The sequence below is a fragment of the Anomaloglossus baeobatrachus genome, chromosome 2 (genome assembly GCF_048569485.1).
Source record: "Anomaloglossus baeobatrachus isolate aAnoBae1 chromosome 2, aAnoBae1.hap1, whole genome shotgun sequence".
Taxonomy (NCBI): domain Eukaryota; kingdom Metazoa; phylum Chordata; class Amphibia; order Anura; family Aromobatidae; genus Anomaloglossus; species Anomaloglossus baeobatrachus.
The window spans coordinates 143,206,134-143,350,312 of record NC_134354.1 but is presented as its reverse complement, the minus strand read 5'-3'; positions in this window follow the sequence as shown (position 1 = coordinate 143,350,312).

Here is a 144,179-nt window from a genome sequence, read left to right as displayed (position 1 = left end):
TTAAGGTGTGGCCAAATGCAAAGATATCTCACCAATGCAAAGACCTTTTACTACTGTATCTTTAGTCATCCGTGTAATTCTCTGCTCATTCTAGTTTGTGTGTGCAATCGTTATTTCAAATTAGATTTATATTAAAAAGAACATTGTTTTATCTGCAACATGAGAAATGCAGCAATTTTTTCCTATTGCGACTCCATTAATGTAAGTCAATGGACTTCCCACAAATACTTCAAACCAACCTACATTTATCAAAAAGATTTAAAAAAAACATGGCACTCACAATACAGCATATGAAATGCTGAAAAAAAAGACATTAGTCAATCAAGTTTGCCTATTATTGTTGCACAGAGTTTTGCACAAACTTTGCAGACTGTCATGGTGGCACTTGGCTATGTTCAGATTGCAGATTCTGACACTCCGCCCGATGGTTTCTCTGGTGTCTGGAATCAACACAGGCAGACTTGGGCGTCAACATGTTAAGTGCTGATTCATAGGCAGGGTAGCAAGCGTTAATTTCTGCTAGACTGCTTGCTCCTTTAATCACATGTTGTGGGGAATTCTATCACATATGCCCCCCTCCTAATGATGTAGGTGGACTCCTTCTACCCCTGCCAGCTATAGTTTATTCTATGTTGGTCTGTGAGGTTTGGTGTTCCAGACTCTCTGGTAAAAGATGTGCAGATTGCTTGAAACAGTTGTGGAGTTTACCTCTGTTGTTTTGTACTTCTTTCCTGCTCTTGTTTTTCCTCCTGAATCTCTTATTGTCTTTACCCATACGTATGTGTGCTGTGTGACAGCGTTTTAGTTTTCCCTTGTCTGTATTTACGTGTGGGTTTCTGCCCACTCTCTTAATATCCCTCCCTGGGAGAAGGGGGAGGAGGAATCAGGTCAGGACTGGTCAGGAGCAGAGCCAGGAAACAGACTCAGGCATCTCCACTATTAGGAGTATCCTTGAGATTAGGGATAGCATAGGGTCCCCTAGCTTGAGGAACAACTTAGGGGTACTTTGCACGCTGCGACATCGCTAGCCGATTGTAGCAATGCCGAGCGCGATAGTCCCCACCCCCGTCGCTGATGCGATCTCTTGTGATAGCCTTCGTAGCGAACATTATCGCTACGGCAGCTTCACACGCACTTACCTGCCCTGCGACGTCGCTCTGGCCGGCGACCCGCCTCCTTCCTAAGGGGGCGGGTCGTGCGGTGTCACAGCGACGTCACACGGCAGGCGGCCAATAGAAGCGGAGGGGCGGAGATGAGCGGGACGTAAAAATCCCGCCCTCCTCCTTCCTTCCTCATTGCAGGCAGGACGTAGGTAAGGAGATGTTCCTCGCTCCTGCGGCTTCATACACAGTGATGTGTGCTGCCGCAGGAATGAGGAATAACATCGTACCTGTCGCTGCAGCGAAATTATGGAAATGACCGACACTACACAGATCACCGATTTTCAACGCTTTTGCGATCGTTTATCGGTGCATCTAGGCTTTACACGTTGCAATGTCATTACTGGCGCCGGATGTGCGTCACTTTTGATTTGACACCGACGAGATCGCATTAGCGATGTCGCAACGTGCAAAGTACCCCTTAGAATTAGGCAATTATTAGACAATTTTTAGATAATTAGACAATTATTCTGAAGTGTTGATGGGGATTAATGTAAAAATCTCCAAGAGACAATTTTCTTCAAACAATGGCAAAATAATGTCCAGACTCCATGTCTGGGAATGACAATAAATCAATGGATTACCAGATCATATCAAGTAATCAACTACCCATAATATGTCATATTATACAATTTATTAACAATTTCCTCATATAATTTCCCAAGAAATCACATTTTCTTGTTCAAATGATGTTTTAATAAAAAACTAAACTAATAAGATGTGCAGTATAAAAATAAGTCACAATTCTTAAAATTTCATTTTTTGGTATTTTTGGTTTTGTGCTTCAAATTTTCTTTTACTTCCAAGAACATAAATTAACCATCATTTTTCTGTTAACATTGCCGTATGAGAACTTATTTATGTTGGACTGGTTGTAGTTTTGAATGACCCAAATCAATTTGACATATAATGTATGGTAAGTTGGAAAAAGTGGAATGCAATGATAAAAAAACAAAATAAACACGATTGCACTGTTTTTTTTAGGTTTGCTTTTATGTTGTTCAATAAAAATTACAAGACAACAAGCAATACCAAACCTTTATATAGTGACCTAAAATGTCAATTTTGGATCTTTAATTGTTTCCTTCTTTATAAAGTTTACTGCGAAAGTTAAATAATTTCTAATTTTATACATTGGGTTTGTACAGACCCGGCATTACTGGGTCTTTTTATTTAATTATTCTTGGATTAGAAAAAAAAAAGCGGTGTTACAGTTTTAGGTTTTCGTCCTATGAAGCTCTGTCACAAGTTTAATTTAAATAGGGTTGTCCGGTCTGAAGGGACAAGTCTGCAGCCACTCTATGTGTCACTCATTGTGACTGCATACTTTTGAATGCACACGTTGCACGTACTATACACTGTGAGCTTGTCCGGTATCAGAGCCGGGAACAGCGGTCACGTGGCTGCAAGTATGCAATATGTATACTCCTTGCCAGAATTCGACTAGATGGGCCCGACCTTGCTCAATGCAGTGGCTCTATGTGGTTTAACAACGATAACAGCTTGCTCTGATCACTGTTGTTAGAGGTAGATGATGGCTCACCCTTGAACTCATTCCATACACACTTACCCAATGTTAGATATACATATTGGGAAGTGGTTAAAATAGTGGGTAAGATTTTACTAGAATGATGTGCTATTTTCCTCACTGATCCTTGCCGATCAATCACAATGTTGTTCAAAAAGATGCAATTATTCAGCCGTTTATCAAATTTTAAAATAAACTTTTTCAAGTCCAACTTATCAGACATAAATATTGACCTAGAACACTGCCACTGTATTACAGAAATATCTGCCTTTAAAAATAATTATTTCTATATCACGTATCTAGGGACAAAAATCATTAAGTCTCTCTCTTCCTTATACGAAGGGCTGCTGATAAGTCTTTGGCTTTGTGATCTTTTTTTGTTTTTATGGTAACGAATGTTACATCACATGAAAGCCTTATGTGTCTAATATATGTTTTCAAAATGTTGTGTTTGTTGTCTATGGCAACAGTGCTCTACGCACACAGGAAAACAAAATGGCGTCGTCGAATGCGATATTCACAGCAACTGAGAGCAGAGCAGTGATAAAATTCTTGTTTCTGCAAGGAAAGTCCGAGAAGGATATTCATGGTGATATGTTGCAGACATTGGGGGATCAATGTCCTTCATATTCCACAGTTAAGAACTGGGTTGCCAAATTTAAAATGGGCCACTTCAGCACCAATGATGAGGAACGACTCGGACAACCGAGAGGGGTTGTTGTTCCAGAGATTGTCAATGCTGTGCACAGCCTCATACTAAAGAATCTACAAATTTCAGCTAGAGCATTAGCAGACATCATGGGGATTTCCCTTGAATGTGTTTGTGTCATTATCCATGAACATTTGGACTTGAGGAAGCTATCTGCAAAGTGGGTCCCCAAATGTTTGACAACAGATCAGAGAAGCATGCGAGTGAAAACTTCCCGGTCCATTTGTCAGCATTTCCGGACTGATAAGAACTTCCTGGATCGACTGGTCACTATGGATGAGATCTGGATTTATTTATATGACCCTTAAAACAAAGGAGCAGTCAAAAGAGTGGAGGCTCAGTGGTTCTCATCATCCAAAGAACTTCAGGGTGCAAAAATCAGCCACTAATGTGATGGTGCCTGTGTTCTGGAATAAAGATGGTGTGCTGCTAGTGGACTACCTTCAAAAGGGTTTTACCATCAATGCAAGGTATTACATTGAACTTTTGAACCGATTGAAGGCAGCTCTGAAGGTCAAAAGGCGTGGCAAGCTATCCAAAAGAATCTTGTTCCTGCAAAACAATGCTTCCCCTCACACTGCACAAGCGACCACGGCAAAACTGGCAGAGCTGGGCTTCCAGCTGGTTGACCACCCAACCTATTCACCAGATCTAGCTCCCTCCGACTATTATCTGTTTCCAAACCTGAAGAAGCATCTCAAGGGTACCAAATTTCACCATTTCTGATGCCATGGCTTCTACAGATGCCTGGTTTGAGGCACAACTGAAATCCTTCTTTTTGCTAGGCTTAGACAACTTGGAATACCAATGTAAGAAGTGTGTTGACATAAGTGGAGAGTATGTGGAATAAATGTTAAGTTTCATCATCGTATCTCGTTTCTTTCTGGATGAAGCCAAAGACTTATTAGCAGCCCCTCGTATGACTTAGGCTATGTTCACATTTCCATTGTTTAGGATCAGCAACATTTTGCCGCTCTGATAAACAATGCAATCCGTTTGGCAGATTCCGTTGTTTCCCATAGACTTGTATGAGCGGCGAATTGTGACTGATGACCCTGCATTGCATCTGCCGCATGGCGCATCAGTCGTTTACTGACTGACCGTCGAGCGGGAGGGACGCAGCATGCAACGTTTTTTGTTGCGGCAAAAAACTTACCCCACGCAGGTTTTAAAATGAAATAATCACCCGGCGGATGGCTTTTCAGAGCGATCAGCTGATCGCCAGGTGGCTGGCTTTTGAGAGCGATGAGCTGAAAAGCCGGCTCCCGGCGGCCGGCTTTTCAGAGTGATCAGCTGAAAAGCTGGCCGCCGGGAGATCAGCTGATCGCTCTGAAAAGCCGGCCGCTGGGCAATCAGCTGATCGCTCTCAAAAGCCGGCCGCTGGAAATGTGAACATAGCCTTAAACTACAAATATTACTTCCTAAACTAGAACTGGATATCTCCTCATGGAGTGCTACTATTATAACTTGGTATAGTAAAATAACCTATTAAAAATGATTGCTCTGCCCAAGATCCTATATCTTCTCCATGTTTTGCCAATTAAAATCCCACAAATCTTTTTCCAAAAATGTAAGAAACTGATCACAAAATTCATTTGGCTAAATAAAAGTCATAGAATTAAACACTCATCACTAACTTAATCTAAAAATAAGGGATGCCCAGGACTTTCAGATTTTGAAGAGTACAGGATTTCCACAAACTTAGCTAGAACCTTTAAATACTGCATGCTTCTATCCGTAAAACTATGGATCCGCTAAGAACTCAACCCTCTCAAAAGGGGTGTAAATCATCATATTTAGCTAACTCCATATATATTAAATTTAAATACTGTGAAATAACAAACCAATGCTAAGACTCCGGCAAAAAAAAATAATATACAATCCAATCCCTAATATATGTAATTATACTCCACAGCTGTTCTTGACTCCAAACGATTTTAAATCCTTAAAAAATAAAATTAAAACGTCAGAAAGCTAATCAAACATACCTAATGGACACCTAATGCATAATAACAAAATTATTCCTACAAATAAGATAAAACATTTTTTACAATACCATAGATCTAAAAGACTCAGAGTCTACAATCCTTAAAGAAACAACCTCATTCTATTTACAGACTATTCGAAAATTGATAATTCCCTATGAGAATTAAATACAAACCTTAAAAATATAGGGAAACAGTTTAAAATCTATATAAAATCTTAGGCAACATAATGGAAATCCCTTCATTCATCAAAAAATGGGAGCTGATCATGACTTTTGACCCAGATGAAATGTGAACCATTCTAAAAAACACACACTTCATCTCAACCTCAATCAAAATCTAAGAACTGATTTAGAAAATTATTTCCAGATGATACCCCAAAACCCAAGAAAGCCTGCATAAAATTGAGACATCCAATACCTCAAACTGCAGGAGATGTAACCAAGATCGAGGTACCCCTTCTCATATATGGTTTTTCTACCCTAAGATAAAAAAAATTCTGGGAAAAGATAAATATCCACATTGAAAAAGGTCTCAACATCAATATAAACCTAACTTAATATTAATACTTAGATTAATATAACTTTATCTAGACACCCAACACCAAATTATTTATAAACTTTCTATTATTCCTCACTTTTTCAATGCCACCAAAATTACCAAAACAAGACATTGGAAAGATACTGACCCCCTTATCCTTAGTAGAATGAATCAATTAAACAAACTTTATTTATACCATGGAAAAGACCTATTTGCATCACCTTAAGATAAAAATACCTCTTGGATCTTGAAATAAATGTTAAATATACCAAAATTGAATAACCCTGTAATAATCCGATCAATCCTTCTTAAGCCTCTGATATTGACAATTTTTAAATAAAGTTGACGTTTATACCATGCATTGTCACATATACATATCTATGTTTACATATCTTATCATACTTATAAGTTTATAACAGGACCCTCTACCCTTCCCGCCCCTCTTCTTCAACACAACTCACCACTTTACTCGATGGTTCCTTCCCACGCATGTTTCTTCCAGACGATACCATTTAGAGGTGCAAAATAAGTGTTTGAGCTGGGATATATGCCGATGTTCAAGATCCAAGTTTATTGAATATATTGATAATCAGTAGCAAATGAAGTTTTTAACCATGCACATAAAAAGCAGTTAAACAAAATAGACCCATATGAAGCTGGAGAGAGTGAAGGAACACAATAATTGTATATGAGTATAGCCTAATATAAGTCTTGGTATGATGTTTAGGGTAGAATATATGTATTGCATAAGTTAGCAAGAGACTAATTGGTATAGACAGGAAGAAACACTAAAAAAACAACAATATTTTGTCTGCAAGTATATAAAACATGATTTTTATTAGAAAAATTGTTTAAAATTATATATTAAAAAGTGGTGAACACAGTAAGAGAAGTGGAGGAGCAGAACACGTGTAAATGTGACAGAAATCATAAGTAGTAACACTATATCAATGATTATAATTGGCAACTGGTATATACCTATCAAAGATACAGTGATATATATAAAACAAGATGATAATACCTACAGTTGAAACCAGAATTTTACATACACTATCTAAAAAGACACATCTGCATGTTTTTCTCACTATCTGACATGAAATCTGAATAAATCCTTTCCTGTTTTAGGTCAGTTAGAATTACCAAAATTATTTATATTTGCCAAATGCCAGAATAATGAGATAGATAATGTGTTAAGGCATTTTAATACTTTCTGCAAAGTTAAAAGTTTACATACACTAAGAGTACTATGCCTTCAAACAATATGGGACAGCCCATATGATGATGTCATGTTTTAGAAGCTTCTATTAGGTTTATTGGCAACATCTGAATTAATTAGAGACACACCTGTGGATGTATTTTAATGCACACCTGAAACACACTGCTTCTTTGTATAGCATCATGGGAAAGTCAAAAGAAATCATCCAAGATCTCAGGAAGAAAATTGTGGACTTGCACAAGTCTGGTTCATCCTAGGGTGCCTTGTTCATCTGTACAAACAATTATACGTAAATACAAGAAAGATGGAAATGTCCAGCCATCATACTGCTCAGGAAGGAGACGAGGGCTGTGAACCAGAGATGTTCATGCTTTGGTCAGACATGTGCATATCAGCTCAAGAGCAAAAGCAAAAGACCTTGTGAAGATGCTTGCGGAACCTGGTAAGATTGTTTCATTATCCACAGTGAAAAAAGTACTGTATCAACATGGGTTCAAAGGTTACTGTGCCAGGAAGCAGCCATTACTCAAAAAGAAACATAAAAAACAACTCAGATTGATGTTTGCAAATGCACACAGGAACGAAGACCTTAATTTTTCAAGACATGTCCTGTGGTCTGACGAAACAAAAATTGATCTGTTTGGCCATAATGACCATCATTACATTTGGAGGAAAAAGGAAGAAGTTTTGAAGCCTAAGAACACCATCCCAACTGTGAAACACGGGGTGGCAGCATCATGTTGTGGGGTTGATTTGCTCTAGGAAAGACTGGTGCACTTAACAAATTAGATGACATCATGAGGAAAGAAGATTATGTGGCAGTACTGAAGAAACATCTCAAGACATCAGCCAGGAACTTAAAGTTTGGGCAGAAATGGGTCTTCCAAATTGATAATGACTAGGGATAAGCGAATGTATTCACCACAATTCGGTATCCGACAGATAACAGGCTATTCGCACCATTTGGTATCCGATGGATAAAACAATATCTGCTCCGATACTTTCATTTTCATTTCTGACTTCCTGGTGCCTGTTTTCCAGCCAATGAACACATCTGATGTTGCTTGCCCTCACAGTAACCTCGCAGCCATCTTTCTTGTGGTGTTACTGTGATTGGCTTGGCCACACAGCATCATAGGAGCTATATAAGCTAACGGCCATTTTGTGAACATGCAGTTTTGTGTATTGTGTGTGTGTACTGTGTGCGGGAGAGCGTTCGTAGATCCAACTAATAAATAGTCCTTGTTAGTGCTGAACACAGTGTCCAGTGGCTTCTACCAGCTTGATAAATCCCTTTTTTCACAAACAGAATGCAGGTCTTTCAGTCTCTCTCTTTGTCTGTTGGTCTCTCCCTCTCCCCCCCTCTCTCATACTCACCGATCACTGACCGATCACCAGCACGCAGCTGCACAGCTGTCACACTGCTCTGGCGGGTTCTCCAGCTTTTGAAAATGCCGGCCGCTCATTATTCCATCTCGTATTCCCTGTTTCCACCGCCCACCGGTGCTTATGATTGGTTGCATTCAGACGCGCCCCCACGCTGACTGACAGCTGTCTCACTGCAACCAATCACAGCCTCCGGTGGGTGAGTCTATGTAGTGCAGTAAAATAAATAAATAATTGAAAAAAAAGGCATGCAGTCTCCTCCCAATTTTGATACCAGCCAAAGTAAAGTCACACGGCTGAAGGCTGGTATTCTCATGATAGAGAGCCCCACGTTATGGGGAGCACCCTAGCCTAAAAATATTAGCCAGCAGCCGCCCGGAATTGCCGCATCCATTAGATGCGACAGTCCCGGGACGCTACCTGGCTCATCCAGAATTGCCCTGGTGCTGTGGCAATCGGGGTAATAAGGAGTTAATGGCAGCCCACAGCTACCACTAAGTCCTTGGTTAATCATCCAGGCGTCTATGAGACATCCCCAATGATTAACCTGTAAGTGAAAGTAAAAAATCACATACACCCAAAAAATCCTTTATTTGGAAAAAAAGACAAAAAAGATCACCCTCTATCACCACTTTATTAAAAGCCCCAAACACCCTTCCAGGTCCGGCGTAAGGCCCACATGGTCCCACGATGCATCCAACTCTGCTACATGAAGCTGACAGGAGTGGCCGTAGAACACCTCCGCTCCTGTGAGCTCCACGCAGCAACTGAAGTGAGCAATGCGATCAGCGGTGACATCACTCAGGTTACCCGCAGACGCAGCTCTCAAATGGAGGACTCCAGCTGGCCGCGGGTAACCTGAGTGACGGCACCGCTGATCGTGCGTCTCACTTCAGTCACTCAGGGGATTTTCAGTCACCGGTGAGTCCTTCACCTGTGATCGCAAATCAGGCCGCAGCACACACACAAAGCTGCGCGATGACAATGAAGTCGGGTGAAGTTCATCCGTGTTCATTCTGATCGCGCGGCTCTGTCTCGCAGCCAGTTATGCTCTATGGGGATTTAGCAGAGCTGAGTGAGACTAGCCAGTTTCCTACTCCCCACTGATGAGGGGCAAATACTCCGAAACAGCTGTCTGTGGATGGATACCATGTTTGGCATAGGTGGTCTCCGTGACTGGAGATTGCCCTTCACATGGTTGTTAATTCCCGGTGAAAGACCTGGCTAGTTTCCTGCCAGCGTTGAGAAACATGTGATGGTGTCTTTGCGCCATTCTTGTTTTACATATTTTCCCAGGGGGCCTTGTTCTAGTGTTACTGCATTGAGAAACATGTGATGGTGTCTCCACGGTGTTGGATGTTGATCTCCCCGAGGTCAACTATCCTTACCTATGTAGTCTTCTACTAGGCATTGCTCCCACTAGCCAGTTACATACTCCCCACTGATGAGGGGCAAATACTCAGAAACAGCTGTCTGTGGATGGATACCATGTTTGGCATAGGTGGTCTCCTTGACTGGAGACTGCCCTTCCCGTGGTTGTTCCTTCCCGGTGAAAGACCTGGCTAGTTTCCTGCCAGCATTGAGAAACATGTGATGGTGTCTCCGCAGCATTCTTGTTTTGCATATTTTCCCAGGGGGCCTTGTTCTAGTGTCACTGTGTTGAGAAACACGTGATGGTGTCTCTGTGGTGTTGGATGTTGATCGCCTAGAGGTCAACTATCCTTACCTATGTAGTCTTCTACTAGGCATTGCTCCCACTAGCCAGTTTCCTACTCCACACTGATAAGGGGCAAATACCCCGCAACAGCTGTCTGTGGATGGATACCATGTTTGGCATAGGTGGTCTCCTTGACTGGAGATTGCCCTTCACGTGGTTGTTAATTCCCGGTGAAAGACCTGGCTAGTTTCCTGCCAGCGTTGAGGAACATGTGATGGTGTCTCCGCGGCATTCTTGTTTTGCATCTAATGGATGTGGCAATTTCGGGTGGCTGCTGGCTGATATTTTTAGGCTGGGGGGCTCCCCATAACATGGGGCTCCCTATCCTGAGAATACCAGCTTTCAGCTGTGTATCTTTACTTTGGCTGGTATCAAAATTGGGGGGGACCGCACGCTGTTTTTTTTAAATTATTTATTTATTTATTTTACTGCACTACAAAGACCCGCCTACCGGCAGGTGTGATTGGTTGCAGTGAGACAGCTGTCACTCAGCATGGGTGCGAGTCTGAATGCAACCAATCATAGGCACTGGTGGGCGGGGAAAGCAGGGAATACAAGATGAAATAATGAGCGACCGGCATTTTCAAAAGCTGGAGAAGCCGCCAGAGCAGTGTGACAGCCATGCTGGTGGTCGGTCAGTTATCGGTGAGTATGAGAGCAGGGGGAGAGAAAAAGACCGACAGACAGAGAGAAAGACTGAAAGACCTACTTTCTGTTTGTCAAAAAAGCGATTTGGTTTGAGAGCTGTTCTGGCGACTGTGTAAAAGCCACGTGCTGCTCTGAGCACGTTATTCCAAGACACTAGAAATGCAGTCACGCACCTTCAACAGGCTGTGCCCATACTGTTTCTGCCTTTTCCCATTCATTTCAGCCTTTGCCTCAGTCACCACAGCTCACCGTTAGGTCCAATGTGAAATTATTTGGGTTTCCCATAGACTTACACTGGGCGTCGAATATTCGCGAATATGCGAATAGTGGCGACCTATTCGTCGGATATTCATCGAAGCGGATATTTTGGTATTCGATCATCCCTAATAATGACCTGAAGCATACTGCCAAACTGGTTACAAAGTAACTTAAGGATAGCAAAATCAATGTTTTGGAGTGGCCATCACAAACTCCTGATCTCAATCCTATTGAAAAGGTATGGGCAAAGCTGAAAAGTCCAGTGTGAGCAAGGCGACCTACAAACTTGGCTCAGTTACACCAGTTCCGTCAAGAAAGATGGGCCCAAATTCCTACCAACTATTGTGAGAAGCTTGTGGAAGGATATCCAAAACACTTAACCCAAGTCTAAAGGTTACTTGACACGCTGCGACATCGCTAACGTTTTATCGTCGGGGTCACGGTGTTTGTGACGCACATCCGGCGTCGTTAGCGGCATCGCAGCGTGTAACACGTACGAGCGACCTTAAACGATCACAAAAGAGACAAAAATCGTTGGTTTTGGAGAGGTCGTCTAAACACCAAAAATCGTTGTCTCGTATGTAGCGATGTTCCTCGTTCCTGCGGCATCACACATCGCTATGTGTGACACCGCAGGAGCAACGAACATCTCCTTACCTGCCTCCACCGGCAATGCGGAAGGAAGGAGGTGGGCAGGATGTTACGTCCCGCTCATCTCTGCCCCTCCGCTTCTATTGGCCGGCCGCTTATTGACGCCGCAGTAATGTCGCTATGATGCCGAACGCACCTCCCCCTTGAGGGAGGGATTGGTCGGCGGTCACGGCGATGTCGCTGACAAGGTATGTGCGTGTGACGCTACCGTAGCGATAATGTTTGCTACAGCAGTAATCTCCACATATTGCTGGAACGACGGGGGTGGGTGGTATCGCGCTCGACATCGCTAGCAATCGCTAGCGATGTTGCAGCGTGCAAAGTACCCTTTACAGTTTACTTATAATGGCACCAAATACTAATGAAATGTATGTAAACTTTTAGCTTTGCAGAAAGTAACAAAAATGCCTTAAAACATTCTCTCTCATAATTCTGGCATTTGGCAAATGTAAATAATTTTGGGTCCTAATTGACTTAAAACGGGAAAGTTTTATTCCAATTTCATGTCAGATAGTGAAAAAAACATGCATCTTTTTTAGTATATGTAAACTTCTGGTTTCAGCTGTAAGGGAAATAGCTGTCCATCATGTGTGCTGTGTTCTGACCCCGATGCGAGTTTTGGTGAGCCTTCATCAGGGAAGTGGTGTTGCCAATAGATTGAGAGGTTTAAAAAAAGTATTGCTTACCAATGACAGACTGGTCAGCACTGATGCATATATGGGTGATAAGATACATAAGGCCACAGCCATCTTCGTTACATAACCTAAGCACGTCACAAACGGGTTTGTGATGCATTGAGCCAACTATAGCCACAGAGACTCGAGGACCTGCTGGATACAGCCTGCGCATGTATACAGCCAGGCACGCATTGCAGTGTATTAACCTAAAGCCTGCTTTACACGAGTCAATCCATCGTGCGATTTATTTGGCAAAGTCTTTTTTTTTTTTTTTTTTTTGTATCGCTGATAGGTATTTGTCCATGTGTCACACGTTGAGTGTTGTCAAACGACCACAAAGCGCTCATCGATATATTGATTGGCCATGGCGGACGTCCAAAAGGCTTCACACATGTTTTCCTTTGGTCAATCTGTCTTTTATATGGGCGTAATTAGGCAAACTATACAGCCCTCCGTGACGTTGTCTGGATTGTTGCACGCCCTGAATTCTTCTGACCTGCTCAATCCAGTTCTGCTAATGTGGTTGATTGGTTACATACCATATATATAGTTTCGCTTCAGCGCCGTCTTTTATAACAGTAATAACCTATCACAACGCATCTGCTACAACCAATCCGATTAGATTAGGCGTGATTATTTAAAACCACAAATACGCCCTGAACGTTTACTGACGTCACAAACAACTACGAGGATGGCCGATTACACGGTGTCACACTTTGCAATGTGTCGTTCATTAAGACTAAACTGACCGATTTTATGGAATTAAACGATGTGTACACGATGGCCGAATTTCAAACGATTAGGCAACGGTTGGACTCGCAAGGAGCTGTCACATGAGGAGATGTCGTTACGAATGACGGAAGTGCGTCACAAAATCCGTGACCCCAACGATGCATCGCACAATAGATCGACTCGTGTAAAGGCTGCTTTACACGAGTCGATCTATTGTGCGATGCATCGTTGGGGTCACGGATTTTGTGACGCACTTCCGTCATTCGTAACGACATCTCCTCATGTGACAGCTCCTTGCGAGTCCAACCGATGCCTAATCGTTTGAAATTCGGCCATCGTGTACACATCGTTTAATTCCATAAAATCGGTCAGTTTAGTCTTAATGAACGACACATTGCAAAGTGTGACACCGTGTAATCGGCCATCCTCGTAGTTGTTTGTGACGTCAGTAAACGTTCAGGGCGTATTTGTGGTTTTAAATAATCACGCCTAATCTAATCGGATTGGTTGTAGCAGATGCGTTGTGATAGGTTATTACTGTTATAAAAGACGGCGCTGAAGCGAAACTATATATATGGTATGTAACCAATCAACCACATTAGCAGAACTGGATTGAGCAGGTCAGAAGAATTCAGGGCGTGCAACAATCCAGACAACGTCACGGAGGGCTGTATAGTTTGCCTAATTACGCCCATATAAAAGACAGATTGACAAAAGGAAAACATGTGTGAAGCCTTTTGGACGTCCGCCATGGCCAATCAATATATCGATGAGCGCTTTGTGGTCGTTTGACAACACTCAACGTGTGACACATGGACAAATACCTATCAGCGATACAAAAAAAAAAAGACTTTGCCAAATAAATCGCACGATGGATTGACTCGTGTAAAGCAGGCTTAAAGCAGCCTTAAGACATATACAGTTAGGTCCAGAAATATTTGGACAGTGGCACAATTTTCGCGAGTTGGGCTCTGCATGCCACCACATTGGATTTGAAATGAAACCTCTACAACAGAATTCAAGTGCAGATTGTAACGTTTAATTTGAAGGTTTGAACAAAAGTATCTGATAGAAATTGTAGGAATTGTACACACTTCTTTACAAACACTCCACATTTTAGGAGGTCAAAAGTAATTGGACAAATAAACCAAACCCAAAAAAAATTTTTTATTTTCAATATTTTGTTGCGAATCCTTTGGAGGCAATCACTGCCTTAAGTCTGGAACCCATGGACATCACCAAACGCTGGGTTTCCTCCTTCTTAATGCTTTGCCAGGCCTTTACAGCCGCAGCCTTAAGGTCTTGCTTGTTTGTGGGTCTTTCCGTCTTAAGTCTGGATTTGAGCAAGTGAAATGCATGCTCAATTGGGTTAAGATCTGGTGATTGATTTGGCCATTGCAGAATGTTCCACTTTTTTGCACTCATGAACTCCTGGGTAGCTTTGGCTGTATGCTTGGGGTCATTGTCCATCTGTACTATGAAGATCAACTTTGCGGCATTTGGCTGAATCTGGGCTGAAAGTATATCCCGGTACACTTCAGACTTCATCCGGCTACTCTTGTCTGCTGTCAATAAACACAAGTGACCGAGTGCCATTGAAAGCCATGCATGCCCATGCCATCACGTTACCTCCACCATGTTTTACAGAGGATGTGGTGTGCCTTGGATCATGTGCCGTTCCCTTTCTTCTCCAAACTTTTTTCTTCCCATCATTCTGGTACAGGTTGATCTTGGTCTCATCTGTCCATAGAATACTTTTCCAGAACTGAGCTGGCTTCATGAGGTGTTTTTCAGCAAATTTAACTCTGGCCTGTCTATTTTTGGAATTGATGAATGGTTTGCATCTAGATGTGAACCCTTTGTATTTCTTTCATGGAGTCTTCTCTTTACTGTTGACTTAGAGACAGATACACCTACTTCACTGAGAGTGTTCTGGACTTCAGTTGATGTTGTGAACGGGTTCTTCTTCACCAAAGAAAGTATGCGGCGATCATCCACCACTGTTGTCATCCGTGGACGCCCAGGCCTTTTTGAGTTCCCACGCTCACCAGTCAATTCCTTTTTTCTCAGAATGTACCCGACTGTTGATTTTGCTACTCCAAGCATGTCTGCTATCTCTCTGATGGATTTTTTCTTTTTTTTCAGCCTCAGGATGTTCTGCTTCACCTCAATTGAGAGTTCCTTAGACCGCATGTTGTCTGGTCACAGCAACAGCTTCCAAATGCAAAACCACACACCTGTAATCAACCCCAGACCTTTTAACTACTTCATTGATTACAGGTTAACGAGGGCGACGCCTTCAGAGTTAATTGCAGCCCTTAGAGTCCCTTGTCCAATTACTTTTGGTCCCTTGAAAAAGAGGAGGCTATGCATTACAGAGCTATGATTCCTAAACCCTTTCTCCGATTTGTATGTGAAAACTCTCATATTGCAGCTGGGAGTGTGCACTTTCAGCCCATATTATATATAATTGTATTTCTGAACATGTTTTTGTAAACAGCTAAAATAACAAACTTGTGTCACTGTCCAAATATTTCTGGACCTAACTGTATTGTTGTTTGTAAGAACGCATCCACAAGGTAGCAGCACAGAAACAAGCTTTGTTATTTAGTACATGGATACTATTAAATATACACAGGATTATTATACCAAATAGTGCTGGGTGACAAAGATGTGTATAATTGTCAGTAAAACAGATACACAGATAAAAGACTATTAATAAGGTATGAGAATAGATGTGTAATTAGTTATTTTAATGTGTGTAAATGTTTGACTAAAATATATATACCGTAAATATAAAAATGTTAAATATAAAAGAAGAATGGGAAAATAATAAACTAAAAAGGAGCTGTTCATTAAAATGAAACAAAATTAAATTATTGACTTCAAAGTATAGTGTATAGAGTGGAAAAATTATAATTAAATAAAAATGTGTATTAGTATTGCAGTGTAATATAGATGGAGAGCAAAGAAATAACAATAACGCAATTATGGAAAAATTATGTGACATGTATGTGAGATAACAGTGCACATGTGCCAAATTAAGTAAAATATATATATGATACATAGAAAATGTAATAAAGAAAAATGAATAAATAGAGGAATGGGAGTGGAGAGGGGAAAGAGGTGCTGGGGAAGGGAGGAGGAAAAGATGGAAAAAGGTAGGAGAAAATTAAAAAGGCATTATAGTATCCAAATAAAAGGTATTACAGACTAAAAGCAATAGCTGTTATGATTTGGTAACCGTGGACGATCACAAAAATCCCATCAGCAGAAAAACACAAAAAAACACAAGAGTAGTTGGAACCTGAGCTGACCGCTATCCCCTATCTGTGAGACCACACTAGAAGTAGCCGTGGAGCATTCCTAAACACACCTAGACGCCTCATCACAGCTGGAGAAACTTACTACACCTCACATATAGAAATGAGGAACCCTATCTTGCCTCAGAGCAGTCCCCAAAGGAATAGCAAGCTCCCAACATATAGAGCCAACGGTGATGTAAGAAAACACAATACACAGATAGGAAATATAAATTAGCAAAGGCGAGGCTCGACTTCCTAGATAAAACAGGAAAGACAAGAAAACTGATTGCAGTCAGTGCAAAACCCTGCGGAAAAATACCAATCTCCTGATATACAAAACCCTGAGACCACACAGTCTCTCTCCCCCACTATATCAGGTACTCTTGTAAATAATGGGAGAACAAAATACCAAAAAAACTCACAAGAAATACAAAAGTGCAAATAATGAAGTCGAACAGGGAGAATCTGCAAGTGGGGCTTACAGAGGGGGAACCCCCATGCTCATCAAAACAGAAAGACAATTCCTCTCCTGCAAGAAAACAGACCTTAAACAAAATGAAAAGAAACACTAACACCCTTAGGTGTGGATCAAGCAATAAAGCAAAGAACTTGCAACTTATCTGAAATGATACAGGCACAGGATAAATGGAAGGACAAACTCCAAGCCAATTCAGAAACTGAGGAAAAACATCTATCACCGGCCCAGGCAACAGACACTGCTCTTCCATATATCCCAGGCTGATCTGCAATTGGACATCCCAAACTCTTATTTAACTCCCACAGCTGTTGAGTCACAGTCAGCTTCACCCCCAGTCCTGACCATCAGAGGGAGCTCCAAACCATCACCCCTCGGATGACATTCACATCAAATAGCCTAACAGAACTCCATCTAATGATGTACATTCCAAGGGCAGATGATACAGATGCCTGGAAAGAGTCCAAAAATTGAGACTCTTTTGTGTCCATAATAAGGTGATAGGACGCTCCAGCGGTCAGATAGAATATGTACCACCGGAGCATCCTATCACCTTATTGTGGACAAAAAAGAGTGTTTATTGGTGGTTTACTGTCATACTACTATCACTACGCCTTTACTTGCACCTAGGTTTGTGTGCCTTGCACCCCCTTCACTTGACTGCGGTCTGATAGGGCTGTATTGATGGTCCTAGGGTATATCGTTTTTTTTTTTTAAAGTATTTAATAAAGTTGTAATTTTTAAGGTTTTTTTTCTTAGGTTTTCAATTTGCATGTATTCATCAAGCAGTAGTGGTCCAGCGTGGCGTCACTTACCTCATTCCAACCTTGAATCCTCTAATCCAGTCTCCTTGATCGTGATTGACAAGCTTCATTCAATCCATGTCTTGCTAGGATTGTCAGCACTTTGCATAAATATGCGAACGTCCATTAGTTTTACCATGATTGGAATTGAGTGGAGGATCTGAGGCAGGACTAGTTTGGGGGATGTGACACCACGCAAGACTAATCCTGCCTAATTAGCATATGACGAGCAGCAGATTAAAAATACTTTTTAAAAAGCTAGCGTTTATGTGCAAAACAAAAGGTTTCATTGGAATACAGTAATCATGCATAAGAATACAGTACAAGTTTAGAACAATAATGAAACCTGACAGTTTCTCTTTACTAAAAGGAACTTCCAGAGGATATCGAGTTGTCAGGTTGCAATTATACATCACTTACTTTGCATACTCTGCTCCTTACCTGTAATTTATGGCTCATTGCATTTGAGTTCTTTCCATTAGATCACAGAAATAATATGTGAAGTCTAAGGAAGTCTGAAATTAGTCTCCTGTCTCATGAATTAATTGGGGGAATTTTATCAGGAGTCCATTTTGAAGTCATTTTTACTTCTCTCTACATTGCCATTATTTGTGGAAAAATTGCTCAAAGTGTCGATGTTAATAAAATTTGGTGCCTTGTTAGATATATCTATTTGACTTGGTTTTCTACTTTTTATGACCCCCTTCCCACTTGAGTGAGATTGCAACTTTATGGTAACTATTTAAAAAGTCTTAACTGATAAATCTGGCTTAAAGGGGTTGTTTAGTCTTCTAATAAAAGTCTGTAGTCGCTCTAAAGGTCCAGTCACACTAAGCAACTTACCAGCGATCCCAACAACGATAGGGATCGCTGGTAAATTGCTAGGAGGTTGCTGGTGAGCTGTCACACTGCGACGCTCCAGCGATCCCACCAGCAACCTGACCTGGCAGGGATCGCTGGAGCGTGGCTACACGAGTTGCTGGTGAGCTCACCAGCAACCAGTGTCCAGCCACACGTGCAGAGAGCAGGGAGCAGCGCACACTGAGCGCTGGCTCCTTGCTCTCCTAGTTACAGCACACATCGGGTTAATTACCTGATGTGTGCTGCAGCTAATGTGCACAGAGCAGGGAGCAGCGCACAATGCTTAGCGCTGGCTCCCTGCTCTCCTAGCTCCAGCACACATCGGGTTAATTAACCCGATGTGTCCTGCAGCTACATGTTTACAGAGCAGGAGCCGGCACTGACAGTGAGAGCGGCTGAGGCTGGTATCAAAGGTAAATATCGGGTAACCAAGGACAGGGCTTCTTGGTTACCCGATGTTTACATTGGTTACCAGCCTCCGCAGAAGCCGGCTCCTGCTGCCTGCACATTTAGTTGTTGCTGTCTCGCTGTCACACACAGCGATCTGTGCTTCACAGCGGGACAGCAACAACTAAAAAATGGCCCAGGACATTCAGCAACAACCAACGACCTCACAGCAGGGGCCAGGTTGTTGCTGGATGTCACACACAGCAACATCGCTAGCAACGTCACAAAAGTTGTTCGTTAGCAGCGATGTTGCTAGCGATGTTGCTAGCAATGTTGCTTAGTGTGACGGGGCCTTAAGTGACTGCAGACTTTTAAATCCTTACAGTGCATACAGTGCACACTGTCAGGGTTCTCTGGGGTTGCTGGTAAGAGCTGGCGCTCATGTTGTCACAAGTTTGCGATCTGCATACTTCCACTCACATTCAGACCAGACCTTCTCTACCTCGTTTATTTCACTTGTATTCAGCAAGACTGGACACATCTAGCCGGCAGGCAAGCACAGGAATAAAAATCACATACTTGTGGTCATGTGATTGCCTGCTCTCACTGGCAACACCAGACAATCCTGTCAGTGTGCGGTAGATGTCCTGTAAAGATTCAGATGTCTGCAGTCACATAAAGTAATTGTAAACTTTCATCAAAAAAACAGACAACCCTTTAAAGTGAATCTGTCAGGTGCAATATGCATCCAGAACCATGAGCAGTTCTGAGTGCATATTGTTAATCCCTGCCTAACTGTCCCTGTATCTAGTAGCATAGGTAAAGAGATCTTTAGAAAAAGTATTTCTACATATCCTTCATTTAATGCCAATGAGGCCAGGGACTAGTTGCAAGGGCATTAGTTCTCTTGGCTAGTCGGCCCCCTTAGAATGTAAGCAGGCCCCTAGGGGCATGCTAACATGCTAATGAATGTGCAGAGTCAGAGGCATGGTCACTCACCTCTCTCCTGCCACTGCGCCTGACGCTAGATTTCGGCTCAGTGCGCATGATCCCCGCACTTCCGGTCATGTGTACTATGGAGCTGGGTGTACGTGTCCCGGCTTCAAACTGGTGCAGTGTGCATGACCGGAAGTGCAGTGGAGACTTCTGATCATGCACACTGACCCTATGCCCAGCATTCTGAGGTGGTGCAATTGACACTGGTACGCATGTTACTGATGATGATGACACTGAGCAGTGGGCATTGAATAGCATGTTAGCACGCCCCTGTAGGTGTGCGTACATGCTAGGAGGGTGGAATGAGCGCAGGAACTAACACCCTTGCGACTAGTCCCCGCGCTCATTAGCATATCATAAAGGATCTTTAGAAATACTTTTTCTAAAGATCTCTTTATCTATGCTACTAGATACAGGGACGGTTAGACAGGGATTGGCAATGTGCACCCAGAGCTGCTCTTAGTTCTGGGTGCATATGGGACCTGACAGGTTCCCTTTAAACTTTGCAGATAACCACATCTAGATTGTATGTACTTTTTAAAATAGTAAAAAAAACCCATATTTGCTCCAAAAAAGTTTTGTGTAAAAATAAGGAACTTTTTACAAAATGACACTGTAGCAAAATACTTGATGAATCCCCATCATTGTGCTTCGATATCATTATACTGTAGCTCTGCTTGTCTAGATTGGTTACAGTGTAAAAGCAAAAAAACTGAAAAAAAATCTGTAAAAAAACCTGTCTGAATTCCATTACAGTAAAAATAAAATTATTCTAAAAAAAAATAAGTGTAGTAAGAATATAAGAATGCCAGGTAATTGGGACAACTTAAATTAAGGTAAAGAAGGGAAATCTGAGCTAATGTAGTAAATATGCGCCATGCATCCGTTTTCTAATTGTGCATGTGTGAACGCCTGAAGCAATAGCACATCTAAAAATAATGTTAAATATCTTCTCCCAGGAGAATGGGTTCATCCTACATATCAGAGGTCAATTATTTCATTATAGCAGCGCGGTAAGTACAATGTCATGCTGTACGAGGAAGAAGAAATTGATCTACCTTAATGAATTTAACCTAAGCAAAGACACAGACAACATATTGAATACTGTTGTTCTGAGTGAAATCATTAGTTTCTCTGTCCGCCAGCAACATCTGCTATGAAGAAATCACAACAGGTCAAGGATAAGAGAATTGTTTACTACATGCACTCATTGCCCTAACCACTGCAAGTGGAATCACTGGAGTCACACAATATGTAGCGCTGAGATTGGACTATTGAATTAACAGAGTCTGAGCGCAGACTTACATTTATAGGTTGTATTACCCTTGGCCTCCGGAAATTAATATATCGAGTATCAGGAGAACTAAAAGAAAATTTGTTTCCCGGAAAAACCAAACAGAAACCAAAAGGCTTTCACGGTCAATAAAGCCAATGAAAAATCCCTAAGCCGTTCATTGATAGCTATGCATTGCCTATTTAGGCATTGTCATTGATATATGGTAATGCCAGTTATTCAAATGTCTTTGCTATATGACATTGCAGATTAAACAGTTGATTTTAGTATTTGGCATTTTGCACAGTAAGCAGATCTCTTTATTATAGTAATAGTGTCGCGGGCGGCGGGGCACTGCGCTCGCTAACGCTCGGGTCCGGTGCTGCTGCTCGGTGGCTCGAGCGGTGGGCCGGATCCGAAGACTCGAGCGGCACTCCTCGCCCGTGAGTGAAAAGGGGTGTTTGTTTTGGGAATTGAGTCCGTGACGCCACCCACGGGTTGTGGTGAAGATGGGCACTACCGCTGCTGGTGACGGGGATCCCGGGAGCGTTGGTAGGGAGCAGCTGGGATGTTGTTTTCCCCCTCCGTGGGTAGGGGTTAGTGGTCCCGGGGCCCGGTAGTGACACGGGGAGGCAGGGCTGGCGAGGTGCAGGGTCGCAGGGACAGCGCGGCGCGGTGCCGGATGGCACAGGTGTACTCACTCAGTAACAAACAGGCAAAGTCTCCTTTAAACCAAACGGCTGGATGGACGGGTCCCGCAGCCGGCTGCAGTGTCTCTCCCCGGACAGGTGATGGCGACTGTCTTTGCCTGCACCTTTGTGTACCTTTGACTATGATGGTGGCCAGTTGGCAAATGGGCATGCACATCCCGGTGGGCCACAAATACTTCGGCCTCCAGGCCCGGTTCATAAATGAAGCCAAAGCCCCGATGGGGGTCGAATCTTCATACCTGGCCTTTGTACACCAGGCCCCATACTCGGAAGGTGGCATGGCGGAGGTTGTCCTTTTCCCGGATGGTGCAGGCTACGACCTCTGCCTTCTGTCACTCCCTCTCGGCAATCTTCCAGCCCAGCGGGGTCGGTTCCCTATCCCAATATGGGGTGTCTGCATGCCCCGCGCATGGGTCGAGCCCCACGGGACTTCCTTCACGCTGCCCACAACTGGCGCCCTTTTTGGAAGCTCGCGCTGTGATATGGCCGGGGGTGCTGCCTCACAGCGGCGACCCGGCGCCACCTCCGCCGAGGTTTGGGGTTTGGGTACAGGGTTCCTCACCGGCTGGGCCTCCTCCTGGATCGGACGGATCACCGGAGCCGGGACAATCTTAGGTGCGGCCACTTCCGGTGCCGCCGGCTGGTCTTCACGGACGGGCACCTCCCGCCAGATTTTTCACAGCAGCGGCTCGGGTTGTCTTTGGACGCCGCTTGCCGGCTGGCCCTTCGGGGCGGACGGGCAGAGCTCCACTACCAGTGGTGGGGATAGCGGACCTAGTGACAGGGCAGCAGCGACCAGCACGGGTAGCAGGGGAGGCAGCAGGGCGAGCGGGCGCAGACCGGGCCCCTCAGCCGCAGCGACAAGTCCAACTTGGACACAGGGGCGTGGGTCGCTTACCCGCTCTCCCAATTCTGCTTCCACCTCGCATCTCTGCATGGCCATCGCTATCTCCGCCATTTTGGCCACCCATTCCTGTAGAAAGGATGCCACTTGGGCCTGCAGGCGGCTACACATCCTCGCGGTCTGGACTTCCACCCACGCCGCTGTTCCTGGCGTGGGCTCTGTAACTTCAGCGGTGCCGGATGGACGTGACATGCTGTGCAGCTCTTCTTCCAGGAACTAGTTGTTCGCAGAGTCCTGGCGTCCCTGCTTTTATAGCCACAGCTACATGCGGCCGGCCGCCATCCTTCCCCCCTTGGTATCTCGTTTACACTCCCTCTTCAGGGGCGGGGATTTGCTTTTCGTGTCTCCTCTGCTCGGAGGAGATGCTCAAGCGGGAAGATCTTTGCGCCCAAGATGGCGGAATTCAAAATTTTTCGGCCGGCCGCCGTCGACGGGGGCTGCAAGGCGCACTTCTACTGGTAAGTAGATCAGCAAAATCCTGTTCGTGACGCCAATTTGTCGCGGGCGGCGGGGCGCTGCACTCGCTAACGCTCGGGTCCGGTGCTGCTGCTGCTCGGTGGCTCAAGCGGTGGGCCGGATCCGGGGACTCGAGCGGCGCTCCTCGCCCGTGAGTGAAAAGGGGTGTTTGTTTTGGGAATTGACTCCGTGACGCCACCCACGGGTTTTGGTGAAGATGGGCACCACCGCTGCTGGTGACGGGGATCCCGGGAGCGTTGGTAGGGGGCAGCTGGGATGTTGTTTTCCCCCTCCGTGGGTAGAGGTTAGTGGTCCCGGGGCCCGGTGGTGACACGGGGAGGCAGGCTGGTGAGGTGCAGGGTCGCAGGGACAGCGCGGCGCGGTGCCGGATGGCACAGGTGTACTCACTCAGTAACAAACAGGCAAAGTCTCCTTTAAACCAAATGGCTGGATGGACGGGTCCCGCAGCCGGCTGCAGTGTCTCTCCCCGGACAGGTGATGGCGACTGTCTTTCCCTGCACCTTTGTGTACCTTTGACTATGATGGTTGCCCAACGGTAGTCCACTCCCCGGTGTATAGGTGCCGGAGGAGTCCGGTTTGCCCGCAGGCGCTGGCCCTTGGGTCTATAGCTGTGGCGGTAGCTGTATACCCTCACGGTGCAGACGGTTGCCTTCTATCGGGACTTTGGTTGTTAGTGACCGGGACCCCAGGGGTCTCCTAACGGATTTGACCTTTTGTCGGTGGCTCCAAGCCTGGTCGGGGTCCAAAAGCCCTGCCTGGGTGTGCTGGCTTCACTTCGCTCCCCGGTTCGGTACCAGCGGGCCGCCGCCCGACCCCGATCCTACGGTTCCGCGTTGATCTGCCCCTCCTGCAGATGGCCACCACCGTCTGCCAACCTTGCTCTTAGTGCCCGGGCCACACATCCGGACACGGTCAGTTTACTCCTCCACCACTACTTCACTCCTCTCTCTTTGACTTCCCTAACTGATCTCACTTCCTTTTCCCGCCTCTAGGCCTGTGAACTCCTCAGTGGGCAGGGCCAACCGCCTGGCTCCACCCCACCTGGTGTGGACATCAGACCCTGGAGGGAGGCAACAAGGATTTGTGTTTGGCTAATCTTACTGTCTGGGGATGGGGTGTATGTGTGTTCTTACCTGTGACGACCTGGCTAGTCCAGGGCGCCCCAATAGTGCCCAGATTCTTTACATTCAGATCTCTCCCCATCCATTGATCCATCCCATCATCTATTCTGTTTACCTAAACTAAACAGTTTATTACCCTGTGAGTTGTTATTTTCAGAGTGGATGAAAAGTTCAGATGGCAGGGGAGAGGAAGAAATGACTGAGTGGGTAGGGAAGCTGATCTGATAAGATATATTATAAAATTTGTTATATTTACCTTTACAGTTTGTTTATAGAATATATAGAATACAGTATATGGTCAGGAAGGTGTTCCTACAAAATGACAAACTTTCTTAATTGCGATCCTGCAGGCACATAAGCTGTGCACGTACAATAAGGGCTAATGCGCACATAACTGCTGAATATTTTGCAGCGATTTGACAGCATATGTGCGCTTCAAATCGCTGCAGAAACACTGCATAATGAATGCAGTATTTTTGTTAAAAAAAGCCGATTTCATGCGCTCGGGATGCTGCCCCCACCATAGACAGAGCGGGAGCTGCATCCATAGCACACGGAATAATTGACACAATTGGGCCAAAATTTTAGCACCCAAATCGCTGCGTTCAAAAAAGCATTGTGCGCACGTCTCATGCACAATCTACATAGATTGTGCTGGGGACGCAGGACGCATGCATTTACACTGCAGTGCAATACGGAGTGTAAATGCATGTCAGTACGCAACATGCGCACGAGCCCTTACTGTCAGGAGCTAAATGTAAGTTAAGCTGCTTTCACACTACATTTGTTTAAAATGCGTCATGAACGTTTTTTTAACGCAAAAACCCAGTGCAAATGCGTTTTCATTTCAATGCATTTGCAATGGACTCGCGTCAACATGCGTTCACATGCGTTTGCGTGCGTTATAGTGAGGATCCAGCGACTTGCAGTTTTTTAACTTTTTTCAAAAACGCTACTTGTAGCGTTTTTGAGCTGTATCCAAATACTGTTTTTCACTGGATCCTGACTATACTGCACGCAAACGCATGTGAACGCTGGCATGCTCATAGACAGGATCCTGCTTGCTCTACTGAGCATGCCCAGAAACCAGCCTGGCGTGATCAGTCTCTCTCTCCCCTTCCCTCTCTCCCCCTCCCTCTCTCTCCTCTCTCTCTCCCCCGCCTGAGAGCGGCGGACGCTCGTAACCAAGGTAAATATCGGGTAACCAAGCAAAGTGCTTCGCACTTCACACACGTGCCACCTCCGGGTGCCATTATCCTTAAGTCTGCTCCCTGGAGATCAATGGGCGGCGCATGCGTAGATGAGATCTTGAGCCGTGAGCCCCATCTGCACATGACTCCAGGTGCCATTACTTCCTCATAAATTGACAGTGGTCAGCATTGAAAAAATTGGCCTGGTCAGGCAGGTGAAAACAGGCTTGGGGGTGAAGGGGTTAAACCTGAATCCTGAATCCTATGACTTTTACTTTGTTTAGACATAAAGAAAAACAGTCTTTCTGATCTCCACATTAGCGTCACATTGCTTTTGCTTTTCTATACATACATTTGAAATATATATTTATATGTTTTGCTCTACAGGTCATATATAACACACATGTTGACTACACTATACCTTTTTTTGTATACAGAGCATATAGCTTGTGTTTGCTGTGTATAGTTTACATTTTAAAGTTCTAACTGAATTTAAGCTTTTATGGATAATTTTGATTGACAGGTGACAGTGAGAAATAAGAAGGCTGAAAGCTGAAGATTTATTATTAAACTGACAAAAATAGAAATGTAATTTCAAGACTTGTAGAATGTAATGTCACTCATTTATTGTACTGCATTGCAAACATTCCCTTATAGACAGTAAAGATATAATGCATAACTTCATTTGCATAGCTAAACTTTTTTAAGTTAATTATCCCCCAGGTAGTGCAAAGTTATGAATTTCTGAAACATACTTCACTATCTTTTTTCCTTCTCTTCCAAACACTGTGCTGCAGGGCTGTTTCAATGCCCAATATATTCTCCTTTAAAAGCTGCTTTCAACTGCTGCTTAGCAAGATCAGTACACTACATTTACACAGTCTTTGTACAGTATTCCCTTGTCTGGGTGTAGACTGTACCACTATAGTATTTTTGCTGAGCAGTAGTTGAAAGCTGCTTTTAACTCCTAACTGAAGTACATAACTGGCAGTAGTTGGAAGAAGGTGTACGGAGTGGGCAATGTGGTGAGCCTGACACATAAGCAGCAGATAATGGATGTGACACAGTCAAGACCCGCCTCTAACAGCCGCAGGTGGAGCAGAGCTTTGGCCACGACTTTTAACCTTTCAAATGTCGCTGTCAAACTCTGACAATGCCAGCGGTATTAAAAGCACACTGGCATGGGAATTAGTAACTTTCATATCTAAGTCTATACCGTCAAGTCACAATTGATTACAATTGGAAATGGGCAGATTGGCAGATTCGCAGATAACCGGCAGTGGCAGGTCCCTGTTATCTTGTTATTAAAATCCGGTTACGGTCCGGAATCCGGTCCCTATATAAGTCTATGGGGATCAGACACCGGAGATTAAAAATGTTGGTAGAAATGATGGGAATATAGGAGCGTGTGCGCTGAACTTACGGAGGCTCTGTCATGGCGGTACACTGCTTCTAGGCCGCGCATTCACTTCCAGAGAAGCTAATTAACTTTCATTGAATATGCATTGATTTCCCTGCCCACCAGCACCTGTGATTAGTTGCAGTTAGAGACGCCCCCACACTGAGTGGCACCGTGCCAGGTGACTCTGCTTCTGTAGCACCCCTGAAACCATCAGGGCACTACAAGGTACTGCATTCAGCCAAAGATGCAGGGCCTACTCCCAGGGACCTGGAAGAGCAGTGCCGGTAACAGTAAAACACATTATAATCATAGTTTTCCCCCATCCACACAGACTGGTGACAAACTAGACATGGACCCAATGGATGGCCACCCATGGTTGGAGCTGATCCAGTCCACTAGACAATGACCAGGTGGGAGGGGATAAACAGTAGGAGACAATAGTTGGAAGTGAGAGGAGACGGACGTAACTGCTCTGATATGGAAGTGTAACGGGGACCTGATGGCCCAGGCGTGTGGTTGCCGGAGGAGTATGGGGAAGTACTCCCGGGATCATAGCACCAATGGGGCACAGAGCCCTAGGTCAGGCAAAGCTGATTGTTAGGCAAACGCTCCAGGCAGACCTGATAAACATCTGCAAAGTGAGGGGACCATCCAAGACCTCATTGACCTTAGAAGTCCGGGGCCCCAGCAGTAACAGGAGAACCAGGGACCAGAATGGAACACCAACCCTACAGGGTTCACACTGCCGCTGCACGTACTAGAGACTGAGAGACAAACAGGAGGGGACCCTTACCCGCTCCAAGCCTCGGGGACCCAACAACTTGAGAAAGGTGCAGGGGAAAGAAGCCACCAGGTCACCAACTGGCACTTGGACTAAGGGAACCAGAGGTGAATACCAGTCTTCCTTCGGGTACCAGTAAAGAGAACCAGTTAAACAGCAACCCTCATGTGGCCTACCTTATTCCCGAGCCTAACTCCATCACCTATCCTCTGGAGCCCCGGCCCTACTTGCGGAGAGCCCAACACCCAAGCTGTCATCACATCAGCCCAAGTGGAACGACTGTGCAGCGGCGGTTCCATAACCGCAACCCGCAAGTGGCGTCATGACATAAACTTTTATGAACATTCCCTTGTATATAAACACCAATTAAAAGCGACCCCAGGGTCACGGAACTGGGCAATGGCCACCCAGTGACACATCCCAAAAGCACACTGCCCAGGACCAAGTACCCCATAGCCCTGGGCGGCACACTTCCAATCACAGGCGCTAGGCTCCTCTACATCGTAGTAGATCATAAATTAAAGTAGATTTGGAACAATTACTGCGCTGCTGAAGATATGACATAAATCCAGGAAATATTGAATAAAGGTGGTTTTTTTTCAACGCGTTTTCAAGTGTCTCCTCACTTCTTCATCAGGAAATACACTGATATAACCACCATTATATATCGCAGGCCCAGGGTCACACTGGCATATGGCAACCAATGTGAGAGCATCAGTTGTCATATACTAATGACCCTCGGCTCAGGCTCTGCTGCGAGCGTGAGCCGAGTGTCATGTGACTGTGATCTGATCTGGCAATTGGAGCCTTGGTAAGTATGAAGCGCTTGCTTCTTTCTTATTTTCCCTTTATTTTTTTAATGCCGGATCTGGATCAAACACCCGGATTCCTGGTCCTGGGCACCTTTGAAACCACATATATTTAGACTTTTACAGTCCTTGGCAGCGCATCACTAGTTACAATGTATTTTCATACAGTTACCATTCACCAAACACCCAGTATTCCATGACTTATTACAGAAACCTCTTGTATGCTGGTGACATTTTCTTCCTTCTAAATATAGTAGGCATGAACCATAAAATTTATTCTATACCTATTTTATGTGCAATTAAAAAGAATCAACAGTGACTTCTTGTGTGACCACACTCCATAAATGTACGAGAACAATATACATGCTGACCAGTGGTAGCATTTGCAGTATCTTTCAAACGCTCCTGTTGGGGTCTTATGAGTAATCACGAGTTGTAGTGAATTGTATTGTTCCCTATGTTTACTCATACGTAGTGCATCAGTGCAGTGATCAATGTTATGACCAGTAAAATTTCATGTAAATGAAACATTGGGGAGAAGCAGGGACCCAAGTCTGTTCAAAGTCTAAATCTGCTTTTGCTTGAAGTTAGACTTTAAAGATGATTTATTGAGGTTACACGCCTCGCTCTTTATAACCCTGCCTAAGAATAGGAAGATAAAGTATCCTGCACTAATTAATATTGCTGAGCATTGTTAAATTTATATTAATTTTTAATTAAATCAACCATTTATCTTATTTCCTAGATAGGTATATAAAAAGCCTGGAGAAAGTGAAAAGAGAATAATCCGAGAGACAAGGAGAAAATGATCATCTCCAGTCACAATGATTAGTAACCGTATTTCTAAAGAGCAAAAGATTAATATGACCAAAATTATTAAGTGCTGGGACTACATTAGAAGGACTAATTAAAAATTTGGTTCATTTGACCTTTTGTAATTATCCAAAGGATGACCTATTATTGCAGCGAAAAGTTAAACAATATGTCCTACAAAATGTCTTTCAAAAGCTTCTATCAAGATCAAATTTGAAATGTCGTGATGATTCTCCAGCATTGTCCGTAATCATCAGTGGGTAGAGATATATAAACTAATGTATATAACGCACTCTATAAATAATTGGCAAAGCATCACAGACACATTCCCTAATTCATACTCATTATTTTCTGTATTCTTAGTAAAATAATCTCTGTTGCCGATTGAAGGTTGTGCTCATTAATAAAGCACAGAGAAGGAACTGTGAATGTGATATTACCTGCATATGTGGAATCAAGGTCTACAGGCAACGTAACCTTCAATCTGCCAAGTACTTACCATGCCCGGTAGGCAGTGCAGATTGGCTTTCATGTTATGTACATTTACACGGTTTACTGACACCAGTAACGTTATCATGATATGTTGTGATGACAGGCACTGCCAATGCACTTTGCCATCAGTTTGCTTATTTTCAGGTAAAGTGCCTTTAACACTAGAAGTCCCAGAGATTTCGAGCTCCCCCCTGAAGTCCCGAAAGAGGGTCAAATGACATACAATAAACTGAATAGAACTAACCAGAAACTAAATGGCTAAACTCAATGGAAAACAACAACCTCCTGTGGTGCGACAGTAATGGCCTTAATTACAGAACAAAAGACGGTGATTATAGGATGTTAGCTAAAATCCTTCAGGTCATTTGACCCGTCTCTGGGTTGCAAAGGTAGAAATTTTAAATGACCCCTCTCTGGGACTTCTAGTGTTAAAGGAGTAGCCTGGCCTTTGGGTACAAGCTTTAAGTCTCTCTATGTGATTGCAGACTTGAGAATCATCACAGTGCACACACTGTGTGCTGTCAGGATTCTCTGATGCCGGGAGCTGGAGGGGATGTAAGCACAAATATGTGATTTGCATACATTCGGTCACATGCCAACAAGACATGTGCAGCCTTGCTTAGTCCAAGCAAATTGCATAAGGCAAGATACATATAGTTGGAATGTGGCCGGAAGTAGGCAAATCGCATACTTGTGGTGACATGACTGCCCGCCCCTGACACCGGAGAATCCTAACAGCACACACAGTGCGCGCTGGGAAGTATCACATGTCTGTAGTCACGTAGAGTGACTGCAGACTTGTACACCAAGGCCAGACAATGCCTATAATATTAATGATGTTGTTTGCACTATTCTATGTCATGTGTGCGGCTGTAGCAGCATGGTGACTCACAAGCTACAAATTAGGTGGAGATAGCCTACTTGGTCAAGTGTGTGGAGTATGGTGTGTCACATGCAGACAGTGAGAACTGACAGAACATCCTACCAGTTATCATTGCTGTTAGAGCAGAATTCCCATGATTCTCAGGAGTCCTTGAGCCTACCAGAGTTTATCAGCGCAATTCTAGTGCACTTTCCTTTGTGGTTACTGATCATCTGCAGTGCAGACTTATGTATTATATAAATGGTTTCGGTTCACCACTTGGGTATGATTGCTGATGGGATAGTTGATTGGATGTCTCATTTCTCCCACCAGTATGCCAGACATGGTTTATGACCAGAGCCTGCAGCAGCTCAGCATTTTACGTTGTTTCCATGGGTTAAGCCCCATTCAAATGTCTTTTTCATGTACATGCTCTAACGATTTTTTTTTTCAGATATAACATGTACTGTTTTTAGCCATGTTCACATATAAAAATGGTAATATGTTTGATTTCAATCTGATTTGTGAATCGAAATCACCCATTAATGTTAATAGGTCTATTAATTATATGGACTCCCACTAGTGCAGTCTGTCTGTTTCGTGCTGTCTTGTTATGAGAAAGCTTTGTTTGTTTGTTTTTCATTTGCATATAATAAAAATGGAGGCCACTTTCATGACAAATAGGGTGGACACAGTAAAAAAAGCACTAATATAAATTGATCCATTTTTCTCACATGCAAAATTAAAAATGGACGTGAGAATAGATGTAGCAATAAACAAGCGTACATGGGTCGCCCTGAGCAATTCTTGAATTACCTTTCGGTCTTTCATGTAGAATGGTACACACATATACAGGAGTATGTAATAACTCATGCTACTATAGTTTCATAGTATTAAGGTTAAAGGTAGACTTACAGTGACAAGCAGAAGGGTAACAATGTTTTGAACTTTTGACTTTCCTTGACCTAATGTGTTATTAGGTAGATTTCAAGTGAAAGGCACTGCGTTGATTCGAGGAGCAGCCAGAAAGATTTCCTAAGAAAAGAGAAACAGCATCATTCAACTCATCAATAGTGGTCTCTCAGCCAAAAATATTGCCAAACTGCATCATATGAGTGCCATGACAGTTGTAAGAAAAGGAAATGAAGTCCATCCATCCATTCAAAAGCCAAGAGGTGGATGTTCAGGCAAAATATCAGCGTCAACTAGTCAACTCATCACAAGGTCTACACTGTGTGCAGAATTATTAGGCAAATGAGTATTTTGATCACTTGATACTTTTTATACATGTTGTCCTACTCCAAGCTGTATAGCCTTGAGAGCCAACTACCAATTAAGTAAATCAGATGATGTGCATCTCTGTAATGAGGAGGGGTGTGGTGTAATTACATCAACACCCTATATAAGGGGTGCTTAATTATTAGGCAACTTCCTTTCCTTTGACAATATGGGTCAGAAAAAAGATTTGACGGGCTCTGAAAAGTCCAAAATTGTGAGATGTCTTGCAGAGGGATGCAGCAGTCTTGAAATTGCTAAACTTTTCAAGCGTGATCACCAAACAATCAAGCGTTTCATGGCAAATAGCCAACAGGATCGCAAGAAGCATGTTGGGCAAAAAAGGCACAAAATAACTGAACATGAATTGAGGGAACTCAAGCGTGAAGCTGCCAAAATGCTATTTTCCACCAGTTTGGTCATATTTTAGAGTTGCAACGTTACTGGAGTATCAAAAAGCACAAGGTGTGCTATACTCAGGGACATGGCCAAGGTAAGGAAGGCTGAAGAACGACCACCTTTGAACAAGAAACATAAGATAAAACATCAAGACTGGGCCAAGAGATATCTTAAGACTGATTTTTCAAAGGTTTTATGGACTGATGAAATGAGAGTGACTCTTGATGGGCCAGATGGATCGGACAGAGGCTGGATCAGTAAAGGGCAGAGAGCTCCACTCCAACTCAGATGCCAGCAAGGTGGAGATGGGGTACTGGTATGGGCTGGTATCATCAATGATGAACTTGTGGGACCTTTTCGGGTTGAGGATGGAGTGAACCTCAACTCCCAGACCTATTGCCAGTTTCTGGAAGACAACTTCTTCAAGCAGTGGTACAGGAAGAAGTCGGAATCGTTCAAGAAAAACATGATTTTCATGCAGGACAATGATCCATCACATGCATCCAACTACTCCACAGCGTGGCTGGTAAGTAAAGGTCTAAAACATGAAAAAATAAAGACATGGCCCCCTCTTTCACCTGATCTGAACCCCATAGAGAACCTGTGGTCCCTCATAAAATGTAAGATCTACATTTTAGGGAAAACAGTACACCTCTCGGAACAGTGTCTGGGAGGCTGTGGTGGCTGCTGCATGTAATGTTGATAGTAAACAGATCAAGCAACTGACAGAATCTATGGATGGTAGGCTGTTGAGTGTCATCATAAAGACAGGTGGTGTGATAACACGCTCCGGGATCGCCTTTGCTGGGTTCAAAGGGCACGTATTCACCTCAGGCAGACAGCCGAATTCAAGGTGTAACTGACGCTTGGCCAGGTTTATTGCAGTGAAGCATAAACAAAAGGAAAAAAAAAACACCAACAAAATAAATCCTTGCCTGTCCGGCGCTAACTATACAGGATGATATCCTAACTACCAACTGGAGGGCTTCTCCCTTCCAGCTAAACCATACAGACATCAAGCATTGTTCCAACTTACAAGTGTCTCCTACACAGACAGGCTTACTGTGTTGCCCAGATGGAGCCCCTCCCCCAACTTCCCAGATTCCTTTTACCTCCGTCCTTCACCTCCCATTAATCCATTAGTAGCCAGGTGATCCTGACCAGGCTAAGTCACATAGGACCGATACCGGGATGAGATATACCTGCCCTCATCCACTAATCCCACATGAGTCTCACAGTGGCAATATTGGTCACTAATTTTTTTGGGTTTTATTTTTGCATGTCAGAAATGTTTATTTCTAAATTTTGTGCAGTTATATTGGTTTACCTCGTGAAAATAAACAAGTGAGATGGAAAAATATTTAGTTTTTATTAAGTTGCCTAATATTCTGCACAGTAATAGTTACCGGCACAAACAGATATCCTCTTAAGATAGCCACATCTAAAAAAAAACACCCCAACTTACAAAAATATTAAGCTTTGATATTTACGAGTCTTTTTGGTTGATTGAGAACATAGTTGTTGATCAATAATAAAAAAAACCCTCTAAAATACAACTTGCCAAATAATTTTGCACACTGTATATTAGTTCTGGCATGACAAATACGGCAGTGGAGTTGGCTCATATGTTTCTTAATACTGAGGTCATAGACATCCATGCAAGCACTGTGCAATGCATTTTACACAAGTCTGGAATAGTGGGCTGAAAAAAGGTGAAGAAGCCTCGACTTCAATATTATAAGAAGCGTTGGTTCAAAGAGAAGTAAAGAATAACGGAAAGTGGATAGTGGAAGGTTGGAAATGACTCAATAGACTAGGCTCTGATGGGCGCAAATGGGTCTGGAAGAAAATGAATAAGGGGCTAACGGATCGAGAAATTGAAGGATCTGTTAAATTCAGTGAAGGAAGTTTGAAAATATGTTGTTGTTTCACAGCCAAAGATGTTGAATACTTGATCAAGATCAATAGTGGTCTTAATGCTGAGCTAAATGTGGGTATTCTATAAGATGATCTACTCAAGTACTATGGTTATGACAAGGATGACATAGTGATCCAGCAGGACAATTACCAAAACCTTAAGTCGAGATTGGCAAAGATATGCTTCAATGACAATGAAGTAGAGCTGCTGTATTGGCTCCCACAGTCCCCAGACCTGAACCCAATTGAACACTTGTGGGTAGAGATGGAGAAAAAGCTGTATACTTACCCAAGTGAGTTGACCAGTATGCATCAACATTGGGACCACGTAGAAGAAACCTGAGATCAGATTTCATCGTAACTTGCTTGAATCTGATTGAGATCATGCCCAGAAGGATTAATGTAGTGTTAAAAGCCAAATGATATTGACAAAATACAAACAAAATAACAGAAATTCAAATTTTGATTTTAGAAGCAAAATAGTAACAATGCAGTGACATGACAAGAAGCTGAATAACTACTCATATGCTAAATAGTTGCAAGTCAAATTAATGTATGAAATAGCTGAGATGATTGTTTATCAAATGAAGATAGTCTCCCGATCAGAGCTGTAGTGGATGGGGATATATAGAACTTTAAAGTCAAAAGTTCAAAACATTGTTACACTTTTGCTTGTCACTACAAGTCCATCAAGTTCAACTCAGAGCCTAACCTGTTGATCCAGAGTAAGTTAAAAACCTCATGGGGAAGACACTAAGCTCCATATTAGGTGAAAAATGACTTCCCAAATCCACATACAGTAATCAGACGAGTTCCCTGAATCAACGCCCAGTCAAAAAAAATCTAGTGCAAATAACTGGTAATATTATATTTTTCAAGAAAGGCATCTGTGGCGCCCTGGACTAGCCAGGTCGTCACAGGTAACACACACACACACCCCCACCCCCACTAGACAGTAACATTAGCCAAACACAAAATCCTTGTTGCCTCCCTCCAGGGTCTGATGTCCACACCAGGTAGGGCGGAGCCAAGCAGTTGGTCCCACCCACCGAGGAGTTCACAGGCCTGGAGGAGGGAAAAGCAGTCAGTTAGAGGTTGGAGGAGTTCAGTCCAGGAGGTGGACGTGAGAGGAGTAAAGTGGAGAGTGTCTGGGTTTGTGGCCCAGGCACTGACAACAAGGTTGGCAGACGGTGGTGGGCGTCTGCAGGAGTGGTGAATCAACGCGGAACCGTAGGACCTAGGTCGGGCGGTGGCCCGCCGGTACCGACCGGGGAGCGAAGTGAAGCCAGCACACACAGGCAGGTCCATCGGACCCTGACTAGGCTTGGAGTCACCGTAAACAGTCAAATCGGAGTGTGACAGGAACCCCAGGGGTTTCCAAACAGCCAAAGACCCGTTAGAAGGCAACCGTCCCCACCGTAAGGGTATACAGCTACCGCCTAAGGCTAGAGACCCAAGGGCCAGTGCCTGCAGGCAAACGGGCTCCTTCGGCATCCATACACCAGGGAGCGAACTACCGTTGGGGACCCATCGTAGTCAAACAGTACACAAAGGTGCAGGGAAAGACAGCCGCCATCACCTGTCCGGGGAGAGACACTGCAGCCGGCTGCGGGACCCGTCCATCCAGCCGTTTGGTTTACCGAGGACTTTGTGCATCTCTTACTGAGTGAGTGCACCCGTGCAATCCGGCACCGCGCCGTGCTGTCCCTGCAACCCTGCACCTCACCAACCCTGCCCCCCGTCACACCACCGGGCCCCGACCCACAGAGGGGGAAAACAATATCCCAGCTGCTCCCTACCATCGCTCCCGGGATCCCCGTCACCAGCAGCGGTGGTGCCCATCTTCACTACAACCCGTGGGTGGCATCACGGACTAAATACCCAAACAAACCAACCACCCTTTTCACTCACGGGCGAGGAGCGCCGCTCGAGTCCCTGGATCCGGCCCACTCGAGCCACCGAGCAGCAGCCGCAGCAGCGCTGGACCCGAGCGTTAGCGAGCGCAGCGGCGGCGTCCTCCCCACCCGCGACACATCCAAGGCTCTATTGAATGTTAGTAGTGAGTTAACTATTACAACATTATATACAGAGGGTTCCATAATCTCACTGTGTGGCGCCCTGGACAAGCCAGGACGTCACAGGTACTGCAACAACACACCCTACACCCCGGTTAGGAACATCAAGGTCAGACACAAATCCTTGTTGCCTTCCTCCAGGGGCAGATGTCCACACCAGGTGGGGCGGAGCCAGGTGGTTGGCTCCACCAACCGAGGAGTTCACAGTCCTGGAGGCGGGAAAAGGAAGACAGAACAGTTTGAGGAGTTGTAGTGTGAGGAAGTAGTAGTGGAGGAACTGACTAGCCGTGTCCGGGTACGTGGCCCGGGCACCTGACAGCAAGGTTGGCAGACGGTGGTGACCGTCTGCAGGAGAGGCCGATTGACGCACAACTGTGAGGACCGGGGACGGGCGGTGGCCCGCCGGTACCAAACCGGGGAGCGAAGAGAAGCCAGCACCATCCGGGAGGGCCTACAAACCCCGACCAGGCTAGGAGTCGCCGTAAAACCAGTCAAATCCATCAGCGATGGGAACCTCCAGGGTTTCCCAGCAGTAAAGACCCGACTGAAGGCAACCGTCCAAACCGTGGGGGAGATAAAGCTACCGCCAGAGCTAGAGCTCCCAGGGCCAGAGCCTGCGGGCAAAGGAAGGGCTCCCTTAGCCAACATACCACTGGGGAGCGGGCTATCAGTGGGAAGCCATTGGGGCCGAGAACCGAACACCGGTGCAGGGAGAGACAGTTACCGCCAACCTACCGGGAGTGACCGCCGCAGCCGTCTGTGGGACTCCGTGTGCGTCACTGGCTGAGTAAGTACCACCGTGCCGTCTGGCACTGCGCTGCCCCGCGACCCTGCACTCGGCCAGGCCCCGCAACCCACCTTCCGACCTCCACCACCCGGCCCCGGGACCACCAAAAACCCCATACCCACGGAGGGGAGAAAACATCTCAGCTGCTCCCTGCCAACGCTCCCGGGATCCCCGTACAGAGCAGCGGTGGTGTCCCAACCTCACCACGAACCTTGGGTGGCGTCACGGTCAATATCCCTACACCCAAACCATCCATTTCACTCACGGGCGAGGAGCGCCGCTCGAGTCCACGGGATCTGGCCCACCGCTCGAGCCACCGACCGAGCGAGCAGCAGCAGCAGCCGGACCCGAGCAGTGGGTGAGCGCAGCGTCCCCTCCCCGCCCGCGACAACTGCTCTTCCAGTAAACAATCTGTTTCTATGATTATAATTAAACCTTCTTTCCTCTACTGAATGTCCCCTTGTCTCTGTTACAGGCCTATGTGTAAAAAGATCATTTGAATGGTATCTGTTCTGTCCCATCATATATTTGTAGATTGTAATAAGATCGACCTTAAGTCTTTGTTTTTCTAAGCTGAATAACCTCAAGTTTAATAACCTGTCTTGGTATTGCAGTTCAGCCATTCTCTTTATAATTTTGCTTGCTCTTCTCTGTATACGCTCTAGTTCAGCTATGTTCTTCTTATACACTGAAAACCAAAATTGTACACAGCATTCTAAGTGTGGTTGATCTAATGGCTTGTAAAAAAGCAAAACTATGTCCTTCTTATCAGCATCTATGCCTCCGTCAATGCGTGCCATAATTTTATTAGTCTTGGCAGCAGCTGCAGTTGATTTTGCCATCCCCCTATACACCCGTCTTTTTCAGTTACAGTTTTACCCAGTGTTTTACAATTAACTACTTAATTTTAAATATTATTAATTCTGCCAGGTACATAACCTTACATTTATCCATATTATACTTCAATTGACATTTCTCAGCCCAAGCCCAAGCCTTAGCTTACATAAATCCTTCTGCAATATGAAATTATCCTCCTCTGTATTAATTCTCATTCAGAGTTTAGTATCATCTGCAAATATTGAAATTGTACTATTTAAGTTCCCTACAAGGTCACATGTTAAACAGAAGACGGCCCAATACTGAACCCTGTGGTACCCCACTGTTAATTAAGAAGAAAAATCCAGCGCTGGCTATACATTTTAAAAGTCCATCTTTTTATTTAGAATTCATTAAAATCCAGCAGGTGAAGTGCCATCACAAGGAACCATACAGAAGCAGAACAACGCGTTTCAACGTCTTAATCATGTTCTAAGGTGATATGTTGTCAGTTTCCTTTTGTAAGATCCTCCCGTATACCTTAATTAGTGACACCTGAACAAGTGTTCAGGGCAACTCCAGAACTAGTTGTTATGAGGGAACTGCCAAACAGAAATAAGTGAAATAAGTTACCCTAATTAGTGACACCTGAACAAGTGTTCAGGACAACTCCAGAACTAGTTGTTACGGGGGATCTGACAAACAGAAATAAGTGAATGAAATATTAAATTACAGATACAGATATACACTATACAAAAAATATATATATTATCATTATCATTATCATCCGTGGATATAATCTTGTGGTATGTTTAAATATGTGATACAAGGACAGTAAATATCATATACGTGCGGTTCTGACAACATTAAATATACAGAAATATAAGATCCTATGTAAAAAAAGGGGGGAGAAAAACAATTCCCAATATTAGCTATATGATATTTATAATCTCCATATATATTTTCTGAAATATTGTATGTATCAAACATTGCAAAACATTCCATATAGATTAATATTATCAGAGATATAATTATTCCTAACAATTCCAGAAGAAAAAAACGAAAGATTATCTCTTTAATAAATATCCGGTTGTACCTATTTATCTTTGTTCTTGACAGGATCACTCATCTCTTATAGGCCTAAAACACACTTCCGCAAAAAAAACGTATGTGTCTTACGGTCCGTTTTTCGGGTCCGTGTTCCGTTTTTTTTGGGGCGTTTCTCCGGTACATATGGCATCGGTGTGATGGCGTATGCGAGCCGTGTGTACGTGTAAAATGTCCGTGTTTGTGTGTAAAATGCCCGTGTATGTGTACGTGGAATGTCCGTGTGGAATGTCCGTTTGTGTGTTGCACAATGTCGTTGATACATGTCGGCTGACAGCAGACAGAGTTGCGCGATGAGAATGAACTCGGGTGAACTTCACCCGACTTAATTGTCATGCCGCGGCTCTGTCTGTGTGCCGCGTACTGATTAGCGGTCACCTGTGAAGGATTCACCAGTGACCGCTAATCCCCCGAGTGACTGAAGTGAGCAGCCCTCTCTCATACTTACCGTTCCCCGATCACCAGCGCGGCGAGGAACAGCTGTGCAGAGAATACGCGGCAACAATTACTTTGAATATGCCGGCTGCTCATTAATCAATTTCGCATTCCCTGCTTTCCCCACCCACAGACACCTGTGATTGGTTGCAGTCAGACACGCCCCCCACGCTGAGTGACAGGTGTCTCACTGCACCCAATCACAGCACCCGGTGGGCGTGTCTATACTGTGCAGTGAAATAAATAATTAAATAATTAAAAAAAACGCCGCCGCGTCGCGCTATTCCCTTCATTAGCTGCGTGGAGCTGACAGGAGCGGCGGTGTCTTCTGCAGCTCCTGTCACCTCCATGTACCAGAGCTGGAAGCGACGCTGGACCATCCTGGATTATGCCGGACATGGAGGGCTTTTTCGGGCTTATAAAATTGGTGAACAAGGAAATTTGTTAGTGTTTTTTTCTAATAAAGGATTGTTCAGGTGTGTGTGTTTATTTACTGTAATTTACAGATTAATCATGGAATGTATCTCGGGGAGACACCTGACATGATTAATCTAGGACTTATTGGGCTGCCAATAACTCCTTATTATCCCGATTTGCCAACGCACCAGGGCAAATCGGGAAGAGCCGGGTACAGTCCCAGAACTGTCGCATATAATGTATGTGGCAATTCTGGGCGGCTGCTGACTGATATTGTTAGGCTGGGGGGCTCCCCATAACGTGGGGCTCCCCATCCTGAGAATACCAGTCTTCAGCCGTATGGCTTTATCTGGCTGGTATTAAAATTGGGGGGGACCGCACGCCGTTTTTTTTAATTATTTATTTATTTATTTTACTGCACAGTATAAACACGCCCACCGGCTGCTGTGATTGGGTGCAGTGAGACAGCTGTCACTCAGCGTGGGGGGCATGTCTGACTGCAACCAATCATAGGCGCCGGTGGGCGGGTACAGCAGGGAATACGAGATTGATTAATGCGCGGCCGGCATATTCAAAGTAATTGTTGCCGCGTATTCTCTGCACAGCTGTTCCTCGCCGCGCTGGTGATCGGGGAGCGGTATGAGCCGGGGGAAGAAAAAAACCGAGCGCCAATGTAAGTATGACTGAGAACAGCAGAAAAAAGGTAAGTATACTGAATTTAATTTAAAAAAAAAAAAATAAGATCGCTAGTGTAAAAACGCACATGCACGAAACATGCTGAACACGGAGATAATCAGTGTGCGGTCCGTGCAGGCACGGACCTATAGACTAAAGCGGGTCCGTGCCTGTGTGCTGCCGGCCAAAAACGGACATGTCGTCCGGGTAGAAAAGCGCACACACGTACTTACCACACGGACACACGTTCCGTGTGATTTTACGTGTGTGTGCCATCTACCATTGAATAACATGGGTCTCCGTGTGTACGTGTCTCCGGTACGTGCAAATACGTACCGCACACATACAAATTAAACGGATGTGTGTTGCGGGTCATAAAGACACATCTCACCCTTACTTATTTGTATGGTTATCCCTGAAGAGACTATATCCCTGTAAATTATCCCAGTCATAGCTTTTGTCAAAACCATGTCTCCGTTATCCCTACTATATTATAATATTTTTCCACCATCTTTTTGGTGAGGCTTCTGGTAGTGTACATGCACTTCATGTATTTCTACAGTATGTACGTCTATTCTTGTTTAGTGTATTGACTGCCCTAGCCCTTAACCCCATGCCACTCACAATTTCATTACTTATGCCCAAGTCACTACTTGCACTAACATCCCCCCAGTACAGTAAATGACCTCCCCAAGCCTTAGTTTAATTACTTCTTTAACCTTCTAGCCATTTTTCGTGCACTCTCCCTGTAGAGAAGACAGCCCAGTTCTCCAGAAAACCCAAACCCTTCCTACACCAATTCTTGAGCCATTTATTTACCTTCCTAATCTTCACTGCCTCTATGGAGTGGCACATGGTATTGGCAGTATTTCAGAAAATACCAACTTCAACGTCATTGCTTTAAGCTTACAGCCTAATACTCTGAATTTATCTTTAAGGACCTATTTATTTTTCACCTACCTCTAATTTAATTATCGGTGCCCATATCTGGCATGACTACTGGGTGTCACTTGCCCTTTCCAGTAGTCTGTCAACTTGATCACCGATGTGCCAAACTCGAGACAAGGAAGACAACACACTGTCTGGTGATCTCTGTCTTTATGACTCCTAATAATGAGTCACCCACTACCAGCACCTTTCTGGCCTGCCCTGTGCTCCTATTTCCCCCTTTACTGGAGTGGACACTCACCCGGGTTTCAGAGGATATATGTTGCTGCAGCAGAGCTACACCTGTACTGTACTGACACACCTCTCATCTGCCAACTTGGCAAACTTGTTGGGGTGTGCTGGATCAGGACTAGCCTCCCTGGCACTCTTCACTCTACGCCACCTTCTAACTATCATCCATCTATCTTCCCCACATCCACCCCAGAAAGCACTTGCTCAGTGAACAGCAAACTCCATTCCATAGCGTCAATGGATCTCAGTGTTGCCAGCTGCTCATTCAGATCCAGTATCTGGGCTTCCAAATGCACAACATGCACACATTTCACACAGCAGTACGCATCCTCAAATGGCTATTCAAGGATTGCATACATGAAACAAGATGTACACTGAATGGCATTGTCAATAATGAAGCCCATTTTCCAAATGGGGATTGCACAAGACAGAAATATTAAGTAATTAAACAAATATATACAAACAGCAACAGCAGTTTAGTACAAGTTGTCCCTTCTAAACTCCATGAATCCCAAATCACCGAATCACAAGTCACACACTAAAGGGTACTTTGCATGCTGCGACATCGCTAGTGATCTCATTAGCGATGTGAAATTCTAGAGCGCAAGTGCGATCTTTCGGGATCGCACATGTGTAAATGACCTATGTGCGATCTCGAAAGATTGCACTTGCGATCTAGAATTTCACATCAGTAACGAGATCGCTAGCAATGTTGCAGTGTGTAAAGTACCCTTTAATTCAAATCACACTTAGAAACAAATCACACTCACCCGTTCATTTAACTTGCAATGGAAGATGATTTAAATAGTTACATATCCATCAATTGCAATACAACCTGCAACTCACTGCAATGCATGCAAAGGACCAGAGGACATTCAGATATAAATGAATTATGTTGAATTCATTTTTATCAGAATGTAAATACACAATATATTATTTGCGATGTGTGTTTTGTGTGTTTTTTATTTTTACTTGGTTGAAATAAAATATATTCTATGTTATTTGATAAGTAATAATTTATTGTGTTTAATTGGTGAGAGGAAATTTCAGGCAAACTACGCCACTAACACAGGCTCAAATTAATTATCTGCTACATCCAAAATGGGTTCTGTACTGACACGTACAGTAAACACTGCAATTTATATTTGTTATCAATCAAATGGCCTCTGGGTTTGGTGTTCAATCTGCCATTGTGAATCAATGAGGCAAACCATAAATTGTATCCAATTAGGTGTAATTGAACCAGCCAGAAAATCAGAATTTCCTATTATGTGGCAGTGTTGTCCATTATGCAAAAAAATAAATAAAAGTAATGCAGACAGAAAATTGTTCGTTGCTGAAAAACAGAAATGTGATTTACATACAAAAGAGTTATTTCAGTGTTACCTAAAATGTTACTGTTAAGCTATAGGAATATGAATAATGGGCAGAGTTTAGTTGAGTTTTTTTTGCTTCATACAAGTACATGTGATATAAATGCATATACTGTTACTAATGGTCTCACAAATGAGGCATAAACCCATTTTGAGTTGAATAATTCATAACTCTTGACTGTAAAAATAAAAATGAATTGACTTAATCTTGTACTTTTAGTAATAGGCCTTATCATCCAACGACGTGTGCAAATATTATAAAAAGTTTCACAGTGTAGTTGGAAATTACATTCTGACAAATGTATTGTCCAAATACCCTTTAAGTGTTCATGTGGTTAATTTATACTGATGCACAATTTCTCAATGTACAGTATATCACAAAAGTGAGTACACCCCTCACATTTTTGAAATATTTAATTATATCTTTTCATGGGACAACACCAAAGGTATGAAACTGATACATTGTAAAGTAGTCAGTGTACATCTTGTATAACAGTGTAAATTTGATGTGCCCTTTAAATAACTCAACACACACCCATTAGTGTTAAAACCGTTGGCTACAAAAGTGAGTACACCACTAAGTGAAAATGGCCAAATTGTGCCCAAACTGTCAATATTCTGTGTGGCCACCATTATTTTCAAGCACTGCTTTAACTCTCTTGGACATGGAGTTCACTAGAGCTTCACAGGAGCCACTGGATTTGTGTCGCCCTGGGCAAGCCAGGGGTCACAGGTCACAACACCACCACACCCCACATCCCAGGTAGGCACACCTAAGCTGAACCAGAAATCCTTGTTGCCTTCCTCCAGAGGCTGATGATTCACACCAGGGGGTGGGCCAGGCGGTTGGCTCCGCCCACCAAGGAGATCACAGCTCTGGAGGCGGGAAGTACCAGGCAGTCTAGTCAGGGAGGAGGAAGTGGAAGGAGTGGAGGAGTAGCCCAGGCAGGGGCTAAAGTAAACAGCAAGTGGAAAGTGGAGGAAAGAAGAGAAGTAAAGGAGGAAAGCAAGAAGTGGTGACAGAGCAGAGAGTGTGCCAAGCCTGAGAGCCCAGCTTTGTGTAGGGCTAGAACAGCAAGGTCAGCGACGGCGGTGACTGTCCGGAGGGGGACAGTTTGGAAGTTCCTGGAAGGACCCCGTTGGCTGTGTGCCCGGTGGTCTGGAGCAGTGTTCCGAAGGACAGTCAGCACCAGGGCAGGGGCCTCTCGGACCCCGGCAAGGCTAGGAGTCGCCAAATTTGCCGAATCCGTCAGTGAAGGGGACGTAGATTCCCCCAACAACCAAGTCCCGATTGAAGGCAACAGCCCAACCCGTACAACAGAGGCACCGCCACCGCCAGGGCACCAGTCTCTGAGGGCCAGTGCCTGCGGGCAAAGTGTAGTGCTCCTCCGGCCCAGCTTGAAGCCGGGGAGCGGGTTACCGGTGGGGACCCATCGCAACCAACCGTACATACAGGTGCAAGGAAGAGGGACATCAGCGTCACCTACCGGGAAAGCAAAGCAGCCGTCTGTGGGACCGTCCTACCAGCCGTTTGGTTTACTGTACAAACTGTGTCCAAGTCTCAGGCTGAGTGAGTACCACAGTGCCGCAAGGCACAGCGCTGTCCCCGCGTCCCTGCGCCCACCAAGCCCTGCACCTCCCAAGCCATCACCGGGCCCCGGGATCACCAACCCCTACCCACGGAGGGGCAACACAACACCTGGCTGCTCCCCATCACCATCCCCGGGATCCCCGCATTAAGCAGCGGTGGTGCTACACATCACCACAACCGTGGGTGGCGTCACGGACATTATCCCAACACCCCAAACCCCCCTTTCACTCACGGGCGAGGAGTGCCGCTCGAGGAAAACCCCCGGGATCCGGCCTACGGCTCAAGCCACCACTGAGCAGCCGGACCCGAGCAGAAGGGGTGAGCGCGGTGTGCTGACACCCTCCTCCCCGCCCACGACAACTTGGCGTCACGAACAGGATCTTACCGCTCTGCCGTCTGGTAGAGGTGCGCCTTGTTACCGCCGGAGGTATCCGGCAGAAAAATTTCAGAAGCCGCCATCTTTGGCGCGAAAAGTTCCTGCTCGAGCGTCTTCTCGAGCAGTAGAGGCGCGAAGGCCAAGACCCCGCCCCGACAGAGGAGGGGCCGGAAAGAGCTAAGGAGGACGCGATGGCGGCTGGCCGCATGTAGCTGCGGCTATAAAAGCAGGGACGCCAGGACTCTGCAAACATACCGTTCCTGGAAGCAAAAAGAGAAGCCATCATGTGGATGCCGTCCCGTGACACCGAAGCCCCCGCGCCTGGAACCGCGGCGTGGGTGGAAATCCGAACCGCGCAGCTCTACCAGAGGCTGCAGGTCAGGATGCAGCTCCTCATGGAGGAGTGGGAGGCCGACATGGCGGACGTTGTAGCCACCGTGCGGAGACGCGAGGAGGAAGCGGAGAAAGGGAGGGTGAGTGACCCACGTCCCGACGCCCTTGAGGGGGCCGGTCATCGCGGCTGTGGGGCCCGGTCCAAGCCCTCTCCCTTCGCTGCCTCCCTCGCCACCCGTCCCGGAGGCCGTGACCCCGCCACTAGGCCTGCTACCACCGCAACCGGTAGCAGTACCCAGTGTCCCCGCCCAAGCGGGCCGACCTGTAACCGGAGCCCGCGGCACACCGGAGGTGTTACCGTGGAAGACGCCGAAAGTAGAACCGGAGGCATCCCTTGAAAAACTCCCCGAGCCGGAGCCGATGACCCGTTCCGAGCCGAAGGCCCGGCAGCGGAAAGCCCCTATGCCCATCCCCCACACCTCGGCTGAGGTCGCGCCGAGTTGTTGCTGTAAGGCAGCGCCCAAGGCCAAGACACCGCGGGACATGCCACCCGTAGTCCTGACAGTGGGTAATGTCCAGGATGTCCCACGGGGCCCGACCCGTGCGCCGGCGCTGGCGGCAGCGCCGTACTGGGATAGGGAGCCGGTACCGCTGGGCCTGGAGATCGCCGAGGGGGAGCGGAAGAAGGCCGAGCTGGTGGCCAGAGCGATCCGGGAGAAGGAGCATCTCCGGCAGGCAACCTCCCGTGTCCGGGGACCGTTGTACGAGGGGCAGGTGAGGCGGTTTGATGTCCGCCGGGGCTACGGGTTCATATACGAGCCGGGCCTGGAGGCCGAGGTGTTTGTAGCCCGGCGGGATGTGCATGCCCACCTGCCCGAAGAACATCCCGGCCGCAACCTGATGCCGGGAGACATTGTGCAATACACCCGACACTTTGGGGAGCGAGGATGGTTTGCACTGGACGCTAAACTCAGGAGGGGCCCGGAAGCCCGAGCGAGTGCAGACCTCTACCCCTTGCCAGTGACCCCGGTGCTTGAAGGGCTGGAGTAGGGCAATGGATGCCCGCAGCACCGTCCCCGTTGGGACCACCACTGAGTTGTTGTTTGTTTGAAAAAGTTGAAAATGATAAGTGAAAATGATCCGAAGTTCACCTGATTCACCGTGTGATTTGCAACCGGCCGGAGCCGGCACCGTTGTCCCCGTGGGGACCGTTTAAAAATGCAGGGGAACTATCCATGGACAAGCCCGTGAACTTGCAGGGCAACCACAGACGTTAGTGGCTTGTAAATATGTTGGTTACCGTTACCATTTTCCGCCATGCCGCCTCCGGAGAGGCAGGTTGGAGGGAGGGCCCTGAGCAGAGCAGGCCAGGGCCCAGCTGCCAAAGGAACCAGTGGCTACCCTCTGGAGGGAAGGACAGATCCCGCTCGGGTACCGTGTGCTGGACTGTGGGTCAAGGGGTGCTGCCTGGGTTTTAGGGGCAGCATCAGGGCCAGGTTGCTTGGGTGGGAGAGAGCGGAAACCGTAACCGTAAACCGTTGCAACGTTTAAAAGAAATGTGCCTCCCGTCTTGGGAAGAAGTTATTAAAAATGTTATGCATGTTGTTTAACCCTGTTATCCCCTTTTTACAGAAAAATAAAACCGGTGTAGGACGGCAGCCCGCGGACGGTCTGCATTTTGCTAAGGGGGAATGTGTCGCCCTGGGCAAGCCAGGGGTCACAGGTCACAACACCACCACACCCCACATCCCAGGTAGGCACACCTAAGCTGAACCAGAAATCCTTGTTGCCTTCCTCCAGAGGCTGATGATTCACACCAGGGGGTGGGCCAGGTGGTTGGCTCCGCCCACCAAGGAGATCACAGCTCTGGAGGCGGGAAGTACCAGGCAGTCTAGTCAGGGAGGAGGAAGTGGAAGGAGTGGAGGAGTAGCCCAGGCAGGGGCTAAAGTAAACAGCAAGTGGAAAGTGGAGGAAAGAAGAGAAGTAAAGGAGGAAAGCAAGAAGTGGTGACAGAGCAGAGAGTGTGCCAAGCCTGAGAGCCCAGCTTTGTGTAGGGCTAGAACAGCAAGGTCAGCGACGGCGGTGACTGTCCGGAGGGGGACCGTTTGGAAGTTCCTGGAAGGACCCCGTTGGCTGTGTGCCCGGTGGTCTGGAGCAGTGTTCCGAAGGACAGTCAGCACCAGGGCAGGGGCCTCTCGGACCCCGGCAAGGCTAGGAGTCGCCAAATTTGCCGAATCCGTCAGTGAAGGGGACGTAGATTCCCCCAACAACCAAGTCCCGATTGAAGGCAACAGCCCAACCCGTACAACAGAGGCACCGCCACCACCAGGGCACCAGTCTCTGAGGGCCAGCGCCTGCGGGCAAAGTGTAGTGCTCCTCCGGCCCAGCTTGAAGCCGGGGAGCGGGTTACCGGTGGGGACCCATCGCAACCAACCGTACATACAGGTGCAAGGAAGAGGGACATTACCGTCACCTACCGGGAAAGCAAAGCAGCCGTCTGTGGGACCGTCCTACCAGCCGTTTGGTTTACCGTACAAACTGTGTCCAAGTCTCAGGCTGAGTGAGTACCACAGTGCCGCAAGGCACAGCGCTGTCCCCGCGTCCCTGCGCCCACCAAGCCCTGCACCTCCCAAGCCATCACCGGGCCCCGGGATCACCAACCCCTACCCACGGAGGGGCAACACAACACCTGGCTGCTCCCCATCACCATCCCCGGGATCCCCGCATTAAGCAGCGGTGGTGCTACACATCACCACAACCGTGGGTGGCGTCACGGACATTATCCCAACACCCCAAACCCCCCTTTCACTCACGGGCGAGGAGTGCCGCTCGAGGAAAACCCCCGGGATCCGGCCTACGGCTCGAGCCACCACTGAGCAGCCGGACCCGAGCAGAAGGGGTGAGCGCGGTGTGCTGACACCCTCCTCCCCGCCCGCGACAGATTCCTCTTTCATCTTCCATGACGACCTGGTGGATATTAGAGACTTTGCGCTCCTCCACCCTCCATTTGAGGAGGCCCAACAGATGCTTAATAGGGTTTAGGTCTGGAGTGAAAGAAAGTCCCAGCTCAACTGTGGCACAGACTGGCATGCACGGATCAGCACTCTGAATGGTGCAAGGAATTGTGGAGACAAAAGGAGGGAGAATCCAGTTTCTATAGTAAAATCTTCAATCTTTTTTCCATAAAATCACACGTTTCATCAAGACATAAATTCATAATGAGGGTGGTCAGGGAGCCCAGAGATCGGCAACGCGTTTTCAGCGCTAACTGCGTTCTTTGTCAAGCCTAGTGAGGTAAAAATACCCATAAGCTATTTAAACTGATTTTAACCAATGGTAAGAAAATCAGTTTAATTGGTAGAAACACATATGCTGATACCAGGTGGGGAATGAATAAAAGGAAATATATACAAATACATACATATATGACAAAAAGAAAAAAATATATATAAATTATATATATTTTTTCTTTTTGTCATATATGTATGTAATTGTATATATTTCCTTTTAGGTCTGGAGACATGCTTACCATAACACCTGCCCTTTTTCGCTCCCTCCACCCATCAGAGATGCCAACATACTCACTGCCACAGCCGTGCATGTGTTCATCTCCATGGTTGTTCCTCTGTGTTTGCTCCACTCTCTACTCTATCCAGTGAACCCGCTTCTGTACAATGTCTCCATACACCACGATCTGCATGTGATGTGCAGGCTTTCTTATAAGTGCCTTAGTGCACGTACTGTACCTGCACGTTCCCTTTCTCTGAAAGGAACAGCGAGTGCACACCCTAAAATGTCTCTAGCCTGTGGCTGAGAAGCCCTGCCTATTTAAGGCACCTTCCCTTTCTGGGAGGCACCTGTTATATAGTAGTTGCTAATCTGTCCCACTACCGTATTAATCATATTGTCAGGTCCTAGTTCCTGTGTCTCTGTACCTGTGAACCTGCCTTTACCATAACCTGTACCCCAGCTTGTTTTCCAGTTCCAGTCCATGTACCTGTACTCATCTTGTCTGAGGTCCAGCCTGTACTAGCCAACCTATTTGTACGAGAACCTGATCCGATATGGCCTGTCAGTACCTGTACCCATAGTGCTATCTGCATCGAAGTCCGTTACTACACTTGTCCTGCCTATGGTTCTGACTCCATCTCACCTGCTACCAGTCCAAACTCCTGCCTGTGGCCTCAACTCTGTCTCCCCTGCTACTGTGCAGATCAGCGACTACGGGCTCCTTTCTCTTCTTTCCAAGACCTTTGTCCTCATCCCAGGTTCTATTGGCTGTACTCCAGATTCAAAGCCAAATATCACTATTGGTATCAAGGTCAAATTAGACACATGGAATCCTTACCCTTCCGTCTCTCAAACCCTTGTGAGGACTTGTGCTTGCTTCTCAGTCTGCCACCAAAGTAACTTTACATTACCAAATGATCTCTAACAACACCCAGGTGTTGATTTATTGATTAAGCCACTTCACTTCTTGAAGAATTTTAGGCATGCTTAATTAAAGCTCAGTCATGCCTCAAGTACAAAAAACAGAGAGCAATAGATGGTGCCAAATCTCTAGTCCCCAGCACAGGAAATGTACTACAAGTGCACACCAATGTATATACCTTGCAGTTCATTCTTCTCAGCTATTGGGTTGATTCACTGTAACTTTCCTGGCAATTTTCCTATTTTCTCATAACTTTCATATAAAAGGGATTATAATAAACCATAACATTAATTATAAAATCACCATACTTTGCATTAGTGTCATGTAACAACAGCATGTTATGCAGCAATATAACAATGTATTATTCATACACCCAATATCCCTCAGTGCAGATATCTTATAAGCTGCTGATCACAGGGGGTCCAACTGATGGAGACAGTCAAGTGTTACAGTTAAATATCTAACAGTCAATAAATGAGGCAGTGCTGGGCTTGTGTGACCATTGTTCTATTCACATGAGGGACTCCATAGACTCTTTCTTGGAATCGGTTGGGGTTCAATGGTTGGACACCCAGAGATCACAGGTTTTTTTTAGCCAGGCACAACTCTCTTCAGTCAACTTAGTGTCTCTATGCAGCTGGCTTAGAGTCACCATATTGATGCTGAAGACAGAGTAGACATCTGATCCACTAGATACTAGGGCTAGAACTGACGAGATGAAGTCATTCTACAGCCCAAGCCTCCCAATTTGGATAGGATAACAGGTGCACGCCACAGCACCCAGTACTCAGAGATCAGCTATCCAATCCTGTGGATAAATAGTAAGGTGGTATGGATGGCCAGCACATTTAATATCAAAGTTGAGAGTTTTTTTTCACACTATTGATGTTTGGAGTGGTCTTGGATCTCCCTACAGACACGGCTCACAATGCCCATTGCAATAACTGAAGCCGTGCTGGTGCTGTCCTGATGACTAAAAGCCTGAGGCTGCAGGGAAGAATAAAGTAAACCAGCAGTGGGGGTTCTCCATACCGGTGCTGGGCAGTTTCAGAACACTATTAACCTGCAAACTAACCATATATCTAATGGTTATTAACATTTTTTTTAATCTACCAGGATCCCTTTAAATAAACTCAAATTCTCTGTTCTTCTTCACAATTTTGTTACCTACTATTATTAAAGTTCTGTCACATTTATCTAAGTATATAATAATTTGCCCCAAATACAGTAATATGGCGTATGGCCTAGGAGGGAAATCTGAATGACCCAATTCAAGCAAGGATTTGATGTAATTGTGGAAATTGTCAGGCTTTGCGCGAACTGAAGATAAAGAATAGATTCAGTTGCCAAATGACAAATGCTGTAAACATATCTTTACAAATTGGCACATTAGAAGAGACAGTAAAACCAAAATTCATAGGAAAACTAGAACAGATATAAGGGTAAATCTGACTTAAGCTTCCTTCACTTAGACTTTGTTTTCAAATTTTATAACAAATATAAAAAATGTCATGAACTACAAATGTTATTTATGGTGATTTTTATGTAGGGGCACCAGGTTTTTTTAAAAAAAAAAAAAAAAACTACTCCAATACCCAAAAATGATGCAAATCTGTAAAATGCGCGATATTTCACTTTAGCGTCTGAAATAACATCTGTCCATAGTGGTCTTGGAATAAAAAAAAAGCTGTGAAATAAAAAGTGGAGAAAGAACTCCGCCAAAAATGCCTAAAAGAATGCTGTGTAAAATCTTCCAAAAGGTGTTGCATTGTTTGAATACTATTTGCAAAGGGTCCCACTATTAGCAACCAAGATCTGGAAGGAGGATGGAGAATATGCATCCACCCTAAAGATAAAAAGGCTTTAAGTTTCACTTTAAGAGATTGCTTTATTATATGGTCATGCCTGAACACCCTGTTATGGAAATCCTTTGATGAGCCTATTTGGGTGAGATCCTTCCATATTTTGATAAATGACCCGTCATAATCTGGAAATGATGTTATAGTTGTCTGAATTGATCAATTTCGGGTCTCACGCTGTTTACAAAAATCCCGTTTTTTCCCTTTTGTCTGAGGGTTGGTTCCCCTCACGGCTGAGTACGGGATATTTATACCACTGTGAATACTGCTATTCACAGGGATTGTTTTGTTTGTCTTCTGTGCTGTACATGTATGCTGGGCCTTGTTGTCCTTTGGTGTGACCCAACATACATGTTATTTTATGTTCACGTTTTTATGTGACTTTGTCACTTTTAACTTTCACGCTATTAAAAGTTGTCTTAGGAGTCATTGTTCCAACCTTGGATTTTGTATGTCTCCTTGACCCTATTTGCTATTTACTATTATTGACTGTGGGTCTACAGTTTATCAGTGTCCAGCTTATTACTAACGACTGCCGAACAATCCCTCCCTCAAGTGGGAGGTGCGTTCAGCGTCATAGTGACATCACTACGACGTCACTAAGCGGCCGGCCAATAGAAGCGGAGGGGCGGAGATGAGCGGGACATAACATCCCACCCACCTCCTTCCTTCCGCATTGCCGGTGGACGCAGGTAAGGAGATGTTCGTCGTTCCTGCAGTGTCACACATAGCGATGTGTGCTGCCGCAGAAATGACGAACAACATCGTACCTGTGGCAGCAGCGATATTAAGGAAAGGAGCGACGTGTCAACGATCACCTTTTGAAAGATTTTGCGATCGTTGATCGTCGCTCCTTGGTGTCACATGCTGCGATGTCGCTACCGGTGCCGGATGTGCATCACTAACGACGTGACTCTGACAATATATCAGTAGCGATGTCGCAGCGTGTAAAGCACCCTTTACACAGAAATGCATTCAGACACCATATCAGTGTCTACTATGCAACATAGTGCAAGTACAACCTCTGGCCCTGGAAGACAATCATATAGGCCGATCTATCTGTCTGTCTGCCTGTCTGCCTGTCTGCCTGTCTGTCTGTCTGTCTGCCTGTCTGCCTGCCTGTCTGCCTGTCTGTCTGCCTGTCTGTCTATCTTTGCACATCTTTAACACATGAAAAAACATTCATGTCACTTGAATGGTACGTGGATGGTACATGTATAGCACATGAACGACACACGGATAACATATACGTACAGACAGATGGAGAACTGGAAGGTGCCACGCGTGCATTTGTTTAAATGGACGTGAGAAAGGGACCTTATATTGTAAGCATACCTGGACTGGTGTCATATTCTTCCTAGAAACTCATTACACTAGTAGATCACACACTTGCCCTGATATCTTCTACCTCTTTTCATGTTTGAGCTGTAAGCATTACAGTACCTTATTGCTTCTCATTTGCTTGACTGGATAATTTGACTCTTCCAAAATGCACAAGTTAATGCTTCTTCTTTCTTCTTCTTAGATACAGATTTTACATTTTCAGAGAGTCAAGGCAAAGCCCAATCTTTTATCTAGGCAATTACTGCTGCTTCTGTATGCCTCTTTTGTATAGCGTGATGGCTAAAATATACAGACAAGATTAAATATATGCCAGCTCACGATTCTGCGTATTCTATTTCTGTTGCCTACCATTCCTTTCTGTTTATGACTCATACTGATTCCTAATGTAATTTATCTCCAGAGAAGAAAACCGTGATATTTAAAGAGGCAGTGAAACCTGCAGTAACACAAACCCCATGGATTTCATTGCAGAAATAATGTAGGCTTCCCTCACATTTCATCCATCGGGTAAACACCAATGCAGATTTCGTTGCAAGAACAGTTGGATAATTAATCAGCACTTTGCAATGGAAAGCGTGAAATCTGTGAAACATATCAAATCCAGTAAATATATTCTTCATATATTCTCTGCACTGTGTCCATTTAATTTCTTAAAATCTTATATATTGCTATAGCATGACACAGTGAATTCCCCATCTGGAAAATCTATATGGTAAATCAAATGGTTTCTCACCCATTGCAACATAACCTTAAAATATACAGTAGGGGTCAATAACTGAGGAAGATTTTCTCCGCATCTTGTCAATGAGATTAAGTAAAATGTAATACAAAATGCTGCAAGTGTAAAATGAAGGGGATTTTTCCAGCTCATAATATTTTCAAAAGTATACTGTATATGTGGCGCCCCTGATCTGGTCAGGTGCCACTGGGTACTGCACCTATGCTGGGTCAGTACTTCCAGGTAATTCCAAAGGCTGAAATAGGGTGTGTACGCACAGACACATAGCAACCAGGCCTCCCACACCTTAGAGGGGAGCATTGGGCAGACCCAAGAGGGGGCGTGGACTCCACATCTCAGCTAGGGGTGTAGGGGAGGGGCTGGAAGCTAAGGTGGCAGTGGCTGTCAGGAAAGTGGGAGTAGAGCCAGTCTAAAGCGGAGAGCACAGAAAGAGGGAGCGAGCAGGCGCGCGGACACGCTAGTCAGACCCTGCAAGTGTAGTAGCCGTTAGCGGGGAAGAACGGTCACCAGCAAGTTGAACAGAAAGACGCCGAGGAAGTCAGCTGGTCGTGTACGGAGACCTCTGGTGGCTAGGCACGCACGGGGAACAGGTCCCTAGAGTAGACGTCCATTTAATTGGTCTGTTAAACCTGCCGGTGAGGGGAACCACAAGTCCGAGCCTCAGCAGCAACGAGGGGGCCCATAAGGAGGATTGAGATTGAACCCAGAGCCATCTTCCTTGGTCCACACTACCAGAAAAAGGGCAAAAAAGGGGAGAAAAGGCGGTAGCGACTTCCCTGGATTAATCCCACGGTACTTCACGTCAGGGGTTATCCGAAACAAGAAGTGCTAGGAAGGCGAGTTGACGGTTACCCTTAGACCAGCCTGAAGGAGTTCATGGTTCCACCTGGTTTATCTCAGCATCGCCCGGGTTACCTCACAAAAACACCTGAAAGTGAGTAAACAAATTGAAAGACATCCTTGACTGAGACTGAGTTATTCTGTCACCTGTTGTTCCACACACCCGAGCCCCTGGGGCCTGCCTCACTCACGGGAGACCATACCATCCGACTGCAGACCCCATCAGCCCCAGACGCTCGTTAAACCTGCAGTGGCGGTCACCCATAACCCTGACCGCAAACCGTGAGCGGCGTCACGACTCCCATGTAAATAAACCCGACATACCTTTTGCCAGCGGTAATCAAGTGAAGCCCCTGTGGCATCCCAGAAGGTGGAGTAACGTCCCTGAGGCGACCGCTACAGGTGGGCGACACATCTGGCGTCACGAACAGGATCAAGGACAAGACCTGTTTAGACAGGTGACAGTGCGCCTTAGAGGTCCGATCAGAAAATTTAAACCGCCGCCATTTTGTGCTGTTAAAAGCGCTCGAATTAAGAAGCTGCAGCCCGCGCAGAAGAAAAGGTAATGCCCACGAAGAGGTGTGGCTGCCCCAGCATGGAGGGAGCGCTCTGACATAGTGACCAGAGAAGATGGGGCGGATCTGTCCCCAGACTGCGGGGACGTCCCAGTCCAGAGGGAGGAGAACAACCAGAAATGAAACTAAGACTGCAGCGTGACCATAACCTGATGAGCAGCGACAGAGAGAGGATGGTGTCTGCAAGGTGACCAGGAAGAGCAGGGTTGGACCAGGCCCATGACTGCAGAGGAACTGGAGGAAGAAGTGGGAAGAATTACCGACGGTATGGAAGAGCGGAGCAGGCAAGAAATAGCCACTTGTAAGGAAAATACGATAATGGCAATTAGAAACCTGTGGTTGTCGGTGCAGCGAGGCCCACCAGGAGGTGCCGCCCAAGCCCAGCTAGAGTCATCGTCAGCAATGGTGACCCTGCTGCAGGATATCTCCGGCCCGACCCTGGTTGAGTGCCACACTGCCCCTGTTCCACCTGGTATGGAAGACCTGATTGCATATAGCCCCAGCATGTATGTGACCTGGTTACCTGCTGATGACCAGGTGATGGTAATGCGGAGACCAGCCCACACAGGACAGCGGCGTGTGAGAGCCAGACACCCCCTTGAATAGCCCACCCCAGAGAGAGAGCAAGTGGAGGCCAGGGACCTGCAGGAGAAGCAATCCCTGCGGCGGGCCAGACACCAGGCCAGAGGTCCCCTCCACTGCGGGGTAGTGGAGAAATTCAACTGCCGCACGGGGTATGGGTTTATTGTAGAGGCAGGGGTTAAAGAAGGCATCTTTGTCTCCAGAAGGGACGTGCAGTCCCACTTACAGCGGGGTCACCCTGATCGTGATCTCTATATGGCCTGGTCAGGCACCACTGAGCACTGCACCCATGCTGGGACAGTGCTTTCAGGTAATTCTAAAGGCTGGAATAGGGTGTGTACGCACAGACACATAGCAACCAGGTCTCCCACACCTCAGAGGGGACCCTTGGGCAGACCCAAGAGGGGGTATTCATCCACATCTCATCTAGTGGTGTAGGGGAGGGGCTGGAAGCTAGGTTGCAGTGGCTGTAAGGAAAGTAGGAGGAGTTAGTCAGTCTGATAGCAGAAGGCGCAGAAAGATGGTTGCTGAAGAGTGACGCACGCTGACACGCTAGTCAGACCCTGCACGTGTAGTAGCCGTTAGCGAGGGAGAACGGTTACCAGCAAGTCGGTCAGAAAGACGCTGAGGAAGTCAGCTGGTCGAGTACGTAGACTCCTGATGGTTAGGCGCGCACGGGGAACAGGTTCCTAGAGTAGATGTCTATTTACTTGATCTGCTAAACCTGCCGGTGAGGGGAACCGCAAGTCCCACACCAACCAACTAGAGTCCGAGCATCAGCAGCAATGACGGGGCCCATAAGGAGGATAGAGCACAGAGCCATCTTCCTTGGTCCACGCTGCCAGCAAACGGTCCAAAAAGGGGAGAAAAGGCGGTAGTGACTTCCCTGGATGAACCCCACGGTACTTCAAGTCAGGGGTTATCCGAAACAAGAAGTGCTAGGAAGGCGAGTTAATGGTTACCCTTAGACCAGCCTCAAGAATACCTGGTTTCTCCTTGTTAATCTCAGCATCGCCCTGGTTACCTCACCAATAACAACATAAGTGAGTAAACAAGTTGAAAGACATCTTGGACTGAGTCTGAGTTATTCTGGGACCTGTTGTTCCACGCACCCGAGCCCCTGGGGCCTGCCTCACTCACGGGAGGCCATACCATCCGACTGCAGACCCCATTAGCCCCAGACACTCGTTAAACCTGCAGTGGCGGTCACCCAAAACCCTGACTGCAAACCATGAGTGGCGTCACGACTCCCATGTAAATAAACCTGACATACCTGTGGCCAGAGATACCAACGAGTGGAGACCCTGTGGCGTCCCTGAAGGTGGAGTGGAGTCCCTGGGGTGGTCGCTGCAGGTGGGCGACACACAGTGAGTGTTAGTGACACAGCCGCTGCCTTGGTATGGGGCGTCTGGGGCTGATGGAGTGGGGCAGCAGGATGGTATCCCCTCCATGGGTAGGGGAGATGTTGTCCCGGGGCCCAGGTGTAGGTGGAATGCTGGAACGCAGTTTGCAGGGTTGGACCGGATGATACCGGTGTACTCACTGTTTGAATAAAGCCACACAGAGTCAAGATAGTAAACCAAGTGCCGGATACCGGTAGTCTCTGGAGTGGTGTGCTCGGGTCCCACACACCGGTGAACAGAACAGGGGCCCTTCCCCCTGCACTCTAATTTTTTGTCTCCTGTGTTGACTAGTCCGCATGGAACGGAAAAAGTCCACTCCCGGTGTCTTTGCTGTGGGAGATGTGGCCCACGAGATTTGACCCTTGGGATCTTTGCAGGCACTTGCAGACGCCCCATCCCCTGCGTTGGGCTTCCGTCTCGCTCTATCTGGGCCACTGGTGGGACAAGACGTTGAATCTTGTCCCCTGATGGCTAATTGACAAGCTGCTTGCAGCTGTCCTCGCCCTAGGGTCCAGACATCCCGACTGTTCACGCCCTCCGGACGGGATTCCCGCTGTTGGCACCGGCGGGCTACAACCCTGCAGTGGTCCACCTAAGGTCTCCCACGACCGGATCTCCATCACCCGTGGCCCTGCATTGCCAACAGCAAAGCAGTCAGCTCAGGCAGTCCGGCAGCCCGGGAGCCACAACCCCCGACCACCACCTCACTCTTCTCACTTCCACTGTCTAAGTCTTCCTGACTTCTTCACTCTACTTACTTGTTCCCTCCCCTTGACACCTCAGGACCCCTAGGTGGGTGTCACCATCTGGTGTGTCCCTATTGTACTTAGGGGGGTGACTAGGCTTTGTGGCTGGTGTATGTACCTGTGTGTGGGGTTTGTGTTGGAGGGCCAAGGAGGAGGGAATCCTGCATCTGGAAGATGGATGCAGTCTTCTGTGACAACCTGATTTTGTCAGGGCGTCACATTATCACTGATCCACAGGTTAGGTAGGTGATAACTTATTGATTGATGGAACCAGACCAGTGGAAACCGCACCGATCAGAAGAATGTAGAACTTTTATCCCTGGCACAGCCCTATTATTCTCATTATAAAATGCAGTGACAGGTCAGATGTGTGATCGCAGCTCCATTCCTCCTTTTTGGGACAGCCAGAAAAAGCCAAGAAAAGCACGTGACAGCCACCGAGGGAATGAATGGATCATGGGTCGAGTTGGACATGAGCTCCAGTGTAATAGTGATAAAAGTTGCACATTTTGTCAATCAGTGCTGGTCCCAGCAATCAGACTCCCACTGGTGAATAAGTTATCACTTATCCTTAGGCCATGTTTACACTTTCAGTATTTGGTAAGTATCTTACATCAATATTTGTAGCCAAAACTAGTAGTGGGTGATAAATGCAGAACTGGTGGCCGTGTTCTATTATACTTTTCCTCTGATTGTTCCACTCCTGGTTTTGGCTACAAATACTGCTTAAAATACTGACCAAATCCTCAATGTGTGCACGTGGCCTTAGAAAAGGTGATTACTTGTTTTTAGTGGAGAACCTCTGTAAGTGCAAATTTGCTGCAGTGCAATAGTCACAGGAAAGGGAGGGGTTAAACATTCAAGTATTTAATCTCTATTGGAAATAAATAATCTTCCCCATATGGATATCAGAGAGAAAATGTGATTTCCATACACATTACAATCCACTATATCAAAACCAAAAATACCACATACTAGGGAGAAATACCACCACACCATGACCAGACAACATATTACCACCACATTGTGACCGAATACAACCACAAACAAGGGAGAAATACTGCAACACTATGAGCAGACCACATAGTGACCGACTACAACCACTTACAAGGGAGAAATACCACCACTCCATGACCAGACCACATAGTGACCGAGTAATACTACAATAATGATCATGAATAAAAACCACAATACTAATAACACTAATATTACAATCATCACCATTATACACAGGAGCTGTATATATAGTGTCAGTGTACAGATAAAGCAGTGATCACCGGTGACATTATACACAGGAACTCTGTATATAGTGTGTGTGTGTGTGTGTGTGTGTGTGTATGTGTTTACATGTAATACTCTGACTTACAAGTGATGTCTCTAGCTGAAGTTATTCATCTTCACTTTCCTCTTCATCCGTTGCTGACCACTATCACTTCTTCCTGCCATCACTTGACTATGCAGAAAATAACATACAGTCACCTATAGCTGATCGCTTCCAGAGCACATTCCACACTTTACCCCCAATTTCTACACTATGTCAGACATTTGTTTGCCCCATGGAAGACATTATCCTCAAAATTAAATTATATTGCAGCAGTAATAATGTCCCCTAATTTGTCTCTACAGTAATTATGTCCACCATTTGCCACCATAAACCAACAATTTACTTTCCTCATTGTGGCACCATATAGTAATTATGTCCCCCTCCTGGCCCCCTTTATTTAATAACATCACACTTCCTGGTCCCTTGTATTTAGTAATGTCTCCCATCCTGGCCCCCTTTATTTAATAATGTTTCCCTTCCTGGTCCCTTGTATTTAGTAATGTCTCCCATCCTGGCCCCCTTTATTTAATAATGTCTCCCTTCCTGACCACCTGTATTCAGTGGTGGACATTTCATCGTTGCAGCCGGTGCAGTCGCACAGGGGCCCAGAGGTTTAGGGGGTCCTTGCTGGCTTGTTAATAATAAGGGCAATCTGACCTGTTTTCCGGAGTTCCAGGCTGCTGGAGTCCCTTGATCAGATTGCCCTCATCACATGGAGCGTGCTGAGTAGGGAGTGATCCTGCAGCACCCAACAGTGTAGACAATGGAACAGAGGTGTCTATCCTCTGCTCCCTGTCCGGTACTTTCTCTGTGGCACACATGTGTACCGCCCCCGTGCCAGCGGCCGAGCTGCTCGTATCTGGAGCTGCGGTGGCTCAAGGGGGCTCCTGACGCAGGGGGTTTGCGCGGACACTCGAATTCAAAAGAGAGGGGATAGGTATGTACAGGGGATGTGTAAGTTCGTGACGCCACCCACGGTGCGTGGTAATGTAGGAGACCACCACTGCTGTTGGGGAGCCCAGTGGCGATGGTGTAGCAGCAAGATGTTTAACCCCTCCATTGGTAGGGGGTTTGTGCCCCGGGGCCCATTGGGAGTTGGTGACTTGGGTAGAGGAAAAGGGGCTTTTCAGCGTACTCACTCAGTCTAAGAATAACAACTCCGACAGCTTGTAAACCAGAATTCTGAGCACCCGCTGCAGCATGGAGGGAGCACGTGTGGATCTGTACCCTTGGTGTTGCTCTTAGCCTGTGCCTTTTCTGTGGCACCTTCTCACTAGTTGGACCCTCAAGCTTGAAACCTTTCAGGTCCCGCTCACCCGTATGGCTAACGGAGTGAGCTTGCTCTCAGGGTTCATGCATAGGATTTCTTTGGACTGTAATTTGGGAAAGTCCTATCCCATCGGTGCGCTAGTACTCCAATTTTGGAGCAGGTTGGGGATGAATCTTGAAGTCTTCACCCCGACGGGTAAAATACCGGGATGCGTGAAGCTACTCCCCGGCCTAGGGTCCACGTACCCCGTCGTGCCCTGGCCCCTGCCCGGTGATGACTCAAGGCCGCCGGCTGCCCTCCTCGGCAGTCCGTGGCCCTTGACACAATCCCCTGTGACTGGTTCCAGCTCCTACCAGGCCCAGACCAACGTCTGCCACCTAGTAAACTTCAGGAGCCCTGCTCTGGACTGATGACCTCTCCCTCTCAGAGAATCACCTTCCAACTCCTACTCCTTTCACTCCTTTTTCACTTCTCTGTCACTTTCTCACTTTCCCCTATGAACCCCCATGTGGGCGGCCCTATTCCCTTCAGGCCCCCCAATGGTGTATCTGGTTGGTTCGGTGCAAAGTGTGCCTAGGATTTTGACTGGCTAAGCTGTTAGCAACACCATACTATGGATACTATGGACTAGTAGATACTGTGCAGAAGGGCAGATTGCACAATACCCTGTGATGACCTGATAGGCCAGAGCGTCACACATGCATGCCCTGATGTCATCAGTATGGAACGCGCACCTGTGTCATTTTAAAAGTTCCAGGCAGGAGAAGCAGCTGCGTGGCCCCGTTTGGCGAGAAAAAGTGGCACTGCAGGGTCCCATGAGGACAGAAGAAGCGGTGCTGTAGGGCCCTGTGTGGAGAAAAAAAAGCAGTAGTGTAGTATATGGGGTGTAGTGATGTATTATATTACAGGTGTAGTATATCGGGGGTGTAGTGATGTAGTATATTACAGGTATAGTATATGGGGGTGTAGTGATGTAGTAAATTACAGGTGTAGGGATGAGCCACCCCCCTAGCATTCGAGTTCGGTTTGGTTCGCCGAACGGAAGCTCCGTTCGACGAACATTCGACGAACCGTTCGACGAACCACTCGAACCCCATTGAAAACAATGGGAGGCAAACACAAACACATAAAAACACATTATACATGTACACATACAGTTAATAAGCATTGCCATAACACTTACAGGTCCCGCGACGCGTCCTGCACTCTGTCTCCCGCCGCTTTTCCTTCCAATAATCGCTGCGTCCTCCCGGTAACCAGCACTGATGATAGGACCTATCGTGACGTCAAAATAGCATGTGACCAGTCACGTGTCTATAATCTCATTGGCTACAGACTGGTCACATGGCTAGACGTCATTGCTAGGTCCTGTCAGTGCATCTCTCCGGTACGCGGTGCTCGTTTGAGCATGTCCGTGTACCGGCGAAATGCTCTGGCACATGGTGGACTCCCAGTTCCTGCATGTGGGCGCTCTTTACAGAGTCAGCCCAAAAGCAGGGACTAGCTTTCACAGCCGGTAAATAGCGGCACCGGGAATCACATGATCGGAGTACCGTTGCTATGGTAACCCGTCTGTCAGCGGTGACGTCACCGCTTACAGCACGCAGCTTCTGCTCACTGACTGAGTGAATAGACTGCACGGTGAGCAGCAGCGTCTTCCTCCCATGCTGTGCTGCCTGATGTAGCAGAGCTGCATGGGGTGAAGGAGAAAGAAGACAGAAGACCATGGATCGTGGAGGGCTGACAGGGAGTAATAAACATGGAGTCTCTAAGTGTGTCTGTGTATTTATTTCTATTAAATTATTTTTTCTCTGTGTGGTGTCTTTTTTTTTAACCCTTTATTGGAGATTCTTAATGGCCGGGTCAAACGTGCCTGACATTAAGAATCTCTGGCTTAATACTAGCTAGTAAAACAAAGCTAGTATTATCTCATTATTACACAGCAAGCCACCCGGCTTCAGGGCTGCTGGAAGAGTTGGATACAGCGCCAGATGATGGCGCTTCTATGAAAGCGCCATTTTCTGGGGCGGCTGCAGACTGCAATTCGCAGAAGAGGGGCCCAGAAAACTCGGGCTAACCTGTGCTGTGGATTCCAATCCCCAGCTGCCTAGTTGTACCTGGCTGGATACAAAAATGAGGCGAAGCCCACGTCGTTTTGTTTTAAAATTATTTCATGAAATTAATGAAATAATTAAAAAAAGGGCTTCCCTATATTTTTAGTTCCCAGCCGGGTACAAATAGGCAGCTGGGGGTTGGGGGCAGCCATATCTGCCTGCTGTACCTGGCTAGCATACAAAAATATGGCAAAGCTCACGTCATTTTTTTTTTTTTAGTTTTTTGGCAAAAAAATTAAAAATGCTTCCTTGGATTTTCCATTGCCAGTGAAGGTAACACCAAGCAGTGGGGGTTAGCAGCCAGTAGCTGCTTGGATTACTCTTAGCTAGCAATACAAAAAAATGCAGCCGGAGCCCATATATTTTTTTTTAAATTATTTATTTAAATAACAAAAAAAAATGGGCTTACCTGTATTTTGATTGCCTGACATCACAGTACTGTAAAAATAAATCATTAAAAGAAATGACGTAGCGCTCCGCAGTATTTTTGATTCTCAGCGCAGATAAAGCAGACAGCTACGGGTTGCCACCCCTATCTGCCTGGCGTTACCTTGGCTGGCAATCAAAATACAGGGAAGCCCATTAATTTTTTCTATTTAAAAAATAGTTAAAAAAAAATGACGTTGGGTCCCCCCATTTTTGATAGCCAGCTAGGGTAAAGCAGACGGCTGTAGCCTGAAAACCACAGCTGGCAGCTTTACCGTGGTTGGTGATTCAATGTGGAGGTCACCCCAGGCTCTTTTTTTATAATTATTTTATAAATAATAATAATTCCAAAAAAATAGTAGGGTCCCCCCCAAATGTTTGTTCATGCCAGATGGGAGATAAATAATTTTTTACTGGCGCTGTCATTTACTGTAACGTGATCATTGGTATACGGTGTATACCGGTGATCACGTGAGCGGGGACCGGAAAAACTGGCTCGAATCATGATCTCCAGGGTCTCAGCTACCCCCTTTGCTGTGGCAAATGGGGTAATATATGGGGTTAATACCAGATGTGTAATGTCACCTGGTATCAAGCCCTGGGGTTGGTGAGGTCAGGCGTCTATCAGATACCCGACATCACCAACCCAGTCAGTAATAAAAAAAAAATAGACGACAAACACATTTTCATTTGAAAAAACACTCCCCAATACATTCCCTCTTTCACCAATTTATTAGAAAGAAAAACAAATCCAGGACTGGTGTAATCCAAGGGGGTCCCATGACGATCCATACCATAGTCAATGTCCCAGTCAATAAAGAACAGAATGTTCCATATTGGCTGGGAGAGCAATGATGTGACTTGAGCTAACATCAATCACTGCAGGGCATGACAAGTGCTGCTGTCAGGAAGAGAGCGAGGTACATTACCTGCTGTGATCGCTGCACTCCTGATAGCAGAGCTGTCACTGAGTTAAATGACCACCGCCTTCACAAACCAAGTATCGCTGGTGCCTGTGACGTCACCGATAGTGACAGTCTCGGTCGCCATGGAGGACAGTGACGGCGCTGACGTCGGGAGGGCAGGATTTCATCACTGCAGGGAAGGAACTTCACTAACCTCCTGAAGGCAGCGCTTGTCATCCTCGTGGCTGCTATCACTGCAGTGTGGGCAGCTGTGGACACCGTACAGTGCGGGCAGCTGCAGACACTTCTGAGCGGGCAGCCGCGGGGCTTGAGCTGGAGCGGGACACAGACTGCAGCGGCATCCGACGGAAGTCACACGGAAGTGCTTCTGTGTGGCTTTCGGGGATTTTTGCACATGTAGCCAGGATAAACATCGGGTTACTAAGCAAAGCGCTTTGCTTGGATACCCGATATTTACCCTGGTTACCAGCTTATCGCAGTCTGCCAGCGATGGCTCCCTGCACACGTAGCTGTAAAAAGCCAGGCTTTTGGTGATCGAACCGTTCTCGAACGTAACTCGAACTGCCGAACTTTTAGCAAATCATTCGAGTTCGTCAAACGACTCGAACACCCCCCAAAATCACTCGAACATGAAATTGGCAAACCTTGAACATCGCTAATCTCTATACAGGTGTAGTATATGAGGGTGTACTCCCATCCTGGCCCCCTATATTTAATAATGTCTCCCATCCTAGGCCCCTATGTTCCTCTCTCCCAGGCCCCTAAACTGCCCCCTCCTAAACCCTCTAAACTGCCCAATACTGGGCTCCTATAGCCGCTACCATGTTTATTTGCAGAAAGAGGAACAAAAAGATTTGTCTCACCTTCCTGCGCTTCCCCGGCATACTCTTGCGGCTTCATATACGGTGCGGTCAAATGGCCACTCCACCCATCCGAGGCCACGCGCTGACATCAGAGTGTGGTGCATAGCAGTGATGTTAAAAGATGTGATGTAGGAACACAGACATGCACTCACATGCACACAGGCTTACATGCATGCAGACACACACTGGCACATGCACGCATATGATCACACGCACACATATACAGATGCACTGACATGCACACATATGTAGACACACATACATGAACATACATACAAACACACACTTACATACATAGACACACTGACATAAACAGACACCTGAAACAAATACATGCAGACAGGCACTCAGACATATGCATACAAATGCATGCAGACACACAAATATATGCATATAAATGCACACAGACATATGCAGACAGGCATGTAAACCCATGCAGACAATAAGCAAACACACTCATATATACAGTACTTAAACACACAGGCATAAATACACATGAAGATATGCACACAGATATGAAGACTGGAACACATATGTAGACACAGAAATGCACACATACACACATGCATGCTTACATATGTAGAAACACAGACATGCTGACACACACACACACACACACATGGAGGCACACGTACATATAGACATACACACACGCATAAAAGGGTACATACATGCAGACAGGTGCACATAGACAGACACATGCACATATTCACACAGACATGCACACATGCATAACAACGCAGACAGACACACACATGCATACAGATATGCACAAGAACACAGCCAGGCACCTGCATGCACACAGACACACACATATGTAGATATGCAGACAGGCAAACACATGCACAAGAATGTACACATGAACAGACATGCACACATCCACAGACACAAAGGCACAAGCATGCAAACACATAGTCACATACATGCACACAGAATGCAGTTAGGCACATGAATAGACAGGCAAAAATACATAGACACACAGGTACACATATGCACAGACATGCACAAGAAAGCAGACAGGCACACACACTAATATACAGACAAACATACACACACATACGGTAATATTATTCTCATTTACACAAAAAAGTCATATAAACCGATATATAAACATACACACATATTATGGGAACTTTTACCTTCCCCCGGCTTGTTTCTGGTCTGGCATGCAAGCTCCATTGAAGATCCTCTCCAGTAGGAAGTAGAAATGCAGGGAGCGCTGCATGACATCACAGTTAGCAGATATGGCCGCATCTGTTATCTGTGATCCAGCCAGAGCAGCACAAACAATTGAAGGCGCAGTGCAGCTCCAGCCGACATAAAAACAGGCGGCTCTATCACAGCCACTGGTGGAGCTGCTTGGGTCTTCCTTTTCTAGTCCAGCCCGTGGTTACGAGCCTCGGGTTAACCAGCTCTATATGAAGCACAGGGGGCCCCCTAAGGACCTGGACACACCGAGGAATACCCAGGTGGCCTGGTGGGCCAGTCTGACCCTGAGTGTGCATGTGCTCCCGCAGAAGAAGTACAGGATGGGATAAAGTCCAGTTATAACCCTTTGAGGATACAGCCTATTTGGTGTTTAACCCATTCCAGACCAGACAATTTTCCTTTTTTGCACATTTGTTTTTTCCTCCTTTTCTTCCAAGAACTATAACTTTTATATTTTTCTGTCCAAATACCCATATGGAACTTGTTTTTTGTGGGACAAGTTGTACTTTTGAATGACTTTGTTTATTCAACAACAAAATATAGTAAAAAAACATTAAAAAATTTCCAAGTCTGTTTAAATTGTAAAAAAAAGTACACAATTGTTTTTTTTAATCTATTTAATATGTTTACTACATGGTTAAATTGACCAGCCATTATGATTCTCCAGGTCAGTATGAGTACACAGATACCAAACATGTCTTTTTTTTATTTACATGGTGAATATATGGGATACAGGGCTGTGTGAGAGTTTGTTTTGTGACCCCAATGATGTTTTTACTAATACTATTTTGGGATATTTTGATTGCTTCTTATTGCAATGTTGTACCGGCTCAAAACCCCATAATTTTAGCATTTATATTTCTTTCTCATTTTGCCAATAAGCGATTAGATTATTTTATTTTGAATTTTGATAGATCAATATATATCTATATTTATTTTTTAATACTTTATTTTTAAAGTGGTAAATGTGCTTTATTTTATCATATTTTTAAAACTTTCCTTTTTTCCTTTTTAACTGTATTTAATACAGGGGACTTCAAGCTGTGATGGTCTGATATCTGCTATAGCAGAAATCACAATCTCCCTTGAATCTCCAATCACAAATACCCACAGTCACAAATCACAATCTCCACAGGCTGGCATTCACAGGAGGATCAAAGTAACAGGCGTGGGGGTCACCAGCAGACTCCCGACTGTCATGACAACACAACTGTGCCCAACGATCACATCACGGGCATGCCCATGGCCACATGGAATGACAAGCCCACCCTGCCAACTGTCATTCTGTAGCAAGGAAACACTGGGCGTAAGCACTGAACCATGGTGAATTCATGACAATATCGCACGTTACAGCCCTTGGCTCTTGCTTTACTTTGCGTGAGAACCACTGAGGGCACTGTCCTGTGGTGAACTTATGACGTCACCGCAGTTCCCAGCTGTGGTTCTCACACAGCACAATGTGAGAGCTGGTAGTAACTGCTGGGCTGTTGTAGCCAATAGGGAATATTCTACTCTACATAGGCTGGAACAGTGACTCTGTGGATGTCATGTGAACTCCCTATGGATTACGATGGACCTGAATAAGGGTTTTGAAGGGTAATAAATTGATGAATGAGGGTGTCTATAGTCTTTTTTCATTAATATTTCTCTCTTTTTATGTCTTTCAGGTTGCTTTGGAGGACCTCCTTGTGGATTACGAATGACCTGAAAGGATTTTTGCTTTTATAAATTGGTGACTGAGGGCTAGTGTTGTTTTTTTTATGCTAAATAGAAAAATTTTGTTGTATTTTTTACCATTTACAAATGCTGGATTAGTAATGGAGGGTCTGTTAGACACCAAGCCATTTACTAATACCTCAGCCTGATGCCAGCTGGAAATTCACAGCTGACATCAACCCTGTATTTTGCTCCATTTGCCAACGCACCAAGGCAACAGGATGAACTTATGGAAAGCACCAGGACTGGCACATCGTCCTGTTATTTTTAGGCTGGGGAGAACCTAACAATCATGGGCCTCGAAAGTCTGAGAATAAGACCTCAGCTATCAGCTTCTTCTTTGCTGGCGATTTAACTTGGGGGGACCTCACTTTTTTATTGTTGTTTATTTAATTTTAAATAATTAATTTAAAACAATAGCGTGGGGGGACCTGTTTTGGATTACCAGCCAAGGTAAAGCTGCGAGCATGAAAATCCCACAATATCACACAGAGACTAGGTGAGCGGTAAAAACACACTAGCATAGCACTTATGTGACATATGGAATGACACTCGCATGTCATTCGCATCTCACTCCAAGTTGGTTCAGGTGAATCAACAGAATCGTATTTCACACGCAGATGTGAGTGACCCATTGTAGTGCTCAGAAGAAAGGGGGCATTTGGATTTGAGAGCCCAAATTTTGGCTGATTTTCTTTTTTGGGGGAGCCATAATGATTTTTGAGAGCTTTTGTGCTACCAGTAAAATGGAAGCCCCCAATATTTCTGTTAACAGATGATGGACTTGAGTGGGGACTTGGTTTTTTTTGTTGAATGCTATTTGGTGGTAATTTTGGGAACAGAATATTTTGGATCAGTTCACATTTATTCTCTTCTCTATGCTAAGTTCTTACATCCAGGTTTCCAGGGGGATGTTTTTAATGACGAGAGGGGTGGGGAGAGGCCAGAGGAGCGGCACACTTTATTTTTCTTCTTAACTTCAATTGTGGATGTTCCTGCAAAATCTTGTGTCATTGGCTGCCTAAGTCACATGTCCCTCTGCATATCAAATGCGGACATGTGGAATTGGCACCATTTTGTGATTGTTAAAGCTTAGGGAAGGTGCTGCTAGACAGTCAGTTTAGCTAGGGTTTTAATCATAGCTGAGATAGATAGAAGAGCAATAGTGCAGAAAAGGAACGTGCAGTGTAGGGAAAGGTTTGTGTCACAAAATGGCTTTTCATGATATAAATAAATATTGCTACTTTTTCTGTCTGCTAAAAACTTGGCAGTGAGCCATCTCCATAGCTTTTGCTAGAGAAGAGCGAAGTTGTTCGGTTCGTGTTCATCAATTTCAAATTTGGTATGAGTATTTCGCTATCTGATTCTATGTCGTGTACATGAGCATTTTTGGGAAAACCAAGGAAGTGACCAACTATGTTGGTTTTCCAAAATGATTTTCTAAAAACAGATGTTGCTTTTGGACATGATTAGGGTGCTGCATGATGATCGTGGGGATTTGTTTTATGATGTTAGGGGGTGGAGAGAAGCCAGAGAAGCTAAAATCTTTTTTTTTCCTTAACTTTATTTGTGGATGTTCCTGCAGCCAATCACGGCACAAAGACATCCACAAGATTCACACACAAGGGCTTGTATCATTGGCTGCCTAAGTCACGGCTCTGTGCATATAAAATGTGGACATTCAGCGTCAGCACTATTTTGTGATTGTTAACGGTTAGGGAAGGTGCTGCTGCGGCTTCTGCTGGACAGTTAGCTTAGGAACTGGTTTAGTCATAGGTAGTTGAGATAGATAAGAGAGCGATTGTGTAATATAGGGACCTGCAGTATAGGGAAAGGTATGTGCCACAAATCGGCATTTCATGGTAGGAATAGGGATTGCTACTTGTGAGTGCCTGCTAAAAATTTGCCAGTAAACCCAATCAATAGACATTGCTACTTTTTAGTGTCTGTTAAAAATTTGGCAGTGAACCATTTCAATGGGTATTGGTACTTTTTAGTGTCTGCTAAAAAATTCCCAGTGAACCATCTTACTAGGTATTGTTGCTTTTTAGTGTCTGCTAAAAATAAATTGGCAGTGAATTGTCTCAGTAGGTGTTGCTACTTTTTAGTGTCTGCTAAAACTTTGTCGGTGAACCATCTCATTAGGTATTGCTACTTTTTAGTGGTTGCTAAAAATTTGCCAGTGATCCATCTCAATAGGTATTGCTACTTTGTAGAGCCTGCTAAAGATTTGGAAATGAACCATGTAACTTAGTATTGGTACTTATGTGGGTCATGCCAATATTGCTATCTCAGCCAAGAAATACAGAATTTTACTTTTCTGTCAGGTGTATGACAGGTGTGGTCATAGGGTTGCGAAATATTTGTTTCAAAGGGGTAGGGTAAATCAAACATGAGTGGTAAGCAATGAGGTTATGGTGGAAGGGGTAATAGTTGGGGTGTTTGAGGTGTACATGAGGGACATTCTAATGCTAGTCAAAGCTATACTGAACAAATACCAGCTCGTCCTATCCCAAGAGAACTGAGAACAACTGCCGTTACTGGACAGGCTACTCCACTCCATTTCTTTGGCAGCGGTACATCGCTTCAACTTGTAAATGAGTGCCATAAACAGCATGTGCTTATCCTATCATCTGACCTTAATTTTTGGAAATTTGGAGACTCCAACTAGGGTCTCCAAATTGTCTTTTGCCTGTACTTGCAGAGTTGTGGGAGCAAGAGGCCTAATCCTTTCACTCATCCACCTCTTGATTTTAAAAATGGAAATGCCAGGCTACATCTTATGTGTTGCATGGACCATACCTGACTGCTGTGCAAATACACTATGGGGAAATGAAGGGGATTGATGCCACTGTCCTCTGTTTGTCTGAAATGTTTTTAAATATCAAAACTCCAAGATGGGTCTCCAAGTTGTGTCTTGTCTGTACTGGCAGGGGTGTGGGAGCAAGAGGCCTTATCCCATTACTCATGCACCTCTTGATTTTTTAAATTTAAATGTCAGGCCACATCATGTGTGTTGTATGGACCATACCTGACTGCTGTGCAAAAACACTGGGGAAATAGGGGGCAATTGATGTCACTGTCCTGCTGTTTGCTGAAATGTTGTTAAATATCATGATTCCAAGATGGGTCTCCAAGTTGTGTCTTGTCTGTATTGGCAATGATAAGGGAGCACCCGCCCTATACCTGTCTCTCACCCACCTCAATATCTTATGTCAATAGTCTAGGAAGCTAAATACTGTGCCAAAACAGTGGGGCTGCACTGTTAAATTTATTTTTACAGTGGTACTGGAGTAGCATTTTTGGTGTGCAAAATACCTGACATGACATTTGAGTGTGGGCACACGCATTCCCATCCGGCTGTGTCCCAGCTCCACCCACGCTAACTGCTGCATAAAATATTTGTGACATTTAAAAGCTTTTACAGAATTTTCCTGGCATAAAAGCTGGAAAAAAATCAGCCCCAGAGTGTTTTTGGAAGAACATTTTTACAGTTTTCAAAGCAGTTTTTTTTAGCCACGTTTTGTTATTTCCAGTCTGTGGTCTTTCCTAATGTAAGTATTACCATTTAACCCAATTTTACATGCTTTTTGTGTGTGTATTCAAATGTACCTATAAGTGTTTTTATATAAGCAGAGCCTAACAAGGCACAAGTCTAATAAAAATGCATTGTTGAAGAGAAATACTATCTTTATTAACCTACTGTATGAAGAAATAAATAGTCCATCTCACCCCAAATGTTGGCGTTTTTGCCTCAGACGTCCTGGAAGCACGGGATCCCGCTGCTGTTTCAGTGTGTGCAAAACTTAAAGGAAAAAGAGTCCAGCTTCCGGAAGCTTCCTCACTGTTCACATATGCGAGGACTACAAATTTTTGTATTGCGTTTAAAAAAAAGATCATTTAAACAGTGGATTTCATCTGCACATATCTTCCGGAAGCTGGATCCTTTTTTAACCTATACCTTTCCCTGCATCCATGTTCAACGCCATCAACTGGCTTCTTTTGTTAATTTGAAAAATGACTTTGAAAAAGAAGCTTCACCTGTGCATACGATAGAAATCTAATTGTTCAATATTTATTTGTATGCACCATAAATGTTTTTATCTCTGAATTGGGAAATGCATGAATCACTATATTAATTTATTTTGCCTTGAGAAAATATTTTACTCGATTGCCCTCTGAGCTGATTTGATCTATGTTTGGCATCAGAATGAGCCTGCTAGTGTTCTATACACAGATACTTTGAAGAAAGGCAAATATCCAGCATCCAGGAGGGTAGTAGATTAAAACTTGCTTTTATTAGACAAGTAAAAACAAAATGTAGTCCAGTAAGCACAGAGGCACAAGTTTTAGGCGTGAAAACCAACGCGTTTCGACCAGAGCGTCTTATTCATGGCATGTGAATTACCCCAAAACTGACACCATATAAAAGGAGGCACACATTATACGTCATTGGCAAGGCTGAGTGCTTAATTAAAATTAAAACAGGTGCAAGTCCCAGTGCAATATAGACATATGGGACTGGAGTAAAAACATATGTGTGGAAAACCGCAGTTTGAAGTACAAAATTTACATAGACATATAATTGAAAAAGTAAAACACAGATCAGAGTTATAGTTTACAGAGGATTTGGGAACAGACGAATGAATATGCATGTGCATATATATGCTTCATTTAAAAAATTGTAGTGAAGCATTAAAAAGGCAAGAAAAAGAATTTATTATTATTATTTCAACATGTTATAGAAATGGAACCCGCTGGATATTCAGACTGTGCGATATTGTAGCAACAAATCCGAAAATCCTGCTGGATTCCGTCATTGATGTTTTTACTCTGATGGAACCGGCCAGATATTCAGACTGTGCGGTATTGTGGCACCAGATCCGAGAGTGTTGCTTGATTCCATCATTGATATAAATATTCTGGTGGTTCAGTCAATACCTTGGTCGATTGAAATAAATGTAAGTGGAACAGTCATGATGTTATATATATTGTCAGTTGGGGCATCCGACAAGAGCCATGCAAATATCATAGGTAACATACTCGTAGTATATCATAAGTAGTGGATTTAACATGAGATAATTTCCTATGATAGATTACAAGCCATAAATGGCATTCAATACAAATTTAATACAAGTTTAAATGTCCTACATGAGATTTTATATAGATAAAAATTAATTATCTCAATTGTTTTTTAGCAAGTTTGTACCCCGTGCAAAAATTATTGATGCAACGGGAGGATCACTCGCAGGACAGTAAAAAAAAAATTTTTTTAATTATCCACGAGTGGAACCTATAGGTATATGCAGAGCTCCTGGTATATATAGCAAATAGCTCTCTATTGCACATAATTTTTGTATGTTGGGAGAATTTTTTATCTCATATAATAGTGAGATGTATTTTTTATATATATTTTTTTGCTATATAAGTGATTTGAATGATATCATGACATTGGGAAAAATACGAAAACACATGAATAAATACTTTTATTGAAATTAGTTGTCTTTATTATTTATAATGAATTACTCAGGAGTATTGCAGAATTAAATCCTGCCGGATGTTCAGACCATGCGGTATCCTGGTACCAAGCCTGAAGATCCAGAAGGATTCTCTATTCAGGAGTTTTCTTCTGTGATCTCCTCCTCTTACTGGCTTGATCACTTTTTCGATACCCATGAATGTAAATGAGTCCAAACATCTATTGTGGGTATTCACAAAGTGTCGTGAGACAGCTGAAATATTGGAGGCATTGACATTCAAAGTATCAGACAAGTGCCGCCTGATCCTTATTTTGAGCGGACTCCCAGTGCATCCGGTATATTGAATCTTACATAGAGTACATTCAATTAAATAGACCACAAAGGATGTATTGCAATTGATATAATTTTCAATATTATATGTAGAATTTGTATGAGTAGAAGTAATAGTTTTGCTAATTTTTGCGTATTTGCAAGCTGTGCAATAATTGTGGCCACAACGAAAAAATCCCTTGCAGGAAAGCCAGTTCTTATTATTTATCCTAGTGTCAGTGATCATGCTAGGAGATAAAATATTAGCAAGACTCATGGCACGTTTGGCGAGAAATTTAATATCATATTGTTCTAGTATATTAAAGAGATTTTTATCCTGGTGAAGTACTGGAAGATGTTTTTTAATAATTTTCACAATGTCATGATATTGTGGAGAATAGACTGTGCTGAAAGTAATTTTGTTGGAGCTATTGTTTCTATGTTTATTTTTATTATTATTTTTTAGTAAATCGTCTCTATCAATGTTATTTACGATTTTACAAGCTCTTTCTAGGCTCCATTGAGGATAACCCCGATTCCTGAGTTTATTGACAGTTTTGGTACATTCCTGTGGAAAGAGATCAGAAGGGGAACAATTCCTTTTAGTCCTGATTAATTCCCCCACAGGAATGTTTTTAATTGTGTGGGCCGGATGGCAGGAACTGGCCAATAATAGTGAGTTACAATCTGTATCCTTGCTATAAGGTATAGCATCTATATGGTTCTGATTCCCCACCAAAGTGACATCAAGATAGTTAATTTTTTCAGAGTTAGTATGGTGTGTGAATTTTAAATTAAAAGGATTGTTGTTGATATACTCAATGAAATTAGGAATAGCCTGCGAGTCCCCCTTCCAAATTAACAGTAGGTCGTCTATGTATCTAGTGTAAAAAACAATATGGTCAAAAAATGGATTATTAAGTGAATCAAAAATATAAACCTCTTCAAAAACAGCCACGACAATGTTAGCTAAAGATGGGGAAAATTTTCCCCCCATACTAACTCCACAACGCTGTAAATAAAATTCCTTGTTGAAAGAAAAATAATTGTGTGTTAAAAGAAAATTAACCGCTGTCACAATATAATCTTGAATGTTAAGTGGATACGAACTGTGTTTGGAAAGAAAAGACTCCAGGCACTCCAAGGCTACATGGTGGGGAATAGACGGATACAAACTCACTATGTCACAAGTGACCCAGATATATTCAGGCTGCCAAATGTGGGAATCCAGATTGTATAGAAGGGCTTTAGTGTCCCTCAGGAACCCGGGGAGATCTTTGACAAGGGGTTGTAGAAAGTGATCAACCCAGGATCCCAATCTTTCTCCCAGTGATCCTATGCCCGAAATTATGGGCCTAAAGGGGGGGGGGGAAACCCCCTTATGGATTTTGGGTAAAGCATGGTAGATAGGGATCACTGGGAAGTCCACCTTTAAATAATCAAATATTTTTTGTGGAAAAATTCCCCTTGTGAGCCCATCTTCCAACAACCTGTCAATTTTATTTTTGAATAGGAGAGTTGGGTCTCCTTTGAGGTGAATGTAAGTATTGGTGTCTTGCAGAATTTCATTATTCAATTGGATGTATAGTGGTAAGTCCAAGACAACAATCCCCCCCCCCTTGTCAGCTTCTCTGAAGACAAGATCTTTATTGTCTCTCAGAGATTCTAGTGCTGTTTTTTCAGCAGATGTCATATTGTGAATCGTTATTTTATGAGCCTGATCCAAGTGTATTAGATCATGCTCAATCCTTTCCTGGAAAACGTCCAATATTGGGGGACGAGATTGCAAAGGATAAAAATATGGGTTGGACGTCTTGAAAGATACGTCTGGTAGTTGATCTAATGTCCTGGATTCCGACTGTAATTTTCTCAAATCTGTAAGATGAACAAGTTCATGAAAACTAGGTATTATATTGTTTTCTCTAGTGTCCATATCCTGATGGAAGCTGATATCATGGTTGGATTCCAAGTCAAAATGACATTTGAGTGTTAGATTCCTTGCAAGTTTGTTAATATCAAGGAGTGTGGAAAAAATGTCAAATTTCTTGGTAGGACAGAATTTCAAGCCTTTGGATAGAACAGATAATTGGTCACAATTGAGGATTTGTGCAGATAGATTCCATACTGGATATATCAATATCTCTTCTTTTTCTTTCTGCGATCCGGATATCTGTTTCCTCCTGTGCTTTCTGCCTCCTCTACGTTGAAGTTTTTTGATGTTTTTTTGGAACTATTGCTGGAGTTGAATGTTCTGCGGTTAGTATCAATCTCAGCTGAGGAGTCAGAAGAATCATCCACAGAATAATTGGTGGAGATAGATGTAGTACTAATGTCTCCAAAGCTAACCCTCCTGGTGCGATTGGTATGACATTTTTAATGTCCAGACCTCTCAGGCGTTACCTGAACCTGCTGAGGGTAATGCACATGCACAAGTTAATGAAGACATTGCACAACTATACAGATCACTAGAAAAATTCAAAATCAAAGAAACCAAGTTATGGTGGGATTCCACTTCACTTCAGTCTTATGTGGATAAAAATATGATACCACGGGGTCTAAGACTTCTAAAAAATCCCACCTTCTCTACACATTCAGAGGATTTCATGTCCAATTGGAACTCCATTTTATCGAACTGTTCTATAAAATTGATGGAACTTATTATCAAATATGAGGCATCAGAATTGGATAATACTAAAAGTCGCATACTAGAAACAGAAAAATCCTTGGAGTCTTTTAACAATCACAAAGACTTCATCAGCATGCAAATTAATTTAAACAAACGGTTGAATGATTTGGAAAATATAATTGCTGACAGAAAAAAGAAGAAATTTGAACGAGACTTCCAGGACTATAAACTCAACAAAGTTTACACATGGCGTCTCTCTTCCAATTTTACTCGCGGTAATTTCAAACATTACAATAAATCACCTCATACCAATCGCACCAGGAGGGTTAGCTTTGGAGACATTAGTACTACATCTATCTCCACCAATTATTCTGTGGATGATTCTTCTGACTCCTCAGCTGAGATTGATACTAACCGCAGAACATTCAACTCCAGCAATAGTTCCAAAAAAACATCAAAAAACTTCAACGTAGAGGAGGCAGAAAGCACAGGAGGAAACAGATATCCGGATCGCAGAAAGAAAAAGAAGAGATATTGATATATCCAGTATGGAATCTATCTGCACAAATCCTCAATTGTGACCAATTATCTGTTCTATCCAAAGGCTTGAAATTCTGTCCTACCAAGAAATTTGACATTTTTTCCACACTCCTTGATATTAACAAACTTGCAAGGAATCTAACACTCAAATGTCATTTTGACTTGGAATCCAACCATGATATCAGCTTCCATCAGGATATGGACACTAGAGAAAACAATATAATACCTAGTTTTCATGAACTTGTTCATCTTACAGATTTGAGAAAATTACAGTCGGAATCCAGGACATTAGATCAACTACCAGACGTATCTTTCAAGACGTCCAACCCATATTTTTATCCTTTGCAATCTCGTCCCCCAATATTGGACGTTTTCCAGGAAAGGATTGAGCATGATCTAATACACTTGGATCAGGCTCATAAAATAACGATTCACAATATGACATCTGCTGAAAAAACAGCACTAGAATCTCTGAGAGACAATAAAGATCTTGTCTTCAGAGAAGCTGACAAGGGGGGGGGATTGTTGTCTTGGACTTACCACTATACATCCAATTGAATAATGAAATTCTGCAAGACACCAATACTTACATTCACCTCAAAGGAGACCCAACTCTCCTATTCAAAAATAAAATTGACAGGTTGTTGGAAGATGGGCTCACAAGGGGAATTTTTCCACAAAAAATATTTGATTATTTAAAGGTGGACTTCCCAGTGATCCCTATCTACCATGCTTTACCCAAAATCCATAAGGGGGTTCCCCCCCCCCTTTAGGCCCATAATTTCGGGCATAGGATCACTGGGAGAAAGATTGGGATCCTGGGTTGATCACTTTCTACAACCCCTTGTCAAAGATCTCCCCGGGTTCCTGAGGGACACTAAAGCCCTTCTATACAATCTGGATTCCCACATTTGGCAGCCTGAATATATCTGGGTCACTTGTGACATAGTGAGTTTGTATCCGTCTATTCCCCACCATGTAGCCTTGGAGTGCCTGGAGTCTTTTCTTTCCAAACACAGTTCGTATCCACTTAACATTCAAGATTATATTGTGACAGCGGTTAATTTTCTTTTAACACACAATTATTTTTCTTTCAACAAGGAATTTTATTTACAGCGTTGTGGAGTTAGTATGGGGGAAAATTTTCCCCATCTTTAGCTAACATTGTCGTGGCTGTTTTTGAAGAGGTTTATATTTTTGATTCACTTAATAATCCATTTTTTGACCATATTGTTTTTTACACTAGATACATAGACGACCTACTGTTAATTTGGAAGGGGGACTCGCAGGCTATTCCTAATTTCATTGAGTATATCAACAACAATCCTTTTAATTTAAAATTCACACACCATACTAACTCTGAAAAAATTAACTATCTTGATGTCACTTTGGTGGGGAATCAGAACCATATAGATGCTATACCTTATAGCAAGGATACAGATTGTAACTCACTATTATTGGCCAGTTCCTGCCATCCGGCCCACACAATTAAAAACATTCCTGTGGGGGAATTAATCAGGACTAAAAGGAATTGTTCCCCTTCTGATCTCTTTCCACAGGAATGTACCAAAACTGTCAATAAACTCAGGAATCGGGGTTATCCTCAATGGAGCCTAGAAAGAGCTTGTAAAATCGTAAATAACATTGATAGAGACGATTTACTAAAAAATAATAATAAAAATAAACATAGAAACAATAGCTCCAACAAAATTACTTTCAGCACAGTCTATTCTCCACAATATCATGACATTGTGAAAATTATTAAAAAACATCTTCCAGTACTTCACCAGGATAAAAATCTCTTTAATATACTAGAACAATATGATATTAAATTTCTCGCCAAACGTGCCATGAGTCTTGCTAATATTTTATCTCCTAGCATGATCACTGACACTAGGATAAATAATAAGAACTGGCTTTCCTGCAAGGGATTTTTTCGTTGTGGCCACAATTATTGCACAGCTTGCAAATACGCAAAAATTAGCAAAACTATTACTTCTACTCATACAAATTCTACATATAATATTGAAAATTATATCAATTGCAATACATCCTTTGTGGTCTATTTAATTGAATGTACTCTATGTAAGATTCAATATACCGGATGCACTGGGAGTCCGCTCAAAATAAGGATCAGGCGGCACTTGTCTGATACTTTGAATGTCAATGCCTCCAATATTTCAGCTGTCTCACGACACTTTGTGAATACCCACAATAGATGTTTGGACTCATTTACATTCATGGGTATCGAAAAAGTGATCAAGCCAGTAAGAGGAGGAGATCACAGAAGAAAACTCCTGAATAGAGAATCCTTCTGGATCTTCAGGCTTGGTACCAGGATACCGCATGGTCTGAACATCCGGCAGGATTTAATTCTGCAATACTCCTGAGTAATTCATTATAAATAATAAAGACAACTAATTTCAATAAAAGTATTTATTCATGTGTTTTCGTATTTTTCCCAATGTCATGATATCATTCAAATCACTTATATAGCAAAAAAATATATATAAAAAATACATCTCACTATTATATGAGATAAAAAATTCTCCCAACATACAAAAATTATGTGCAATAGAGAGCTATTTGCTATATATACCAGGAGCTCTGCATATACCTATAGGTTCCACTCGTGGATAATTAAAAAAATTTTTTTTTACTGTCCTGCGAGTGATCCTCCCGTTGCATCAATAATTTTTGCACGGGGTACAAACTTGCTAAAAAACAATTGAGATAATTAATTTTTATCTATATAAAATCTCATGTAGGACATTTAAACTTGTATTAAATTTGTATTGAATGCCATTTATGGCTTGTAATCTATCATAGGAAATTATCTCATGTTAAATCCACTACTTATGATATACTACGAGTATGTTACCTATGATATTTGCATGGCTCTTGTCGGATGCCCCAACTGACAATATATATAACATCATGACTGTTCCACTTACATTTATTTCAATCGACCAAGGTATTGACTGAACCACCAGAATATTTATATCAATGATGGAATCAAGCAACACTCTCGGATCTGGTGCCACAATACCGCACAGTCTGAATATCTGGCCGGTTCCATCAGAGTAAACACATCAATGACGGAATCCAGCAGGATTTTCGGATTTGTTGCTACAATATCGCACAGTCTGAATATCCAGCGGGTTCCATTTCTATAACATGTTGAAATAATAATAATAAATTCTTTTTCTTGCCTTTTTAATGCTTCACTACAATTTTTTAAATGAAGCATATATATGCACATGCATATTCATTCGTCTGTTCCCAAATCCTCTGTAAACTATAACTCTGATCTGTGTTTTACTTTTTCAATTATATGTCTATGTAAATTTTGTACTTCAAACTGCGGTTTTCCACACATATGTTTTTACTCCAGTCCCATATGTCTATATTGCACTGGGACTTGCACCTGTTTTAATTTTAATTAAGCACTCAGCCTTGCCAATGACGTATAATGTGTGCCTCCTTTTATATGGTGTCAGTTTTGGGGTAATTCACATGCCATGAATAAGACGCTCTGGTCGAAACGCGTTGGTTTTCACGCCTAAAACTTGTGCCTCTGTGCTTACTGGACTACATTTTGTTTTTACTTGTCTAATAAAAGCAAGTTTTAATCTACTACCCTCCTGGATGCTGGATATTTGCCTTTCTTCAAGTTGTCTTTCCGCCCGGGCCTGGGCGTTCCCTGCATCGGTTGGAGTCTGAGAGTGAAGAGGGGTGAGCTGACTATGGTTTTTTGTATACACAGATACTGGTTTATTTTTAGCTCTTGATTATGCTTGCTGAGCTTTATACCGCTGTCTGATGTGTTTGCACGAAAAAAAAATAAGTAGAAATATGATTATTGATTCTTACTCAGATTCACAATCTGAAGTCCCCTTGAAATACAGAAAGAATCATAATTCTATCACTTAGTTTTCATTTCTGCCAAACAAAAGATAAGGCGATATTGCTTAATTTCTCTCAAAATAGATAGTTGCAATAAAATTTAAAATATTGTGTTAAATCAACAAAATACAAAAAAATAAAAAATAACATTCAGTCTTAATGGTACAATCTTGATGCTGCATTTTAGAATTTCAGATACAGTTTCATGGTTTCAGTGTGGAGTCTTCATACTGTATGACCTAATTGAGTTTTCGGGTTTATTTGTCAGTAATGATGAGCGAGCGTGATTGGCTGAGTATCGCAGATGCTTGAATGTTTAGTCCATGAAACGATGACCCCAATGCACAGGATTGCTTCACTGCATGATGTGTGCGGCACCCCAGAGACAGGCATTTGCAGCCTCTAAATGGCTCACACTGGGGTGAAAGCAACATTTTTGGATGCAGATGCATTTACGGGACCACTGTCCCTCTTGAAGTAATAATTATCATACTCAATTATTTGTTATGTATGTTGTGTTTTTTTGTTAATTTTGTTATATATTATTGGCTCCTGGATCTGGGCTCCGTCCAGAGAGCTATAGGTTACCCCTGTGTCTTAATCTAAGATTTTATGTGATTAGATTAAAAGTTATATTTTAGCCTCTTACATATTTGCTATTTTCCTCCATATATAGATAAACAGCAGCAAGTTTTACATGGATCACACAATCAGACAACCTATCATTAGATTATGAAATACTGATTTGTGGCACACAACGTTCACTACACTGCACTTCCCTATTCTACACTATCGCTCTCCTATTTATCTCAACTATCTATGATTAAATTCCCTAGCTTAGGGGTACTTCACACACAGCGAGATCGCTACTGAGATCGCTGCTGAGTCACGTTTTTTGTGACCTCATTAGCGATCTCGCTGTGTGTGACACTGAGCAGCGATCTGGCCCCTGCTGTGAGATCGCTGCTCGTTACACACAGTGCTGGTTCGTTTTTTTATTGTTACTCTCCCGCTGATAAGCACACATCGCTGTCTGTGACAGCGAGAGAGCAACAATCCTGAATGTGCAGGGAGCAGGAGCCGGTGTCTGACAGCCTGCGGTAAGCTGTAACCAAGGTAAACATCGGGTAACCAAGGTGGTTACCCGATATTTACCTTTGTTACCAGCCTCCGCAGCTCTCACGCTGCCAGTGCCGGCTCCTGCTCCCTGCACACGCTAAGCTAAGCGGTGTGAGCTGGTAACTAAGGTAAGCATCGGGTAACCATACCCGATGTTAACCTTAGTTACCAGTGTCCGCAGCTTCCAGACGCCGGCTCCGTGCAAGCGCAGCGTCGCTTGCACGTCGCTGATGGCTGGGGGCTGGTCACTGGTCGCTGGTGGGATCTGCCTGTTTGACAGCTCACCAGCGACCATGTAGCGATGCAGCAGCGATCCTGACCAGGTCAGATCGCTGGTCGGATTTCTGCTGCATCGCTAAAGTGTGAAGGTACCCTAAGCTAAGTGTCTAGCAGCAGCACCTTGCCTAAGCTTTAGCAATCACAAAATTGTGCCAACACCACATGTCTGCATTTTATATGCAGAGGGACACGTTACTTAGGCAGTCATTGACACAAGCCCTTTTATCTGAATATTGTGGATGTTTTCTGCACCCTGATTAGTTGCTGGCAAACCCCACATATAAAGGTTAAGAAAAAAAATCTGCAGCTCCTCTAACCTCTCCCCACCCTCTCCCCCCATCAAACATGTCCCCCTGCTCATCGTAGAGCAGTAGCCAAAGTAATATTGAAGTTTTAGAAAAACGGCGAAAATGTACCGACGCAAACTGAACAAACCCTGACTATTGGTGCAAATGTCCGGATTTCCTATCCCAACCCGATCCTGTCAAGGATCATACAATTTTGAAAGTTTTTGATCTTTACCAATCAAAATCACTCATTTCTAGTGGCAAGACTCTTAAAAGGGTTAAAATTGACTTTTAGGATTGCTACTGCCAATAGGAGATCCTTTAGTTCCTGTCCTCTTCTTCTTTGAAGAGGCTACTTGCATATTAAAATTCCCAGTAGAAGATTGTGTCCCACCCCAGGGCTACGGGATTCTCGGTCCCGGACCATATATATACGGGGAACAGTTCACTGGGTGGCCGTTGCCCGGTTCTGTGACCCTGGGGGTCGCGTTAAAAGGCGGGTTACGTACAGGGGAATGTTTATAAAGTTTTTGTCGTGACACCACTTGCGAGTTGCGGTTATAGTGATGCAACCGCCGCTGCACAGTCTCTCACCCCTGGGGCTGGTGTTAGTGGCAGACTGGATGTTGGGCCCTCCGCAAATAGGGCCGGGGCCCCAGGGGGTAGGTGATGGATTTAGGCGCGGAAAGAAGGTATGCCACACACGGGATTGCAGTGTCACTGGGTCTTTACTCACAGTGGTTTGGTGGCTGGTACCCAGAGGAAGGCTGGTCTTTACCACTGGTCCCCTTAGTCCCAGTGATTGTTTAGTGACCTCGTGGCTTCTTTCCACTGCACCCTTCTCTAGTTGGTGGGTCCCCATGGCTTGGAGTGTCTTGGATCCCCTCCTTGTAGTCTCTAAGTCTTTAGTCCGTACGGCGGGCAGTTTCGACCCTAAAGGGTCGGTGTTCCGTTCCGGTCCCTGTTTCTCCCGTTACTGCTGGTGCCTCCGGACTTTACAGTCAGTGAGGTCCTGGATGGTCCTCTCACTGTGCAGATTTTATAAGGTCTGCCTGGAGCGTTTGCCTGACATTGGATTCTGTACCCCACCGGTGCTATGGTTCCGGGAGCACTCCACCGTACTCCACCAGCAACCACACGCCCTCAGGTCACTGTCACACACTCCCAATAGGGGAAGTTACATCCGTCTCCTCTGACTTCCACTTATAGACTCTAACTCACTGTCTGACTCCTTCTCCCCTGGTTGTCACCTAGTGGACTGGATCGGCTCCATTTGGTCCAAGTCTAGTCTGTGACCAGTCCTTGGGGAAGGGAAAAACTGGTATTATAATGTGTTTTGCGGTTACTGGCACTGGTCTTCCAGGTTCCTGAGGGTAGGCCCTGTATCTTTGATAGGATGCAGTACCTTGTAGCTCCTGATGGCTTCAGGGGCGCTACAATTGCATGACCTAGAAGTCTCCTTATGCTAAATTGCCACTATCCACAAGGAGAAACTTTACTTCTTAGATCTGTTAGAAGCCTCTTTCACCCAGCCAAACCAGCTTTCCATCTTTGCACTGATAAGTAGAGTTGAGCGCGGTTCGCGGTTCGAGGTTCTCCAGTTCTAGGCTCGAGTGATTTTGGGGCCTGTTCTAGATCGAACTAGAACTCGAGCTTTTTGCAAAAGCTCGATAGTTCTAGAAACGTTCGAGAACGGTTCTAGCAGCAAAAAAACAGCTAATTCCTAGCTGGCTTTCCGCTGTAATAGTGTAAGTCACTCTGTGAATCACACTATTATGACATTTCAGTGTATAGTGTGCGGGAACAGCGCCTTCAGATCACTGCTGTTTCTATAATGGCGATCGCCATTTTTTTTTTTTTTTTCCTTGACTTCCTTCCCTAAGCGCGCGCGTCTTGTGGGGCGGGCCAGCATGTCAGCCAATCCCAGACACACACACAGCTAAGTGGACTTTTAGCCAGAGAAGCAACGGCATGTGTGATAGGATGTCCATGTCACATGTCCCTGCATTATAAAACCGGACATTTTCCTCCAGGACGCCATTATCTCTTCTGCGTCTTTGGTGTCAGACATCACTGTCGCAGCTCCGTCCTTTGTCCTATCGCCGATACAGCTGTATGCGCTCCATACACAGCGTTAGACAGCTTAGGGAGAGCACTTTCTATCAGTTCTTTTAAGGGCTCAAACCGGTAGGGTCAGAGCCATAGGTGACAGGTCCTGAAAACAGAGACAGCGTCTGTGTAGCCAAGGTCAGGGATTTCGTCGCTGCATTTCACCATTAGGAGGGAATAGAAAGGCAGGCTTCCATTCCTCTACCCAGAGCCCCACAATCCTGGCACGGTACCCTCCTGTCCTCTGCACACTCCAACTCTTTTTAACTAAGCCATTATGCTAGCAAACAGTCAGTGTAGCTAGTGGCATCCTAAACGTGGCTATTGTACTTTTGTCTAGTCACACTATTGCAAAGATATTTGCAGCACCTCTGCCTGCATTGCACACTCCAACTCTTTTTAACTAAGCCATTATACTAGCAAACAGTCAGTGTACCTAGTGGCATCCTAAACGTGGCTATTGTACTTTTGTCTAGTCACACTAGTGCAAAGATATTTGCAGCACCTCTGCCTGCATTGCACACTCAAACTCTTTTTAACTAAGCCATTATACTAGCAAACAGTCAGTGTACCTAGTGGCATCCTAAACGTGGCTATTGTACTTTTGTCTATTCACACTATTGTAAAGATATTTGCAGCACCTCTGCCTGCATTGCACGCTCAAACTCTTTTTAACTAAGCCATTATACTAGCAAACAGTCAGTGTACCTAGTGGCATCCTAAACGTGGCTATTGTACTTTTGTCTATTCACACTGTTGCAAAGATATTTGCAGCACCTCTGCCTGCATTGCACACTCAAACTTTTTTAACTAAGCCATTATACTAGCAAACAGTCAGTGTACCTAGTGGCATCCTAAACGTGGCTATTGTACTTTTGTCTATTCACACTATTGTAAAGATATTTGCAGCACCTCTGCCTGCATTGCACACTCAAACTCTTTTTAACTAAGCCATTATACTAGCAAACAGTCAGTGTACCTAGTGGCATCCTAAACGTGGCTATTGTACTTTTGTCTATTCACACTATTGTAAAGATATTTGCAGCACCTCTGCCTGCATTGCACACTCAAACTCTTTTTAACTAAGCCATTATACTAGCAAACAGTCAGTGTACCTAGTGGCATCCTAAACGTGGCTATTGTACTTTTGTCTATTCACACTGTTGCAAAGATATTTGCAGCACCTCTGCCTGCATTGCACACTCAAACTTTTTTTAACTAAGCCATTATACTAGCAAACAGTCAGTGTACCTAGTGGCATCCTAAACGTGGCTATTGTACTTTTGTCTATTCACACTATTGTAAAGATATTTGCAGCACCTCTGCCTGCATTGCACACTCAAACTCTTTTTAACTAAGCCATTATGCTAGCAAACAGTCAGTGTACCTAGTGGCATCCTAAACGTGGCTATTGTACTTTTGTCTATTCACACAATTGTAAAGATATTTGCAGCACCTCTGCCTGCATTGCACACTCAAACTCTTTTTAACTAAGCCATTATACTAGCAAACAGTCAGTGTACCTAGTGGCATCCTAAACGTGGCTATTGTACTTTTGTGTAGTCACACTAGTGTAAAGATATTTGCAGCACCTCTGCCTGCATTGCACACTCAAACTCTTTTTAACTAAGCCATTATACTAGCAAACAGTCAGTGTACCTAGTGGCATCCTAAACGTGGCTATTGTACTTTTGTCTATTCACACTATTGTAAAGATATTTGCAGCACCTCTGCCTGCATTGCACATCAAACTCTTTTTAACAAAGCCATTATACTAGCAAACAGTCAGTGTACCTAGTGGCATCCTAAACGTGGCTATTGTACTTTTGTCTATTCACACTATTGTAAAGATATTTGCTGCACCTCTGCCTGCATTGCACACTCAAACTTTTTTTTAACTAAGCCATTATACTAGCAAACAGTCAGTGTACCTAGTGGCATCCTAAACGTGGCTATTGTACTTTTGTCTATTCACACTATTGTAAAGATATTTGCAGCACCTCTGCCTGCATTGCACACTCAAACTCTTTTTAACTAAGCCATTATACTAGCAAACAGTCAGTGTACCTAGTGGCATCCTAAGCGTGGCTATTGTACTTTTGTGTAGTCACACTAGTGTAAAGATATTTGCAGCACCTCTGCCTGCATTGCACACTCAAACTCTTTTTAACTAAGCCATTATACTAGCAAAAAGTCAGTGTACCTAGTGGCATCCTAAACGTGGCTATTGTACTTTTGTCTATTCACACTATTGCAAAGATATTTGCAGCACCTCTGCCTGCATTGCACACTCAAACTTTTTTTAACTAAGCCATTATACTAGCAAACAGTCAGTGTACCTATTGGCATCCTAAACGTGGCTATTGTACTTTTGTCTATTCACACTATTGTAAAGATATTTGCAGCACCTCTGCCTGCATTGCACACTCAAACTCTTTTTAACTAAGCCATTATACTAGCAAACAGTCAGTGTACCTAGTGGCATCCTAAACGTGGCTATTGTACTTTTGTGTAGTCACACTAGTGTAAAGATATTTGCAGCACCTCTGCCTGCATTGCACACTCAAACTCTTTTTAACTAAGCCATTATACTAGCAAACAGTCAGTGTACCTAGTGGCATCCTAAACGTGGCTATTGTACTTTTGTCTATTCACACTATTGTAAAGATATTTGCAGCACCTCTGCCTGCATTGCACATCAAACTCTTTTTAACAAAGCCATTATACTAGCAAACAGTCAGTGTACCTAGTGGCATCCTAAACGTGGCTATTGTACTTTTGTCTATTCACACTATTGTAAAGATATTTGCTGCACCTCTGCCTGCATTGCACACTCAAACTTTTTTTAACTAAGCCATTATACTAGCAAACAGTCAGTGTACCTAGTGGCATCCTAAACGTGGCTATTGTACTTTTGTCTATTCACACTATTGTAAAGATATTTGCAGCACCTCTGCCTGCATTGCACACTCAAACTCTTTTTAACTAAGCCATTATACTAGCAAACAGTCAGTGTACCTAGTGGCATCCTAAACGTGGCTATTGTACTTTTGTGTAGTCACACTAGTGTAAAGATATTTGCAGCACCTCTGCCTGCATTGCACACTCAAACTCTTTTTAACTAAGCCATTATACTAGCAAACAGTCAGTGTACCTAGTGGCATCCTAAACGTGGCTATTGTACTTTTGTCTATTCACACTATTGTAAAGATATTTGCAGCACCTCTGCCTGCATTGCACATCAAACTCTTTTTAACAAAGCCATTATACTAGCAAACAGTCAGTGTACCTAGTGGCATCCTAAACGTGGCTATTGTACTTTTGTCTATTCACACTATTGTAAAGATATTTGCTGCACCTCTGCCTGCATTGCACACTCAAACTTTTTTTAACTAAGCCATTATACTAGCAAACAGTCAGTGTACCTAGTGGCATCCTAAACGTGGCTATTGTACTTTTGTCTATTCACACTAGTGTAAAGATATTTGCAGCACCTCTGCCTGCATTGCACACTCAAACTCTTTTTAACTAAGCCATTATACTAGCAAACAGTCAGTGTACCTAGTGGCATCCTAAACGTGGCTATTGTACTTTTGTGTAGTCACACTAGTGTAAAGATATTTGCAGCACCTCTGCCTGCATTGCACACTCAAACTTTTTTTTAACTAAGCCATTATACTAGCAAACAGTCAGTGTACCTAGTGGCATCCTAAACGTGGCTATTGTACTTTTGTCTATTCACACTATTGTAAAGATATTTGCAGCACCTCTGCCTGCATTGCACACTCAAACTGTTTTTAACTAAGCCATTATGCTAGCAAACAGTCAGTGTACCTAGTGGCATCCTAAACGTGGCTATTGTACTTTTGTCTATTCACACTATTGTAAAGATATTTGCAGCACCTCTGCCTGCATTGCACACTCAAACTCTTTTTAACTAAGCCATTATACTAGCAAACAGTCAGTGTACCTAGTGGCATCCTAAACGTGGCTATTGTACTTTTGTGTAGTCACACTAGTGTAAAGATATTTGCAGCACCTCTGCCTGCATTGCACACTCAAACTCTTTTTAACTAAGCCATTATACTAGCAAACAGTCAGTGTACCTAGTGGCATCCTAAACGTGGCTATTGTACTTTTGTCTATTCACACTATTGCAAAGATATTTGCAGCACCTCTGCCTCCATTGCACACGCAAACTTTTTTTTAACTAAGCCATTATACTAGCAAACAGTCAGTGTACCTAGTGGCATCCTAAACGTGGCTATTGTACTTTTGTCTATTCACACTATTGTAAAGATATTTGCAGCACCTCTGCCTGCATTGCACACTCAAACTCTTTTTAACTAAGCCATTATACTAGCAAACAGTCAGTGTACCTAGTGGCATCCTAAACGTGGCTATTGTACTTTTGTCTATTCACACTATTGCAAAGATATTTGCAGCACCTCTGCCTGCATTGCACACTCAAACTTTTTTTAACTAAGCCATTATACTAGCAAACAGTCAGTGTACCTAGTGGCATCCTAAACGTGGCTATTGTACTTTTGTCTATTCACACTATTGTAAAGATATTTGCAGCACCTCTGCCTGCATTGCACACTCAAACTCTTTTTAACTAAGCCATTATACTAGCAAACAGTCAGTGTACCTAGTGGCATCCTAAACGTGGCTATTGTAATTTTGTCTATTCACACTATTGTAAAGATATTTGCAGCACCTCTGCCTGCATTGCACACTCAAACTCTTTTTAACTAAGCCATTATACTAGCAAACAGTCAGTGTACCTAGTGGCATACAAGAAGTGGCTGTTGTACTCCATTAGTGCCCCACTGGTGCAAATCTAAGTGCAGCACCTGTGCAGGACACCCTCCTGCTCTGTTTTTAATAAACTATAATGATAGCAAAAAATACTGCCATTTAGTGGCATCATAGAACTGGCTGTTGTATTCTATTAGTGCCCCACTGGTGCAAAGCTATTTCTAGCACCTGTGCAGGACACCCTCCTGCTCTGTTTTTAATAAGCTATAATGATAGCAAAAAATACTGCCATTTAGTGGCATCATAGAACTGGCTGTTGTATTCCATTAGTGCCCCACTGGTGCCAAGCTATTTCTAGCACCTGTGCAGGACACCCTCCTGCTCTGTTTTTAATAAGCTATAATGATAGCAAAAAATACTGCCATTTAGTGGCACCATAGAACTGGCTGTTGTATTCCATTAGTGCCCCACTGGTGCCAAGCTATTTATAGCACCTCTAGATGACACCCTCATGCACATTTTGCTACGCTAATGTTATAGCAAACTCATGGAATTCATTGCTGCATTTGATAATTCGGAGGGATAGAAAGTCAGGCTTCCTTTAGCTTTTCCTTCTGTTCATAGACAGCATCTCCAAGAGCAATTTCCCCTCCACGTCTAAGTGTGGAGAGGCAGCTAGTGCGCATGCGTGTGCCGATTTACCCCAGCTGCAGCCTAATTACAGTGTTTCGCCTAGTGAGTATGCTCAGCCTGACTGTGCTATTCCTGACGCTAAGTCTTCATTTCGGGATACAGCGCATGCTCCCACACTAAGTGTGAAAAGCCTCTTTGCACAGGTGCTTGCATTCCGTGCCGGGTCTAAGTCCTGTTTTGTGCCTAGACACCATGCTAAAGCTCATAGTCTTTTTTCAGAGACTGTATTTCATGCTACTGAGCATGCTCAGGCACTTACTGCATCAGAGACTAGGTCCGGTAATGAACTCTTTGGCCCTGCCCCTGATGTGGGGGTCCCATATAGACCACAGGGCATCAGGTGTCCTCCTAAATGGCTTGCAGAGGCCCACCCCTATGACTTGTCACCGCATTATTGATGGTCAGACGATGACTGGTGAGGTGTTTGGGTCATGGCAGCCATGAGGTCATCATTGAAGTTGCGGTTCCAAATAGGACGCAAGTTATGCCACTCATGACGTGTCACTCTACTTTTGTCTCCAGGAGGTGCATTGTGGTTCACCCTGGTTTGGGGCGGACCCAGGTTATAAAAGGGGCTGGAGCCAACAAGGAGGTGCGCAGTCTTCTATTATGCTCCGAAAGAGCACACCTCCATGTGTTGAACCCATTGCGGCTTTAGGCCAGAGGTAGGCAAGGATAGGGTGTCGATGCAGGCCACCACCACAGTTAGTAACGCAGAACGGTTAAGACCAGCTCCTGTCCCACCAGTCCTGCTTGTGCAGCCCAGTGGCATTAACAGGCCTCCTGCTGCTGATGCGCCTGCTGTCCACAGGTGTGCCCCTACGCACACGGTCAGCGTACTCAATGGCCCCTGTGTTGTTAACAGGGAGTTCCTGGGCTGGGTGGGCATGTGGACCCTGTGACGCTAACACGGCTCACAGTCTCCAGATCCGAATGGCGTCTAACTCGGTTCAGGCTACTATTAGTTTCATAGCCACACAGCTCTGTATCCTCCACCAAACCTTCCAGTTGCCAACCTCTCCTTTTCCAACTGGGAGCACGGTGGACACTGACTGCTGATGGGGATATATACCTTTCTCTTTCTTTTCTTATTAATTTTCGTTATATAGCGGTAACATAGTATATACCACTTTATCCAAATCTGCCAGTCCCACTGTAACAGATGGTGTTTCTTCAGCAAATGTTACTGTTGCTTAACCACCAAATCCACGGACCAAAACTTTTTTCCCCTTTCCAACACACCTGTTCCCCTTTCCACCAGCATCTGTCCTTTTTCAACTCATTTTGGTATATGACCAAAAGTGCAACTCTGCAGGGACACCGTACTCAACGCCATCTCAGCACAGCAGCCAGCCCTCGGTCCCTCAGATGTGGACAAGTAAAAGACCATTTCCTCCTATCCATGACAAAGCGTTGAGATTCACTCTGTGCAGCACTGGTGTTTAGTGGAAAAGTAGATCTAAGATTGCGTACCACATTCTGCAGATACTCCTGTATACGTGCGTCCATTTCTATGGCAGGAATTATTTTGCCAAATTTTGTCTTGTACCGGGGATCTAACAGTGTGGCAACCCAGTATTCTGGATTACTTTGAATTCGTACAATCCGAGGGTCATGTTGTAGGTAGTGCAGCAAGAAGGCGCTCATGTGTCTTGTGCATTCAGGAGGACCAAGTCCTTGGTGTGTTGGTGGCAGAGAGGTGAGAATCGTGCCTCCTTCCTCTGCCCTCTCCCCACAACCTCGCACAACCGAAATGTGAGCAAGCTCTCACTCATCTGCTGAGTCTTACATGCCCATCGCCAGTTCGTCCTCCATTTCTTCATGGGCTCCTGCACCTTCCTCAACACTTTTTGCTGATACTATGCGCCCTTGTTAATCCCTCTCCCTCACCATGACTGCCGCATAGGTGCCGCTGAGCATCTGGACCTCGTAGATCTTGTTATCCCTTCCGCATATGACTCCTCCTGTACTTCCTCCCCTTCCTCTTGTCCCAACACCTGACTCCGAATAATAATTACAGTGTGCTCCATCATGTAGATGACCAGAATTGTCACGCTGAGAAAGGAAGAGCCCGGACTGCTGACCCGAAGGGGCTCAAGGGAGGGCTACATGACTAGGAGGGATGCCAGGCCATAGGGTTAATAAGGGGTTAATGGAGAAGTCAGTTTGGGCGCGAAATTTGGGGGTGGTGCTAAGGGGCAGTTAGGATCAGGGGTCAGTGTGATTGGTCAGGGGGTGGTGCTATAGGGGGTAGTATATAGGGCAGGTCAGAGGGGGGGTGGGCCATTCCTACCTGGACGGTGACTGCAATCGTTGTGGCTGGATCCCGAAGATGCAGGACTTCATGGCACAGATGAAGAGGATGGCGAAGCAGCGTGGACAGCGTTGGATGGACGAACAGCTCCAGCGATGGTCCGGCGTCGGTGAGGAAGATGGGACCCCCCTGCCTCCGAAGCGGCAGCGAAGAACGCGGCCCCCGGAGCGCCTTAGCCCTGAGATGACGCCGAGGAGCCGGCAGCGGAGACGGAGCCCAAGTGGACGTGCGGCGGTGGATCCGGGAGCCGGGACGTCGCGAGGCCCCGGCCGGAAGTCGGGCCGCGGGCACCAAGGCAGCGGGGCGGTGAGCGACATGGCCGGCCTCCCCTCCTCTTCCGGTTTGCGGCGCACAGCAGTGACGCGCGCGTCGCGGCCGCGTGACCCGGCGCGGTCACCTGACCCGGCGCGGTCACCTGACCCGGCGCGGTCACGTGGCCCGCTGCGCTCGCATGGCCCGGCGTCCCCTTGTGCTCCGGCGGCCTCACCTGACCAAGCGCGCTCACCTGACCCGCCGCGCTCACCTGACCCGCCGCGGTCACGTGGGGCGGCGCGGTCACGTGGGGCGGCGCGGTCACGTGGGGCGTCGCGGTCACGTGGGGCGGCGCGGTCACGTGGGGCGGCGCTGTCACCTGACCGGGCGCTGTCACCTGACCGGGCGCGGTCACCTGACCTGGCGCGGTCATGTGACCCCGCGTACTCACCCGTCCCGGCGCGTCCCCGCGATCCGGCAGGCTTGCCTGACCCGGTGTGGTCACCTGACCCGCTGCGGTTGCGTGGGCCGGCGCGGTCGCGTGGGTCGGCGGGGTCGCATGGGCCGGCGGGGTCGCATGAGCCAGCGGGGTCGCGGGGGCCAGCTGGGTTGCGTGGGCCAGCGGGATCGCAGGGCACGGATGAGGCCGCAGTGGCAGCGGCAGCAATGGCCAGGAGCAGAGCGGGGCCCATGCAGGAGCATGGGGTCCCAGTGTCGGCGGGGGAGTCAGTACGGAGACGGCCCGGATCAGCGGGGCCCGGCCTGGGATTACAGCGGAAGGACAGCAATGGGACGGCGTCGGGATCAGCTGGAGCGCGCGGGGATGCCGGACGGTGATTACGTGGCGGCGCCAGCGTCTGGATCGTCGCGGACGGCGCGGAGGATGGATGGTGCTGCGGGCGGACGGGGCCTAAGGTCGAGTCTGCCGGACGGTGGGCTCCCTGGGCCTGGGTCCAGTGAGGAAGATGAGGCCACCTTGGAGGAGGACGCCGCGGAGGACGACACCGGGGACCAGATCGTGGAGGTCGGCGAAGCGGCTGGAGTGCGACGTGGAGGACATGTGACGGCTGTTTCGGGATCTTCTCGGAGTCAGCCTGGTAAGACCACGGTTTTTCCTATTTCTCGTACACCTGGTTTGGCTATGGATGATGTATCTGGTGATATGGATGGCGTGCAGGGCGTAAATGTGGTTGGTGGTACGGGTGGTTTGCTTGGTGGCCCGGTTGGAGGGCAGGTCATGAATGCGGTGACGGGTGACGGCAGTGTGGCAGCTGAGTTGTTGAGGTTGGTCAGGGGTTTGTTTGCCCCTGTGGGGGGCCCTAGCTTGGTGTGGCAGGGAGCGACGGGGCAGGAGGTTGTGACTCCTGCGGTTGGAGGGGTTGCTAGTGGCAATGTGGTTGGTGAGCCGGTGGTGGCGGCTCCCGCGGCCGCAGCTGCGGCTCCCGCTGCCGCAGCTGCGGCTGCAGTGGACATTGTTCGATTAGATGACAAGGCGAGAGGGGAAGTGTATGTCTGCTTTGATGGACCGTTGGGGGCGCATCTGAAGCAGGAGACCAGGGAAAAAATATGGAAGGATGAATATGTTGAAATATTCTCATTGCTTCCGTTGGAAAAGTTTAATCTGGATTGGGTTAAACCGGATGAGAGCAAGAAGGACGAGGAAGAACGGCGGCGTTATCGCCTTATTCCTTGCACTTTTCAGAACTGGTTGCAGGCCTTTGTGATACTGGCCAGTGTGGTGGGGGAAAAGGCTCCGGATAACTGTTCGGCGCTTTTTTGTTATCTGGATTCTATCTGTGAGGCGTATAGGACCTATGGGGGGACTGCTTGGCTACGATATGACGAGCAGTTTCGCCAGAGGAAGGCGGTCAGACCCAGTTTACGGTGGGACCACAAAGAAATTAGTCTATGGATGCGGCTGATGGCTGCGCCGAAGTTGGCATCGCAGTCCTTTCCAGGGGGCACCGGCGGGGGATCATTTGGCACCTCGCCGGGGCCCAAAAAGGGCGTTTGCTGGCAGTTCAATGAAAAGGAATGCCGGTTTGGTTCCTCCTGCCGATTCAAGCACGAGTGTTCGGGCTGTGGTGGTGCCCACAGTCACCTTAAGTGCTTCCGGAAGGGAAAAGGGAAGGCCGCTGAGTCTTCGTCAAAAAGGGAGGACCCCGGTGAGGGTAGATCGGATGGCGCCGTTTCTAAGTAGATACCCGGATCGGGGGTCGGCGGAATTGTTGAGTGAAGGTTTTAGTTTTGGTTTCAAGATACCGTCAGTGGTTAAGACGGGAGAGATTCGTTTGAAAAATTTACAGTCGACTCGCCTACATGGTGAGATTGTTGCGGATAAGTTACAGAAGGAGGTGGAACTAGGACGGATGGCGGGGCCTTTTGATGCCCCTCCATTGCCGGACTTGGTTGTGTCCCCGTTGGGGTTGGTCCCGAAAAAGGAACCTAACAAGTTTCGGCTTATCCACCATTTGTCCTATCCTACTGGCCGGTCGGTGAACGACGGTATTGATCCTGAGCTGGTTTCAGTATCGTATGTCCGTTTTGATAAGGCTGTGGAATGGTTAAGGAAGTTGGGTTGTGGTTTGCTTTTGGCGAAAACGGATATAGAAGCGGCCTTCCGCCTGTTGCCGGTGCACCCGGACAGTTTTCACCTGTTGGGGTGTTGGTGGGAGGACAAGTTTTATGTAGATTGTTGTTTGCCTATGGGCTGTTCAATTTCATGTTCCTATTTTGAGAAGTTTAGTTGTTTTTTGGAATGGGTAATTAAGGAGGAGGCGGGTCTAGATTCAGTGTTGCATTACTTGGACGACTTTTTGTGCATGGGACCTGCTGGATCCTCGCAGTGTTGCCTTTTGCTTCGGACAGTGGAGCAGGTTGCTCGCCGCTTCGGCGTTCCGTTGGCGCCGGAGAAGACGGAGGGTCCGGTTACTGTTTTGAAATTCCTGGGTATCGAGCTGGATACGGTTGCCATGGAGTGCCGCTTGCCGGAGGACAAGCTGGCGGATTTGAGGCGTTGCGTTCAAGGGGCCATTGAGGCCAAGAAGATTCGTTTACGGGACTTGCAGTCCCTGTTGGGGAAGTTGAATTTTGCGTGTAGGATTTTGCCGATGGGGAGAGTTTTTTCCCGTCGCTTGGCTCAAGCCACTACCGGTGTGTTGCACCCTTTGCATTTTGTGCGTTTGAAGGTGGAGCACAAGGCGGACCTGAGAGTGTGGTCCCGTTTTTTGCAGCTGTATAATGGACGGTCATTGTGGCTTCGCGAGGTGGTGTCAAATGAGGAGTTGGTACTGTATACGGACGCGGCGGGATCCAGTGGTTTTGGCGCATATTTTGGGGGGAGATGGTGTGTCGGCAGGTGGCCTGATTCGTGGCGGGTTTGCGGTCTGACTAGGAATTTGGCCCTGTTGGAACTTTTTCCTATTGTCGTGGCCATAGAGGTTTGGGGACAGGATTTGAAAGACAGGAAGGTGCGTTTCATGTGTGACAACCTGGGGGTCGTTCAGTGTGTTATCAAGTTGACAGCTGATTCCCCCCAGTGGTGGATCTCTTGCATCATTTGGTGCTGAAATGTCTGGAGTTGAACTTGTGGGTCTGCGCTGTACATGTGCCGGGGGTGCTGAATTCTGTGGCTGATGCTTTATATCGCTTCCAGTGGGACCGCTTTCGAATGCTGGCGCCGGACGCGGAGCAGCAGGAGACCGTGTGGCCCGTCTGGTTGTGGGACCTGGTTTGCAGCCGGCCTGGGAATTGATCAGACATTCGGTGGCACCCAGTACGTGGCGCAGCTATAATTCAGCGTGGGACCGTTGGCTCGAGTTGGTTGATGAGGTGGGAGGTCATGTATCTGAAGGTGACAGAGTTTATTTAGTTTTGTTCATGATGGGCAGGGCTAAGGAAGAAGGCCTTTCGTGGTCGGCCGTGGCGGGCAGGTTGGCGGGCATTGCTTTCTTTTTCAAGTTACTGGGCTGGAAGGATGTTACAAAGGATTTCTGGGTGCGCCAGGCGCTGAAGGGTTACCGGAGGGCGGGGGCGCGCCGAGACCTTCGGCGCCCGGTATCTTTTGAGCTGCTGGGCAAGCTGTTGTCGGTTTTGCCTCGGGTGTGCTGTTCGGAGTATGAATGCCAGTTGTTCGGGACCGCTTTTGTTTTGGCCTTCTTTGGGGCGTTTAGAATTAGTGAACTGGTGAGCAGAAACACGAGGAGTCACGGAGGTTTGTTGTTGGAAGACGTGGAATGTGGTATGGATGTGGTACGGTGCTGCTTGAGACGGTCAAAGACGGACCAGCTGGGTAGAGGTCGGATGGTGGAACTATGGGGGGTACCTGGTTTAGCGGAGTGCCCTGTCAGATGGCTGTCGGCGTTTTTAGAAGTGAGGGGAGCTCGCCCAGGGTCCCTTTTGTCCCACCAGGACGGGTCAGCCTTGTCTAGTTACCAATTTGTCTGCATCTTTCGGAGGTGCCTGCAGTGTTGCGGTCTCAACGAGGCTGAGTTCGCGTCGCATTCCTTTCGGATTGGGGCTGCGACTCAGGCGGCTCGTTGGGGTCTGGGCGCGCAGGCTCTCCGTAAGATTGGACGATGGGACTCGGCCAGGTTTAGATCTTACGTCCGGCCGAACTTGTTGTGAGATATTGGTGGGGGGGGGGGGTCGGGGGCGGTATTTGTTTGGTATTCATTACCCATCTTTTTCTTCCTCGTGCCTCCCTCCCCCCCCCTCCTCTGTGTTGTCACCTTTTGTTTTGTAGGTTTACCATTGTTGGTGTGGGTGCTCGGCCACTCATACGTGTATTGGGGGGCGTTTCGTGCGGGAATACGACCGGACGGCCGCCAGTTGGGGGTCCCCAGGGAAAAGGCGACGGTGCGATGGATCGGGGTCAGGGGCATGCTGTGGAGTGAGGTGTTGCCTACCTGGCGCCACCATTCGCAGTTGGACAGAGCACCGGACGTGGTAGTACTACACGCGGGTGGGAATGACCTGGGTCTCCGGGCTTCCAGGGACCTGATACAAGACATAAAATGTGACTGCCTGCGGCTCCTGTATTCCCACCCGGGTCTAATAATTGTCTGGTCTGATATGGTGGCGCGGCTGGCATGGCGGCACGCCAGGTCGGTGGAGGCAGTAAACAGGGCGCGAAGTAAAGTGAATCGGGAGATTGGGCGGTTCATTTCCCGGGTCGGGGGTGTCTCTGTTCGGCACCCGGAGTTGGAAGCGGCGTCCGCCGACTTGTTGCGCCGGGACGGGGTCCATTTAAATTCGGTGGGAAATGATATTTGGGCCTTAGGGCTGATGGAGGGGGTTGAGAAGGCTTTGTTGGTGTGGGAGGACTCGCGCGCACAAGGGGTCATGCGCACTCGCGGTGGCGGAAAGGAGGGGGGTGTCTGAAGGTGGGGGTTTGCACAGAGGAGAGGACGGAACCCAGTGCCGGAGCGGGTTACCTCTAGCGGTGCAATTGTTTGGTAAACGGGTCCTTGCTGGGTTGAGTCTCAGCGGGACATAGTGTGGGCATCATCTGGCTTGGGCTCTCGAGTCGGTGTGTTGCGGCTGAGGGTCAGGAGATGGGCTGATGTTGCAAAGAACATTTTGGTTAACCTTCAGGTACCCCCCCCTTCCTTTTCGGGGGGTTCTTCAATGAAGAATTGTATTGTTACATGGCTTATGTTTCTGTTACGAATAAATGGGGCTGCTGTGGCCTTTATATCCAACGTCACGCAGTGTTTGTGTTTATTTTAGATAAGAACCCTAGGGGGTAGGGGGTTGTTGGGGAAGGTCAAAGGCCTTCAGTCAGACATTCCGGAGTCAAGGAAGAGCCCGGACTGCTGACCCGAAGGGGCTCAAGGGAGGGCTACATGACTAGGAGGGATGCCAGGCCATAGGGTTAATAAGGGGTTAATGGAGAAGTCAGTTTGGGCGCGAAATTTGGGGGTGGTGCTAAGGGGCAGTTAGGATCAGGGGTCAGTGTGATTGGTCAGGGGGTGGTGCTATAGGGGGTAGTATATAGGGCAGGTCAGAGGGGGGGTGGGCCATTCCTACCTGGACGGTGACTGCAATCGTTCCCGCCCGCCCGCCCTGATTGTGGATTCGACATCAATGAAGAAAAGAAGGAAGATCGTATTTGTCGCAGCGGCGGAAAGGAGGGGGGTGTCTGAAGGTGGGGGTTTGCACAGAGGAGAGGACGGAACCCAGTGCCGGAGCGGGTTACCTCTAGCGGTGCAATTGTTTGGTAAACGGGTCCTTGCCGGGTTGAGTCTCAGCGGGACATAGTGTGGGCAACATCTGGCTTGGGCTCTCGAGTTGGTGTGTTGCGGCTGAGGGTCAGGAGATGGGCTGATGTTGCAAAGAACATTTTGGTTAACCTTCAGGTACCCCCCCCTTCCTTTTCGGGGGGTTCTTCAATGAAGAATTGTATTGTTACATGGCTTAAGTTTCTGTTACGAATAAATGGGGCTGCTGTGGCCTTTATATCCAACGTCACGCAGTGTTTGTGTTTATTTTAGATAAGAACCCTAGGGGGTAGGGGGTTGTTGGGGAAGGTCAAAGGCCTTCAGTCAGACAATCCGGAGTCATGACATTGCCAGTGCTAAACATCTTCGTCGACATTTGTAAACTGTGTAGCAGGGTGCATAGGTCCTTGATCTGACACCACTCCAGCAGCGTGATCTGCACCACCTCTGGATCAAGTTATCCCAGGCTATATGTCATAACGTATTGCAGCAGGGTTCGGCAGTGCTGCCACAAACGCTGCAACATGTGCAGATTCAAATTCGTGCGTGTGGGCACATCGCATTTCAGGCGTTTAACCACCAGACCTAAAGACTTCTGTAGCGACGAAAGTTGTTGAGCTGCTGTGTGCGCACGATGGAAGTGAGCACATAGCGAGCGTGCCCGCTGCACAAGGCCATGTAGGCCGTGATGGTGTTTTAAAAATTGCTGGAGAATTAGGTTCAACACGTGAGCCATACAAGGCACGTGTGTCACATTGCCCTGACGATGGCCCGCAGCCAGGTTTGCATCATTGCCGCACACGGCTGTTAAGTCACCAACGGAGTCCGCTCCGTCAATTTGTACTCCGGTCGCCAGGTGACAACGTGTTCCTTTCATGAATAGTGCTGATGATGGGAGAGGAGTCGATGCCAGCGGCGCAGGTGGACGCAGGTTATGCTCACCCACTGGGCTGCATTACCTTGACAGATGCAGAATCTCTGGCTGAATGTAGCTGGTGGGTATCTCACAGATGAAATACCATCATTCAGCTACAACCAATGGGAAGACACCACACCCTTTTTTATGCCCATCCTGTCTGCAGACCACTGCCAGACATAGCTCTGCTTTTACCCCCAGTTCAGTTTTATGATTTTGTGTGCTTGTTACCTGACTACTTTTCCTGCTTGCTGTTTATGTACCTTGTTGGCCGATCCGCATTTCACCTCTGCTTGTTTTCTGATTAAGTCCTGGCCGTCCCATTCTGTTCCTGTTCCTCAATTAATGTTTTGACCCTGCCTGACTACTATTCTCTGGAACTGCAGCCTTCCACAGGTATTAATCACCTTGGGCCCTGTGTAATTCCTAATCCCTGTATAGGGGTTAAAGGGTTTCAGGGTTCTAGGGGTCCTGCTTGGTGAGTGGCTTCCCTCTAGCCTATCATTTACAGCCCATCTGAGTGTGTGGATCAAGGAAGGCGTTACACCGTGCTCTCTGCAGAAGGCCATGTGGGCCAGGATAGTGCTTTAAAAATTGCTGGACAACCAGGTTCAATACGTGAACCACACAAGGCACGTGTGTCACATTGTCACAGCGAAGGGCCGCACCCATGTTTGCATCATTGTCGCACCCAGCCTTCCCTGGCTGGCTGCTGGTTGAGTGGAGACAACCATTGATGAAACTCGGTCTCCAGAGCTAACCGTCCACAACTTCTCAGCGGTGTGACTCACATTTCCCATACATTTCAAAGTAAAACTTTGACCGCCTGATGGCATTGAGCTCTGCTGCCAGCATAGTAAGGAGGTGTGTGGTAGTCCTTGTGCGCAGTTACAAGGAAGGGTGGCCTGACCACACAGGGTTTGCGCCAAGGTGGAGGACCCACACGAGGTTGAAGAGGCAGAAGCAGTGTATTAACTTCTACATACAGAAGAAGGATTGAAACAACTCGTGGGGACGGCAAGACTTGTACAGCAGACCCTTCTCCATCTCTCCCCACAGTAACCCATTGCCCAGTCAGCGACATGTAACGCCTCTGTCCATGCTTACTGGGCCAATTATCTGTGGTGAAAAGCACCCTGTCACACAGAGTTTCTCAAGGAATCAGTGATGTTTAGTGCGACATGCTGGTGTAGCGCGTGCACGCCTTTGTTGGAGAAGGAGTGGCACCTGGGCATCGGCTCTTGGGGCACTGCGATGGGCATAAGGTCTCGAAAATCCTCGGTTAAAAAGGTTGGAAAGGCAGCATTTTGGTAGCCAACAGTTTCCAGATGCTGAAAGTCAACCTCTAAGCCATGTCATGCCCTTCTAAAAGCATGTAAAACACAGCGCGGGGACTCCAACCACAGTCTCCCTCGTTTCCAGTAACTGGGCCACACACACCCCACTTGACTGGCATCGGTTGAGCCCTCTTTTGAAAAAGAAAAAGATGCTTTGCATGAAGCACTCTCAAAAATACGCGTGCCTTTCCCGTCCCCTGGCTGACCCAGGGGAAGAAAAGTCCTCTGAGAGCCATGACTTGTTCATCTTGGTTCTTTTAGAAACACAGCGAGGGGACTCCAACCACAGTCTCCCTCGTTTCCACTAACTGGGCCACACACACCCCACTTGCCTGGCATCGGTTGAGCCCCCTTTTGAAAAAGAAAAAGATGCTTTGCATGAAGCACTCTCAAAAATACGCGTGCCTTTCCCGTCCCCTGGCTGACCCAGGGGAAGAAAAGTCCTCTGAGAGCCATGACTTGTTCATCTTGGTTCTTTTAGAAACACAGCGCGGGGACTCCAACCACAGTCTCCCTCGTTTCCACTAACTGGGCCACACACACCCCACTTGACTGGCATCGGTTGAGCCCCCTTTTGAAAAAGAAAAAGATGCTTTGCATGAAGCACTCTCAAAAATACGCGTGCCTTTCCCGTCCCCTGGCTGACCCAGGGGAAGAAAAGTCCTCTGAGAGCCATGACTTGTTCGTCTTGGTTCTTTTAGAAACACAGCGCGGGGACTCCAACCACAGTCTCCCTCGTTTCCACTAACTGGGCCACACACACCCCACTTGACTGGCATCGGTTGAGCCCCCTTTTGAAAAAGAAAAAGATGCTTTGCATGAAGCACTCTCAAAAATACGCGTGCCTTTCCCGTCCCCTGGCTGACCCAGGGGAAGAAAAGTCCTCTGAGAGCCATGACTTGTTCATCTTGGTTCTTTTAGAAACACAGCGCGGGGACTCCAACCACAGTCTCCCTCGTTTCCACTAACTGGGCCACACACACCCCACTTGACTGGCATCGGTTGAGCCCCCTTTTGAAAAAGAAAAAGATGCTTTGCATGAAGCACTCTCAAAAATACGCGTGCCTTTCCCGTCCCCTGGCTGACCCAGGGGAAGAAAAGTCCTCTGAGAGCCATGACTTGTTCATCTTGGTTCTTTTAGAAACACAGCGAGGGGACTCCAACCACAGTCTCCCTCGTTTCCACTAACTGGGCCACACACACCCCACTTGACTGGCATCAGTTGAGCCCCCTTTTGAAAAAGAAAAAGATGCTTTGCATGAAGCACTCTCAAAAATACGCGTGCCTTTCCCGTCCCCTGGCTGACCCAGGGGAAGAAAAGTCCTCTGAGAGCCATGACTTGTTCATCTTGGTTCTTTTAGAAACACAGCGAGGGGACTCCAACCACAGTCTCCCTCATTTCCACTAACTGGGCCACACACACCCCACTTGCCTGGCATCGGTTTAGCCCCCTTTTGAAAAGGAAAAAGATGCTTTGCATGAAGCACTCTCAAAAATACGCGTGCCTTTCCCGTCCCCTGGCTGACCCAGGGGAAGAAAAGTCCTCTGAGAGCCATGTCCACATTGTCAGTGGACAGACACGTGTGCTTATCTGCCAGCAGACCCCCCAGCAGCACTGAAGACAGGTTCCGAGAGAACGCTGGCTGCAGGACACGACAAGATCCCCAAGGCGTACGTGGCGAGCTCAGGCAATTTATCAAGATTGGAAGCCTAAAATGAGCAGGGCTCAAGTTGCACAATAATGGAATCGATGTTTCCTTGCATATACTCATATATCTGTGTGTCCTCCTCTTTTTCCTTGTCCAGCTGTTTTGTTTTCGCATGAGTATATGTCCTTGTCACTTTCCCATGTGTTTGAGTTGTTTGTCACCTTTTGGACACCTTTGAGGGTGTTTTCTAGGTGTTTTTATGTGTTTGTGATTGCCTGCCATTGTTTCCTATGCAGTTCGAGTTCGGTTCGTCGAACATTCGACGAGCCGAACTCGAACGGGACCTCCGTTCGGCGAACCGACCTCGAGCCAAACCGGGACCGGTTCGCTCATCTCTACTGATGAGGTTCAAACACCTATATCATCTTTGCAAATTGAGTTTCTAATTTGGCTTCTTATTCTAAGCAATGTGGCAAGGTTCATTAAAGGTTGATATTGACTTAGGATTACTACATCCAATAGGTAGTACTAGGGTTCCAGTCTTTTTCCTCTTTAAATAGTCTAATTGCTCTTATCTTATGAACAATAGATTTTTGCCAGAGCGGATGGTGCTGGTTTTTCCAGAGTGCTAGATTGCTGTATAATAAATTAATATATCATATGACTCATTACACCACTACCGTACACGAAGCTTCTGTGGGGCCAGTGTCAGACCTCAGAACATAATTGCCTGGAGAGACAGTTCATCCTATGAGTGTAAGGGGCACTTTGCACACTACGACATCGCAAGCCGATGCTTGCGATGCCGAGCGCGATAGTTCCCGCCCCCATCGCAGCTGCGATATCATGGTGATAGCTGCCGTGGCGAACATTATCGCTACGGCAGCTTCACATGCACTCACCTGCCCTGCGACGTCGCTCTGGCCCGCGAACTGCCACCTTATTAAGGGGGCGGGTCGTGCGGCGTCATAGCTACGTCACACGGCAGGCAGCCAATAGAAACGGAGGGGCGGAGCTGAGCGGCACGTAAACATCCTGCCCACCTCCGTCCTTCTGCGTAGCTGGCATGAGCCACAGGACGCTGGTAAGGTGATGATCCTCGCTCCTGCGGCTTAACACACAGCGATGTGTGCTGCCGCAGGAACGAGGAACAACGTCGTAACATCGGTCCTTCCGAAATTATGGAAATGACCGACGCTACACCGATGATACGATTTGGACGTTTTTGCACTCCTTAATCGTATCAAAAAGGATTTACACACTGTGATATCGACTGCGACGCCGGATGTGCGTCACTTTCAATTTGATCCCACCGACATCACAGCTGCGATGTCGTAGTGTGCAAAGTGCCCCTTAGGTGGAAGAAAACATGTGGGCCGTGATTTATCCGTTTTGAGCCTAAACATGAGATTCCGAAGGGTGCTTTGTAAGTCGAATAACACCGAGATGGGAGTATATGAGCTTTGGGACAGACAGAGCTCTGGGAAAATAGCCAGTGTGCACTGCCTTCTGGGAAATGTAGTCTAGTGATACAGAAGGAAAAGCTGGTGTGAATTTAAGGATGTATACAATAACAGAGAATAGTAGAGATAGGTGATAATGCCGCGCCACAGATCACTTCTGGAACAGTAAGATTAACGTATCTTTATTGGCATAGGTCTACGCGTTTCAGGAGCACCTCTCCCTTCCTCAGGACCGTGAAGAACCAAAAGACATCAAATCTAAAATGGTGTCCACTGACATACATTAAATAACCCCATTGACGTCATAGGGACCATCCCTCATGAAAAAAACGAGCGGGAAGAACACGTTGCATCAAAGAACATGACATCATATAAACATTTGTATATACAAATTAATAAACACTGTGTGTACAAAACATTAGAGACATGAAACATATCTACAGATAAAAAAATGTGGAAAAAATAAATATAAGAGCCTCTACTTAACCTTCGCAGATCCAGAGTATATGAAAAAATTGTGTTAAAAAATTGAGCCATAAATTACCCAGGAATAAAATCAATAAAAAAATGATGTAAAAATCAAATAAATGTGTGTAAAATTTGTGTGATGATAGTATGTACCACCCATGAAACTAGGGGCTAGAACCCCCTTATCTTAGGCAAAAAGCAGAAAAGAACATGAAACTAACCACCACGATCCATTGTGGCCATCGCGGCATATGTGAAAAGTCTATTATACATCAAGTGCTATCAGCAGGTAAGAAAGTGTGGATAGGGGTGAAATAACCCTTAACGGGCTGTGAGAAAACTGATCTATGTATACTGTGGACGCAGCCGAGTGAGTGATAAGAGAAAACACAGCAGGCATTCTCCTACTGACTGCAGTTCACGGGAGTTCAATAGCGTGGGAAAAAAGGCCACTGCGCCTGCGCCAGAAAGCTGGCAGGTCAAAGAAGTTCAACACCGTGGGAAACAAACCAGAGCGCATGCGTCTCTTCCAAATCAAAAACCCAGTGTTAGTGCTATTATAAAGAAGCCTCTATACGGCTAAAAAATTGAGTGAGGTGAAGAGCAAAGGGTATATTGAGCAACAAAAATTTATATATCTTGACAAACAATAATGTCCCACATTAAGCCCGTATCAGTGGGCAAGAGCCGACCGGCAAAAAGTATATATATGTGCATGCGGTTCCTATGCTGGACCCGACCACGGACGTACCGCTAGTCCAAGGGGCCAGAGCTTAGAACAGACATACAAATTCCGTCCATAGGAAAAAAATATATATATATAAATGGTATTCACAGACACAGATCATAAAATATAAAATAAGTAAAATGACATTAATATAACAATATAATTAAGAATAAAATAGCCTATGCATTGTCAATCATAAATGATTAAAACCCAATAGGGAGTAAATGAAGGAATATACAAGGATAAAATACATACATAAATATACCATAAAAAATAAAATAATAAAACCTAATGTATCCCAATTAACGAAACAAATCTGTAATCTCATTGAGGCCCCGTGGTTTGAGAGTGTTAAGTCTATAGATCCAGAATGTCTCTTTCTTATTCAGTACCCTCAATCTATCAGGAACATGTGGAGGAATTTGTTCAATGGGAGTAACTTTGAGTCTTATTTTCTTCCCATGTATTAAGGTAGTGTGCCGTGACAGGCCGTGGAGCATAAAGCCCACCTTAATGTTGTGTCTATGGGAGTTTATACGGTTGTGTAATGATTGTGTCGTCCTCCCCACATAACGTTTTCCACAGTCACATTCGATTAAATAAATAACAAAATCAGACTGGCAGGTGAGGCACCCCTTTATCGTACAGTCTGTGTCATCCGGGGTAGGGCCAAAAAACACCCTTCCATGTTGAATATTGTTGCAACACTTACAATTCTTAGTACCACATCTAAAAGCTCCTATATTCTTATTGTTAATAGCTGGAAAAAACTGGTTTTTAAGTCTACTGGGGGCCAGTTGGTTCCTCAAATTGGAAGCTATGCGGAACGTAATACCCGGGTGTAACGGCAATACTTCCTTGAGATAGGGATCATTGAGTAATATGGGCCAATGTTTCCTTAGGATCCTCCTAACCAATTCACCATCACAACTAAAAGTAGTGAGAAAATTTGCATTAAATCTGTCATTGTGTTGATCATCCCTTTTCTTCAAGGAACCTATCCTCCCAATCAGATCAGTCTGTCTGAGATCCTTATTAGCCCGATAAGCACTCTTAATAGTGGCCAGGGGATATTTCTTTTCCAGAAATCTCTCTCTCAAAATAGAAGCTTGGTTATTAAAATCTTTATCCAAAGTGCAGTTTCTTCTAATCCTTTGATACTGATTATAGGGTATATTCCGTAGCCATTTCTCATAATGATTGCTAGCAAAATTAATATAACCATTGCTATCAACTTTTTTAAAAAAAAGTCTTGGTGAGGATGGCATCATTATCATGCATAATAGACAGGTCAAGAAAATCAATGGAGGTCCGATCTACCGTGGGTGAGAAACTCAAGCCCCAGGAATTATTTGCTATATCCTCCAAAAACAGTGAATAATCATTATCCACGTCATCCCAAATGATGAATAGATCATCTATATATCTCTTATAGATGATCACATGCTTATAGAATTTTGAAGAATAAATATAGTGTAACTCAAAAAGCCCCATCACCAGATTGGCAAAGGTGGGTGCAGCTTTAGAGCCCATCGCTACTCCACAACACTGGCGGTATATGAGATCTTGGAAAGTAAAAAAGTTGTTTTCTAAAATAAACGACATACTGTCGAATAGAAAATCCTTCTGTATCGGTGGCAGACGTTCATCACTCTCTAAAAATTGCTTAAAGCATTCCAATCCTAAACGATGCGAGATATTAGTATACAATGATGCGATATCTAAAGTAATAAATAGGAAAGATTCTTTCCACACAACATCTTTCAGGATCTCTATGAGGTGGGGGGAGTCCCTGAGGTAGCTCCTTAGATTGGTAACATGTAACCTCATCATATAGTCGACATATGCTGATAAATTTTCTGTAAGGGATCCTATTCCCGAAATAATAGGTCTACCAGGGGGGTTGACTAAACATTTGTGAATCTTCGGGAGATGATAATAAAATGCCATTGTAGGATTATTTCTTTCCAGAAATTTAAATTCATTTTTATTAAGAATCCCATTATCTGATGCCTTTTTGATAAGTGTATGATACTCTGCAATAGAGTTATGGTACTCAACAACATCAACAGTTTTATAGTGTTCAGTATTGGAAAGCATTCTCATCGCTTCCTTAATATAACTATCTCTATCCTGTAAAACAATCCCCCCGCCTTTATCAGCATTGCGAATGATGAGGTCACAATTATTCTTTAGGGAAAGGAGTGCCTCTTTCTCTTCCCTAGTCAGATTATTCTTGTAAGGATTTGTATTTTTATTATTAATAAGCCGCTTAAAATCCTCCAGGACTAAGTCACTGAAGGTCCGCACATGATGTCCAGCGCTATGTGTAGGGTAGAAGAGGGATTTCACTTTGTATTCTGTATGAAAGAAATTATCCGATGTTGTATCAATATCGGCAGGGATACATTTCGGCAGGGATAAAATAAAAATAAATAAATAAATTTATCCCTGCCGATATTGATACAACATCGGATAATTTCTTTCATACAGAATACAAAGTGAAATCCCTCTTCTACCCTACACATAGCGCTGGACATCATGTGCGGACCTTCAGTGACTTAGTCCTGGAGGATTTTAAGCGGCTTATTAATAATAAAAATACAAATCCTTACAAGAATAATCTGACTAGGGAAGAGAAAGAGGCACTCCTTTCCCTAAAGAATAATTGTGACCTCATCATTCGCAATGCTGATAAAGGCGGGGGGATTGTTTTACAGGATAGAGATAGTTATATTAAGGAAGCGATGAGAATGCTTTCCAATACTGAACACTATAAAACTGTTGATGTTGTTGAGTACCATAACTCTATTGCAGAGTATCATACACTTATCAAAAAGGCATCAGATAATGGGATTCTTAATAAAAATGAATTTAAATTTCTGGAAAGAAATAATCCTACAATGGCATTTTATTATCATCTCCCGAAGATTCACAAATGTTTAGTCAACCCCCCTGGTAGACCTATTATTTCGGGAATAGGATCCCTTACAGAAAATTTATCAGCATATGTCGACTATATGATGAGGTTACATGTTACCAATCTAAGGAGCTACCTCAGGGACTCCCCCCACCTCATAGAGATCCTGAAAGATGTTGTGTGGAAAGAATCTTTCCTATTTATTACTTTAGATATCGCATCATTGTATACTAATATCTCGCATCGTTTAGGATTGGAATGCTTTAAGCAATTTTTAGAGAGTGATGAACGTCTGCCACCGATACAGAAGGATTTTCTATTCGACAGTATGTCGTTTATTTTAGAAAACAACTTTTTTACTTTCCAAGATCTCATATACCGCCAGTGTTGTGGAGTAGCGATGGGCTCTAAAGCTGCACCCACCTTTGCCAATCTGGTGATGGGGCTTTTTGAGTTACACTATATTTATTCTTCAAAATTCTATAAGCATGTGATCATCTATAAGAGATATATAGATGATCTATTCATCATTTGGGATGACGTGGATAATGATTATTCACTGTTTTTGGAGCTTGGGGCTTGAGTTTCTCACCCACGGTAGATCGGACCTCCATTGATTTTCTTGACCTGTCTATTATGCATGATAATGATGCCATCCTCACCAAGACTTTTTTTAAAAAAGTTGATAGCAATGGTTATATTAATTTTGCTAGCAATCATTATGAGAAATGGCTACGGAATATACCCTATAATCAGTATCAAAGGATTAGAAGAAACTGCACTTTGGATAAAGATTTTAATAACCAAGCTTCTATTTTGAGAGAGAGATTTCTGGAAAAGAAATATCCCCTGGACACTATTAAGAGTGCTTATCGGGCTAATAAGGATCTCAGACAGACTGATCTGATTGGGAGGATAGGTTCCTTGAAGAAAAGGGATGATCAACACAATGACAGATTTAATGCAAATTTTCTCACTACTTTTAGTTGTGATGGTGAATTGGTTAGGAGGATCCTAAGGAAACATTGGCCCATATTACTCAATGATCCCTATCTCAAGGAAGTATTGCCGTTACACCCGGGTATTACGTTCCGCAGAGCTTCCAATTTGAGGAACCAACTGGCCCCCAGTAGACTTGAAAACCAGTTTTTTCCAGCTATTAACAATAAGAATATAGGAGCTTTTAGATGTGGTACTAAGAATTGTAAGTGTTGCAACAATATTCAACATGGAAGGGTGTTTTTTGGCCCTACCCCGGATGACACAGACTGTACGATAAAGGGGTGCCTCACCTGCCAGTCTGATTTTGTTATTTATTTAATCGAATGTGACTGTGGAAAACGTTATGTGGGGAGGACGACTCAATCATTACACAACCGTATAAACTCCCATAGACACAACATTAAGGTGGGCTTTATGCTCCACGGCCTGTCACGGCACACTACCTTAATACATGGGAAGAAAATAAGACTCAAAGTTACTCCCATTGAACAAATTCCTCCACATGTTCCTGATAGATTGAGGGTACTGAATAAGAAAGAGACATTCTGGATCTATAGACTTAACACTCTCAAACCACGGGGCCTCAATGAGATTACAGATTTGTTTCATTAATTGGGATACATTAGGTTTTATTATTTTATTTTTTATGGTATATTTATGTATGTATTTTATCCTTGTATATTCCTTCATTTACTCCCTATTGGGTTTTAATCATTTATGATTGACAATGCATAGGCTATTTTATTCTTAATTATATTGTTATATTAATGTCATTTTACTTATTTTATATTTTATGATCTGTGTCTGTGAATACCATTTATATATATATATTTTTTTCCTATGGACGGAATTTGTATGTCTGTTCTAAGCTCTGGCCCCTTGGACTAGCGGTACGTCCGTGGTCGGGTCCAGCATAGGAACCGCATGCACATATATATACTTTTTGCCGGTCGGCTCTTGCCCACTGATACGGGCTTAATGTGGGACATTATTGTTTGTCAAGATATATAAATTTTTGTTGCCCAATATACCCTTTGCTCTTCACCTCACTCAATTTTTTAGCCGTATAGAGGCTTCTTTATAATAGCACTAACACTGGGTTTTTGATTTGGAAGAGACGCATGCGCTCTGGTTTGTTTCCCACGGTGTTGAACTTCTTTGACCTGCCAGCTTTCTGGCGCAGGCGCAGTGGCCTTTTTTCCCACGCTATTGAACTCCCGTGAACTGCAGTCAGTAGGAGAATGCCTGCTGTGTTTTCTCTTATCACTCACTCGGCTGCGTCCACAGTATACATAGATCAGTTTTCTCACAGCCCGTTAAGGGTTATTTCACCCCTATCCACACTTTCTTACCTGCTGATAGCACTTGATGTATAATAGACTTTTCACATATGCCGCGATGGCCACAATGGATCGTGGTGGTTAGTTTCATGTTCTTTTCTGCTTTTTGCCTAAGATAAGGGGGTTCTAGCCCCTAGTTTCATGGGTGGTACATACTATCATCACACAAATTTTACACACATTTATTTGATTTTTACATCATTTTTTTATTGATTTTATTCCTGGGTAATTTATGGCTCAATTTTTTAACACAATTTTTTCATATACTCTGGATCTGCAAAGGTTAAGTAGAGGCTCTTATATTTATTTTTTCCACATTTTTTTATCTGTAGATATGTTTCATGTCTCTAATGTTTTGTACACACAGTGTTTATTAATTTTTATATACAAATGTTTATATGATGTCATGTTCTTTGATGCAACGTGTTCTTCCCGCTCGTTTTTTTCATGAGGGATGGTCCCTATGACGTCAATGGGGTTATTTAATGTATGTCAGTGGACACCATTTTAGATTTGATGTCTCTTGGTTCTTCACGGTCCTGAGGAAGGGAGCGGTGCTCCTGAAACGCGTAGACCTATGCCAATAAAGATACGTTAATCTTACTGTTCCAGAAGTGATCTGTGGCGCGGCATTATCACCTATCTCTACTATTCTCTGTTATCTGCCATCGGGTGGCTGCTGCCTGGATCAATAATTTACATGCTGTTCAAGGGGTTGTGACTTGCACAACTCCATCTGGTGAGTATTCACTCCCCCCCCTCACCCCATTTTATTGGGGTAATACCCTATTTGCGCTTCTTTTTCCACAGCTTTACACAGGATGTATACAATAACAGACAACAAGGAAGACTAAAGGGAAGTTAAAAAACTGAAAACCATTTTAAAGGTATTCTTTCAGCAGATTTTCACACCCCAAACTATTAATATGCTCATTTAGCTCTTTCAAAGATAAGTTCAGCAATACCTTTAAATGGCCAGTTCATTCCTCTATTCATCAGATATCAGTATTTACACTTACAGTTAGGTCCAGAAATATTTGGACAGTGACACAATTTTCGCGAGTTGGGCTCTGCATGCCACCACATTGGATTTGAAATGAAACCTCTACAACAGAATTCAAGTGCAGATTGTAACGTTTAATTTGAAGGTTTGAACAAAAATATCTGATAGAAATTGTAGGAATTGTACACATTTCTTTACAAACACTCCACATTTTAGGAGGTCAAAAGTAATTGGACAAATAAACCAAACCCAAACAAAATATTTTTATTTTCAATATTTTGTTGCGAATCCTTTGGAGGCAATCACTGCCTTAAGTCTGGAACCCATGGACATCACCAAACGCTGGGTTTCCTCCTTCTTAATGCTTTGCCAGGCCTTTACAGCCGCAGCCTTCAGGTCTTGCTTGTTTGTGGGTCTTTGCGTCTTAAGTCTGGATTTGAGCAAGTGAAATGCATGCTCAATTGGGTTAAGATCTGGTGATTGACTTGGCCATTGCAGAATGTTTCACTTTTTTGCACTCATGAACTCCTGGGTAGCTTTGGCTGTATGCTTGGGGTCATTGTCCATCTGTACTATGAAGCGCCGTCCGATCAACTTTGCGCCATTTGGCTGAATCTGGGCTGAAAGTATATCCCGGTACACTTCAGAATTCATCCGGCTACTCTTGTCTTCTGTTATGTCATCAATAAACACAAGTGACCCAGTGCCATTGAAAGCCATGCATGCCCATGCCATCACGTTGCCTCCACCATGTTTTACAGAGGATGTGGTGTGCCTTGGATCATGTGCCGTTCCCTTTCTTCTCCAAACTTTTTTCTTCCCATCATTCTGGTACAGGTTGATCTTTGTCTCATCTGTCCATAGAATACTTTTCCAGAACTGAGCTGGCTTCATGAGGTGTTTTTCAGCAAATTTAACTCTGGCCTGTCTATTTTTGGAATTGATGAATGGTTTGCATCTAGATGTGAACCCTTTGTATTTACTTTCATGGAGTCTTCTCTTTACTGTTGACTTAGAGACAGATACACCTACTTCACTGAGAGTGTTCTGGACTTCAGTTGATGTTGTGAACGGGTTCTTCTTCACCAAAGAAAGTATGCGGCGATCATCCACCACTGTTGTCATCCGTGGACGCCCAGGCCTTTTTGAGTTCCCAAGCTCACCAGTCAATTCCTTTTTTCTCAGAATGTACCCGACTGTTGATTTTGCTACTCCAGGCATTTCTGCTATCTCTCTAATGGATTTATTCTTTTTTTTCAGCCTCAGGATGTTCTGCTTCACCTCAATTGAGAGTTCCTTAGACTGCATGTTGTCTGGTCACAGCAACAGCTTCCAAATGCAAAACCACACACCTGTAATCAACCCCAGACCTTTTAACTACTTCATTGATTACAGGTTAACGAGGGAGACGCCTTCAGAGTTAATTGCAGCTCTTAGAGTCCCTTGTCCAATTACTTTTGGTCCCTTTAAAAAGAGGAGGCTATGCATTACAGAGCTATGATTCCTAAACCCTTGCTCCGATTTGGATGTGAAAACTCTCATATTGCAGCTGGGAGTGTGCACTTTCAGCCCATATTATATATATAATTGTATTTCTGAACATGTTTTTGTAAACAGCTAAAATAACAAAACTTGTGTCACTGTCCAAATATTTCTGGACCTAACTGTATATGCAAATGAGACTGTAGCTCTGAAGCCTATGTCACTCTATTAGCCACCCAAAGCTGCCCCCTCCTGTTTGCCTGACTGCTCTTTTGCCTGAAGTCACACAGCATAGAGACTATCAGTCAGGCACAAGGAGGAGGGACTAAGTGGCGAATAGAGCTGGAGTGATAGCAGCTTTAGATGTACTCCTTCATAAGCAAATGAATTCAAACACTGATTTTTCGATAATGGAGGAATGGAGGAATAAAAATATTGCTAGTTTTGTCTCTGAAAGATCTATATGCACATAGTTTTGGGGGTGAAATTTTGCTGATAGATTCCCTTTAATACATGCCATTTATATTGAAATAAAAGCTAAATTGTTCAAATAAATGGTAAATCCTATAATCAAATATTTTGAACTTAACATTAAAGGGAACCTGACTTGTGGAAAAATGCTATTAACCTGCAGATGTGGTATTAATCTGTATTTTAATACCGTATCATTCTAAACCTTCCTGGCACCTGCACATTATATCCTGCACTGGCTGACAGCTGCTCAGCAATAGAACCAGCTGCCAGTTAGTGCAGAGGGCATGGTTACAACCGCCACTCTCCATACACAGAGCATTGATTGAAACTGCACCAACACCTCCCTCATAACTGAAACAGGAATGCTGCCGGGAGTATTGAAATTAATTTCCTCCTGGCAGCTGGGGTTCATGTGCAGGTGCTGGGCAGGTTTAGAATGCTATTAACCTGCAGATTAACCCCATATCTGCAGGTTAATAGCAATTTTCCACATGACAGGTTCCTTTTAAAGAAGCACTCAAAGTTTGTATCCTCTTACTATATTTCAGTCATTAATTTATATAGGACTCTGTACTTATAAATGCTTATTTTGCCTTTCTATCCAGTGAATTCTCTTTTCCATTGGGGCTATAACATCACAAAAATGAAAACTGACTAGCTGAATCCATTTAAGCCACGTATGTTAAACTCTAGCTAATTTTATTTGGCCTGCACTGCCAGAGCACCCATTAATCTGTATTGAGGACAATGTGGGGCACAAACTTTGCTTATTGTTATGGTGGCATTGGACTCTGTTCAGATTGCAGATTTTTACACTCCGACTGATGGTTTCTCTGTTGTCGATCTGCTGTGTGCTGATTCATAGGCAGGCTAACAAGAGTTAATCTCTGCTGGTCTGCTTTCTCCTTTAATAACATGTTGTAGGGAGACCTATTACATCTGCTCCCCTCCTATTTATACTGTTGGAATCCTTCTATTCATGCAAACAATAATTTTTTCTGTGTTAGTATGTGAGGTGTGGTGTCCCAGAGTCTCTCTGGTGAAAGTTGTGTTTAGTGGTGCTTTTTGCTTAGTGTGGTTGTGGAGTGTATCCCTTTTGTACTTCCTTCGTGCTCTTGTTTTCCTCCTGAATCTCTTATTGTCTTATCTTGTGTGCATGTGTGCTGTGTGACAGAGTTTTTGTTTTCCTATTGTATGTCTTTTTCTGTGGTTGGGTAGGAGAAATTCAAACAGGACTGGTCAGAAGCAGGGCTAGGAAGGAGACTCAAGCTTCTCCATCATTAGGAGTATTCCTGGGAATATGGATAGCATAGGATCCCCTAGGTTGAGGGACAGCTTAAAAGCAAAGATGACCGAACCTTTGAAAGTTTGGTTTGGCAGGTAAAGTCGAATCTCAAAAAATTTGGTTTGTGACCCTGACTTGATCCGAACCTAAATGGAAGTTTGTAATTGATCAGTTTGTGGCTCCACCCACATGCTGCCAAGCATAAGCAGAACACTTCCAGGGTAGAGTGGAGGGGGGTTCAATTTTTTTTGTATGTGTACACACTACATCTGATTATGCTCATATTACCCCAAGTGCAAGCTGTTAAAACACTACAAACGACTCGCACAGGGCTGAGCATCACTCATACCCAAGCACAGCGCTGCTTGAGTGGTTTGCACTCATAACTCACTCAAACTTTGAACCCGAATTTTGTTTTTTGTTAGTCGGTTTCCGAACCCAAACTCCAAACATCGAACCTCAAGTTTAATAATCTCTACTTAGGAGCCCTGGTTCCCTGCTATCCCAAAGTCATTGTGACACCATTATTTTGTATGGAGGACTATGTGGGGCACATTATTCTGTATGGAGGACTATTTTGGATCTATTTATCTGTATGCAGGACTATGTGTTTCTCATTATTCTGTATGGAGGACTACGTGGGGCACACAACTAGGTTGGCCTACAAATCTGACCACTTTTTCAACTTTGGCCCTGTGTGTATTTGAGTTTAGTATCCCTGGTCTAAGCTTTAGGTAAATACAGGAAATCTCTTTTCCGTGCATGAGTCACCCCCCCTCTTTAACTCCTGAACCAACTGCTCCCTTCTTCAAGACTGCCAGAGACTTTTGCAGTGACTCTTGACTCATGGTGGGAAGGAGATTTTGTGTTTCTACATAGGACTTAGAAGGATTCAGCTGGTCTTAAAGGAAAAGAGAAGAATTAACTGGGTAGAAGGGCAAAATTAGCAATTGTAAGTACACAGTGCTATATAATATGATGACTGAGGATTAAGAGGATAACAATTTTGATAGGAGTGCTGACAATAATAATACTAATCATCATCATCATCATCATCATCATCATCATTATCATCACTATTTTGTAATGCCTTTTCCTGTTTTGGCACTCATGGTAAATTTTGTAATCATGGGTAGGGTACTGTATCCTGGTAATGATATTTCTCTATGTAAAATAATGTATCTGTAGCTGAAAAGGTACAGCTATCGCCTGCTGATCTCAGCAGGCTGTGCTCACCGAATTCTTGCTTTGACCTTTAACAGAAGTCTGCAATGGAGAATACATTTTAAATCTCTAACACTCATAAAAACATGTAGAAAATGTCACTTGTGTCAGGCTGTACTGTTCCCAGTCAAGGTCAGTATATGCCTTCTGTGTCATGTCAGTTGCACAGTGTGAGAATGCAAGCGTACAAGAAGCAACATCTTGCCTTTATCATTTGGGTACAGGAAACTTTAATAACTATAATCTAAGCAGATGGTACTCTTTTCAATGTTTAAAATGTTCCATTAATGGAGATAGAAATACTTGTTTATACTTACTATACACAATAATATTTTATAAAGAAAGCTACAGTACATTTTTTCATAGAGTAAATGAATAGAATATATGAATATAACTTTCTGGTATTTGGATATGGACCGAATATTTAGTGACAATAATTTACCCACCAATGTAATGGATTGAAATAAAGCAAAGAAGCTATTTTCTTTACAATGTCTCTCTACATTTATTACTTTCCCAGGAGAGTATAAAATAGTGACCGAGACTTTGAATTCATTACTGGTCACTTAACGAATATCTTGTTGCAGTTGTCATAAAATCATGCTTTTTTTTGCAACATCAGAGCTGTCTGTATTCATACCTCCCAACCGTCCCGGATACAGTGGGACTATCACGATTTTCAGGGTTTGTCCCGTTGCCCCGCATGGGAGCTATGTATTCCGTGGCTCCGCCCACCCTCTCTCCACTTCGCTGCTTTTCCCCTCTACCATCCTAACACGTGATGTGAGCATTACAGAGCGGAGCGCGCTACCCGAAACTAGTCTTTGTCTGTGCTGCTGCTAAGGTAATGAATCTCCCCAGCGTTGATTCCCCTCCCCCCAGCCCCAGAGCATGTGCTCTTCTAGCTGTTTCTCAGACTCCCGTGTGTTTGCTTCTCAATGCTGCAGGCACACACCACGGTAGATCAGGACACATTGGGGAGAGGACACAGTGTACTCACCACTTGTTTCCTCTTCCGCAGGCGTACAGCACTGGCCGGTATTATGCAAAGATAGAAGCATTGACAATGCTTCTATCAGCTTACCGACCACATGATCTCCTGCTAGGCAGAGCTGCTGCATCATTCTACGGCTATGTTCACACATCAGTTTTTTGGCATCAGGCACAATCCGGCGTTTGCCTGATGCAACGGATCCGACGCAGACTGTGTAAAAACGGATGTGACGGATCCAGCAAAAAACTGATCCGTTTTTTTTTTTTCCCATTTTCATGCCGAGAGAGAGAGACCATCATCACTGCACACACCGGTACTACTGCCCCCATCATCATCACCGCACACACCCCGACACTACCGCACTCATCAATACCGCACACACCCCGGCACTACCGCACCCATCATCCCCAGACACACCCCAACACTACCGCACTCATCAACACCGTACACACCCCGGCACTACCGCACCCATTATCCCCGGACACACCCCGGCACTACCGCCCCCATCATCATCCCCGCACACACGCAAGCACTACCGCACCCATGATCATCCTCGCACTCACGCAGGCACTACCGCACCCATCATCATCACCGCACACACAAGCACTACCGCACCCATCATCATCACCGCACACACAAGGACTACCGCACTCATCATCATCCCCGCACACATGCAGGCACTACCGCACCCATCATCATCCCCGCACACACGCAGGCACTGCCACACTCACCATCATTCCCGCACACACAAGCACTACCGCACTCATCATCATCCCCGTACACACACCGGCACTACCTGAGTGAAGTCTCCGGTGACAGCGCAGCTCACTTCAGTTGCTGTGTGGAGCTGACACAGAGCGATTGTGTTCTACAGCGCTCCCTGTCAGCTTCATGTAGCAGAGCTGAAAGCGTCATGTGGATTACGTCGGACCTGGAGGGGTATTTGGGGATTTTAATAAAGTGGTGAAAGAGGGGTTTTTTTGTCTTTTATTTCAAATAAAGTATTTTTTCGGGTGTATGCATTTATTTACTTTCACTTACAGGTTAATCATGGAAGGTATGTCAGGGAGACGCCTGCCATGATTAACCTAGGACTTAGTGGCAGCTATAAGTTGCCATTTAACTCCTTATTACCTCGATTGCCACCGCACCAGGACAATTCGGGATGAGCTGGATAGAGTCCCGGGACTGTCGCATCTAATGGATGCGGCAATTCTGGGCGGCTGCTGGCTGATATTTTTAGGTTGGGGTGCTTCCCATAACTTGGAGCTCCCCATTCTGGGAATACCAGCCTTCAGCTGTGTGGCTCTACCTTGGCTATATCAAAATTGGGGGGGACCGCACGCCGTTTTTTTTAATTATTTATTTATTTTACTGCACTATATAGACCCACCCACCGGCGGCTGTGATTGGTTGCAGTCAGACACGCCCCCAGGCTGAGTTAAAGCTGTCTCACTGCAACCAATCATTAGGCGCTGGTGGGCTGGGGAAGCAGGGAATACTAGATTGAATAATGAGCGGCCGGAATTTTCAAAAGAGGAGAACCCGCCAGAGAAGTGTGACAGCCGTGCAGTGCCACGACGGTGATCGGTGAGTATAAAGGAGAGAGAGACTGACCGACAGAGAGAGAGACCAACGGACCGACCGACAGAGAAAGAGAGAGACTATTTACACAACGTCTGGGCATGCGCAGAAAAAAAAAACGGAAACCGGCGCCGGCTTCCGGCATATGACGGATGACCTCGGATCCGGCATCCATAGGCTCCCATTATAAAACACGCCGTACGGTGCCGGATCCGGCGTAATCCTTTTTAAGTTGGACAAAAAACCGTTCACCTCAGCGTTCCATCCGGCCGCCGGACAAGCAAATTTTACTGGATCCAGCGTAAACTGGATGGAATGCAAGGCCATCCGATGCAATCTGTCGCTAATAAAAGTCTATGGGGGAAAAAACGCATCCGGCGGCAACAGACGCCGGATGCGTTTTTTCATGTTTCTGCCGGATTGCGCCTGATGGCAAAAAAATGATGTGTGAACATTAGCTGCACCTGTTCAGCTCTCCTCCTTGGTCCTAGCTGCCTGCACACCCTGTTCAGCTCTCCTCCTGGGTCCTAGCTGCCTGCGCACCCTGTTCAGCTCTCCTCCTGGGTCCTAGGTGCCTTCACACCCTGTAGTTAACTCCCTGCCTGTTCTGCACATTGCTGATCTGTGGCAGCTCAGAGCGATCACACACAGCTTCTGCAGTTTCAGTTTGCTGGATGGATGTGGATGGGGAGGGGATATGGGTGTGGCTGTTTGTGAAATGGGTGTGGTTAGGGGGCATGGCCTACAAATCGCCGCGGCGCGCATTGCGCACCTCAAACTTTGTCCCTCTTTCCCTTCTTTAAAAGTTGGAAGGTATGTGTATTATGTGCACATGGTTCACACAGCAATCATTAAGCAGATTGCTCCCTGTCATTTGGGAGGGTGGGTGGAGGCAGACATACTTTTTCCTCATGAGCAGCAAACCTGAGTGATAATTAGCTCATCAAACAAACCCCGGCTAAACAGACATTAAAGGGATTGTCATTGACTAGGACAACCCCTTCTGATTGCATGTTTCCCCCAGCCTAAAAAAAAGCCTGCTTGGTTCCAGTGGTGTCAGCGCTCGCGATGCCAGGGCTCATGCGATGTGACGTGAGCCCCGCGTCCAATCAGTGTCGACTTCTGTCTGCTACCGTCTTTGACTACCTGAAAAACTCTTCTGTTACTCATCTTACACTTTTTCTCATCAGTCACTGTTCCAGTGCTGGGCTGTCTATCTTTAAAAGCAAGCTCTCTCTGCTCAATAAAAACTACACTGTGTGCAGAATTATTAGGCAAATGAGTATTTTGATCACATGATAATTTTTATACATGTTGTCCTACTCCAAGCTGTATAGGCTTTAGAGCCAACTACCAATTAAGTAAATCAGGTGATGTGCATCTCTGTAATGAGGAAGGGTGTGGTGTAATGACATCAACACCCTATATAAGGTGTTCTTAATTATTAGGCAACTTCCTTTCCTTTGGCAAAATGGGTCAGAAGAGAGATTTGATGGGCTTTGAAAAGTCCAAAATTGTGAGATGTCTTGCAGAGGGATGCAGCAGTCTTGAAATTGCCAAACTTTTGAAGCGCGATCACCGAAAAATCAAGCGTTTCATGGCGAATAGCCAACAGGGTCACAAGAAGCGTGTTGGGCAAAAAAGGCACAAAATAACTGCCCATGAATTGAGGAAAATCAAGCGTAAAGCTGCCAAGATGCCATTTGCCACCAGTTTGGCCATATTTCAGAGATCAACACCAATACCACAACTAGTATGGAAGGCTGCATGCAATTATAATAGCAACACCAATTGACAACAAGCAAACCAAATTCCAAAAAATCAATAATCCTTTATTAATTAAAATTTGGTATACAACACATAAAACCCAAATGGACCACCCCAACTGATGGATGGTATTGATATGGGGAACCAGCACCCACAATGATAAGTTAACAGTTTATAACCTTAATTGTATAGTTACATCCAGTCTGAATCGACTATAGGTGGCAGAGGAGGAACATTGTCTGTTGTAAAATTGTATATAACAAGTACCAAATATCCATATGTGTAAAAAAAATAGAAGTAAAAAGGTAATCATTTAAATCATAAACAGTATTACAAACAGACAGCCGGTCCAATGCCAAGAGCGGTGCGGCGTCCCCTCACACAGGATGAAGCACGCTTGTTGCGAAATGAGCGTCAGTGTGAAGGGACGCTGCACCGCTATTGGCATTGGACCGGCTGTCTGTTGGTAATACTGTTTGTGATTTAAATGATTATCTTTTTACTTCTATTTTTTACACATATGAATATTTGGTACTTGTTATATACAATTTTACAACAGACAATATTCCTCTTCTGCCACATATAGTCGATTCAGACTGGATGTAACTATACAATTAAGGTTATAAACTGTTAAACTATTATTGTGGGTGCTGGTTCCCCATATCAATACCATCCGTCAGTTGGGGTGGTCCATTCGGGTTTTATGAGTTGTATACCAAATTTTAATTAATAAAGGATTATTGATTTTTTGGAATTTGGCTTGCTTGTTGTCAATTGGGGTTGCTCAAATTTCAGAGCTGCAACGTTACTGGAGTATCAAAAAACACAGGGTGTGCCATACTCAGGGACATGGCCAAGGTAAGGAAGGCTGAAAAATGACCACATTTGAACAAGAAACATAAGATAAAATGTCAAGTCTGGGCCAAGAAATATCTTAAGACTGATTTTTCAAAGGTCTTATGGACTGATGAAATGAGAGTGACTCTTGATTGGCCAGATGGATGGGCCAGAGGCTGGATCATTAAAGGGCAGAGAGCTCCACTCCGACTCAGATGCCAGCAAGGTGAAGGTGGGGTACTGGTATGGGCTGGTATCATCAAAGATGAACTTGTGGAACCTTTTCGGGTTGAGGATGGAGGGAAGCTCAACTCCCAGACCTACTGCCAGTTTCTGGAAGACAACTTCTTCAAGCAGTGGTACAGGAAGAAGTCGGTATTGTTCAAGAAACACATGATTTTCATGCAGGACAATGCTCCATCACATTCATCCAACTACTACACAGCGTGGCTGGCCAGTAAAGGTCTAAAAGATGAAAAAATAATGATATGGCCCCCTTGTTCACCTGATGTGAACCCCATAGAGAACCTGTGGTCCCTCATAAAATGTAAGATCTACAGGGAAGGAAAACAGTACACCTCTCGAAACAGTGTCTGGGAGGCTGTGGTAGCTGCTGCACGCAATCTTGATCGGAAACAGATCAAGCAACTGACAAAATCTATGGATGGCAGGCTGTTGAGTGTCATCATAAATAAAGGTGGCTATATTGGTCACTAATTTTTTTGGTTTTTGTTTTTGCATGTCAGAAATGTTCATTTCTAAATTTTGTGCAGTTATATTGGTTTACCTGGTGAAAAGAAACAAGTGAGATGGGAATATATTTGGTTTTTATTAAGTTGCTTAATAATTCTGCACAGTAATAGTTACTTGCACAAACAGATATCCTCCTAAGATAGCCAAATATAAAAAATCCCACTCCAACTTCCAAAAATATTAAGCTTTGATGTTTATGAGTCTTTTGCTTTGACGAAGAACATAGTTGTTGATTAATAATAAAAAAAATCCTCTAAAATACAACTTGCCTAATAATTCTGCACACAGTGTATAATGCCATATTATAAGGTCAAGCTCTTAGGCCTTATAGCCTGGCTCAGGTAGAAGCACGTCAACTTAGTGCTGCTGTATTGCAGAGTTATCTTTGCTGTATAGTCAGGAGCAGGCAAAGGGTCAGATGCCATCTGGGTTGTCCCTCTTGTAACTATATATGGCAGTCTAACTCCAATATGTTTTAATAGCATGTACTTATAAATCACCAGCAGCCACATCACCATGTGTAACATTTTACAGATTGAAAAGTGGCCATAGATGATATAATGCAGGGTAAAGCGGCAATAAAGCACTCAAGGGGAGAGCAGCCCTAAACAGTTATTGGGCTATGAATTGTTTATTCACTGTTGTCCACAGGGTACTTTTAGCGACACTGTACCTTTAAATCTTCTGCTGCATCAGAAGCTGTAGTACCTGCTCATTCTGTGTGCATCTGAAAACCTGTCTCTCTCTACCTGCCGGAGAGGAGTTTGAGGCCAAGTAGTTCATTTTACTGCATATAGAGCAGAGATGTCAAACTCAAATACACAGACGGCCATTATTAAAAACTTGGACAAAGTCATAAAGGTCGATCGGTTAGGTTTTTAATATTATTAAGGGCTGTGAAGGGCAGGGAAGTCAGTGAAATGTTAGAAAATAGTGCTCAAATGATTGGGAACAGTAATGAACACCTACTAAGATTTGCCAGATACTTACTACTAAAGATGCATAATCCTGCCAAGTATCAGATCGGTTTAGGTTCGCCTGATCCTACCTGAGATCACCGATTCGATCGTCAATCCTAGTTGAATCCTTTAAATTCAATTGGAGTCAAATGTGATGTATTTTAAAATGGTGTAGGGGGTTGTAAAAAGAAAATAAAAAAGGGTTAAAGCAGTACATACTTACTGAGTCTGCCTGTTGCTGCAGTACTATTCCTGGGGCCGACAATTATCACTAATATATATTGACTGCTTTCCCCTTACACCAGTGTCGCTGATTGGCTACAGTTGGACCACACCCCCATCCTCTGAGACAGCGTCTGTCTGGTTGGAATGACAAACACTGTCTGTGTCCTTAAACTGGTGATAAATAAATAAATAAATAAATAAAACAATTTCAAATGATCTTGCAAAAATCCCATAAGAGGTAGAAAATAATGAACAAGAGTAGTTGGAAGCTTAGCTGGCTGCAATCCACACTAACTGCACAACACAACTACAAGTAGCGGTGGAGCATTCCTAACCAACCTAGACGCCTCGTCATCACTGGAGAACTAACTAGCCTCAAAGATGAAATGAGGAATCCTGACTTTCCTCAGAGCAGCCCAAAAAGGATACTAAAGCCCCCAACATATAAAAACGGGGATGTAAGGAAAAAGACAGCACACAGATGGTTAATGTAGGGTTAAGCAAAGTGAGGTACTCCTAGCTAGATACAAAAAGGATAGAAAACATTACTGGTTGCAGCTAGTGAAAACCCTGAAAAAAATACCAACACCTGATAATCAAAAATGCCATAAAGATCACAGAATCTTCCCCTCACTATATCAGAAACTCTTGTGCAAATACATACTCCTAATCAGACGGGGAGTAAAAACTCCCTTCTTCCTGGGAATAAATTAGCCTAAAAAAATAGTGCAGAAAGAACGCTTATTCCCATGCAAGAAGCAAAAGAGAATTTTCTCAAACATTGAATTAGGAATAGACTTCAAAGGTTAAGCAGAAACACCTATACGTACAATTCAGCCTAAACCAAGCCCAAACTAAGAGAACAAACCCTCACAAGGAAAAATCACTGAGATTACACAATTCCCATTAATTGCAAACAAAAAGACAGGAAAAAAAATGATTACGAATTAATCTCAGGAAGAAAAAACAAAATACTTATCAGGCATAGCTGTGGATGACATAGGAACAAAACTGATGCGAAGGAACTGCTGTATAAATCATTCCTGGGGAATCCAAAAAAGGAGCAGAAAAAAGCAAAAACTAATCCTACAAGGAAAGGCAAAAAAGCCTAAAGGCAGGGGGACAAACTTCAGGACATCTTTTCTTGGAGCAGAAACAATTATCACCGGCAAAGGTTAGACAGAATCTGCCTTCCTATATTCCCCCAGGCTGGACTTCATTGGCTTGCCTGAAACAGCAATCATCATCCACACCTGTCTGAGCGACAGATGCAGAATCAGACTCTACCAGCACTAGCCACCAGAGGGAGCCCAGAAGCACTCCCAGGAACCGCACCATCCCTGATGATAGTCACAACAGCCCCCACTGTATTGATACTAACGTAGTTATGAAGCCATGGCTTCAGGCTGCAGCTCCAGCTGTGCCCTTATCTTTGTTGTGTATCAAAACAAGATGAACCACATGTGGCTTTTTTTTTTAATATTTTAAATAAATAAATAAAGAAATAATTTAAAATAAAAAACTCCGGAGGGGTAACACTATGTTTGGATCACGGGATCTAATCTCTCTTTTTATACACCCTAAAATATTGTTTGCTTTTGCAGCTGCTGTTTGACATTGAGTGCTGCTGCTCAGCTTATTTGTAACCAGAATATCCAAGTCCTTCTCCTGTTCGGTAGTCCTGAGTATACTTCCACTTAATGTATACGCAGTTATAGGATTACTCCGTCCTAGGTACAGTACTTTAAATTTATCAACATTAAATCTCATTAAATCTCATTTGCCAAGTATCTGCCCATTCTGACATCTTATCCAGATCGTTTTGTAATATTGTACTATCAAGGTCAGTTTTTAAAATCCTATATAGTTTGGTGTCATCAGCAAAGACTGACACTTTACTATCAATCCTATCCACAAGGTCATTAATAAAGAGATTAAAAATAATTAGTCCTACCACAGATCCCTGTGGTACTCCACTGCTGACTATAGCTAATTTAGAGAATATACCATTTATGACTACTCTTTGTTTCCTATCTTTTAGCCAATTCCTTACACATTTGTATATCGTGTCCCCTAGTCCCTGCTTCTGGAGCTGCAGTATAAGGCTATTATGTGGTACAGTATCAAATGCCATTGCAAAGTCCAAATAAATCGCATCAGCTACATTACCAATTTCCAGATTTGTACTTACTCATAGAACATGTTGGTTAGACATGACTTATCGTTCATGAATCCATGCTGTCTGTCAGTTATTATATTATTTTCTGCAATATATTTTTTTTAATGTCATCCCATAAAATGATATCCGATGGTGAACTTTGATTTTTGACTTGTTGAATGATCCTTGGAACAGGGAATTCCTTGGTGAACACTGATGAGAACTGCCTGTTTAATATCTCAGTCTTTTCTTTGTCCTCTATAATTAACTTGTTATTATATTTTAAGGGGTCGATAATATCCTTTGTTTTCCTTTTGGCATTAATGTATTTATAAAAATATTTATTTTAATGTCCTTGGCAATTTTTGTTTCAGTAGCTAATTTTGCTTGCTTGATTTCTTTTTTACATTTCCTATTGATATCTTTATACTCCTGAAACGCTATTTCTGTATTCTCAGCCTTAAGGATTTTAAACGTCCTTTGTTTTTGTTTTATTATACTTTGTACTGTCTTATTTATCCATAGTGAGTTCTTTTTATTCCTGGACATTTTATTACCAGAGGGTACAAGTTTTTTTTACAGGACTCTAGTAGTATATCCTTAACCTTACCCCATTTCTGTTTGGTATCCCCAGTTACCATGACATTGTCCCAATCTACACAATTAAGCTCTTCCCTTAATTTGTCAAAATCAGCTTTCCTAAAATTCAAGATTTTAGCATCCCCCCTTTGAAATGTTATATTGCATATTACTTTGAAGCTTACCATATTATGATCGCTGGTGCCCAAGTGCTCCCAGACCTGTAGATCTGAAATTGTATCTGGCCTATTTGACAGGACCAGATCTAGCAAATTATCTCCCCTTTTTGGTTCATCTACCATCTGAGAGAGGTAACTGTCTTGAATTGTAGATAAGAACTTACTGCTTTTAGCACAACCAGAATATTCTATGTCCCACTGAATGTCTGGATAGTTGAAATCCACCAAAATAAGGAAGGACCCTATTATTATTATTAGCTACCTTTTCAATTTATTGCAGTATTTCACCCTCTACCTGTTCAGGTATTTTAGGAGGCTTATAGCAAAGTCTAATTAGCATTCTTCCATTATTCCCATCCCCATGTACATTTACCCATACTGACTCTCCATGGTTGCATCTCCCCCCAGTGTCATGATTGAGCACAGGTTAGGTTAGATTTGATAAATATACACACCCCTCCACCGTTTTTGTCTTTCCTCTCCTTCCTGAATGAATTATAACCCTCTACGTTTGTCACCCAGTCATGACTCTCATCCAGCCAGGTTTCCGTAATGTGCACCACATCATAATTCATGAATTCATGGTTTACATAAGGGTCTCCAATTCATTCATTTTGTTTGCAAGACTTCTTGCATTTGCCAGTAGACATTTAATACCACTAACACATTTATTACTCCTTGCTTTCCTACTTTCCTTGCATATCCCAGCCCCCCTAAACCTTCATTGACCTCTACTGTCCCACTGTCTCTATCTGCTCTATCTATCCCTTTATTTGCTCCACTACCCTCCCTCCCCCCAGATCCTAGTTTAAAAGCTCCTCCATCAGTCTGATTATTTTCTCCCCCAGCACACCTGCACCTTCCCCATTGAGTTGCAGCCTGTCTCTACCGTAGAGCCTGTAGCCAACTGAGAAGTTAGCCCAGTTCTCTATGAACTCACACCCTTCCTTCCTGCATCAATTCCTAAGTCATGTATTTATCTCCCTAAGCTTCCACTGTCTTACTAGTGATGCTCATTGCACCGGTAGTATTTCTGAAAACACTACCTTGGAGGTCCTGCACTTCAGTTTCTCTCCTAGTTCCCTGTAATCGTTGTTAAGGACCTCCCACCTGCCTCTAACTTTGTCATTAGGACCAATGTGCACCATGACCGCTAGGTTTTCCCCAGCCCCACCCAGCAATTTGTGTATCCAATCCACAATATGCAGACCCCGAGCACCCGGAAGTCAACACACTGTTCGGTATTCACAGTCTCAGCGACAGATCACCCTGTCTGTCCGCCTAATAATAGATTCCCCTACCACCAACATCTGTCTGGCCTTTGCTGCACTCCCATTTCCCTCCTTCCTACAGCAGTCATTTCACTGGTTGCTAAGAGCAATGTCCTGCTGTAGTGATCCTAGACCTGGGCCTGCATTCCTAATATCAGCCAAATAGACATATTTACTAGGTTGTGCCAGATCAGGGCTAGGCTCCCTGACACTTTTCTCCCTACCTTTTCTTCTAACTGTTACCCAGCTGTCTACCTCTGGGTCCTGACCTTCCCCACTTCCACCCTCCTCCATATCACTGGCCTCAGCCAGCGCATGCTCAGTGAGCTCTAAACTCCTCTCCAGGTTTGCAATGCTCCTGAATCTTGCAAGCTGCATATTTAGATCAATTACCTGGGCTTCCAAATATGTAACATGCTGGCATCGAATGCAGACATATTCAACCCCGAACGGCTGTTCAAGGCATGCATACATCTCAAAAGATACACATTTGATAGCATTGTCCATCGAGCACCTATTAAATGGGGATAAACAGTACAGATAAAAGTAGAAAAACAATGGAAAACTTGCAAGGATAATGCCAAACTATGCTCTTGTTTCAAACTATGTATGATATTGTGTTAAAACTATGAACTTACCTGCCCCCCTCGGACTTCACTGCACCCTCGCTTACTGGCTGGGAAATATAGTTCCGCAACAATGTAGAAACAGGTGTGGCTACTACTAACAATTTAGTCACAAGACGCAGATCACAAGACACACTTTTTTTTTCTCTTTCACAGTATCAGGGACAATCAGATACACAATAACTAAGGAAATTAAACAATCACACAGTTATTGCAACTATGATATTGTGTTTAAACTATGGACTTACCTGCCCCCTCAGACTTCACTGCACCCTTACAAGCTCAGTAACCCTCGCTTACTGGCTGGGATATGAAGTTCTGGAACATGACCAACTGCATGAGTTTCAGGCAGACACTAAGGGGTACTTTTCACACTACGACATCGCAAGCCGATTGTAGTGATGCCAAGTGCAATAGTCCCCGCCCCCGTCGCACATGCAATATCGTGTGATAGCTGCCGTAGCGAACATTATCGCTATGGCAGCTTCACATGCACTTACCTGCCCTGCGACGTCGCTCTGGCCGGCAAACCGCCTCCTTCCTAAGGGGGCGGGTCGTGCGACGTCACAGTGACGTCACACGGCAGGCGGCCAATAGCAGCAGAGGGGCGGAGATGAGCGGGACGTAAACATCCCGCCCACCTCCTTCCTTCCTCATTGCAGTCGGGATGCAGGTAAGGAAATGTTCCTCTCTCCTGCGGCTTCATACACAGCGATGTGTGCTGCCGCAGGAACGAGGAACAACATCGTACCTGTCGCTGCAGCGACATTATGGAAATGCCCGACACTACACCGATCATACAATTTTGACACTTTTGCGCTCGTTAATCGTAGTAAAAATGATTCACATACTCCGATGTCGGCATCGACGCCGGATGTGCGTCACTTTCGATTTGACCCCACCGACATTGCAGCTGCGATGTCGTAGTGTGCAAAGTACCCCTAAGCCTCAGCAATGAGTGGGGACGTCACTTAGGTTATTTGTGGCCACATCTGGGGGTTCCCATTATCCTCCACCTGTGACCACAGGTAACCTGACTGCAGGGGCCTCAATGAACTTTCACTGAGTTCACAGACTGCTGGGTCTTTTGCCAAGAGATGCAGATTTGGTGCTAAAATGTTTACATGTGCAATTTTAACATTTTAACATTTTCTGATCATTGCCAATCAGGATTGCTCCTCTCTATTTACTACAAATTTCATCAGAGCACCAGCTCAACGGTGCACTCAGTATTGATACACGGCTTTGATGTGAGCTGTAGTACCCAACAAATGTTAATAGCTGTTCTTTACTTTTCCTATTCCGATTGGAATCTCATTAAAATGATTAATAAATCTCTATCTGGGTATTAACACCTTAACACAAAATATCACAGTAAATCTGTCACCAGGTTTTTACTACTGTAGCGCCCCTGAACCACTCAGGGCACTACAGGGAACTGCATCCTCACGGGGATGCAGGATCTACACCCTGGGACCTGGAACATCAGTTCCAGAAACACCCACACACCAAAATCCTAGTTACCCCTCCACACCAGGGGTCACTGCCTAGCACATAAGGGGAGAACCACCTAGAGGGCGGAGCCTGACCAGGGAACTAGAAAGCCTGGTGGTAGGAGACGGCAGTGAGTAGAGTCTAGTCAGTGAGTCTAGAGAGATGAGTGGTGCACAGTGAAGTGCACGGACGTGCCTGAGAGCTGGGTTGTGTAACGGTGACCCGGGGGCACAGGAGAGTGGTCGCCAGGGCAGGTACACTCGAGTACCGCTGGGACCAGAGCACGTATGGGGCACAGGGTCCTAGGTCAGGTGACAGTTTCAGATGGCCTGGCAAATACCTGCACATTGAGAGGACCTGCATGGACCTCACTGACCCACAAATCTGGGGGCATCAGCAGTAAAGCAAGAATCAGGGTTCGGACACAGGGTCCACAATTGCCGCCATATATAGAAGGAGACTGCTACCAAAAAGGGACGGTTGGGCCCCAAACGCTCCATGCTACAGGGACTCAACCACACTGAGAGTGCTGGGAATAGAGCAACCGAGTCATCAACTGGCACTGGAAGTACAGGGATCTGAACCAGCCGTCCAAGGGTCTGAGTGAGTAGAGACTGTTGTTTACAATCAACGGTGTGGTCTCCCTTATTACTCCATCATATGCCTCCCAGGCTCAGCCCTACCTGCGGAGGGCCTACCACCACAGCTGCCATTACCACCAGCCCTGGGAGTAACCACTTCAGCAACAGTGGTTCCATACTATTAACCGCAGGTGAATGAGACACAATGCAAGAAATGCCCAGACATAAATAAAGTGAGTAACTGGTAGCAATATATTGCAGTGAATTGCACAAAAAAGCTGAAACACAGCAATCACCTGTCACAAAGAAAATATGTTGAACCAAAAGATGCAAGGGCAAACGCCTGTGAAAATGAGGGCTGGAGGCGAGGAAAAATGCATAGGAGGGGGTGGGGTGGTGGCCCCACGTGTATCGCTACAGCAAGGTGTAGCTTCCTCAGGGGAAAAGTGAGGAATGCCATGATTAGCGTGTCTTACATAAAAACAATTATTGATTAACAAATTGCTTACCAGCATGGAGAAGGGAGGCAGAGAGGAATCACCATGCAAACCAAGGGACGCCGATGGACGCCGCCATACTCGCCACGTGATCTGGTCAGGTGGACTCGTAACGTGAGGGTACCATCTACTGCGCATGCGCTGGAACCATGATGCTCGTAATCAAAAGGAGCCTCACATGCGCATGTGCAACGCTACAAGCAAAGGGAGCGCATGTGATTCAATCACATGATTTCATGTCGTGTATATGTCATCCATCAGACGCGCATGCGCTGGCACAGTCGTATTACATATAGTACAGATTCCTATAGAGCATCAGAAGCATATGAGCAAAGAAAAATACGCATGCGTACACGTGACATACAGCGCTATCCATGCCATAATGTCGCAAACAAAATCATATAGGTAAATCATTATCCAGCACATGCGCAAGAGCAGCGGCACCCATCACATCAAGAAAACTCATAGAGTTATTAAAATAACCAGAGATCTGGACTCAGGATGCAACAAGTAGCATTGTGTAAATCATGATTCACATGAAAGCAGTGAGAATGTAGACATGATAACATTATGGAGGAATAGGCCAGCAAAATCACAGATAGCCACATGAATGATAAATACATCCATATGAGGGGTGTGAACCACAAGGTGCAAATGTTCAAAGATGTCACCTGAGAGTATATAGCAATGTATAGAGGGCCCCGTACAGGGTAAACCTATCCCAGGATCCCAGAAAACGTATGTACACAAATGCAAAAAAATATGTGTATACAGATCTCTTGCACACATGTATACATATATGAGGTTAAATGAAAAAAAGGAAAAATTCAAAATCCGGCACTTCACATGCCAAATACAAGAAGAAAAAAGATTTGTATAGCAATTAAAGTCCTTAATCTTGCGGAAGGCAGAAAAAATCTCTGTGGAGAAGAGAACCCCTCTTTATGGGGCATTGTTCTTTCTGGGACACACGAGATTGTGCGGGATTCTTGGACAGAAGGCAGGAGGGTGTCAAGATCATATAGGAAATCCGCAGATCAAAAGGAGCTTGATAAATCCCACAGCCAGAGACAAACAGATGAAACCGTGGATGGACCAAATTTCGTCACTAAAAGAGAGTTCCAACATCAGATATAATTCTTCCAAAAGAGGGAGATGATTCCTCACACTGTTCTATCGCAGGGGATCAGACCCACCCAGGTATATAATCACACCTGCAAATAAAGGGAAAACCCACATATAAATGAACCAGTAAAGGAATAAGCCCCCCAAGAGGACCCCCCAAAAAAAGGGGGTTCACTGGGGGAGACAGTGTGACCCAAAACCCAGCAAATGTCGGGTTTTTAGCAAAGTTCAACTGACCTCTGCAACAGAGGGAGAGCATCCTGAAAAAGGTCCATAACTGGACAACAAATCGGGCCCTCATTTCTTATAGAAGCCTGTGAACAATAGTTCCTTGTTAAGACCATTAGGGGAAAGGCTCTGTAGTTGGTAAATCCACCTGGCTTCCCTTCTCAACAATTCGTCGGACATCCTGCCCCCCCGAATGTTGAGGGGGACAGATTCCAGCACCAATATCCGGACCTTGCGGAACGAGCCAATATGTGAATCAAGGAAATGTTTAGCCACGGATGTGATGGGCTTACCTTGAGCTTGATCTTTATTTGCCCATCCGATATCCGAGAAATGGTGCTGGATCCGACGCCGAAGCTCCTGTGTGGTTTGTCCAACATACAATTTGGGACAGTCGCAAATCAAAAGGTACACAACATTTTTGGTTCGACAGTTGGAATAGACCTTGGTTGTAATAGTCCCTGGAAAGACAGAAATTTGAACCGACCAATCAGCAGCAAGGAAAGGACAGATGGAACAGTCCCCACAAGGGACAGAACCGACCAATCTCTCTCTCCGACCTAAAGAGACTGTAGGTCTCTTAAAATGACTCGTGGAGAGAAGGTCTTTCAGGTTTTTAGCACGTTTGGCGATCAGTTTCGGACGGTTATTGATAAAAGGAACCAACCTGGGTTCACTGAGAAGAATGTTCCAGTTCTTCGCTAAAACCTGTCGTACTTTATTCCATTGGTATTGTTATTGTCACAAGATTAATGGTGCTCATCTCTGTTTTTTGGCGACCACGGAAAGTGTCAGACCGTGAGATATTAGCTGAGTGTTGAAAGGCTCTGGAAACCACTTTTCGTGGATAACCTTTCTTGAGGAAACGTGTGGTCAAGTCTTGTGCTTCACTCCTAAATGTAGTCACATTAGAACAGTTGCGACGTACCCGCAGGAACTGGCCCTTGGGTATTCCATCCCGCACATGTTTAGGATGGAACGAAGTGTAGTGTAACACACTGTTGGTTGCAGTCTGTTTCCGGAACAGAGAGGTCGTAATCTGATCATTCTCCAACGTAATCCTCAAATCGAGAAAATCCACCGATGTGGTTGAGATATTTGATGACAGTTTGATATGCCACGGGTTTTCATTCAGCTGGGCAATAAAATCCTGACACGGTGCACGATCACCTACCCAGAAAAACAGAACATCGTCGATGTATCTAAACCACTGTGACACGTGCCCCTGGAACAAAGCGGTGAGCGCCACGTGTGTCTCCTCCCACCAACCTAAAAATAGATTGGCATACGAAGGGGCACAACGGGCACCCATCGCGGTCCCAGACGCCTGCTTATAGAAAATGCGATCAAACTCAAAGAAGCTGTTATATAAGACAAGTTGTAATAAATCTAACAGAAAAAAATCGTGTTTCCTGTCACCTGTTGAACGACGATCCAAGAAATAGGTAACCGCTTGTATGCCCAGGTTGTGATCGATGCACGTGTATAAGGATTCAATGTCCATAGTGATCAGTAGGGTACCGGCCTTCAATTCAACCTGCTCCAATTGAGTAATCAGGTGCGATGAATCCCTGATGTAGGAATCAAGAGTGAACACGTAAGGCTGCAAATAAAAATCCAAATACACACATGGACTTTCATATAAGCCCCCTATGCCCGATACTATGGGCCTTCCTGGTGGATCCACCAGTGATTTGTGGACCTTCGGGAGCATGTAAAATGTGGGAATTGTAGGGTAACGTGTGGTAAGGAAGTCCCTCTCCCGTTTGGAGATGATGCCCAAATCGAAAGCCCGACCCAGGACCTGTCTAGTTTTGCCTTATAGGAATCAGTAGGATCCGAAGGGAGGATAGTGTAGAAAACCCGGTTGCCAAGTTGTCAAATAGCTTCCTTTGTATACAATTCAACGGGCCATAACACTACATTGCCTCCTTTGTCGGCCTCACGGATAATAAATGAGGTATTCTTCCCAAGTCTAGACAGGGCTTTGTGTTCCACGGCAGTAAGGTTGTTTTTGCTGAAAGGGCACAATCCTATGGCTCTGTATGTCCCGACATACAGTCTCAAAAAAGATTTGTACTGCCGGGAACAAAGAGAACGAGGGTGTGGCCTGAGAGGGGAGTCTTGATGTAAAAGGCAACTTCTTACCTCCAGATTCATCACTTTCCTCTAAGAGCTCCAGCAGATCCCGAAATGCTTGTCTGTCCTCAACAGGTAGGGTATCGATAACTCCAGGTTGATGGTATATAAGTTTAAAAAACAGTTGCCTACAGAATAGGTACACATCCTTAGTAAGTTCGAATTTATCGAGTATCTTGGTGGGTGAAAAAGAAAGACCCTTAGGCGGGCTTTGCATGCTGCGACATCAGTAACAATGTGTTACCGATGCTGCAGCGATAGTCCCGCCCCCGTCGCACGTTCGATATATAGTGAAAGCTGCCGTAGCGATTATTATCGCTACGGCAGCTTTACACGCACATACCTGCCGTGCGACGTCCCTCTGGCCGGCGACCCGCCTCCTTCCTTAGGGGGCGGGTCGTGCGGCGTCACAGTGACGTCACACGGCAGGCGGCCAATTGAAGCGGAGGGGCGGAGATGAGCAGGATGTAAACATCCCGCCCACCTCCATCCTTCTCATTGCAGCCGGCAGCAGGTAAGTTGAAGTTCCTCGCTCCTGTGGCTTCATACACAGCGATGTGTGCTGCCGCAGGAGCGAGGAGCAACATCGCACCTGTCGCTGCACCGGCATTATGGAAATGTCGGAGGCTGCAGCGATGATACGATAACGACGCTTTTGCGCTCGTTCATCGTATCAAAAAGGATTTGCACGTTGCGATATCGACTGCGACGCCGGATGTGCGTCACTTTCGATTTGACCCCACCGACATCGCACGTGCAATGTCGCAACGTGCAAAGCCCTCCTTAGACAAGAGACTCAATTCTTCTTCAGACAACTGATAGTTAGTTAAATTAATAATCTGCAGATTACCTTGCAAGTCGTCCTCCTGGTTCACAGAGCGGATACCATCCTCCATCACCACTTCTCCTGTTCCTCGTTGTCCTGTTGGACGTTGTGGGCCATTGCTTGCGTCGTGTCTGATGTGGCACACCCCCTGATGTATTTGGTGAATTTGCGTCTCCCTCGTCTGGTGGGCCTTCTCTGTCGCTGTTGTCCGAGGACAAAAAATCACTCGAAGATAGATCCCGGGTTGTAATATTTGATCCACTGTGGCCCATTGTAACAGCTTTCCGAAATCTCTGATTGCCATGATGTGTCCAACGAAAAGCGACACCATTTTCAAAGTCCTTTTTATCTCTAAAGAATTTTTGTCTTTTGCCCTTGACAATATCCTTCTCATATCTTTCAATAGATGCTTTAAGCTGTTGTTGAAAGGGAAGGACCTGTGTATTAAGGTCAAAGGTTTTCAACTTGGACTCGCATGTTCTAATCTTGTCTTTGATGTCATTTAACAATGCCCTGTCATGTTCAATCAGCATGTTCAAGATTATATCTGAACATTTCATAAGACCTGCTTCCCATGTGCTCTTGAACCCTGCATTCGGTTCCCAGGCAGGGAAAATCTGCACTCTCAGGCCACGGGGCACAATACCCATTTTAACATACGCCTCCAGAGTCTTAACATTCCACCATGTCTTAGTGACCACTTTATGTAAATTAGTAAGCTCAATAGATAACTGTTGAAAGGAGTCCTGAGCCAGCACCTCTGAAGGTGTGCCAAACAGATCACCAGATTGATTATTCCATTCTCTAGCCTCCAAATCCATGCTGCAAAAGATACCTCAATCACTACGTTGGTTTAGGTCGGAGAGAGAGATTGGTCGGTTCTTTCCCATGCGGGGACTGTTCCATCTGTCCTTTCCTTGCTGCTGATAGGTCTGTTCAAATTTCTGTCTTTCCAGGGACTATTACAACCAAGGTCTATTCCAACTGTCGAACCAAAAATGTTGTGTACCTTTTGATTTGCTACTGTCCCAAATTGTATGTTGGACAGACCACACAGGAGCTTCGGCGTCGGATCCAGCACCATTTCTCAGATATCGGACGGGCAAATAAAGATCAAGCTCAAGGTAAGCCCATCACATCCGTGGCTAAACATTCCCTTGATTCACATAATGGCTCATTTCGCAAGGGCCGGATATTGGTGCTGGAATCTGTCACCCTCAACATTCGGGGGGGCAGGATGTCCGACGAATTGTTGAGAAGGGAAGCCAGGTGGATTTACCAACTACAGAGACTTTCCTCTAATGGTCTTAACGAGGAACTATTGTTCACAGGCTTCTATAAGAAATGAGGGCCCGATTTGTGTCCAGTTATGGACCTTTTTGAGGATGCTCTCCCTCTGTTGCAGAGGTCAGTTGAACTTTCCTTGTTGGCCCGACATTTGCTGGGCTTCGGGTCACTCTGTCTCCCCCAGTGAACCCCCTTTTTTGGGGGGGGTCCTCTTGGGGGGCTTATTCCTTTACTGGTTCATTTATTTGTGGGTTTTCCTTTTATTTGCAGGTGTGATTATATACCTGGGTGGGTCTGATCCCCTGCGATAGAACAGTGTGAGGAATCATCTCCCTCTTTTGGAACAATTATATCTGATGTTGGAACTCTGTTTAAGTGATGAAATTTGGTCCATCCACGGTTTCATCTGTTTGTCTCTGGCTGTGGGATTTATCAAGCTCCTTTTGATCTACGGATTTCCTACATCATCTTGACACCCTCCTGCCTTCTGTCCAAGAATCTCGCACAATCTCATGTGTCCCAGAAAGAACTATGCCCCATAAAGAGGGATTCTCTTCTCCACAGAGATTTTTTCTGCCTTCCGCAAGATTAAGGACTTTAATTGCTATACAAATCTTTTTTCTTCTTGTATTTGGCATGTGAAGTGCCGGATTTTGAATTTTTCCTTTTTTTCATTTAACCTCATATATGTATACATGTGTGCAAGAGATCTGTATACACACATTTTTTTGCATTTGTGTACATACGTTTTCTGGGATCCTGGGATAGGTTTACCCTGTACGGGGCCCTCTATACATTGCTATGTACTCTCAGGTGACATCTTTGAACATTTGCACCTTGTGGTTCACACCCCTCATATGGATGTATTTATCATTCATGTGACTATGTGTGATTTTGCTGGCCTATTCCTCCATAATGCTATCATGTCTACATTCTCACTGCTTTCATGTGAATCATGATTTACACAATGCTAGTTGTTGCATCCTGAGTCCAGATCTCTGGTTATTTTAATAACTCTATGAGTTTTCTTGATGTGATGAGTGCCGCTGCTCTTGCGCATGCGCTGGATAATGATTTACCTATATGATTTTGTTTGCGACATTATGGCATGGATAGCACTGTCACGTGTACGCATGCGTATTTTTCTTTGCTCATATGTGTCACGGGCGGAGGAGGGGACGCTGCGTCCTCCCACTGCTCGGGTCCGGCCGCTGCTGCTGCGGCTGCTGCTCGGTGGTGGCTCGAGCGGTGGGCCAGATCCCGGGGACTCGAGCGGCGTTCCTCGCCCGTGAGTGAAAAGGGTGGGGATTAATTGTGGGGAATTGTGGGGATTTGAGATTGTCCGTGATGCCACCCATGGTTGTGGTGAGATTGGTGACACCACCGCTGCTCTGGACGGGGATCCCGGGAGCGATGACAGGGAGCAGCCTGGATGTTAGTTCTCCCCTCCGTGGGTAGGGGGGTTGGTTGTCCCGGGGCCCGGTGATGGGGTAGGGATGGATTGCAGGCGGGTTACGGGGCCTGGCGAGGTGCAGGGTCGCGGGGGCAGCACTGTGCCACACGGCACGGTGGTACTCACTCAGCCAATGATGTACACAGAGTCTCCGGTAAAACAAACGGCTGGATGGACGGGTCCCACAGACGGCTGCGGTGTTTCTCCTCCCGGAAGGTTGATGGTGACTGCCTTTCCCTGCACCTGTGTAGTGTGTACGGTTCCAATGGGTTCCCACCGGTAACCCGCTCCCCAGCTTGGATGGGTGCCGAAGGAGCCCCTTTTGCCTGCAGGCTCTGGCCCTGGGAACTTTAGCCTTGGCGGTGACTGTGTTTCCCTCTCTCGGTTAGACTGTTGCCTTCTGTCGGGACTTGGCTGCTGGGAAACCCAGGAGGTTCCCTTCGCTAACGGATTTGACAAATTCACGGCGACTCCTAGCCTTGTCGGGGTCCGTAAGCCCCTGCCGGATGGTGCTGGCTTCTCTTTGCGTACCGGTCCGGTACCGCTGGGCCACCGCCCGTCCACAGTCCTTACGGCTAGGTCCAATAGGCCACTCCTGCAGACGGGCCACACACCCGGACCAACTTCAGGCTCCTCAACTGCTACTTCCCTCCTTCCACTTTCACTTCCAAACTCTATCTGCCTACTTTTCCCGCCTCCAGGACTGTGAACTCCTCGGTGGGCGGGACCAACTTCCTGGCCAACCCCCTGGTGTGAACATCAGCCCCTGGAGGAAAGCAACCAGGGTTTTTGTCTGACTTTGGTGTGTCTGACCGGGAGTCTGGGGTGTGTTGGTGTCGTGCTTGTGACGTCCTGGCTTGCCCAGGGCGCCACATATGCTTCTGATGCTCTATAGGAATCTGTACTATATGTAATACGACTGTGCCAGTGCATGCGCGTCTGATGGATGACATATACATGATATGAAATCATGTGATTAAATCACGTGCGCTCCCTTCGTTTGTAGCGTTGCGCATGCGCATGTGAGGCTCCTTTTGATTACGAGCGTCATGGTTCCAGCGCATGCGCAGTAGATGGTACCCTCACGTTACGAGTCCACCTGACCAGATCCCGTGGCGAGTATGGCGGCGTCCATCGGCGTCCCTTGGTCTGCATGGTGATTCCTCTCTGCCTCCCATCTCCATGCTGGTAAGCAATTTGTTAATCAATAATTATTTGTATTTAAGACACGCTAATCATGGCATTCCTCACTTTTCCCCTGAGGAAGCTACACCTTGCTGTAGCGATAACCGTGGGGCCACCACCCCACCCCCTCCTATGCATTTTTCCTCGCCTCCAGCCCTCATTTTCACAGGCGTTTGCCCTTGCATCTTTTGGTTCAACATATTTTCTTTGTGACAGGTGATTGTTGTGTTTCAGCTTTTTTGTGCAATTCACTGCAATATATTGCTACCAGTTACTCACTTTATTTATGTCTGGGCATTTCTTGCATTGTGTCTCATTCACCTGCCTTGTTCTATTTAAATTGTTTGAACCTTTTTGCTAGGCTGCGCCCTCCTTCATATTGTATATTGGGTTGTTTGGCTTGTTGAGGGTGTGGGGTGTTTTTGGTGCCTTATACCATTGACACCAAATATGTGTATTCATATAAGCTTGTGCTTTTTTATTGTTTTTAATGCATCTCCATGTTTTGGTTTTTGTGTCAAATAAACAATATTATCTGTCATATTGGTGATCCCACGTTTTGCACATTTTCTTTCTCTTTTCTATTGATCAAGTTTTTTCAAAATGTGCTAGTGGTTTTTTGATCGCTCCTTGATTCCCATATGCTATTTGCATCTGGTGCCCTCCCACACTTGAGTGTTTATAATATTAACCGCAACCCGCAGGTGGCGTCACACAAATGACTTTATTCTCCCCTTTAAATACTCCCCACTAAAAAGCACCCAGGCCACGGGACCGGGCAACGGCCACTACCAAAGTGATATTCCCAAAGTGCAAACCCCCCGGTACCGAGTACCCCTTTCCCTGGGCGACACACTACCTCATCTGAGAGCAGTATAATTTAGAGACAATGTCCCCGATTCCAGTGATGTGTCACTTACTGAGGTGTGTGCTGTCATCTGCTTCAGATCTAGCTGTTATACAAAGCTCATGAATAGAGATGAGCGAACCGGTCCCGGTTCGGCTCGAGGTCGGTTTGCCGAACGGAGCTCCCGTTCGAGTTCGGTTTGTCGAACGTTCGACGAACCGAACTCGAACCAATAGGCTATAATGGGAGGCAATCACAAACACATAAAAATGCATTATAAATGTACACATACAGTTAAAAAACATTGCCATAACACTTACCGGTCCCCGCGATCCCTCCTGCACTCTGTCTCCTGCCGCTATTCCATCCGATGATCGCTGAATCCTCCCTGTGACCGGCACTGCCAGCAGAGATGCAGGACCTATCGTGACGTCAAAATAGCCATGTGACCAGTCACGTGGCTATTATCTCATTGGCTACAGACTGGTCACATGACTATGATGCGTCATGTAGGACCTGCGAGTGCATCTCTCCGGTACACGGTGCACATTTGTGTATCGCCGTGTACCGGCAACATGCTGTAGCACACGGTTGACTCCCCGTTCCGTTAGGGACCGGCTGACACAGCCGGTCATTAACGGAGGTCACCGTTGCCATAGCAACGCAGTTAGCGGTGACGTCATCACTAACCGCGGCTCCGGGAGCACCGTTGCTATGGTAACGCGTCTGTCAGCGTTACCGCTGTTACCGCTAGCAGCACTGATCACTCACGGAGTGAAGGCTGCACGCTGCTTCTCGTGCAGCTTTCACGGAGTGAATGCTCCACGGGAAGCAGCATCTTCCCCCATGCAGCAGTGATGTAGCAGAGCTGCATTTGTTGAACGAGAAAGACAGAAGAGCACAATCGTGGAGGGCTGACAGGGGGTAATAAAGATGGAGTCTCTAATGTGTCTGTGTATTTATTTCTATTAAAGTATTTTTTCTCTGTGTGGTGTCTTTTTTTAAACCTTTATTGGAGATTCTTAATGGCCAGGTCAAACGTGCCTGACATTAAGAATCTCTGGCTTAATACTGGCTAGTAAAACAAAACCAGTATTAACTCATGATTACCCAACAAGCCACCCGGCTCCAGGGCTGTTGGAAGAGTTGGATACAGCGCCAGATGATGGTGCTTCTATGAGAGCGCCATTTTCTGGGACAGCTGCGGACTGAAATTCGCAGCAGAGGCACCCAGAAACCTCGGGCTAACCTGTGCTGCGGATTCCAATCCCCAGCTGCCTAGTTGTACCTGGCTGGACACAAAAATGGGGCGAAGCCCACGTCATTTGTTTTTTAATTATTTCATGAAATAAGTGAAATAATTAAAAAAAAAGGGCTTCCCTATATTTTTGGTTCCCAGCCGGGTACAAATAGGCAACTGGGGGTTGGAGGCAGCCCGTGGCTGCCTGCTGTACCTGGCTAGCATACAAAAATATGGCGAAGCCCACGTCATTTTTTTGGTGGGCAAAAAACTTCTGCATACAGTCCTGGATGGAGTATGCTGAGCCTTGTAGTTCTGCAGCTGCTGTCTGCTCTTCTCCATACAGACAGACAGCAGCTGCAGAACTACAAGGCTCAGCATACTCCATCCAGGACTGTATGCAGAAGTATTTTGCCCCCTGAAAAAATTATGTGGGCTTCGCCATATTTTTGTATGCTAGCCAGGTACAGCAGGCAGGTACGGCTGCCCCCAACCCCCAATTGCCTATTTGTACCCGGTTGGGAACCAAAAATAAAGGGAATTATTTTATGAATTTCATGAAATAATTAGAAAACAAATGACGTAGGCTTCGCCCCATTTTTGTGTCCAGCCAGGTACAACTAGGCAGCTGGGGATTGGAATCCGCAGCACAGGTTGGCCTGAACTTTCTGGGCCCCACTGCTGCGAATTGCAGTCTGCAGCCGCCTCAGAAAATGGCATTTTCATAGAAGCGCCATCTTCTGGCGCTGTATCCGACTCTTCCAGCACCTTCCTGCTATACCTAGCTAGCATACAAAAATATGGCGAAGCTCACGTCCTTTTTTTTGTAGTTTTTTGGCAAAAAAAATAAAAAATGCTTCCCTGGATTTTCCATTGCCAGTGAAGGTAACACCAAGCAGTGGGGGTTAGCAGCCAGTAGCTGCTTGGATTACCCTTAGCTAGCAATACAAAAAATGCAGCTGGAGCCCATATTTTTTTTTAATTATTTATTTAAATAACTAAAAACAAAATGGGCTTCCCTGTATTTTGATTGCTGGACATCACAGTGCTGTAAAAATAAATCTTTAAAAAAATTACGTAGCGCTCCGCGGTATTTTTGATTCTCAGCGCAGATAAAGCAGACAGCTATGGGTTGTCACCCCCATCTGCCTGCCGTTACCTTGGTTGGCAATCAAAATACAGGGAAGCCCATTAATTTTTTCTATTTAAAAAATAGTTAAAAAAAAAATGACGTTGGGTCCCCCCATTTTTGATAGCCAGCTAGGGTAAAGCAGACGGCTGTAGCCTGAAAACCACAGCTGGCAGCTTTACCGTGGTTGGGGATCCAATGTGGAGGTCCCCTCAGGCTCTTTTTTATAATTATTTTATAAATATTAATAATTACACATTAAAAGTAGGGTCCCCCCCAAATTGGATCACCAGCCAAGGTAAAGCGGACAGCTGTGGTCTGGTATTCTCAGGGTGGGAAGGTCCATAGTTATTGGGCCTTCACAGCCTAAAAATAGCAGGCCGCAGGCACCCCAGACGTGGCACATCCACTAGATGCGCCAATCCTGGCGCTTCACCCCAGCTCATCCCGTGCCCTGGTGCAGTGGCAAACGGGGTAATAAATCGGGTTGATACTAGCTGTAAAGTCACCTGAGATCAAGCCCAGCAGTTTGTGATGTCATGGCGTCTATTAGATACCCAACATCATAAACTGTCAGTACTAACAAAAAAAAAAAATCGACAAAAGAAATTTATTTGAAAAAACAGTCCCCAAAACATTTCCTCTTTCACCAATTTATTGTAAGAAAAAAAATAAAGGGGTCCCACAACGACTCTGGACCGTCTAGAATATGGGGGGGAGACACTCAGGGAACGTATCCCCCATTTTCTAGGAGTGCGGACCCTTCATGTGAGGAGTGTGGGTGCAATGAATCTGCACTCACTCTCCCCGGGTCCACAGCAGCAGAGTCCATGTCGTAATGGTTGCTACCAAAGCTGCAATGCCCTGCTCATGAGGTAAGGGCATGCCTAATCAGGAGAACTACTGTAGAGGAAGCTCTGCTCACTGGTATATAGGTGCTCAGAGGTAATAATAGATAAAATTAGTGAGTAACCTCGGCACTCTAAATCTCCCAGACTAAGTCAGTAAGTCACAACGGATAGTAATGCAAAATCACTCTTTATTGGTCCGTATTAAGAAAAGAAAATTTTTCAGAAGCATATATGTTTTTGTCCAAAACAAGTTACAAATGACATTTCGGCCTGAGCCTTCATCAGATTGGACTTATCTGCATGTAATCATGAAAAATGACAATAATCAGTATCACATAAGAGTGAGATTACAATAACATAAACTCGAACAATGTAGAGGTACAATTGGGATGCAGCAAAAAAATTGCAACACAGCAAGAAATGAAACACATGATACAAATGTCATAATACAGTACAAGGACAATATAGTAATGACAAATATGGGGTCAGAGTAGGCTTAGACAGCTCTGGTACGAAAGAGATGTCAATCATAAAGTAACATGTGCAGTAGGTGTAGAGCTACACTATGCATGGCAGAGCTAATGGGTAGACCGACCATAGAAAAAGAACGGAGAAAAAGTGGAGAAAAAGTGGAGAAAAAATGGAGAAAAAGTGGAGAAAAAGTGGAGAAAAAGTGGAGAAAAAATGGAGAAAAAGTGGAGAAAAGGTGGAGAAAAAGTGGAGAAAAAGTGGATAAAAAGTGGAGAAAAAATGGAGAAAAAGTGGAGAAAAAGTGGAGAAAAAGGGGAGAAAAAATGGAGAAAAAGTGGAGAAAAAGTGGAGAAAAAGTGGAGAAAAAATGGAGAAAAGGTGGAGAAAAAGTGGAGAAAAAGTGGAGAAAAAATGGAGAAAAAATGGAGAAAAAGTGGAGAAAAAATGGAGAAAAAGTGGAGAAAAGGTGGAGAAAAAGTGGAGAAAAAATGGAGAAAAAGTGGAGAAAAAGTGGAGAAAAAGTGGAGAAAAAATGGAGAAAAAATGGAGAAAAAGTGGAGAAAAGGTGGAGAAAAAGTGGAGAAAAAGTGGAGAAAAAGTGGAGAAAAAGTGGAGAAAAAGTGGAGAAAAAATGTAGAAAAAGTGGAGAAAAAGTGGAGAAGAAGTGGAGAAGTGGAGAAGAAGTGTTTGTTCATGCCAGATGGGAGATAAATAATT